Source organism: Quercus robur, chromosome 4, assembly GCF_932294415.1.
Source record: "Quercus robur chromosome 4, dhQueRobu3.1, whole genome shotgun sequence".
NCBI classification, from domain to species: domain Eukaryota; kingdom Viridiplantae; phylum Streptophyta; class Magnoliopsida; order Fagales; family Fagaceae; genus Quercus; species Quercus robur.
In genome coordinates this window covers 48,544,220-48,685,350 of record NC_065537.1, presented here as the reverse complement: position 1 = coordinate 48,685,350, position 141,131 = coordinate 48,544,220, and the positions used below count along the sequence as shown (strand labels likewise).

The following is a 141,131-nucleotide window of genomic DNA, read 5'->3' as shown; positions in this document are numbered from 1 at the left end:
TTTCTTACAATACTTATTGATTGGATTTGTGGTAATGTGATTTTGACTTGAACACAAAATATCCTTCAATTTGGTTGAGGGATGGATCGAAGATTGCTGAAACGGAATTACAATGAATCTCTGGCTATGAGCTTGTTAGAAATTCTTTGTTCTTCATGTTCTTCGTGTGTTCTTCGTCTTCGAAGATTTGTGGTGGAAGTTCTTCGGGGCTTTAGAAGCTTGGATCCATAGAGCTTCATTGATTTGTGATTTGTTGATATTTTTGGACGCTTTGAGCTTGATTCCCGCAAACTTTAGGATCTAGGTAGACAGTTTAGATGATTCTGCTTCGAATGTTCTTCGATTTTGGAGTTGAAGTTCTTGAAAGCTTTGAGGCTTGATTCTTGCAGAGCTTTTTTACTTTTGAATCTTGGTCCCCTTAAATGTCTTAGGAAGGCTTCTATTTATAGGAATTTGGGGGTGGGTGAGCGACACGTGGCGGAGTCTGATTGGTGACACATGTCACAGCCTGATTGGTCCGCTTATGTCATCGCTTACACGTGCTAGATTGCTTGTGTCATTGCTTACACATGTTGGATTGCTTGTGTCATCGCTTACGCGTGCTGATGTGTGATTGGTTTCTGTACGACACTTGACAAATTTCTGTTGGTTTCTGAATAGTGATAACAAAACTTAGCAGCAATACGTGGTGCTTTGTAATTGGCTATATTTTGTGGACTTGGTAATGTGATGTGTCAGCTTGTGATAGATCGGGAATTTTCTCTCTCAACAGTGTGATTTTGGTGATACGGAGGATTGCATGTGCCACCCATGTTCATACGCGCATGCCTATCTTTTTAACTGCCTATGCATGCTCATGATGTTTCAAATTCCCAACACCGCATCAAATGCTGCAGGTGGCTGCCTGCTTCCCACATCCAATGGTGAGATGGAGATCTTACAGTCCTCATTTCACCTCGATTATGGGGCGGGAAAATTGCTACTTCTTTCCCACTATATAAGAAGGGGAGGGAGCTCATTTTTTGCCCCAAGAAGAAAAAACTCTTTTAAGCCACCAAGAGTCTCCTGAAGAGCGGCGTTGTGCTCCCAACTTTGTAAGTGGTCTCATCTCCCTCCTCGGTCAAGTAGGTTTTGTGCTGCGACTTAAATAATGCTCCTAAGTGCAGCATTGTCATGAAGTAATAATTTGGTAAGTCCGAGGTCGAATCCACATGGAAAAGGGAATTAATTAGCAAATCACAAGAGAATAAAACTAAAATAATAAAGTTTAATTAAAGAGATTTTGATGGTTTAGTAAAATTAATTTAAATTGAGAGAAAATAACAATATATTAAGATGCAAAGGACATCTATTGGTAGTCTTAACAATATTTATTTTATAACTCAACTAAAATTCATATGAAGGATGATCTTAGTAGGATGATTTAACAATAAGAACTCAAGAATTAATTGTCTAAGGTTGTTTTATAAAATTGATTGATTTTAGATAAAACAAAACTAGTGAATTAGTTTGTAGGGAATACTAAGCATTTAAAATACTCGGAGTCTATGATAAATCAAAGAATTATATAGAACTAAACAATTTTCTAGATGAGTAAATCAATCAAAAACATAACAACATAAGTATTAAAACCATAAAATAATTGTTAAGAACATACCAATAAATGGTTGAGTTTCACCCCTTACTTTAGCAAGGCTTCTAGCAAGTCATAATACAAATAAAACTCTAAAAACTATAAAGAAACTTTAAGAAAACCTAAATTACGTTCTACGGAAGCTCCCCTCTGAATTTTGCCCTAAAAGAGCCTTTAAATAGGTCAAGGAATCCTATTACAAGTTAAATTCTTGTTTAAAGAAAATCTCAGTTTTTAGGCTTCACTTAATAGACGCTTTTGGCCCATTTCACGTCAGAATTTAGACTTTTGGTAAACTACAAAATTGTAGCCCTTTACAATAAAATTCCAGCCTAACTTGAATTATCTTGATTGGACATCTAATCCGAAAGTTATGCTAAAAATACTAACTAATATGCAGGCTAGAATCTTAATCCAAATTGGACTTCGATTTGGTACAAATTTCCTTTGATTCGGTACAAATTTCCTTTGATTCCTTGCTCCAATTTGACTTAAATTTAATTTGGTTGGCATTCTTTAACTTTATCATGACCCTCGTAAAAGTAAAGTCCATTAACTTTATTTTTTGCACAAATCTACTTATTTAATTCCATTCTCATACAAAAGACAAATTCATGCATTAAAATATAGGGATAATTACAGTAAACCCACCTGAGGTTTGGCCTGTTTTCACGTTGCCTACCCGTGGTTCAAAACTTATCACTTTGCCCACCTGTACATTAATCCGTTACCACCCCCCCCCCCCCCGTTACCCACCTCACCCTCAGACGTTAGAAAAACACCCTTTTATGCCAAATTAGAACATTACACGGATCAAACAACGCGAACTCACTCTCTTTTCCTCACGAGCCCTACAAACGCGAAAATCCCTGTAATGCTGGGGTTTTGATTTTTCTGATCATGCTTTCGTGTGAGGGTGAGGTTCTGACTTTGGGTTGTCTTGAGTCGTTGAATATTTGAAGATAGATCATCACCAGGTACGACATTTCTGCTTATGGTTCTGAGCTGGGGTTTCAAGTTTTGATGATAGCGTTGATTCACAAGAAGTTGATAATCGATGTCTTCTTCGAGTGGAAATTACTCAGGTTCATGTGGGCATTTGTGTACATATGAGACTTGTGTGCTGAGAACAAGTCTGACAGTGAATAATTTTGGGAGAAGGTTTCTAGGTTGTAGCCGATATAAGGTAAGTATACTTTTTACCTAATCTAGCTGATTCACATGAGATTGGAATGTGATGTGTTCAATTCAATTTATGAACAGATTGGTCCCAAGTGCCCTTTCTTTAGATGGATTGATAATCCCACTTGTGTGCGTGGGAATGAAACTGCCCATTTGGTGTAACAAAAGCTGAATTTACTGCGGAGTGAGCTGCAACTTGCATGTGAAAGGGAAAGAGAAGCTACCCAGGCAGCAGCAGAAGCTACCCAAATGGCAGAAATTGCTCAAGACAGGGTAGCAAAAGCCATTGAGAGGGAGAGAAAGTTTCGAGCTTCCTCTGTTCAAGCCAAGGAGATAGCAGAGAGAGCTTTAAAGCAAGAGAGAAAGTGCAAAATTGCACTAATTCTGTCATGGTTTTTTTTTTTGTTTTGGTTATGTTGTTTTCATGTTTTGGCTCAAGTGAAAATGTTGTAATGATGAGATTGAGTCTGCCTGATGGGTTGTAATATAAGCTGGTCCTCAATTATATTGTAATAGAACTATAAAAGAATTTTTTGAGAATGAGAACTATGTAAGGTGGTAGATGCTATTGGCTTGAAGCCACTTAATAATATAAGCCTTTTTAAGATAAAGTGTTATTTATATTAGATGCTGTTGGTATTTTTGTTTAAAGTGAATTGGCTACTTAGAGCTGTGAGCTGTTGGTGTTGGTGTTTTGTTGGATGTTGTGAGCTGTGTTGGTTTGTGCATAAAGTGCATTGTGTGAAGACAATTGTGTTGAAAGTGAATTTAAAGTGCATTGTGTGTAGACAATTGTGTTGAAAGTGAATTTAAAGTGCATGACAATCTATCAACTTGCAAGAAAAGATAACAAATTCAACACATACACCTGCTATTCAACACATAGACCCTGCACACATAAACAAACTCATATAATAATAACTCATATGACAAACTGCAATAATCAGAACAATAATTCTGAACACCTGTCATTAAGTTGGGAAATTGTATACATATTTTAAGGTGGCATTGAATAGTCTTTCATCAACCACCAGTAAATATAAGGCATTTGGTACAACAACCAAAACAGTTGCAGCTGCCCAATGTTTACAAAACTTACAAAAATACAAAAAGTGTTTGAACAGCTATATCAAAAAGTGTCTTGCCATTGTCTGCCCTGCCTAACCCTAACACTACATAAAACCCTAACACTACATAACCCTAATACATTATACATAGCAACAAAAGTGTCTTGACTTAGTCTTCATTTATTGCCCCTGCCTCTCCCACCACAGCTGGCCTTTCCATCTCTTGTTCTACATTTCTGAGCTCTTGCTGCATCACCCCTTCCTCTCAAAGTAGCTCCTCTGGTAGTAGGTGGTCTTGTAGGTTACAAAGTACAAGAATTCACATGTTAGCTACCAGCATCACAGTTTTATGAATAAAACATCAAACCTAACACTATAGTACCTGTGATGATAGTGGTCTACTGTCCCATGTTTCTGCAGGGGTGTGTGGTGTTGGCTGGCTTGAAGAGAACCAAGGAATTCCTCTAACTGTGTACTTGAAGTCTGAAGAGTACCATTGACTTGGGTTCTGTGACCATGGAGCTGGTGGCCTTAACCATGGAGCTTGTGGCTGTGGAGCTGGAGCTTGTGGCTGTGACCCTACTGCCTGGTTGGATGAGGCCATAGTGTAAGGCTGATGTGTTGGTGGGGGCTGAGCTGAGGATTGGGTCTGTGATGAAGATGGGGCCTGGGATCCTTGTCTATGTGTAGAAGGCCTTCCACTTCCCTGCAACCAAATATGAGCATGTTTTTACAGTGTCAGTTATTGGAATTTTGCATTTGAATAAAAAAAATTTGTAAAAACTTACAGATTTCCCTTTCTGCAATCTCTACCTCCTCTCCCATGCTGTCTCACCAGTGACATTGGCTTTGCATCCCCTTGCATTGTGCCCTTCCTGTTGACACCTTCCACACCTCACTGGCCTGTTTCCTCTAGACACCTTATAAGGGTTCGGCTCATCAGCATCTCTCTTCCTCTTCATGGGTGGCCTGCCTAGTGGCTTATAGACAGTAGGTACAACAGGCTTGGGTTGGCCACTTGAAATCCACTTAGACTGGCCAGGCATGGGAGGTATAGGTGTCTTGTATGTCTCCACATAAGCATCCTTGTAGTAGCATGGATGGGTGTAGTCTTCTGGTTTCTCACGATTAACAAAAATGGCTGCAACTCTATGCTTGCAAGGGATTCCTGTCAAGTCCCATACTCTACAACTGCATGTCCTATTTACCAAGTCCACCACATGCCTTTCCCTCTCATTGTCAACCTCATACACAAACCTCCTAGAAGGAACTGCACAGAAACTCTTACACTCTAATTTTAACTGCTCCAACTTTTTTTATATGCTTGGACACAAATTGCCACCATACTTTTCTATGCCAACCTTCTTTATATACAGCCTGTTCATAAGCCTAACTCTGATCCACTCCAGCATTGATAAGATGAGCTTGTCTCTAGCCTTCACAATCATAGAGTTAAAACTCTCACTCAGATTGTTTACCATACAATCTGTCAAAACTCTTGAAGAAAAGTGGGATCTGGTCCACTGTGCAGGCTCTATATCAGCCAGGTACTGCCAAGCTTCTTCATCCAAACACTTAAGATGGTCCATCCCTCTCTCAAATTCCCTGGCTGATGTTGTGCCAGCACACCTCCACAGTACACTCTTCAACTCCATGCCCTTGTGGTTAACCTTGAAGTTGTTGTATATGTGCTTCATACAATACCTGTGCTCCACAGTTGGGAATAGAGTCTCCATTGCAGGTAAAAGGCCCTGCAATCAAGGAAGCATTCAATATTAGCAAGTAAGCATGTAAAAAGGTAAGCATGTAATGAAGTCATGAACATGAGCTAGATGATAATACCTTTTGCCTGTCATTGATGAATACCAGATTGAGCTCATCTGGCTTGCCAATGTCATCAGCAAACTGTTCCAAGAACCAAGTCCAGCTATCCTTGTTCTCTTGCTCAACCACAGCCATTGCCACTGGGAATATATTGTCATTTCCATCCTTGGCAGTGGCAGACAACAATTGCCCACAAAACCTACCCTTCAAGTGGCATCCATCCAGCCCAACAAGGGTCTACAACCACCTAGAAAGCCAACCTTCTGAGCATTGTACCTAATGTACATCCTTTTAAACTTGGGCTCTGCATTTTCATTTTCCATCTCTGTTTGCAGAATCACCTTACTTCCTACATCTGTCCTTAATATCATTTCTGCATAATCTCTAAGTAGGCCATACTGAGCCTCTTCATTCCCAGTAATCAACCCCCTAGCTGCCTTCCTTGATCTATACACCTGACTAAGACTGAAATCAACTGAAATCTTCTGCATCACATGGTGCTTAACACCTGAGACCTCCCAATTAGGATTCTTACCAAAATCCTCCAAATACCTCTTTGTCACATAGGCTGATGTAACTTGCCCATTTTTAAATGATAGGGGGCAAGTACATTCAGGATAAAGTGTCTTGATCTCAAATGTGCACTCTCCAGTCACCATTGAGGCATAATACCTCCATCCACAATTATTCTTACAATGTACAGAAATCTTCTTCTTCTCATTCAACTTCCACTTGACATCAATGTGATTCTGAATCACATACTCCCTCAAAGCCTTCCTAAACACCTGAGAGTTTGGGAACTTCATCCCTTTTGCCAACCTAACATTTTCCATATCAGTCCTCTCATTGAACTCCAAATTGCCAGGCCCCTGCTCATCATCAGAACTATCCACACTTGCAATATCATCCTCTAAAGCTGGTTCAGCCCACTCTTCATCTAAATCTATGTTTGGAGGAGGAACATTGCTTGGGCCAGGTGCATCTGTGTTTGGCTGAGGTGTATCAGTGTTTGGATGAGATGTATCAGTGGTTGGAACAGTGTTAGGCTCATGTGGCACTGTGTGAGGTGGAGAAGACTCACCAAAAATGTCATCAGCAAAGTCTTCTCCTTCCAGGCCTTCATTCAACCAATCAAACTCCTCCTCCACACCATCACCCCCTGTAGCAGCTCCTGCACCACCCCCTACACCAGCCCCTGCACCCCCTATAGCAGCCCCTGCACCAGCTCCTACACCAACCCCTGCACCATCAGGAACTTCAACTACAAGTGGAGCATTACCACTCTCCACATACAGTATGATGGTGTCTCTTGGCCTTCCCTCATTAAGCTTCCACAAGGGTTCCACATCTTGATCATCTTTTATGAGCCTTAAGTCTTGCTCCAAGTTGCCCCCAAGACCTAAATAATGAACCCTACACGATTCATCAATCCCCAATTCCTCACATATAGCTTTTATTTCAAAATAACCAAGCAAATCAGCATTCCTATACACTATTTCAACTTTCCCACCAAAGTACTCTAAACTAGGGTTCCACACAAAAGCACCCCCATAATGTACCTCCAATTTCACTTCAACATCCATCTGCAATAACAAATTACAAGTTGACACGTATACAATTAACAATTAAAGAATTGTAAACAACAAAAGAGGCAAAAGAGTAAACAGTTGCATGTTTCAGTTTTGTTTTTGGGATGCAACGCACACAGAGGGACCACATTTTCTGCTTTTCTTTTGATTTTGATTATGTTTTACTAAATAGCACATGCAAACACTAAAAATTTCAACCCAATAGAAACTTGGGTCCATTGTGAGACACAATAACCACGACAAACAAAGTGCCCACAGACAAAATGCCCATAAACAAACACAAATCCAAAGAATAGGTGGTCACATTTTTCATAAATATCAATAAACACAACCAATATTCTCATTCCATTACATGTAACATTCACCATTGATTGATTACTCAAAAAAAAAAAATAAAACAACCATAAGCCCAAAGTAAAAACCCAAAGAGTGACTGATTTCTTACCAGGATTTTAGTCACTCGAATAACCCGTTGTTCGTCTAGGTTTACTCTTGCAGCAGTATGTCAATATTAGATGCAGAATGGATTTTTCGCGTTTGTAGGGCTCGTGAGGAAAAGAGAGTGAGTTCGCGTTGTTTGATCCGTGTAATGTTCTAATTTGGCAAAAAAGGGTGTTTTTCTAACGTCTGAGGGTGAGGTGGGTAACGGGGGGGGGGGGGGGTAACGGATTGATGTACAGGTGGGCAAAGTGATAAGTTTTGAACCACGGGTAAGCAACGTGAAAACGGGCCAAACCTCAGGTGGGTTTACTGTAATTATCCCTAAAATATAATTAAGCACAAAATTAATTATTCAACATTATTCCAAAACCAAATATAAAATGCATGAATTATATCAAAATAAGTATGATAATGCTTTTTAATAATGATATAAATATGCAAAATTAAGCTATTATCACGGGGGGTTGCACGTGCCACTCATGTTCATACGTGCCTGCCTATCTTTTTAACTACTTGTGCACGCTCATGACATTTCAGATTCCTAACGCCGCATTAAATATTTCAGGTGGCTGCCTGTTTCCTACATCCAATGGTAAGATGGAGATCTTACGGTCCTTATTTCACCACGATTGGGGGTGGGGGGGGTGAGAAAATTGCTGCTTCTTTCCCCCTATATAAGAAGGGGAGGGAGTTCATTTTCTACCCCAAGAAGAAAAAATTCTTTTAAGCCACCAAGAGTCTCATGAAGAGTGGCGTTATGCTCCTAGCTTTGTAAGTGGTCTCATCTCCCTCCTCAGTCAAGTAGGTTTTGGGTCTAGGATTTCCTTCTTCCCCTTTTTTCTTCTTTATTTCATAGTATGGGTAGGTTTGCTAGTTTGATAGACATCAATGAGAAAAAGGAGGCCTTTAAGGCTAAGTATGGCATCCTGACTAGTGTCATCGTAGAGCATTGTGAAGTGGGTGAACACTATACCGGAAGACTTTTAGGTGCCGTGGCTATTCCCATCATCACCTTCATTGAAGGTAGGATGAGGATACTTATGGATAGGGTAATGCATGAGTTCCTTCTGTTTTTTAGAATAAGCCCCTCTTAGTGTTCCATCAACCTTTTTAAGATAGTTAATAGTGTAAACCGAATAAACAAAGAGATGGGTGTAACCTGACCCACCACGACATCAATTAAGTTTATAGCTGCCATGATAACAAGGTCACTAGTTATTACCTTCGAACTAGGAACACACCTGTCAGGCTCATCTCTTGCCTTCTTGATAACAACAAAGGCCTCAATAATGAATTTTTGATCATCTCAGGAGACTAGCATGACGAGCTCTATCCAAGATGGGAAGCTAAGTAGGGAGGGCAACTCAAGATGCTTTTATTTTTGAGTTTAATGAAAAAAGAAGGGTTTTTTTTTTTTTTTTTTTTAATAGATTCTCGGATACGTTTGTTTGACCTTTCCCTCAAATTCAAACCTTCCTGAACCTCCTTTCGGAGGAGGCAGATTTGCTCCCTGAGACCATTTACTTCTTGGTCCCTAGGATTTGGTCTTGAGGGTGTTAGGTTGTCCTGGCTTCTCCAATTGGACTGGACTAGGGTACTTCTGTTGCTCCCAACAGATAGGGTACTGTCTCTCGCCTCTCTTAGGCTCCCGATTCACCCAGTCTAGCTGTTGCCCTGATCCCACTGACTCTCTTCCTTCATTCTGTTCCACCGTTCTACTTTTGTCTCTGGAAGCCATTTTCCCATTTTCACGATTGGTTTAGCAAGAAAGGTAGTCTTTCCCACAGATGGAGCCAGTTGTGTGGGGCGTAAAAGCGGCACCTAAGGGCCTAAAGGCTGGGACTTGGGCTTTGGATGTGAGCTCATTACAACTAATTATTTAGAAATGGGTAAGGTAGACCAACACATGGATTCCTTAACTTATGGGCCGAAGATAGGAAATATGGATCAGACAGAAAGCAAAAAGAATTGAGCAAGAAAAACCGAAACTTTTTATTAATGTTCCCTTGATTGGCCGAGGAAGGTTTTACTTAGCTTTCAACAATACAAGCTTGAGTGATTTCTCCTTAATTCTTATTCCCACCCCCCCCCCCCTCCCCCCTTAATGGGGTTTTCTCCTTCTTTTATAGTAATTTGCCCTTAATCCTGACTCTCTGGTTGTAGGGTGGTAGATTTCGCTTAGATACTTGTCCCATCCCTCTTTTGGGAGAAGTGCAGAGTGAGCTACAGGTCGTTTGGGCATTGTTTAGATAAAAAATGATACAATATAAAATTACACTATTGGTTTGTAAAGTTTATAAGTTAAGTGTTTTTTGTCTTTGATGTTTTAAATGAGTGAATTGTAGTACCAAATTTCCCCCAGATACTTGTCCCATCCCTTTTTTGGGAGAAGTGCAGAGTGAGTTACGGTTGTTTGGGCATTGTTTAGATAAAAAATGACACAATATAAAATTATGCTATTGGTTTGTAAAGTTTATAAGTTAAAGCGTTTTTTGTCTTTGATGTTTTAAATGAGTGAATTGTAGTACCTTAAGTTTAAAACACGGTATCTGCAGGTCCTTCTTCTATCTAGTTTTGTTAATTTTTCTATGTTTGTAGCTAATAGGATAATAAGTTGGTTTATTTTTAGTAACATGAAATCTATTTTATATCTTAAAGGCCATACATTAGGTATCCGTTTGGATATTGGTGAAACGCAGTGCGTCTGCGTTTCACGCTTTTTTTTTCATTGAGAAGCGCATTTCAGTGCTTTCCAGTGGGTTTCGTGCACTGTTCATAGGACCTACAAACCTCTTTTTTCAACAAAACTTTCATTAAAAATGGGTCTCACGACACTATTCACACATTTAAAAATTATTTTGCTACAGTGTTTTCAGTTTTTAGCAAAATAAGTGATATCCAAACACACCCTAGATTTGCTTAACTCAAACTCGTATTTTTGCCCCAATATCACATTTCTCCATTACGAGCCCTAGGCAACTATAGTATGAAAATTTCCCCAATTTCAAATTGCAATCTCAAATCTCCCCTCCCAATCTAGCATTGATTAAACCCTAAAGCATCCCAAGTTCATATTGTGAGATCATTTGCTTTCTTCATACAAAGTATTGAGTGGATCAACAACTGCTTGAGGGTGTCTAGAAATCATAATTTTAAGAGCGGATTATTAACCATAATTGGATCTCAGTTTCGACAATGTAGCTTCATTGCAATCTACAAAGTAGTTTTCGGACACATTTTTAATGGTCTTGGATGAGTTGCAACCTAACATGAGGTAGCAAAAGTCTATAACATTATCAGATTCCATTCATTATATATAATATAGTTTCCATCATAGGATAACAAATGAAATTTCATATATAATATAGCTGTCTAGAAGCTAAACTGAGTTTTTAAAACCCAAAACTCATAATTAATTAACTGGAAAATGTTAAATTCGGACACACAAATATGTTTGGTTTGGGTATTGTGTACTTTAAAAAAAAAAAAAAAAAAAAACCTGGATGACACATCGTTAAAATAGGCTATTTTGTTTGATAAGATAAATTAGGCCACCTTGTTTCTAGGCCAGACATAATATAAAATTAGTAAAAACTTATTGATATTTTGGTTTGATGGTAAAAAATTCTCATAAGGAACGGACGCCATAAATTGAAACTTTCTAAATATATATATAAAATTAACAGAATTAGATCAAGATAAAACTAATAAAACTCATTTTTGAAAACGGTTGGACTAAAATGAAAAATCCCCTGTTGGAAACTTCAAATACTATTCTTAAAAAAAAAAAAAAAACTTCAAATACTAAAAATATTATCTTAGAATGAGAGATATATAATTCAATTTCCACTTATACAAATTGATATTTTGGTCTAACGACAGATCATAAGTTAAAACTCTATTTGAAAATATTAAACATATATAAAATTTAGAGGCAATTTTGACCAAAATTTTTTCCCTTTAAAAAAATAAATTTACAGACCTATGATTCCCTTTAAAAAAATTTCTCTGTGTTTTGATTATAGCACAGCCGGTATTCCACTTTGATCAAAACACAGAGAAATTTTTTCTCAAAAAAAAAAAAAAAACACAGAGAAATTTGTCCCAAAAAAAAAAAAAAAAAACAGAGAGAAATCTGAAGAGAGGGAGAGAGAGAGCAAAGCTTTTAATTAATTCTAAGTTTGAAAATGGAGAAAGGCGTACAGAGATGGTTAGTGGACATATCAAAGTGGGACCCATCTCCCAATGACTTCTGCTCTGCCCTCTCTCTTCTCCCTCAACATCAACGCTCCTTTGTTACAAGGTTTTTGCTTCTCTTTTCTCTCTGTTTGCTTTCTGGGAAAATTAAAAGAAAACCAGTTCTGTTCTATGCTATTCTTAAAAGTTATATTTATTTTTTAATAACGAGTTGTCATTGAAATTCACATACATCGTCAATATCTGCCCTTTTTCAATAATAGTTTTTGATGGGTCTTTCAGAATCATGCGGTGAAGCTGTGTTTGGTCTCTAAGAAAATTAACAATTGGAATTCTGAACATATATATTCACAAACTGATTAGCATAATTATTTTGTTCAAGATTTAATCTTGGTGTCTTTCCTAGAGGTGATTCAGTTTGATTTTTTTTTTTATCAATGTTATATCTTGGTTGATCTTTGTTTAGTTATATGAAGTTGGTGTAGTAGATTGTAGTTTGTAGGGTGTTTTAACAATGTAGAATTGTTTTTTTCACTGTATTTGTACTTTAGTTTCTTTGTTTGCAGCTTGTTGCTGTATGATGATGAGTGATGACTTTTGTTGTACTATGTTTTGATTTATTAATAAAATTTCAGCTTATTTATCAAAGAAAGAAATGTTGAATTGTTTGTGTAAGAGTCCATGACCTTTCAATTTGCCTTCACATTGGTAGGTTTGTGAGAGTGGAGGATAGAAAACGGGCACTTGTGAGCCGATTGCTTCAGTATGCTCTTGTACATGAAGTGCTGGGAATCCCATTTGATGAAATCACCATAAATCGCACATTGGAGGGCAAGCCATATCTGGTATAACCATAGCTAACAATTTTATTATTATTATTTTTTGAATTCAACAGATAATATGTGTGTGTTACCCAATTTTGGGACTCTTGGTGATTATGTGGTCAGGTTCAGATTCAAATATGAAATTCAAGTCAATTTTGGTCTTTATATTTGATTTTAAGTTTTTGCATCTTATTCTTAAGACATCAATTAAAGTATAACTTAGGGATAAGAAATATTACACGTAAAATTACAAAGATCAATGAACCCTAAAAGAGAAAAACAACAAACATCCCCAATTTTCCTCAACTAGTTAACAAATAATTTTGAAGAGTATGCTTCAATCCCATCAAATCATCTAGTATCGGCTATGTAATTATTAAGCAGGAGTAGTCATCATGTGGCCAACATGCCAATAAGCTCTTGCTCAAATGGCACCTCCTCTCGTTGTAAGAGTAAGTTGCAGAGTGAGGCCATGAGTTTGAGATCCACTGGGTGTGTGTAATTACCCACTGTGTTCCCCATGGATTTGATTTAATTAGGAAAAAATAGTCTTAGCATAAAGAACTGATTTGTTCCCATGAATTCAACTGCAATTAGGAAAAAATGGTTTTTGGCAAAAAGATTTTCAACTGATAATTATGTGATATACATGGATAATTATGATGGAATATCAATCTGAAATTTGCTGCATCAGAGATAGTTGGGATAAGTGCATAATGGTCCATTTATATTGGCTTGGCTATGAACAACCAAATCGAGGCTTTGGCTGAACCCTTATAGCTTCAAGCAGTTTTACTGGTCAGACCACCAAAACATAGATGGATGGGTGTAGTCCTATCAAAAGTTAATACAAATAGTAAGTCTTACAACAATTTCACCCATCCCTTTGCTACTTAAGCCAAGCCTAGATGCAATGAAGTAATATTCTATATAGCAGCAGGATAATTTCAATTATCAATTACTTATCAAAAAAAAAAAAAAAAAATTCAATTTTCAATAAGGGGTAAAAGAGAGAGGAGAGAGAGAGGGTAACATAGGAGGAAGTTTCTAGAATGCAGAGGATATTTTTGCCGTGTGTGATAGTGTGATCGTTTGTTCTTTTACCCAAATTTACTCAGTGTGTGTGTATATATATATAAATAAAACTGAATAGATGTGTTCCTTTTCCACTTTTATAATTCAGTTTATATCATATATAATTATTGTGTCATGCATGTCATAGTTTTCATTATGTCTTTTCCAAGTATCCTGATGTAGATTCAATGTTGCAACTCATTTCATATTTGATATGATGCACTTTTTGTACCTATAACTATCAATTGTCAATAATCATGACTTTTAAAAATATTTCATGCAAAAAAGTTTATATAAGAAACAAGCATAACATATTTTTGGATAATTTGATAGTCGGGGGAGGAGGGAGGGAGAAATCAAACCTAATAGATATTAGAAAGATGGTAGACTTTTGCACTAACTCCAAAATTTCTTGATATGCATGTTATTGGTCTTCAGAGTCATGGTAAATATCAAAAGATAATAAATAAATAAAAGGCGATCTATTGGATTTTGCCAAGAAGTTACAATTAATTGGGTTAGAATGGCTCATTTTGTTACTTGCTTTTGAATAATGTGGAAGCAAGCTATGTCTTTGTTATTCTCTCTCTCATTAAAACCGACAAAATTGGAAACTTTCTTTTGTATCTATTTTTCTCAAACAAAACCTGCTCTCCTTAGATTCTCAATTTTAGAATTGTGTTGAGAGTTTCATCATTATGAAGAAGAGTGAAAGGAAAGTATGACAATAAACTGCAGATCTAGAAAATTAGAGAGGATAATAATATTTTAGTGACAATATTTATCTGTGAATGTGAGCAATAGTATGAAATTCTATTGGGAGCCAGTGTTTATGTCTATTTCTGTCTTCTAGTAGAAACATCTATTGGTAAGGAGTTGCCGAGTTGAAGTTTATTCAATTTGCTACTTTAGCCTCATCGTTTAGTAGTGTTTTTTTAATTTTATTTTTATTTTGATTATTGTTGATTTTAAATATGTAAATTAGAGGGTGACACCAAAATCATCCTTCTATAGTAGTGTAGCACTAAAACCCTCCCCTTGACAGAGCAAGGTACATGTTAAAGTCATGGGTTCAGGTTCACGTATAACTTACCAATAAAAAAAATAGATATCATCTTATATCTTTTTCAGCTTACTTGTAGCTCCATTACCATAATTATATTTACTATACCGCATTTGTCCTTTTCAGGAAAATGATAATGCTGGCTTGGAATTTCCCAATTTTAATTTCAATGTATCACATCATGGTGACTATGTGGCTATAGCATCTGAACCTTTGTGCCTTGTAGGGTTGGACATAGTTTCTTATGACATTCCCCCAAAGGAGACAGTTCTAGAATTCATTCAGAAATTCTCCTCATACTTTTCAAGTTTGGAATGGGATAATATAGTGAATGCCGGCTCTTGTGATGGTATTTTGGCTGAGTTTAATAGGTAAAATTGCACTTCATCTATAAGATGATTCTTATCAGCAAAACCATTGAGCCAACTAGAAGGCGTGCAATTCAGTAAATTTTCTTAGAAATCAATTATTCAATCTCTTTTTAATGATATTTTCTTTTAATATTCACCACCATTATCATGTTTCCACCCCATCTTGCACAACAGTAGTAAATTGAGTAGCACAAAACTGTAGTCAGCTTACATCTAAGGTGCATTCTGTTGTCTAGAAAATAGATTACACACACACACATGTCGAAATTAGGACGGTATCCAGCCAGGAGCCTGCTTTGATTGATTAATTTTACCTGTTTATTCTCAGGAAGACAATGATTGACCTACTATTATGATGCATTTGTAGCTCTATTGAAATTCCAGTGGGTAGAAAACTTACCCCCCTCCTCTTCCCCCCTCTGAAAAAAGAAAGAAAAAGAGTTCCTTCCTCTTCTACAAGAGCAACTTTGATTATTCTTTTAATTGCATAGAGTACTAATGTTAGTGTCCTACCTGATAATATTTTAGTTGTGAACCAACCAGAAATACTAGAGTATTAACTGACAATTTATGCTTTTTTTTGCAGATATTGGTGTTTGAAAGAAGCATATGTCAAAGCAATAGGAAGCGGACTGGCATATGGGTTGGACAAAGTGGAGTTTCATCACATTAGGTGGACCAACATATCTGTCAAAATTAATGGGGAGGATACAAGGGAATGGAGATTTTGGCTTTTTGAGTTGGGGAAAGGACATTGGGTTAGTTCCTGTCATGCCTTAATATATATCTTTCATTGAAGTTTTGGATCTTGAAATGCCTTTGAAGTGTGTCAATCCTGTTTAAGATTGAAATGATGCTTCTTATAGCTTCCATATACTGTAATATTGCAGTATTTTATGCATGCTGATTTTGGTTAAATACACAGAAGCATTCCAGGCTGTATATTATAAATTCCAGCTTCCTTTATCCAGAAGTTAAGATGAATCATTTTATTCTACAGAGTAATTTGGTTTTTGATAGTTTTAAATTAACCAATGCCTTTTCAAAGGTGAAATTTGCTCACTTAGTCTAAAACTCTCACCGTAAATGAAAGAAAAAGATCACTATTATCATTGAAATTGAATAATAAAATAAATAGTAAAAGCAAAAAAATGATTGTTACTTTCTTGATAGAAGTATATAGTTTAAGCCCAAGTTTCTATTGAGACATGAATAGTAAAAATAAAAATAAAAAACGATTGTTACTTGATAGAAGTATATAATTTAAGACCAAGTTTCTAATTTTATGGTAAATGATCAAAAAAATAATTTAAAACATGTAGTATTTAAAAAAAAAAATGGTAATAGGACTTTAATTGTAGTTTTTTAAACTTTTTGCCTTGTATAACAGCTTTTAATGGATTTGCAGGCATCGATTGCAAGAGGACAGCCTAGATCAGCCACTGAGAGTTACAGGAAAACATTAAAAGGGAGTGAGTTTAATTTAGAGGAATTTCATAAGGGTCTTCATCTTCCCAATGTAGATTTTGTGTCACGAACTGTAGAAGAATTAATTTCAGTCTTGCATGGAGAAGCTTACAATATACCTGGTGATAAAAGGAATACATAAGATTGTTGAAACAGAATACATGGAAGTTGAAGCCTAATGGGGATTTTGACATCCGGTTGTATTATAACAAATTAAGGGCTTCTCCCTCAATTGTCTTTCCTTGGAAAGCTATATGGAGAGCAAAGGCCTCTAGGTGAGTTTCTTTTTTTGTTTGGTGTGTAGCTTGGAATAAGATCTTAACGGGATTGGATTTTGTGGACTAGTGCATTATGTGCTGACATTCTGGAGAGACGATAGAGCACTTACTTCTTCGTTGTGAGATAGCTTATTGGTTATGGAGCTTTGTCTTTGAAACTTTTGGCTTGTCTTGGGTTATACCTAGATCGATCCCAGATTTGCTTTTTGGTTGGTGGAATTGGTTGGGGAAGCATTCATCTCAAATTTGGAACTTAGTTCCGTTGTGCATCCTATGGTGTATTTGGAAGGAACGGAATTGGCGGACTTTTGAGGATTTGGATAGTTTCGGTGATCGGATACTTGCTTCTTTTAGTGGAACTCTTTTTGATTGGTCTCGGGCATGGGGACTCACGACTAGTGATTCTCTCCCTTCTTTTCTTAGCTCTCTTTCTCTTTTGTAATTATTTTGTTGATTGGTTTTCTTTAATGTTTTTTCCTTGTTTTCTTTTTCTTGTATTTTCTAGGTTTGCCCTATGTTCTTCATGCATAGAGTAGCCATTCGTATATATAACATTCTTATCAATAAAAAGAAGAAGAATACATGGTGAAAGTCAATGACATTAATTTGACATGCTGTAGCATACGGTCTAAATATCAAATTTTGCATATTGGGGATGTGGTTCCTCACAATGGCATTTCGTTTGTAGTAGGCTCGGGGCTCCTCTTATATCTTACCGAGAGATAAGAATTCTATTTGCTAATCACTTGTATGTCAGAGTTGAAGGGTAAGAGATGTTTTCATGCCCCTTGAGGAAGCATGCTAGAATTGCTTCCCATGGAAAGGTTGGATTGCGTTAGAGTTATATGCATGGTGGAATCTGAAATTTATCGACACTCTGCAACTCTGAACAATTTTTTACCTCGTGATAAGTAAACATATTTAGGGATCCAAACAGACAAGGTTGAACATGTTGCTCTACCTTCCAACCCTTATTTTTGGGTGACATCCCATTTGCTACAATTAAGCACCATTGATCCATGATTTAAACAAATTATACTGCATGCTGCCTTTGCTGACATTGTCAAGGGCTTGTTCCAACAAATGTTGGAGGATTTTTGTTTTTCTTTTTTGATTAATAATATTGAAGGATGTTAGATAAAGGTCTACTGTTATGATTGTTTTTATTTTTCTTCCCCCTCCCCCACTCTCTACTTTGGCCCAATATCTATAATGCTTTGCTTACCAGATGTAAAAGCAATGTACAATGTCATTGTTATTGAATCATCCACAAGCTGTGTTTTCAGAAAACAAACAGCTTTGCACAAATTAAGGCACATATATGGCTTCAGATAGAGGAATCACAGAGCCAGTAGGGAGCTTTCTACGTGCGTATGTGCAATTTTGCGTGATAGGGATGTAGTAACTCTTAAATTTGAATGTTAATACGACTTATATATTATGGAATGGGAGAGATTTTTTCAAAAAAAAATTTTGAAATTGTAAGCCTTAAAGTTGAATGTTTATACGGCTCATATATTATAAAATCATGGGTATATAACATTTTGACACTGTTGAAAATTGAAATATTTATATTTTTTGACAAATATATTTAAAAATTGAAAATATATTTAAAGTCTTTTTGACAAATTAGTTTAATTTTATTTAAAAAATAGTTTTCATATGCTTACTAGAAATGTATTTATTTCCTCTATATATATATATATATATATATATATATTTTGAGAGGTTCAAGAAAAGGACATTCGATTGCATTATTTTTTAATTTTAAGGAGGAAAAAAAAGTTTAGTCAAAAATAGACTTGTGAGTTGTAACCAAACTGAACCCAATAAGGGGGAAGAAAAGAGAGATTTTATATATGGTGATTTTTTTTTTTTTGGAGAGGATATGGGGGGAAGGTATGTAAAAAGATTCTTGTGAGTTGTAACCAGACTTAACCCAGCTAGAGAGGAAAAAAAGGGTAAAAAAAAGGAAGAAAGAAAAATATTTGATTTGCTTATTTCACAAGAAATTTTAACTGGGTCAAATTATACTTTTGGTTCTCCAATAATATGGATGGTTTCAATTTTATCAGTGTATATATACGTGTGTGTGTCAATTTCATTCATTAATTATTATTGCGTCATTTTTTTTTTCTCTTAACTTAGAAGATAAGTCAATTTTGTTCTAAATCAAGTGAACTTAAAACGATTAAGTTGTTTTATCTAAAAAAATTAATTTATTTTTGAAAGATGAGGGATAATTACATGTTAAGGTATGTTGATTCTTAATTTGCATGACGAAATTGACACAAACAAAACCAAATTTGTAGCTTTGTGGCCTTTGATAGGGTTCCAAATCAATTTTGTAGAAGCAGAAGAACCGAAATCAATGCTAAACCAAATTACAGCGATTTAGTTATAGGGAATATAATCGGATCAACTCGAACCGAACCAAGTAGTGCCCCTTGAATATGACAATTCAAAAACTATGAACATCAAATGGTTTGTTTTTGATACAAAATTCTACACCAGGCAAATGAACTTACCAGAGACGCCATACCCCCCTCCCCCTTGTGTTTTTATGATAATTACAGAAAAAAGTGCCCAAAGTCTAAAACTCTTTTGGTTTTGCACATAAATCATAATTGTGGTGGGTGATGAATTGGAACGATGACAATGCTTAGGATTTGATGGCGACACTACTTGGTGGGTAGAGGCTTGTGATGAGGCGTAGTTGCCAAGCTGGGTGTGCAAGTTCAGGTTTACAAAATGACATTCGGTTTTTCTATCAGTATTTGGTTTCATCTTAATCTGTACCACCAAATAACAATGCATCACACTTAAAATTCAAGATCATTTCTGTGATCTAGGGTTGGACTTTAATGAGTTTGGGTCATAAACGGGTTGACCTAAAAGCGACATGATAAGAAACGTGTTATAAACGGGTCAAACTGCGTAACTCGCAATAGACACGTTTGACATGCCAATTTATTTGTGTTAACCCAAAATGACTCACTTAACACAACCTGTTTAACTCGTATAACAAATAAATATTTATTTTATTTTAGATTTGTCAAATACCTTTTATATCCAACATATATTTTAAATTAAAAAGAAAAGTGAATAATTACAAAAATTTACAAGGTATATAATTAGAAATTGAAACTTTACAGATCTTAGAACTACTAATACTTTTTTTTTCTTGGGGCAATAGAACTTGCACAAATGAAATTGGATGAGCTTGTGGAAGATGTTATGAATTTAGACTTTAACAAAGAATCTATGGATGATAATCGTGGTCATAGTTAGGATTAGTCTACTTAGCATTTGACGAGTTCCAAGGATATTATATTTTTGTTGAACTGTGTTATTTTATTTTTGTTAAACTTTGTTATTTTGAATTTAGGTTGAAGTGTATGCACTTCTTTTGGAGTGTAAAAAACTTATTTCTAGATGAACGTTATATTTTTGTTGAACTATATTATTTTGAATGTGGGTTGAAGACTTGAAATGTATGTACTGCTTTTGGGATGTAAAAGAGATTATTTCTAGATGAATGTTATATTTAATATTATGTAGGTTGAAATGAGTTGTGTTACATTCGTGTCAATCCAACACGACTAGTTTATTAAGTATGTCAAATGAGTTGGGTTGGGTCAGGTCAACTCATCTTATTAACAGGTCGAGTTAGGATTAAAGGATCATGACACGATTATTAAATGGGTTGGGTTAGGGTTGAGCCATTTAGTTGAATACTTCTACCTCGACATGACACGAACCCGACACGCTAACCTGAATTGACACCCCTACCATTATTCATTTTTCTTAAAAGACTTGCTAATTCATTAGTGTACAAGTATATTGCCACACAACAAGACAAGACGTAACAAATTGCGTTACATTGTGCGTTTGGCCAACTTGCTTAAAGATGAGACAAATAGTGACATACTTCAAACGCATTCTAGGTCACTCGATTGTACATTGAGGACTAATAAGTGATACCAAACTCTGATAATAGTATTAACTTTGAATAGCATGAATAGCTGGGGGATCTGCCATACAAATTCGAATTGGCTTGACTCTTAAAATGGAAAATCCTTTTACTAGGACAACAGAAGCACCTCTGCATCTGCTGGAACAGGACCCTCGACAAGACAATTAAAATCCAAAAGGCAGACCTCTAAATACAATGACTTCCATGACCTGTCCAAATGACTTAAATTGTTTGTTTGTTGCTATGTATTTGCACAATGTAAAAAGAGGTAAAGAATGTACTAATTAACAAATTTTACAATTGCAAACCTGGGCCTGAAACACTTGTAAGTACCTATATTACCCATATTAAGTGCTTTTCGATTAATCTCTACATGCAGCTTGAAGTAGAAGTCTAGCAAGTGAAGGTGACTACCACAGAAAATCCCAAACGATATGCTAATTTGCATCATAGGGTCCTCTCATTGTTTTCTCCTATGCTCATCCTTAAGTAAACCACACTAGAAAGCAAAATTGCGGGAATTTTTAACTGAAGACGCAATTGTTGTCTAAAAAAAAAAAAAAAAACTTAAAAAGGAACTAACCAGTTAATTGGTCCACCGTTACCAGTACAATAAGGAGCTAATTTGGATGGAAGTGATTGATTACAAAATAGACAATGAGACAAAGCCAAGAGGGCATAAAAAACCAGTTATGCTAAAGTCTATCTGTGTATCTTATTGTTAAAGTGTTGGTTTCAATTTCAGAATCAACAAAACACATCAAATAAAGATAATATGAGGACTGGGTTTGATAATGCAAATGGATGGTGAAACGCATCAAAACTACTCAACATAAATTCGATCACCATTGATTCTAAAAAGCCAAAAAGAAAAATTGAGGACCATTATGCTAAAAGCAAGGCAAATGCTACCTAGTGACTGTATGGGTCCAACAGAATCCATACTGTTCATATCTTCTTTGCATAGGCTGCCTCTGATTGTGCATAGTTAGTTACCTGCCACTTCATAGGAGCACTTATATTCTAATTTTTTTTAGGGCTATTATACAAGAACTAAGATCTTTAAAGGTTAATGTACAAATTTTGAGTGGCTAATTAACAAGAGTATAGAAGTTAGGCATCTTAATGTTAGTATGCATATGACAATCCACTTTTTTCATGATACAAGACCATTAGATCATGAGTACCACCAGCTTGACCAAACAGACTCACCCCACCTCTTTTGAACACTAGGTTAGTTTCACTATTAAATTTTAAAATTCTGAGAAGCCATTTTAAATTTCAGCTACAAGACCATAACAAGGCAGGACTCTAGGTCATCATCCATCAAACAACAGTGCACTGTACTCAGCAGAAAAGCATAATATAAACTTGGGGTAGGGAAAAAAAAAAGCTCCAAGAAGCATAGGTTAAGGGCGACCCAATAAGCAATCAGTTGTCAGTCTTGATTTTCATTTTGGCAGAAGTAATTCAATTGGCAATCAAGTACATATACAATTCAAATTTGAGTAACTTAATGGACAAATACTGTTTTCATTACAAAATATAGTAAGGATAAACAACTCCAATAACAAACTGACTTAGGATTAGGAGAGGCTCTAACATGAAAGAAAAGTTACATTGCACAGTCAGTGAATGAAAGGTTTGTTAGGGCTGTAGGGAGTAGCCTGTTTAGGGCTAATTATTATAGTTTCATTGGTAGCAAATTGCTGAGTAAAAATGTCAATAGAAAGGTTAGTAAAGGTTTGAAAGGGGGGGGTTGTGATTAACATGGGGTAGGAATTGGTGGCAATTCTGGGGCTTAGTTTATTTTGTGAACAGTAGAATTTTTATTTTCCAAAATTTTAAGTGAAGTTGCTGTATGTTTCATGAAACTATTGGAGTTATCAAAACCAGATGTTTCAGCCAAAGAAGATTGCACAGGAATACAGAAATTTCCTACAATTTCTTATTTGGTTACTAAGGAAAGGATAAACGATAAGTTAAGAGCTTGGAATTGTAAAAGGAGTTAGAGCTTGTATTTTGAACATAATAGCAGGGTTTATAGGAAAGAAGTCTAACAAATTGTGCAGAAACAAGTCACAGCAATTTTCAGGAAAGCAACAAAAGTTTTAAGATAAGGTGGTTAAAGGGGTTAATTAGAAGTTAAGGCACAAATTATATGGGATGCTTCAACAAATAAGACGTAGGTTTGTTTAAAATCTAAAAAGAGGCTTGGCGAGTTAAATCTTTGAGCTTTTTAGAAGCTTTGAGCAATACCCATAAACCATATCCATCAACTGTAACAGTGCAAAAAGGAGAGAGTGAGGATGCATACAAAATTTTGTTCTTAGTTATAAAACTTTGGGTAAAACTTTAGTGCCCTGGAGATATTGAGAAGAACTGTCAAGCAAAATTACAGCATCTGGAAGGTCGAAGACAGACATCCTATCAAAGAGCCTTTGACCCCTTAAAAAAAAGGTTCAGCTATTCTCAACAGCCTTAAAAGTGCAGTTTTTTCTTTTAACAAAATACACCATTTAGGCAAAGTGATATAACCATTCCAAATACCATTATTGTTGTGCCTTCTGCACCTTCCTTCCTACCATCCTAATATCTCAACCACCTACTAAGGCAGCCAGTAAACCTGAAACAAGGAAACATTTGCAGCCATAACCAAATTATAACTAAACAGCAACAGCTTATCAATATTTTCTCTCCACTACCTTTGGATATTCTTTACTAATTAAAATTTTTCCTAAAGCTGCAGTCTTGCACAAAGAACATTAAAGGACACCACTGGATTTCACAGAAACACAGCTCCAATAGGTGCTCTGAAAGCCCTACAATAAGAGTGGACATCAAACTTTCTATATTCCATTTAACTCCAAACCACGCCATCCTCTCCACCAAGATGAACCGTCATTGAATCCAACAATTAAGAAAAGGAAGGCACTAACCCTTGCTCCCCCTACAATGCTCTGCTTCAAAAAATCTTTGACTATGATGAAGATTCGCCAATGCAAACAAATAAGAAACCAACTTTAGAATTAAAAGCAAATTTTCTGAAGACCTTGCTTGAGTGGATGGTAGCTTCAGGGAAACTTTCTTTTCAAATTTATTTGATTTTATTGTTCATTGTAATTTTAGATCTCTTATATAACCTTCAGCTAGTATACAACCTGTGTACTTGATTCTTTTTGAGTCGTTGTACTTGATTCTTATTAAAGGCTATACTAAATAGCCTCTTTTGAGTCATTGTAGATGGCCTTTTCTTACTACTTATCAAAAAATAGATGGCCTTTACTTACCTACTTTATGAAATTGTACAACCTAACAGCTCTATATATATATATATATATATATATATATGCCTTTAAGTTTTTCGTCATTAACCAAACAAGTTTAGTGAACAAATCCCTTAGTAGTATAAACCATACATGTTTCTTTCAAATAAAGAACACAACAGTATGAACAGAAACATAACATTTCAGCTCCTAAACTTGTTAATCCACATCCGCTGACATCAAACATGTGATTGAACCCAGCTAAGCATGGTAAAATAGTGTTCCTCACCTTGATACATCTCTTAGAGGCCAGAGATAGGATGATATAGGAAGATCACGTATTGCACAACCGACTCAATGTCATAAAAATTAGCTCCTTCCAATTGATATTAAGGTTAAATGTAATACACAAACAACAAAGACCATGCAGCTTGAACCAGGGAAGTAAGACATATGACCTTGGAAGTGCAACATGCTCGCTAGACAAGTACTACTAAAGGAAAGGAATAACAACATCCGTAATGCAACAACCATTCACACACAAATCTCAAATACTAATTTATAATAGTCACAGAAGCATGATGTAAACATGGAATAAAATATGAAGCTTTTAGCAATACTATCACGCCTAAACAAAAGGAAAAGTAATAACAAGGGTTTCAGTTCATCCATACCACCGTTTAGTAAGATACAACATTTGCTCCATCAAGTAAAACAAGACTCTCCACGAAAGTAGCTGCAGATAGAGATATTTGGATACCGAGATCCTTTTTCTCCTGTAGAGTTTCAATGTCAATTAAAACAAACTTGTCTTCATACTTGAATCTACTTATGTTGTTGTACGAAAACATCAGAAGTGAACCATACTCGGTGAAGGCAGTGCAATGAGCTATTCTTTGAAATGGTACAACAAAAAGTTTAGTCCAAGAGTCAACCACACCATACTCCCTCATCACCCATATTGAGAAGACAAAGCCAGGTTGTTCACTTGTAATAAAAGCCAGTTTCCCCTTGAATGATGAAAGATGTGTTTCAAGGTTTTTGTCATCGATATGACCATGGGGCAGTGCTAGCTCTCTGAATTTCTCACAATTGACATCAAATGATATAATTCTGTCTATGGGATACTCTTCTCCTTCAGTGGTAACTGCTATCCAGTGTAAAGCTCCACTGACCAATGGGGTTGGCAAAAGGGATCTTCTAAAGTAGTAGTAGACACCATTGGCTCCCAAAGATACTTCAAACCTTCTCCATGAACCCGAACTTAATGTGTACACTTCAACCACCTGTGGAGACGAAGGAGGAGATGAAATCCTGACAACCTTGTAGTCATTATTCTCGGAATGATAAGCGAATCCCAGTTTAACAAACTTAGAGTTTCCTAAGCAAGGATTGGGCAACTTCTTGAATTTTCTAACGCTGGGGTTCCACAAATATATAACATTACCGTAAACAAGATCAGCGAGACACAATAAGCCATTGCAGGAGCCCACTATTTGGACACGCGGATGAGGAAAATCAAAAGGAATTCGAATCTCAGAAATCGTATCAAACGAGCGGCCCAAAGCGACCGTACAGGCTGGTGTTGTAGGCCGAGAAGAGTAGGGCAGGTGGATGACACAAGCATTGTCACGATTTATGTTGTTTTTGGTGTGATTGAGGTGGGTGGAGATGAAATAGGGAGTGGTGATTGAGGAGTACAAGGATTTTGAAACGCACCTTAATCTTATCACTGATTTCACCGGCAGTCTTGTCAGGATGTTGAGAACGATGTCGTAAGGAAGATGGTTGAGAATCGGTGGTTCTGTCATTTGGGACATTTACTTTAGATTCAGATTCAGATCGGCTGCTAGTTGTTGAAGTTCGAAGATCAAATCCAGATCGCCCGAAACAGAATCAGGCTACTGGCGTTCTCCGTTGAACATAGAGCTTTACTTTAGACTTCGGTACTGCAGTGTAGAGTTGCTTTACCTTTGTAGTGCCGAATGGACAAAAAATTTTATAAATAAATAAATAGTCATAATTTATCTGTGCTAAGAGCATTCTCATAAAAAAAAAGTTATAAAATATAGCATTTAACATCTTAAAAAATTACTTTTTTTAGTTTTAATATCTCACTTTATAATATATTCAATATCAACAATTTTATTATTTTACCACTTCATTTAAATATTTTTTTATTATTTTTTTTATGTTTCTTTATTCTTTCTTTATGTTTTCAATTTACTACCATGTTAGTTGTGGGGTGTGAACCGTGTGGTATCAAAAAAAATGTTAGTTGTGGGTTGGACTTATCCCCAGCTAACAATCTACATGCCTTGTTGTTCACATGCACCAAGCTGTACCCAACAACAACCCTCACACCTCTCTCCTTCACCAACTTCTCATCCTCGCAGCTAGGGGTGTCCAGGAGACCCGGTGACCCGCTCAACCCGGCCAACCCGCCCGATTCCGACCCGCCACCACTCGATCCGACGACTCCAGCGGTCGGACGCGGGTTCCGAATTGTCAAACCCAACCTCCGGCGGGTCGGTTGGCGGTTTTGCATTTCAAAACCCGTGAAACTCGACCCGAACCGATACCTTTAACGTTTCTGGCGAAATATTACGCAACCCAAACCAATCTCCGATACCTTTAAACGTTTCTGGCGAAATATTAAGCAACCCAGACCAAATCTCCAATACCTTTAACGTTTCCGGCGAAATATTCAGCATACCAGATCAAATATGGCGAGATCTCGACGTTATCCGACGAAATCTAGGCCAGATCTCGACGGATCCGGCCAGATTTCGGCCAGATATCGCCGAATCCGGCCAGATTTCGGCCTCGACAATGAAACCCAAAACCGACAAGACCCGAACCGAAAAATCCAGCCAGTCGTTCGGGTCGGTTTCGGGTCATATTTTAATCCACCCGACTAAGTCGGGTCGGTTCCGGGTTGGGCATAAACCCGACCCGGACCGACCCGTGGACACCCCTACTCGCAGCATCAACAAATGATCCACCTAATGCATACATGCTCGATGCAAGCAATGAATTTAAAGGCTCCAACTCAAGAACATTGAGAGACAGATTCGGCAAATTGTTTGTATATCCATGAGGATCTTTTCGTTTGGTGGCTCTTTGTAATTGTAATTGTAAGAATACTTTCTCTGTTTCTCTCAGTTCAATAATGAATCAATGATCACTTCTCAGATCTTGAATTTATAGTAAATCTCATTTTTCAAACCCTTGATTTTTATTTTTGCTGAATTGAATGTGTTGCTTTCTAAATAGGGACAAATTGGTGTATGGTAATTAATCCTTAGTCACTAGACAATAAACACAAAACCTCATTGCACAATCAAATTTACACTTAGAACCTCATGACAGGGAGACTATTAATTTACTTGAAGTAGATAAGGAAGACAATAAGGGTTACAAGTATAACAAAAATAGTTTTTTTTTTTTTTGTGAGAGAGAGAGAGAGAGAGAGAGAGAGAGAGAGAGAGAGGGTGGGGGTGGGAAGGGGAAGGTATGTAAAAAGATACTTGTGAGTTGTAACCAGACTTAACCTAACTAGAGAGGAAAAAAAAGGTAAAAAAAGAAAGAAAGAAATTTTTTTTATTTGGTTTAGTCCATAGGAAATTTTAACTTGGGTCAAATTACACTTTTGGTTCTCCGATAATATGGATGGTTTCAATTTTATCAGTTTATTTATATGTGTGTGTGTCAATTTCATTAATTAATTATTATTGCGTCAATTTTTTCTCTTAACTTAGAAGATAAGTTAATTTTGTTCTAAATCAAATGAACTTAAAATGATTAAGTTGTTTTATCTAAAAAAATTGATTTATTTTTGAAAGATGAGGGATAAATACATGTTAAGGTACGCTGATTCCTAATTTGCATGACGAAATTGACACAAACAAAACCAAATTTATATATTTGTGGCCTTTAATAGGGTTACAAATCAATTTTGTAGAAGCAGAAGAACCGAAATCAATGCTAAACCAAATTACAGCGATTTAGTTATAGGGAATATAATCGGATCAACGCGCCCCTTGAATATGCCAATTCAAAAACTATGAACATCAAACTCTGTTGGTTTTGCACATAAATCATAATTGTGGTGGGTGATGAATTGGAATGATGACAATGTTTAGGATTTGATAGTGACACTACTTGGTGGGTAGAGGCTTGTGATGAGGCGTAGTTTGCCAAACTAGGTGTGCAAGTTCGGGTTTACAAAATGACATTCGGTTTTTCTCAGCATTTGGTTTCATCTTAATCTGTACCACAGGATAACAAATTGCTAATTCATTAGTGCACAACTATATTGCCACACAACAAGACAGGACGTAACAAATTGCATAAAATTGTGCGTTTGGCCACCTTACTTGCTTAAAGATGAGACAAAAAGTGACATCAAACACATTCTAGGTCACTCGATTGTACATCGACTACTGATAAGTGATACCAAGCTACAGATAGTAGTATTAACTTTGAATAGCATCAATAAGTGGGGGATCTGCCATACAAACCTGAATTGGCTTGACTCTCAAAATGAAGAATCTTTTACTAGGACAACAGAAGCACCTTTGCATCTGCTAGAACAGGACCCTTGACAAGACAATTAAAATCCAAAAGGCAGAGCTCTAAATACGATGACTAAAAGCTTCCATGACCTGTTCAAATAACTTAAATTGTTTGTTTGTTGCTTTGTATTTGCACAATGTAAAAAGAGATAAAGAATGTACTCATTAACAAAATTTACAATTGCAAACCTGGGCCTGAAACACTTGTAAGTACCTATATTAAGTGCTTTTCGATTAATCTCTACATGCAACTTGAAGTAGAAGTCTAGCAAGTGAAGGTGACTACCACAGAAAATCCCAAACAATATGCTAATTTGCATCACAAGGTCCTCTCATTGTTTTCTCCTATGCTCATCCTTAAATAAACCACACCAGAATGCAAAATTGGGGGAATTTTTAACTGAAGAGTGAAGACAAAAGTGTTGTCTTAAAGGAAAAAAAATCAAAATACTTAAAAAGGAACTAACTAGTTAATTGGTCCACCGTTACCAGTATAATAAGGAGCTAATTTGGATGGAAGTGATTGATTACAAAATAGATAATGCGACAGCCAAGAGGGCATAAATAACCAATTACGCTAAAGTCTATCCATGCATCTTATTGTTAAAGTGTTGGTTTCAATTTCAGAATCAACAAACAACATCAAATAAATATAATATGAGGAATTGGTTTGATAATGCATACGGATGGTGAAACACATCAAAACCACTCAACATAAATTCGAACACCATTGATTCTAAAAAGCAAAAAGAAAAATTGAGGACCATTCTGCTAACAGGGAGGCAAATGCTACCTAGAGACTTTATGGGTCCTGTAGAATCCATAATGTTCATATCTTCTTTGCATAGGCTGCCTCTGATTGTGCATAGTTAGAGCATCTCTAGCAGAATTTTCAAATTTTTGTACTGTTTGGAAAATGAACAGTGATTTTTATTTTTATTTACCCACTTTTTCAAATACACTTTTCAACAGACTCTTTATCTCATTTTAATATTATTTCTTCATTCATTATTTATTCTTTTTTTAAGAACTACACATTTTTCAACATTTTTTTATTCAATACCTAATTATTATAATAGAAAAAAAGGAATAACAACATCCATAACGCAGCAACCATTAACACACAAATCTCAAATACTAATTTATAATAGTCACAGAAGCATGATGTAAACATGGGATAAAATATGAAGCTTTTCGCAATACTATCACGCCTACAACGAAAGGAAAAGGAATAACAGGGGTTTCAGTTCATCCATACCACTGTTTAGTAAGATACAACATTTGCTCCATCAAGTAAAACAAGACTCTCCATGAAAGTAGCTGCAGATAGAGATATTTGGATACCAAGATCATTTTTCTCCTGTAGAGTTTCAATGTCAACTAAAACAAACTTTTGGCCAGACTTGATTCTATTTGTGTAGATGTACGAAAACACCAGAAGTGAACCATACTCGGTAAAGGCAGTGCAATGAGTTATTTTTTGAAATGGTACAACAAAAAGTTTAGTCCAAGAGTCAACCACACCATACTCCCTCATCACCCATATTGAGAAGACACGGCCAGGATATTCACTTCTAATAAAAGCCAGTTTCCCCTTGAATGATGAAATATGTGTTTCAAGGTTTTTGGCATCGATAATATGACCAGGGGGCAGTGCTAGCTTTCTGAATTTCTCACTATTGACATCAAATGACACAATCATTCTGTCTTTGGGATACTCTTCTCCTTCACCTGCTATCCAGTGTAAAGCTCCACTGACAAATGGGGTTGGCAAAAGGGATCTTCTAAAGTAGTAGTAGACACCATTGGCTCCCAAAGATACTTCAAACCTTCTCCATGAACCCGAACTTAATGTGTACACTTCAACCACCTGTGCAGACGAAGGAGGAGATAAAATCCTGACAACCTTGTAGTCATTATTCTCGGAATGATAAGCGAATCCCATTTTAACATACTTAGAGTTTACTAAGCAAGGATCGGGCAACTTCTTGAATTTTCTAACGCTGGGGTTCCACAAATATATAACATTACCGTAAACAAGATCAGCGAGACACAACAAGCCATTGCAGGAACCCACTATTTGGGCACGCGGATGAGGAAAATCAAAAGGAATTAGAATCTCAGAAATCGTGTCAAACGAGCGGTCCAAAGCGACCGTACAGGCTGGTATTGCAGGCCGAGAAGAGTAGGGCAGGTGTATGACACAAGCATTGTCACGATTTATGTTGTTTTTGGTGTGATTAAGGTGGGTGGAGATGAAATAGGGAGTGGTGATTGAGGAGTACAAGGATTTTGAAACGCACCTTAATCTTATCACTGATTTCACCGGCAGTCTTGTCAGGATGTTGAGAACGATGTCGTAAGGAAGACGGTTGAGAATCGGTGGTTCTGTCATTTGGGACATTTACTTTAGATTCAAATCCAGATCGCCCAAAACAGACTCAGGCTACTGGCGTCCTCCGTTGAACACTTCATTTAAATATACTTTTTTATTTATTTATTAATGTTTTCAATTAACTACCATGTTTTTTTGATGAATTAACTACCATGTTAGTTGTGGGGTGCGAACCGTGTGATATCAAAAAAAAAAAAATGTTAGTTGTGGGGTGTGGATCGTGTGAGAAACGATTCTCTGTTTCTCTCTGTTTGGTAATGAATCAATGATTACTTCTCAGATCTCGAATATATATTAAATCTCTTTTTTCAAACCCTTGATTTTTGCTGAATTGAATGTGTTGCTTTCTAAATAGGGACAAATTGGTGTATGGTAATTAATCATTAGTCACTAGACAGTAAACACAGAGCCTCATTGCACAATCAAATTTACACTTAGAACCTCCTGACAGAGAGACTATTAATTTCCTTGAAGTAGATAAGGAAGACAACTAGGGTTACAAGTATTAAACAAATAGTTTTTTTTTTTTTTTTTTTTTTTTTTTTTTTTTTTTTTTTTTTTCATCTTGCTACAGTGGGCTACTAGAAATAACAATCCATTGTAGCTAGATGTTAAAAGTAATAGCATTTAGCATTCTTGATGGAGTGTTCTTTTTACAAATTTGCTGTTAAAATTTAGCATTTAGCATTTTTGATAAGAATGCTCTGAGGAGATAGTGGATCCCCTTGCCTAATAGCTCTAGTAGGATGGATCAAACCTTTTGGCTCACCATTGATGAGGATGGAGTAAGAAATAATTTTAATGCAGACCATAACCAACCCAATCCACCTCTCATTGAACCCCATATTTCGCATAAGGTCTTCCAAAAATGACTATTTCACCCTATTATAGGTCTTACTCATATCCAATTTGAGAGCCATGTACCCAAAGTCACCTGAATTATGTGTGTAAGGACCTGATTTGGACTTCTAGCCCAATGGGTATATGGACTTTAGCCCAAAACAGCCCAAAACAATAAATTTGTAGAGAATGGGTTGGAAAACTAGGCTCTCATGAATCAGATAACAGAAAAACAGGTTTTGATGCTAAAAAGAGAAAGATAACAGAAGTTTATTAAGGAATAACGTTCTCGGATTGGTCCGAGGATACTAATTCTTAAATGTTTACTCTTAAAGCTTTATTATAGAGTTGTTCACAATTTTTTTTTCCTCCATGAAGGGTCTTTCACGTTATATAGCCCTCTCTGGACCATCTTGATTCTACACTTGTTGATCATCTGAGCCCTTACTTGAGTACTTGTCCCATCAGACACCTTCTTTGGCTTTCTGTGAGTTGCGTTTGCCAAGATAGCACTGTTCAGAGGTCTTCTCCACAAAAATGCGGCCAGAAAAGTAGCTGTAGTGCATTTAATGCGGTGGTAGCAGTTTTCCTTTAGATATTTTTGAGTTTTCTTCCTTCTTGCACATTCATGAGACATGTTCCTATCGCTGAAGCTTCTTGGAGGGTTACCTTAGTTGCTGGAATATATGCTTGAGCTGCATTCATCATATTTGAGGAGGAGCTTCTCCTCGGATCACCTTCCGTTCGTTCCTCACTTATAAGACTTTCACTGAGGACCCCTAATAACTACTTGCTCCTCCTTGGACAATTCAGCGTTCTCGGACAAAAGTCCAAGGCCCAACATGTTATTCTGGGCCTTTATCCCTACAACAGACAATACTTTTGTTTTGATTTTTCATTGATTTATTATTTAGTTATGAAAGCTCGATAGTATAAGCACTAGAGCTAGTTTAGACTCCTAAATTTTAATTGTGGCTTGATTTATTTTATTCTAAACACACTTACTGCGGAATATACGTGATTAGCAAATTAATTAACCAAAACATTCAACAATTGCATGGATGAATAAATATGTACAAGAAAATAATGTAAAGGGCAGTAGGGAACTCAAATCCAAAATAACACGCAATGTGTTATCAAACAGGAAAACCGAAGAACTCAGCATAAAAACCTCTTCGTGGCTCCCTAAGCCGAAATGATTCACTAGTGAATAAGTTGAAGTACAAGGATATCAAAAAGACAATACAAACCTAATTTACCCAAAGTAATCGAGCTCTTAAAGTTCCAGTTACCAATGGACTTCTTGGAGTTTTGTCCTTACTAGCTTACCTGATCTCGCAATACTGCTTGATTGCACTGCTAAACCTTACCGGCTTAATTTGGCAAAGACCTAATACTTCCTAAGCTCCAAACTCTCTCTACACTCTGAATGAGGGTGAATTGTGTTTGGGTTCTCAAGTTATTATAATGGAAGATGAGAATAGAAGAGATTACAAAAGAATTCTTATTTAAGATGAGTAGCTCTCTCTAAAAGGTGGGTTTTGTGAAAACCTCTCTCTAGGGTTTTTCTTTTGATAGCATCCTTACAATTGTATGGGTAATGAAGGTATATATAGTGTGGGTGAAGGAGAGGAAATGTCATACTTAAAATCTAGTTGTCCAGAGTGTCTCGTGGGTCACTTTGCGAGTTGACGAAGTCGCAAGAAACTCACGAGACATCTTGACTTTTGAACTTTCACATGTGCTACTCACATGACTTTTGTGGGAGCTCTAGTCTCGAGCCAGTCGTGAGCTAGTCGCAAAATTCATTGTGTTGAACAATTTTCGACACTTTAAGGGTCTGTTCGGTTGGAGTGAAAAAATGAGAGGATAGAAAATTGGGAGGGGATAAAAAATGGGAGGATAGAAGAAGTTTAATTTTCTTCTATTTGTGTTTTGTTGTGAGGATAAAAAAGTAGACAAATGAAAAATTTATTTGTTTAGTTGAGAAGAAAAATGAGAGAATTAAAAAGTGAAGTTGGTATAAATTTACAATTATGTGCCCATTAAATAAAACAAAAAAGCAACATATTTTTTTAGCAAAAAAAATTGTGTATATTGAAACAAAAAAGTAACACATTTTTTTAGCGAAAATTTTTTGTACTGTGGATAAAAAAAAAAAAAGAAAAAAAAAAAAAAAACAGTTTCTGTTCATTAAAAAAACATAACTTTACACAATACATAGTGAAATCCCCTAAAAATCCAAGGAACGGTTGTGCAGATTTAAGGCAGAATCATACCAAACAGGAAAACCACAATCCATTTATGCAAAGTCTTTCATGTTGAAACTGGTGCTCAAGCTATTCCACCATGGCCCAGGTAATCTTGATATGAAATTTGGAGGTGGCACTGAACAAAAAGAAAGGGTTAATGGTAAACAAGAAAATTTTACTGCATAGAAGAAAAGTCATCTAAAGAGCAATTTTAATATTTGAACCAAAAAAAAAACTCGGATATAAGATTTTACCTGGCCTTGCAAGAGGTAAAGTACTACGTAACCCACAAAATTATTATTTGAAATCTTCTATGTCACAATGGACAATGCAATACATGGTGAAATCCCCTAAAATTCCAAGGAACGGTTGTGCAGATTTAAGGCAGAATCATACCAAACAGAAAACCACAATCCATTTATGCAAGTCTTTCATGTTGAAACTGGTGCTCAAGCTATTCCACCATGGCCAGGCAATCTTGATATGAAATTTGGAGGTGGTACTGAACAGATAGTAATTTATGAATAGCATTATCATATAAAATATATATATAAACTAAGATGGGATATATAGTTTACATTTTTACCCGTTTGCACCAAATATATATAGTTTATCAATTCAAAGTAATAAACAGAGGGTCTCAAAGCATACAAAGATATCTCTTAGGGACAAAAAAACAAAAGCTTTAGGGATAAAGGAATTTCATCAGCAGCTATAGTTGTTATCCGGATTTTTTTGCCCTTTAATACCATTTTGCTAACAATTTTGCTAGTTAACATTTTGCAAATTATTTTGCAAACTAGTATCTCGAATTTTAGAGACTTAAGTTTCTTGAGACTCGAGTTCTAAGTGGTGGCAAAGCTGAGGTGGATATAAAATCCACGTGGAACTCAAGTTCTTGCTTTCTTCTTTCTTGCTCATTCTCCTGTTCTTCCTGCTTTCTTCTTCTTTCTCCAGACCCAAATCAATCTTCCTTCTTTCTTTCTTCTTTCTCCAACACAAATCAAAACACACCCCCACCCCCATGGATTCATATATTCTCATATCCAAAAATCTCATTTCTCAAACACCCAAACCCAAAAAATCAGAAAATACTCCTACTCAGATCAGATTTAGAGAACCCTAGATCTTCTTCTTTCTCCAGCGTCTTCTTCTTTTAGAGAACAGAGGTCTGGTTCACTTTCTTGGTTTCTCTATAGAAATTGAGTTTGAGAGACTCCAGTTCCACGTGAATTATTTATCCACATCATCTGCGAATTTGAGTCTCTAATACTCGAGTTTTATCACTGAACTTGAGCCTCTGAGGCTCAAGATACTACTTTGTTAATAAGTTTTGAAAATGTGCTTACTAATGAATATGTTTCACAAATCATGTTACATAGCAAATTTCCCTGTTGTTTTTCTCACAAAGATGAAGTTGTGGCCTTGCAATCCTGTTAATTCTAGTACCAATTAACAGAGAAACAAACAAACAAACAAACAAACAACTAAAAACTTGTTCTTTTATATCATTTAAGAAAAGAAACCCAACAATCAATTGAAAATGTATTATGTTCTTCTAGAGATCCCAATCAAAGGTATTTTAGGAAGCCCATCAGCTCAATTTTTGGCCAACATGTTCTAATTGACTAGCTAACCTAGTAAAATATCACACACCAAAACATCCCAAAATCACCGCAATAGCAATATTGGATTGATAGACATTTCGCAATTGAAGATTTCAAACAAAAATATTGCTTGAGCAATGTACATCAATATGATCCCCAAACCAATTACCCAACTACTAAATAGGTAGAAATCAGGTAAGTGCAATGAAGGTTATACACATCTTCATTTTTTTAAATATATATTTTTTTTATTATTACTATCTCAAATTACTTTGTTTTCTCTGTTTTCACAAATACTAAGGGACTCCGTTTATCCCTCCCTTTTTTGGTGTATTGTACATGTTGTTAGCTTCTGAATTGGAAGATATGACAGATAAAAATAAATAAATAAACTGTGGGCTAACCTTGGCTGTACAAACATATAAAATAATTAAAAAGAGAACAAACAGATGGTAACAGTTGACATACACAGTAGATTAAACACGACTTATAACAAAACGAAACTATCAAAAGGAGTTCCCTAATGCTGCAGCAAAAGAATGATTGACCAGGCCACTCTTGAAGTGGGACCTCATCTCAACAAAATGATTAATCATCAAAAAGGGAAAATCTTTTGGCAAATTCCTGCTGTAATATGTATTGGTTAGGCTTAACATGTCTGATAAATATATGCATAATCAAATTCTTCACTTCTTAATATAGTTAAACTATTTAAGGCATAGGATCCAGCATAGCCCTTTTAGGTTTCAATATTATTAGCTGAGTTGTTTTGTTTCTTATGCACTTAAAAAAAAAAAAAAAAAAAAAAAAAAAAAAAAAAAACTTCCATGAACTATTGGCAATACCAAATTCTTTCAGACCTCCACCTTTACTAAAGTAGGGATGGCATCAGCAGAATGCCAGGCATGGTGAACCTCACATTTTACTTTAACTACATGTGTGTATTTCTGTGATTGATTCCTCCCAGTGAGCAGCCTAAATATCAGGTAAAATTAAAGTTTCACAATTGCACCTAAAAGTTCCATGTTCTATCTCCTTTTATTTTTAAGAATTTTGTTTAAATTGTTGAGCCCCGTTCACCAAAAAATAGAATCAACATCCACAACAAACATTTATCATAAATTTTTTCAAATAATAATGTCAGGAGCCATTTGTTGCTAATGATGATAATTCTGCATCCTCATTGCCAGAGTAGAATTTCGAAACCTGAAACACCTAATCCTATTAAGCATCCTTAACATGTGAACCTAAGGTCATCTAACTGAATTCAAACATAACTACTTTCAAAAGAAGTAGTGAAATTGTGGCCAAGAAATTTGTAGACACGTGAAACAGGTATTTTTTTTTTTTACATTCGCATTCAATAAATAAATTGAATGTTTAAAAACTTCTACATAAACTGACTTAAAATAAAATAAAAAATCCCAACTAATAAGCTTAAACAAATGCACGCCAACTAGCAAAGTCAGGAACCAACTATACACCCTCAGACCGAAGTCAACATTTGATATTAAAGATCAAGCATTGGATCTTCAATTCTTCTAATTCCTAATCTGAAATTCTCATTTTTAATAGGTTGCATATGAGATAGGCCACATGAAACATTTTGCACTAAATCTGTGACAAATTTTTTTTGTCAGTGATATATGACAAATATAGTTGTCAGATTATGAAACAAATCAAGGCCAGTAAAGAGGAGGGGGATTATGTAACTTATGATGTCCAAATATGGTTGTCAGATTATGTAACTTATACCTTACAACTCTTACTGGACTCAACGTAGTGCATGATCAAGCCATCTCACAGATCAATCCACTGAGGTCCTGTTTCTATTGTCACTTTGTCAGAAACCCAATGTAGGCACTTCGCTAGTTGGAGTGGCCAATATTTTGGCGTCATGTAAAATATCATTTGCATGTATTATACTAGTTTAATCTAAAAGTAAAGAAATAATTTCAAAATATTTACAAAGTTAATCAAAGATCACTAAATATTATTAGTTGACTTTAACTGGCCAAGAAGTTTTACGAGCTAATTACCAAAAGACAACCACAAGCATTGAATAGAATCCCTTGCTATAGGCATGCAGTCCTCTAATATTTATCTAGTTTTTGGTGAAAGGCCTTCCAAGCTGCAGAATTTAATTATGTCGCACAGCTATCTCAATGAATAATCAAATTTTGCACTATAAAACTGTCATTCTCTCTTGGAATTGTTTCTATTGCTATTACTCCCCCCACCACCGCCCCCCCCCCCCCCCCCCCCCCCCCCAAAAAAAAGAAAAGGAAGAAGAAGAAGACATATCAGGCTACCGTCTCAACAGGGTAACAATCTTCCACTCCAAAAAAAAAAAAAAAAACTTTCTTTAAACTTTATAAACCATTTTTAAGCTAAATAAGTATCACATGACTACAAAGGTCATGACCCTATTACTCATAACTATTACTCATAAAATATGAAAGCATACACAACATAACAAAAACCTCCACAACAGAAGCTAAAACAATCCCCATTCACAAGACCTAAAAGCACTTCCTTTAGGCATATAATGTCCAAGAAACAAAGCAATCACTCAATATCACTAAAAACAACACCATTCAAATACCCAAAAAGAAAAAGAAAAAAGAGAAGGGTTTGGAGTTGTAATACTTACAAGTGAAGGGTGCTAAATTGGAATTGGAGAGATGGGAATCAAAGGAAAGAAGAAAGGCAAAAATTGTTTGAAGTTTGATCAAGGTATCCTCATATTCTTCGACGGTGTACACATTGAAATCAGAGTCATCATTTACAGAGTCAGGGGCCATTGAAGACAAACCCAAATGCAACACACGCACCACTAACAGTTGAGCCTAATGCTGGCCCAAGCCAAAATCAGATCCATTAGTTGTATCAGGGACCAGAGGAGGCTGACGTTCTACTGCATCATGAATCATTTGGTGATAAACTCAAATCATTATGAAATTCCTTCAAAAGCCTCAAAACCAAGTGGGAGAACGATGTAGTAAAAGTGGGAGCTCAGCACCATCAGCGACCAAAGAAAACCCACCAGCATTCACTAAAATACACCCTGGAGACTCATATTTGGTTTTTTGACACCAGCAGGGGTCATCATATTGTAATTGTGAGGAGAAAATCGCTTTTGGTGGTAAAGTCAATTTAAACTCATCAGGATCAAAGTCCCTCCTCCAAGCAGTGTCAAACGCAATAGTTGTTGTTTCTATTGAAATCCCCAAATCTCCTTCATTGTTGAAATTCCTCCTATCCATATCTGACGCAGAAGAAGAGGGGAAAAAAGCTAGTAAAGGCAGGGGCTTGGAGTTATCATGGACTGAGGAAGACTCTGCACTTTGAAATGGAAGGTAAGGAATACCAGATTTGTGAGGACAACAAATGCATTCTACATGAACTCCCCACCTTTTGATGACCGTAGGATTTTGTGGTCTTGACTTATAAGAAGGACAATGTCTACGATGACACCTTTTGGGTTTGATTTCATATACAAACTCAACAAGATTCTGTTCGGATGGATATGAGACGTCCAAATGATTTTGTAAAAACGAACGACACGAAGGAACTAACCATAGATAACTAGAATTTTCCTCAAAAGTTCTTCTCAAATAGACATATTTTCCACGACCATTGATGTAAAAGTAAACTGCAACATGCTGATGTGGCTCATTCTGTCCAAGAGCAATACAGAGAGCGATTTTTGGAAATTTGCGACCAACCCAGAATGAAATGTAATTTCCAACACTTCGATGATTACACCACTCTGGAATCTCAGCTCCTGGTGCTATAATAAAACAAGTAATGCCCTCATCTTCTGATTCAGTTTTAGATGCAAAGTCATCAGATAACTGTGTATTTATTAATAGGTTGGTTCCTGCACCTTCACATGATGTATTTGGTAAAATCCCCATAATTACTTCAACCTGCTTGCAATTAGAAAATTTAATAAACTTCAGTTTAGAAAGCATACTATATTTTTTTAGGGAAGTAACAAAATTGCTAATAAGTTAAGAGATAGACCTGACTCAATAATGATTGTAGATCCAATTTGAAGCAATCTGTTGCATCTACACATTTTATCGATTTTGGAAGGCCTAGAATTTCACGTAGTTGCTTGCAATTTTGAATAGAAAGTGAGATTAATCTAGGAAATCTACTTATGCTTTCAGGAATGGTAATAATATTGGTTCTAGATAGAGATATACTTTTCAATGCAGGGAAGTAATTAGGCTGCATCAAAAAGTCTAATTTATTTAGATTTAGACAGTGTTTGAGATCTAGATGTTCCATCATCAAAAATCCATATCCAGAAATGGTGTCCGGAAGATCCCTAAGATTTGGGCAATCACGTAGGCATAATTTTGTAAGCCCACCTAGATATCCAATTGATGAAGGCAACTCTCTAATACCACTCTCTTGCAAATCTAAATCTCTTAAACATTTCATTTCAGGATGAATATTAGGGAACTTCTCAAGACTTGAACATCTAAAAAGATCAAAAGAATTAAGAGATTTCAACATGAGGTTACTTGGAAGAATTTTAAGCCCTTCGCAACAAGAGAGTCTCCATGTTTTAAGCTTATCAAGAAATCCAACTGATTCATGAATCTCAACTAAATTTACACAACCAAAAAGATCCAATATCTCCAAGTTTGGGGTGCATAATTCTGGTAATTTCTTAATAAATCCACAAGATTCGAGATTGATACGTTTCAAATTTTCAAATTGGAAATCCTGGAAAAAAAATCAAATTTTATTTTCAAAAAAGTTAAAAATATAAATTTAATGAAATTATAAATATTATAATAATCATACCTGCTTGAATAGCTTTTCCAATTTGATTTGACTACCTGGCATCTCGAGAGCAACAAGTTTTTGAGGACAATATTTGGATGGCAAGGGAAAAGGATAATTACCCCAATGAAGAAACCTTAACCCATTTGGAAGATATTTAAGTGGTTCACAAATATTTATATTATAAACTATAAGAAATTTGAGATTTTCCATCCTTTGGAAAGCTTCGTTGTGTAATTGTACTGTAACTGGTTTAGGCGAATACAACATTATGCCTCGAATTTTGTTTGACCCCTAATTGGATAAAGAATAGATTGAAATAAGTATACAATGGTTTTGAAATTTTATTAAAAAAAAATGATACTAATAAACATGAGTTTTATGCAATGTTAAAAAAAATGGTGACAAAAAAAGAGGCAAATTTGAAGAAAAAAGTAATTTTACCTTATTTTCAGTTAGTATTTCATGAGCATCCTTATAATGCCATAACCTGCTACGCTTTCCGAGGATTTGTGGCGATTCACGGCGAACAATTTCCTTACCCATTTGTTGTATCAAGTCATGCATCGAAAATGTGTCATGTTGATCAACAATTATAAGAGACTTATTAACAAGTCTTGAAATACCAGAATTTGGATATGATTCAAAGGCATCTAATATATTTACAACAAGATCCTTGTGCCATCCTTTGAAGAAACATGCAATATCAAGAAAAATATCTTGTTCGGTTCCTTCCAATCCATCATAACTAATTTTGAGTATTTCTTGAATATCTTCATTGGGAATTTTTTCATACTTATCTAATGCACTTTTCCATTCAAGTTTAGATCTTCCACACAAATCAGAACCAATTATTACAAGAGCTAGGGGAAGGCCTTTGGCATAATTTATAACTTGGTTTGCAAGTTCATAATAATCTTTCTCGAGTTTGTTTCCCAGGAAAGCATGCTCTTCAAAAAGTTGAAGAGCTTCATGTTTGTCTAATTCCTTGACCTTATAAGTTGTACAAACTTTTCCAAGAATGGTTAACAAGTGTTCATCTCTTGTTGTTATAATGACTCTACTTCCAGAAGCAAACCAATTAAATTCTCCAAGCAAGTTTTCTATTTGTTTCAATTTATCCACATCATCAAGAATTAAAAAAATCCTTTTACTACAAAGTCTTTCCTTTATCACATTGATCCCTTTGGAAATGTTGTCCACCTTCAAATCTTTATCTTCCAAGATCTCATAAAGAAGTGTCCTTTGTAGTTGTATTATGCCATCGATTGTCCTAGATTTTTCTTTAACATTCTCTAAAAAGCTACTTCTTTCAAAACGGTCAAAAATCCTGTTATAAACAGCCTTTGCAATTGTAGTCTTACCTATTCCCCCAAGACCATGAATCCCTACTATTCAAAAATCAGTTGACTCAATATCTAACAACATTTCTATGGCCTTTGCGTGAGTATCTACTCCAACAGGGTGTTTAGCAACAAATAACCTTGTGCATTTTAACTTAGTACTTGATATCTTTTCCATAATTCCTTGGATAAATTTCGATTCAAGGTTGCTGCGAATCACAAAGCATAAGAAGGTGTAATGAGTTAGACTTGTTGTTTTTTGTTTTGATATAATGTGCAACTTAAATATTTTTTTTAATTAAATAACATCTTTGATAGTCAAATTGGGTTTCTATTTGAAAATTTTGAGGTTATACTTATAGATAATTCATTGAAAAAGCTTAGTGGAGACCCATTTCCTATACTTAGTGGATATACAACTATTATAGGAGAATATGTGTATAGAGTTGTATTTTTTGTAGAGATAATTTTTGGACAAAGAATTGTGTTTCTTTGGTGGAGCTTTTGCTCTATGGTGTATAACAAACTAAAGTATCTTACAACGAATGTGGATAAGTTGTTGTATCTGGGGGTTGTGGAGTAGTGAACGGTTGCAGCGGTTGAGATGTATATTCAAGAGGGCAAGACTTAGGTACAATACTTAGGTGATGTTTCTTAGATTCTTTGGTGTTTCTTAGATTCATCTCTTAAGATTTTGCCATATGGATTTTTTCTTATAGGATGGAAGTGTATTTTTTAGTTAAATAGCCACATAACTGAATTTTAAAAGAAAAACCTTAGGAACAGCACTTAAGGTACTATACCTAAATTCTGTCATATTTAGGATCTCTTGTAGTGGCACAAAATGTCTTAAAGACAGCCAAGCCACTATACCAGTGATATATATACATATATATATATATATATATATCTATCTTATTATTATAATTTTTTTTTTCTTTTTGTAAGTTCTTTTTAGTGATTAAAATGATAAAGTGAAAATTATATGATTTTTTGTGAGCTAGCTAATTTTTTGTAAATTGTTCAAAGATTTTATTATTTTTTTTAAAAAAATGTGGAACCAACAATTTTCTTTGGCAATTGTGTAACTCTCTTATTTATTTTACAAAATGTCTTGATTGAGATATTTGAAAACATTAACTATGATAAATGAGCTTTAAGAATAGTTTACGCTTCATAATCTTTTAATTTGGCTATATAATTAGTTCATAAAATTTAATATTTATGTTTCAAAAATATTTACGTTTCAAGACATAAGTAAATTATGTGGAAACCATCCACCACTAGAGTAAAACTTAAGAGAAAAAAGTTTTCAATAATGATTACCCCTAGAATGACTCAAAGATTTAAAAATAAGAAAATAGATATTGCCTCCTTCTAACACAATACTAGCTCAATTATGGAATGGAAAATAAGTTTTTGAGAGAGAGGAGTTATTGCCAACAGCATTATAGTTCAACTAGTATAAAACTTGTGTTTATGCACGATAAATTTTATAGTGCTATTAATGTTAGTTTGAGTTAATAAATATATAAAATATTAGTTTGACCAAGACATTTAGAGGTACTAAAATAGTTTTTCTTTGCAATTTTTATGATGTTAATTATCCAAAGTTTCTCGTTACATTACTATTACGTATATAATTTTGAAAATTACTATTGGATACTGCATATACAATATCAATTCACAATCACTGTACTTGAAATTATACTAAATACAACACAAAATCAAAAGAATAGATTGGTCCAATAGTATCTCCTAAATTGAAGGAGGATAGGTGCATGAGATCATTTAACTCAATTAAAGTTTTTTAGGTTCAAGATCTTCGCATACAAAATATCTAAATACAAACAATATAAAAAATATGCTCATTAGTTTATAGAAAAAATAACAACAAAAATCTAAACAATTTAATTTTTATGAAAAGTTAGCACAAGCAAAATCCAATTTTGATTCTATTTGAATTTTCTCTAAGTTTTGGTTTAATATATTACTTAGTTAATAATGGACCGTACATAGTCATGGTTATTACATAAATAACTTATAGATTTGAATTACTTTTAGTTACACAAAAAAATGACTCATAAATATAAAATCATTCAAACTCTCTTTTCTTCTAATTTTATATATAAAGTTATATATATGATTATGATTTTTTACGGTTTACATATATTCGACTCCTCGTTTTTTATATTGAATTAATTCATTTGATACAAAAATTAAAAAAAAATTAGATTAGATGAGACATGTGGTGCAAAATAAAACTCTAATTGAAATTTAATTTTTACACCAAATTAACTCATTTGGCACAAAAATTTAAAATTTTAGATTAGATGGGACATGTGACACAAAATTAGACTTTAATTGAATTCCAATTTGAAACCTAATTGGTTTTTCTCTTAGTTTTGGCTATTAATATATATATATATATATATATATATAGATTGGTACCTCCTAGTGTTTATTTATTTATTTTTATTTTTTTAGAATACTAAGTTTTTTAACACACACACAAAGGGAGAGTGGAGAAGGTTTTAAAGAAATTGACAGTGGTGTATATCCAAAAGTTATTGCCAGGAATATTATAGTTCAATTGACATCTTCTAATGATTTTAACGAAGATATCCAAGGTTTGAAACCTTCTTCCTTCAACTATCTAAGTATAAAAACCAAAAAAATACAAAAGAGAAATTGAATGGAACTCTTATACAAAATCAATTATATATAATTTTAGTTCTACCAAGGAATCATGTTAAAATTATTTCTTTCTTACAACAAGTGGGAAAGGAAGATTCACACACAAACACATGCATCACAACGCGCGCACACACTAATATATATGTACCTATGCAAAATAAAATACTTTCATAATTTGCATGTAGTGGTTATGAATAATGAGAAGCCATTTACAGTATTAACCTCATGAAGCTTGAGAGGACTCATGAGATACATACCCATCTCTGTAATGCAATCCAGACAAAGAACCAGCTTCATTCAGAGCTGCCCTCCACCTTTGCACTTTACCCATGTTATTGTTGAATTTTTCTTCATGTTTAGCTAACGCTATTCCAAACTTTCCCTCTTGTTTGCGTACTTTTGATGGATCCACTTTGTAAAAAATTGGTAAGACCAACTTGCAGTTATTTTTACACTCAAGAATCTTGACTAATTCATCCAAACACCAAGTAGATGATGCATAGTTTTCAGAGAATACGATAATCAAAATCATTAATGATTCAATGGTTTTGAGAAGTTCTGCTGAAATTTCTTCACCCTTTTGAAGATTATCATCGATGAAGGTATTAAAGCCCTTATCACACAAAACTTGATATAAATGGCTCATAAATCCATAGCGGGTATCTTCACCTCTAAAACTCAAGAAGACATCATAATTCCATTGGTGAGTGGAAGAAAATAAGGAGGATCCTTTGGGGATCAGCAAAGCCATCGTGAGCTATGAAGAGAAGGTAAGGTTGCGAAGATTTAAAATAGAAGAGGACCGATGGGTTCTGATATAAGGCAGAGAAGAATTGCAAGAGATGATAGGAAATCGACTGGGAAAGAAAAAATTAGGGACGAGAGTGAACTTGTATGGAATATTGATGCCTTTAAAGGAAGATATATTGATTGACTCATTGTCCAAAGTAGAAATCCCACCACAACTTTTGGATAATGATTTCTAACAAATAGTCCACAATTTTACTATTTTACCTTTCAATATTCCAAGGTAAAGACAGAGGGGAAATCTGCGAAATGTAGGACCTATGTCGTTATTGAAGAAGTCTGGTCACACCGAAAGTGCCAATAATTATTTCACTCAATTAGATTCGTTCTGGGAATAATTCTTGTAATACTTTCCTACACCTTTTGTCATTGCGGTAAGTCTTGGTTTTGTATTTGTGAGAGAGTGTCTTTGCTAATGACCACTTTGAAAATTAGTTTCCTTGCCAACTCAATGGAAAGTGGAAAAGACATTCTCTCACCCTCCCTCCGTTTGTGGATGATGGGGCCAAATGAGGAAAAAGACCATACAAAAATGAAGCTACTTTGACATTTGTTTCTTATCAATTTTTGAAAATCCGTTACATCTGATAAATTAGTGATTTGACATTTGTCTCCTATAAATTTTGAAAAATCATTGCATTTTTTTTTTTTTTTTTGATAAAAAAATCATTGCATTTGATAACTAGTGATATGAACGGTTCGAGTGAAAAAATAGCTCCTAGCCTCCCTCCATTTGTAGGATGATGGGGCCAACGGATAGGAAAAACCAAAAAAGCCCATAGAAAATGTTGCTGCCTTGACATTTGTTTCCTATCAATTTTTGAAAATCGCAGCTTCTAATAAAGTAATGATATGTTTGGTTTGGGTGAAAAGTGAGAGTGATGGTAAAAAATTCCCATCCTGCTCAAGCCATCCTATCCCATTCTATCTCGTGTGAATTTCCTCCACCACGAGGAGGTGATGGGACAAAAATAAGTTTTGCCCACCCTATTCCCATCTCACCCTTTAGTGTGTATGTCTATCTTTTTATCTAACATAAATATAAAATTATACATATGTAATACTAAAGGGGTTAAGTGTTACGTTTTTTGAGAACAAACACACACACATAAAGGAGAGAAAAAAAGGGTTCTAATACAAAGGTACACTACAACTCAAAAGCTAGGGTAACTTTTAAAGGAGGGTGTGCCAAGTTATATTACACAAAACACACTCCCTTAAGTCAGGGTAACTTTTAAAGGAGGGTAGAGCAAGTTATACTACACAAAACACACTTTCTTAAGCAATGTGAGCAGGGACGAAGCTAGAAATTTTGGTTTAGGGGGGCCGAGGTTAAACTATCTTGTAGTGAGTCATAATTCAAGAAAAACTCAAAATGCTACATATATGTTTTTGTGCATTGGTTTAATCAATGTAATTCTTATTAGTACTTAAAAAAACCGAAATGACCAATTAAGTATCTTAAGTTCATTTTCCCTTCTAAGTTTCTCTTAGTCCTTTTAACAACCATAAGTTCAACCATTCAAGAAATTAAATATAAATATAATAATTACATCTACAAGAAAATATAAAAATTTTAGAATTAAAAATAACAAAATCCTTATAAGCCAATATGAAATTATATATAAAAATACAAGATGACTTTGGTATTTTGAATAAATCTTATCAATTGGTTTAATAAAAATAAAAAAAAATAGAAGGAGAAGAATACTCTAGTACTTCTCAAGATCTTAAAGTCATTTTTGCTAGTTTCAAATAAGCTTAGCACTCTTTTTTGAGACAAAATTATAAATTTTATGCAAAGAAAAGAAAGAATACAAAGCCAAAAGAATGGCCACACCAAAATAGAGCAGGAAAAAAAAAAAAAAAAAACAAAGCAGGAAAAATAGCTATAGGTATATTCAATAACAGAGAGCAACATTTACTAGCAAGTAGCAACAAATGCGGACAACAATCTCAGCTTACAACATAGAGCAATATAATAACAATAAAGAGCGATATCAGCTCACACTAGATCAGAAAAATATATTGAAGCTTGGGAATTAAAAAAGTAGAACTTCTAATCAAGCCAATGGTCTGACATATGAAGGAGTTTCAGCAGTAAAAATTAATAATAAATGAAGGAAAATATTAAATGTGGACAAATGGGGGGGCCAAATAATTTTTCATGTGGGGGCCAGTTCTTAGAAAAATGATTCAAGTATGCAATTTTACCTACTCTAAAATTTTTTTTAAAACTTTTGGTGGGGCCATGGCCCCCCCAGTCACCAACGTAGCTCCGCCTATGAATGTGGGACAATTATCCATTCTTTTTTTTTAGAAACAAACATGCACATATAAGGGAGAGTGAAAGAGGTTCTAACACAAAAATACATCATAATTCCACTCAAAAGCCATGGCAAGGGGTTAAGTGTTATGTTATAATCAAAACTTCACGGTTTTTTGTACTAAAAAGTATAAAGGGTTCTGTATATTTCATCCTTTGTTTTATTTCGTTTTGTAAAAATAAACTTGGAGAGAAAAATATTGAGGGTATGTGTAAAGAAGTTATTTTTACATTGTTAAAGAGAATATGAGATTTCAATTCAATTATTGGTTAGATGGTGCTATACATAACCTAATTGTTTCCTTACAAATACTAAGAAGGAAGTGTGTGTGTATATATATCTCATGGGTTATGTGTGATTGGATTCAGCGGTTCTCGTTGGCATGGACGTCATTTTAAGTTCTCTAATATTTGTTTTTTTTTTGCTAAAAGTTCTCTAATATTTGTTTAGTTTCAGTAAGTTTCGAGTAAAGCATTCATCATTATTTTATTTTTTGGCACGGATTCTCGTTGGCACGGGCTCCAACAAAATTCGTGTTACATCTTTTGTTTTATTAGCCATTATTGAAATTTGGAAAAGAGTGATGATGAAGGTATTATTCGTGAGGATAATGATGAAAGTAACTTGAGCAATATTGAACAGGGTAATTGTATTTCTTTTGGGTTCTGTCACGACTGATCCTTATTTTTTTTACTGATATATATAAGTGATATTAATTGTTAGATGTTAATAATATGAAAATTTACAAGGTTTTATTAACCAAATTGTGATTTATGAATATTGAATACCATATCCAACCTCTTTTCAAATTGATTAAAGGAGTGAAATATTTCAATAATAGTTATTACTCACTAATATATATATATATATATATATATATATTTTGTAAGTATCTTGGCCAATTAATGTGGCCCTAATCAATCAGCGTATCCAACACTTAAAAGTAAAATTAATGTGGACGTGAAGGGAAGGAGAAGGAAATTGAAAGATCTTACAATGATACATTTACATACCAATCAACTATTTGACACAGACACAGAGGAGAAAAAGTGAAGTTCATGTGCAAGGAAAGCGGGACGAAGAAGAAGGCGAAGGGGAGAACGTGATTGACGGAGTAAAGAAAATGAAAAACAAAGGAAAAGAACAGAAATAGAAAGGTTGACCTTTTGTGCTAGTCCTAACACGCGAAAATTACTGGCACAATTAGCCGAATGGCTGGAATTATATCTGACGTGTTGCAGGGGAATTAATCATATCTGTAAGGGCACAATTTGGTTCTCAAGCCTAAAAGGTTGTAGGATCTAGGCCTAAAGAACCTAATACAATAAATTTGTAAAAAGTGTGTAAGAAAACTAGGCTCTAATGAGTTGGATAACAATTATAGTAAGTCCAGATGACCAGATAGTAAAGATAAACTAGTTTTACCCAAAGCAAATCGTCCTCGGCATAATCCGAGGAAATGTGTTCTTGTATATATCTCTTTTTTATTTGATTTCAAGTCCAATTTTTGTGGCTACAGTGTTTTTCTATTCCTCCTCTGATCCCCCTTCCTTAGGGTATTCTCTCTCTCTTTTATACTATCTTCCTTCCTCCATTTCCACCCTTCACGTGTAGACCAGGTTGCTGGGGTTGATCTCTGTCCCATTAGCACCTTCCTGAAGTCCCAGGAGTAGCTGTAAGGCTGAAAATTACAATTTAGGTATCACTTTCACATTAATACTTCAAGAGAATTAGCTGCAGAGTATTCAATGCGGTGATAGCAGCTTTCTCTTAGATATTTCATAGTTTCCCTTTGTCCTGTGCTTTCATGATGTATATCCTTATCAATAGAATCTCCTGGAACGTTACTCTGGATGGCAGACCACACCTTCTAACTTCTGCTTTGCTCAGCCGAGGAGGCATTCCTCCTCAGACCACCTTTCTGAACCATCACAACCAGACCCATTTCTTTATTCACTAATGTGGACTTCCATGGTAGCATTTACTGGTCCTCGGATTATTAGGAGTCCTCGGACCGGGCCTCTGGCCTAATATATATATACACACACACACACACACAACTAGGCCTATCATTCCTACAATACCAGTCTCATGACTTGCTTGAAAATTTGCGTATCCATGTAGGTAAGAAATTAACAATTTTGATAACGATTGTATGTTTAATGTTTATTGGCAAATTTCAATTAGGTTAATTTGTAAAGTTTTTTTGTCATTAAATAAAGAGATTTAGAATTTGAACTTTGGCTATATGTTAAAAACCAATTAGGATCTAGGATTCGAATCCTAGCTACATGCCAAAAACCAATTAATATTTTAACTTGTTAATAAAGGAGAATCATAATGGAGAGGACATCAAAGGTTAAAATTTTAAACTATAATGCACCATTGGCGTGATGTTCACTCCACAAGTACAAAATTCTTGTAGGGTGTAGGGGGTAAGAGTCGATATTCAAGTTTCTAGGAAGAAGTTTCACATATATATATACACTTAAATTAGACTAAAGTAAAATTTCTATTTTGTATTAAAAAAAAGTTAAAATTTGACAATATTTATAAATTTTTTTTTTAAAAAAAATAGTTCCCTAAATATTTATTTTAACATGTATAAAATGTCTAGTATTAATTTTTGGGACCTAATCTATCATATAATAATAGATTTTAAATTTATTCTATGTTTCTTTATATATATTGTAAGGTTGAATTTATTCAATCATTAGTTGGCTTTATTCCGTGCTAAATTTGCTTGTAATTCAGCATTTAGAAACCTTGTATTTAGGTGGGAATCATGTAAGGGTAGTGTGTGAGAGAGTGTGAAGAAAAGCTTAAAAGTGTGCACTTAAGAAGGGCCTTACGACTGGCTTGCGATTCGCAAGTCGCCAAAGGTGGCACACATGTGAAGCATGTAGGAGAGCTGAAGGGTCATGCCATCTGTTGTATTATAGGACAAAACTTTCAGTCTGGCCAGGCAGTTAGCTCACGACTCAAACTCGCAACTTGTTCCAGTCGCGAGGCTGAGTCGTCAAAACACCCCATTTGTTAGAAACCTGACTCTTCGCATTCCATACACACCCTACTATAAATACCCTTATACCCATGAAATGTAGAGAGCTTCCAAAGAGAATTTTGAGAGAGAAACCCTAGAGAAAAACAAGATTGACTCATCCACAATTTTCATCCTTTGATTCTCCAAATTCCTCTACTCTCATCCTCTTCATTGATACATCCTTGAAAGGTACATTAGCCAAAATCCTTATCTCATCATACCCATATCTGTGAGGAGGTTATTTGGTGCTTGAGAAGTAGTTCAGAAGGGACCAATTCATTTTGGTTGATGCAATGGGCTATTGCGGGATCCGGTAAGCTAGAGAAGACAAGGTTCGGCGTAACCCTGTTGGAGTAAGAAACTTGGAGGGCTTAGGTGTACTGGGTAGATTAGGCTTGGAGGGTCTTTTGCTATTCATAGGGTTGTAAATAAACCAAGCCGTTCATAAATAGCTTGGGCTTGGTTCGATAAAAAGCTCGTTCATGTTTGTTTGTTTATAAACAAGCCAAGTTTAAACTTTAGTTTTAGGCTTGTTTAATAAATGAGCCGAGTCTGAGTAAAAAATATTATTCATGAACAAGCTCGTAAACACCAAGACTCGATACAAAAATAACAAAACAAGTTGAGCCTAGGCTTATTTATAAGCTGGTAATAAAATTGATATGAGCTTGACATATAAACTCATATCCTTCTAACACTTTAATTAATTACAAGTTGATATAGGCTAGATAATAAACTTGATATAGGTTTGATAATATACTTGTGTTGGATTTCAAACTCAAAAACATGATATTGAGCTTGATATGGAGCTCGAGCTTGGCTTGACTAATGAACCAAGTCAAGCCAAACCGAGCTCAAGTTTTTATACTTTATAACAAGCTCAAGCTTGAACATTATTTGTGGGCTCGTATCAAGCTCAAGCCAAACTTGAACATTCCACTTTTGCTATCGAGCCGAGCTTGAACATTCACTACTCGACAAAACTCAGCTCTTTTACAACCCTAGGGCCCGATTCATGTATCCCAACTATATTCTCTAGTGGATTATTGACCGTTTCGAGGGCAGCAAAGAGGTTTTTTGCCGAGGACTTCGGTTTCCTCTTCGATAACACATCGCTGTGTTATCTTTGTGTTTGTATCTCTCTTCCCTTAATCTTTGCCTTTTAATTACTGCTGGGGTTGTGATTAATTTCGATTTAGATTGTTTTACCAATTCTGTTTTAGCTTATTTTCATATTCCGTACATATATTGTTTGATTATAAGCTTGTATTGGTAATTTGTAAATTGGGAACTACACGTTCATAGGTGTTTTACACACTATTTGAACATTCATATATTAGTATGTAACCCATGCTTATTTACAAGAATGATGAACTGTAGTGGTACTATTGATGTTAGTTTGAGTTATTAAATAGATAGGACATTAGATCGATTAGGACATTTGAAAGTACTAAAATGATTTTTTCTTGCAATTTTAATGATATTGGTTGTCAAGTTTTGCATTATACTACTGTTATGTATATAATTTTGAAAATCATTATTAGACACTACATATACAATATCAATTCACTATCATTATCCGTAAAATTCTACTAAATACAATACAAAATAAAAGAATAAATTGGTTCAATAGTATATCTTAAATTGAATGGGGATAGATGCATAGAATTGTTTAACTTAATTATAGTTTGTTACGTTCAAGAACTTCACATACAAAATATCTAAATAGAAACATGATAATATATATATATATACTCATTAGCATATATATGTAGTGGTGTCAAAACTTTCCTAAAATTGATTGTTAACCATTGTCCTAAAGGCACTTGTTAGCATGACCTTAACAAAAATCTAAACAATTTAATTTTTATGAAAAGCTAATAAAGGCAAAATCTAAATTTGATTATAATCAAATTTCCTCTAAGTTTTGGTTATTATATATATATATATATATATATATATATAAAACCTAGGTTTATTTATTGGACTCTTGATTTCTATACTAAATTAACTCACTTAGCATAAAAATTAAAAAAAAATTTAGATTAGATGGGACACGTGGCACAAAATTAAACTCTAATTGAAATCCAATTTTTACACTAAATTAACTTACTTCACACAAAAATTTAAAAACTTAAATTAGATGAGACAAATAATGCAAGATTGGACTCTAATTAAATTCAAATTTGAAATCTAATTGGATTTTCTCTTAGTTTTGGCTATATATATATATATATATATAGATTAGTAATTTGAAAACGATATCTTGGAATCGAATTTTGTTAGCCAATCAAATAATAACATTCATTGGAATAATTGAAATGATTGGAATTTTGATTGAAGTATGGTTTACCTCCAATACTTATTTTAACTGGATATCTCATTTTGTTTTAAATATACAATAGCAAATAGTAGTGGATTTTAATATCTATCTTTTATTTAGTTAGTGGGTGATATGACAGATTCTCATTAAAATAAAATAATATTTCAGTTAAAAAAGTAATAAAATTAAGGTAGGACCCTTAAAATATTGTAGGGGCATCAATCGTACCAATTTGATGACTTATTTAAATGAAAATTTGTGTATCAAGAGGTAGGAAATTAAAAATTTTGATAATGATTATGTGTGTCATAATAATATATATTTTTATTATGAGAATCTTGGCCAATAATATGTTGACCAACAAATGTGGCCCTAATCAATCAGCGTATCTAACACTTGTCAAAAGAAAAATTCACGTGAACGTGAAGGGAGGAAGGTGAAAATTGAAAGATTTTACAATGATACATTTACATACCAACCTAGATAATAGAACATAGAGGAGAAAAAGTGAAGTTCATGTGCGTGGACAGTGGGACGAAGAAGACGAAGGGGGAAATGTTATTGATGGAGAAAGGAAAAAGAAAAACAAAGGAAAAGAACAGAAATAGAAGAGTTGATTTTTGTGCTAGTCCAAACACGCGGAAATGACTCATGACTGGTACAATTAGCTGAATGGCTCTAATTTTATCTGACATGTTGTAGGGGCATTAATGGTACCAGTCTTTTGACTTATATGCAAATTTACGTATATATCCATGAAGGCAAGAAATTAATAATTTTGATAATAATCGAATGTTTAATGTTTCCTAGAGGATTTCAATTAGTTTAATGTGTAAAGTTTTTTGTCCTTGAATAAAGAGATTTAGAATTCAAATATGGGCTACATGCCAAAATCCAATTAGGATCTAGAGTTCGAATCTTGGTTATATGCCAAAAACTAATTAATATCTTAATCTAATAATAAAAAAGAATTATAATAGAGTGGACGCCAAAAATTAAAATTTTATACCACCGTATATCATTGGCGTGGTGGTCATTTCACAAGTAAAAAATTTTTGTAGAATGTAAGGGACAAAGGACGGTGGGTCAAGTCTCTAGGAGAGAGTTTTATACATATATACACTTAAATTAGGTCAAAGTAGAATTTCTATCTCGTATAAAAAAAAAAAAAAGTTAAAAATTTATTGTATTTATAAAAAAAGGGGTTCCCTTAATATTTATTTTAACATGTTTAAAATTTCTATTATTAATTTTTGGGACCTAATCTATTTTATAATAATAGATTTTAAATTTATTCTATGTTTCTTTATATATATTGGTAATTTCAAAAGAATACCTAGGAATCGAAATCGAATTTTGTTAGCTAATCAAATAAAAATATTCACTGGAATAACTAAGTGACGGTAATTTTGATTGATATTGTAGGGGCATAATCATACCAATTTAATGACTTATATAAATGAAAATTTGTGTAACAATCGAGGTAGAAAATTAACAATTTTATAAAACAAACATTTATCATATAGTTTTATTAAATAATAATGCCAGGAGCCATTTGTTGCTAATGATGATAATTCTGCATCCTCATTGCCAGAGTAGATTTTCGAAACCTGAAACACCTAATTCTATCAAGTATCGTTAACATGTGAACCTAGGGTCATCTAAGTATCTAACTGTATTCAAACATAACTACTCTCGAAAGAAGTAGTGATATTGTGGCCAAGAAATGTGTAGACACGTGAAACAGGTTTTTTTTTTTTTTTTTTTAACCTTTGCACTCAATAAATAAAGTGAGTATTTAAAACCTTCTACATAAACTGACCTAAAAAAAAAAAAAAAAAAAAAAACCCAACTAATAAGAAGCTAAAACAAACGCACGCCAACTAGCAAAGTCAGGAACCAACTATACACCCTCAGACCCAAGTCAACATTTGATATTAAAGATCAAGCATTGGATCTTCAATTCTTCTAATTCCTAATCTGAAATTCTCATTTTTAATAGGTTGCTTATGAGATAGGCCACATGAAAAATTTTGCACTAAATCTGTGACAATTTTTGTCGGTAATATATGACAAATATAGTTGTCAGATTATGAAACAAATCAAGGCCAGTAAAGAGGGTGAGGGGGATTATGTTACTTATAATGTCCAAATATGGTTGTCAGATTATGTAACTTATACCTTACAACTCTTACTGGACTCAACTTTGTCAGATTATGTAACTTATACCTTACAACTCTTACTGGACTCAACTTAGTGCATGATCAAGCCATCTCACAGATCAATCCACTGAGGTCCTGTTTCTATTGTCACTTTGTCAGAAACCCAATGTAGGCACTTCGCTAGTTGGAGTGGCCAATATTTTGGCCTCATGTAAAATATCATTTGCATGTATCCTACTAGTTTAATCTAAAAGTAAAGAAATAGTTTCAAAATATTTACAAGGTTAATCAAAGATCACTAAAATATTATTAGTTGACTTTAACTGGCCAAGAAGTTATACGAGCTAATTACCAAAAGACAACCACAAGCATTGAATAGAATCCCTTGCTATAGGCATGCAGTCCTCTAATATTTATATTGTTTTTGGTTACAGGCCTTCCAAGCTGCAGAATTTAATTATGTCGCACGGCTATCTCAATGAATAATCAAATTTTTGCACTATAAAACTGTCATTCTCTCTTGGAATTGTTTCTATTGCTATTAATCCCAAATAATAATAATAATAATAATTGATGATGCCGAAAATATTATCAGTAAGCCACACGGTTCTCGTGCGCTCCAAATAGTACCTGCACAGCAAAAAGAAAGGACCTAGCAAAAAGCACCGGTGTGGTATCGGTCAAATACCCTCCGAAAGTCAAGTCAGAACTATTCTCACTGCTCTAGAGTGCTAGAGAGGGTAAATTAAGCGTACCTTGGTTCGTGAGGGTGCTTGGGTTTTTATAGTAGTAGAGCTTGACCCCTTTTCCTTGGAGTAGAAGTCTTTTCCTTATAGGAGTCTCCTTGGGCGTATTTTGCGGGATCCTTTTCATATAGGAATCCCTCTTAGGTTTCACAAAACGTGGAGAGCAAGTCATTTACTTATACACACAAACGTGGTTAGCAAGCATTCTTTAACTAGTGCCGTCAGCTTATATTATGCATTCGGTCTTCATACCGTCAGTTTCAGGATGACCTTCAGCTTTATTATCCCGTTGGCCTATGGTGCCTCTCCTTACACTTTATCCCGCCGTCAGTCATTAAACAGGGGCTGACAGCCCAGTAAATACCATCACTAATAAACCGTTGGCTTATCTTTCTTGACCAATCTCTTTTATCCTTATCAATAATAATAATAATAATAATTGTAAGGGTAAGGGCCCAAGATCATATATTGGGCTTTGGGCTTTGGGCTTTATTCGGGACATTGACAAATCCGAGGAGGAGTAAATAGTTATTAAGAGATTCCCAGTTAAAGTCTCATAAGCGGGGGATGAATGGAAGGTGATCCGAGGAGGAATCCCTCTTTGGATACGACAAATGTAGCCCAAGTGTGTACTCTACCAATTAAAGTGACCCTCCAAAAGGTTCTAGCAATAGAAATATGTCCCATGAACATACGAGAAAGAAGGAAACTTAAAATATCTAAGGAAAAGCTGCTACCACCGCATTAAATGCATTGCAGCTACTTTTCTGGCCACATTTATGTGGAAAAGACCTCTAAACAGTGCTGTCTTGGTTACCATAACTCACAGAATGCTGAAAGGGGTGTCTGATGGGACGAGCACTCAAGTAGGGACTCAGATGATCAACAAATGTAGGATCAAGATGATCTAAAAGGAGCTATGTAATGTGAGAGACCCTCCATGAGAAGAGGATCGGAAAATAGAGAGAAAAAAAATATGATAGCAATCTAAATCACTCTGATATCCAAGAGTGATCATTACATACAGGTTTAACCTCCTCAGACTGAAAATCTATTGATATCAACATCCTTTATTTGTGTTTAATCGTCATGTAATTCAATACTAGCTGTTGTCCAACTCATTAAGACCCATTTCTTTGACCTATTCTCTACAAATTTATTGTATTGGGCTCATTGGACCAAGACTTCATACATTTTGAGTTTGGGCTGCAAATTGTGACCCTACAATTGGCGTCGTCTATGGGAAGAACTTGTGCATCAATCAGTGCAACGGTTAAACATGGTGGGATCAGGTACGCACCAATCAGGTCCACACCAAACGGAGCCTGCAAGTTCTCAATGGTAGGACAGTTTCCTTAACCTTGAACGGGAAAGGGATTGAGAGAGATATCGAGAGGGTAGTGTGCGTACTACCCATACAAGCAAAAGCCATTCTAGGGTGGGAAGTCACGTGTCCCAAAGGCAAGACAATAACAAAGCCCTGTAGCGAGAGATTGATGACTTAAAAAAGAAACTACGTCGTGCGTAACGGAAGTGGTCCCCTTCCAGTTCGGATACGTCCTCTAATGATAAAGGGGACGACAATATAGGCAAAGGTCAAGAACCCCACCAAGTGAGACCATTTCTTATGAGGAAGAGCACCACCATAAACGCAGACACCAAAGTCCGTCTTGTAAAGGCCTAGTAAACGGTGCCATGAGCAAGATATTGGATCGGATCTCTAAGTCACCCTTCATATGCAAGATAGAAAGGGCTAAGCTCCCTCGGCGATTCCATCAACCTACTTTCACCATGTACAATGGTCGAACGAACCCCGTAGAGTATGTAAGTTAGTTTAACCATAGGATGGCCGTCTATTCCAAAGACAAGACTTTGATGTGCAAAGTATTTCCGTCCAGCCTAGGACCAGTAGTGATGAGATGGTTTGATGGCCTGAAGCCAAACCCATAGTTTCCTTTAACCAGCTCACCCAGGCCTTTGGCTCTCACTTTATCACGTATAGCAAGGTTCATTGGCCTTTGGATTCTCTACTGTCTTTGTCCATGCAAGAAGGGGAGACCTTGAAAGCATACTCGAACAGATACTAGGAGATGTACAATGAGATAAAGGGTAACTTTGATGACGTTGCCATCAGCACCTTTAAGAGCGGTCTCCCAACCGAGCATGGTTTAAGAAAGTCCCTAACAGGAAAGCCTATCACCAGCTTGCGCCAGCTCATGGACCAGATCAACAAGTATAAAAGGGTTGAAGAGGACCGGCAATTGGGTGAAGGTAAAGCAAAGATTATCCCTCAGGAAAGGAGGGACTTTAGGTCGGACCAATTTAATAACAACAACCAACCGAGGAAAGACTTTGCAGGGCAATTCGAATATGCCGACGTGCAGACAGTCAATGCTGTGTTCCGAGATCCAGTGCATCAGGTTCTGGAAAAGATCAAGAACGAGCTATTCTTCAAATGGCCATATAAGATGGCAGGAGACCCCATGAAGCGTAACCAAAACCTATATTGCCAATACCACCAAGAATCGGGGCACACCACCAAGGACTATAGGAATTTAAGAAACCACTTGGACCAACTGGTCTAAGAAGGAAAATTAAGGCACCTCCTGTATCATTCCAGTGGTCAACAAGGATAGGCGAATCCAGAGTCTCGAAGAGACACCTCCTTAAGACCTCTTATAGGCACGATAAATGTCATTCTTGCTGCTCCGGGAAGGACCGGTTCTTGTCCTTCCAGAGTGATGCTTGTGGCTCAACTATCCATCGAGGACAACAATCGGGAGTCCAAAAAGGCCAAGAAGGAAGCCTCGTCGGTGCTATGCTTCTCGGACGAAGATAAGATTGGAACCATCCAATCCTATGACGATGCTCTGGTAGTCACACTCAGGATTGGAGGATATGATGTTAAGAGAGTATTGGTAGATTAGGGCAATGCTATGGAAGTAATGTACCTCGATCTGTACAAGGGGCTGAACTTAAAACTCGAGGACCTAACGGCATACGATTCCCCTCTGGTAAGTTTCGAGGGAAAGACCGTTACTCCAAAAGGCCAGATTAGACTGCCTATACAAACCAGTTCGGACGTGGTGGAGATGGATTTCATTGTAGTTGATGCTTATTCACCCTACACAGCTATTGTGGCTAGACTTTGGCTTCATGCCTTAGGAGCTGTTTCTTCTACCCTGCACCAGAAGGTGAAGTACCTGTCGGGGAGCCAGGTTAAGGAGATTGTGGGGAATCAGACCATGGCCAGAGAGTGCATGGTGGCTGCCATCTTATGCCAACCCAATGCTGAGTCCTTGGCCTCTACTGGAAGGGGTTTATAGCAATCAGTCACCCTGTCATTGCCCGGTAATGGATTAACCAAGGAGGCAAAATGCGAGGATCTAGAAAAGGTTGCTGTTGGCATTGATCTAGAAAAATTCTTTCAAGTCAGTTCGGAACTACTTCCCCAAGAGAGAAAAGAGCTAATTAGGTTTCTCAGAGAAAACATGGACATATTTGCGTGGGACACCTACGAGGCCCCAGGGGTTGATCCGAGCTTCATCTGCCACCATCTAAATGTTAACCCATCCGTTACGCCCAAGAAACAAGCACCTCGATGCTCGTCGAGGGAGCATGCTGACGCTGTTAGGGACGAGGTGATGAAGCTTAAAAAAGCAGGGGCTATTAAGGAAGTTTTTTACCCTGAGTGGTTAGCCAATATTGTAGTGGTAAAGAAGAAGAGTGGAAAATGGCGAGTCTGTGTAGACTTCACGGATTTGAATAAAGCCTGCTCGAAAGATTCATTCCCTATGCCTCGGATAGATTAGTTGGTAGATGCGACCGCGGTCCATTCTCGGATGAGCTTCTTAGATGCCTTTCAAGGATATCATCAGATACCACTGGCCACAAACGACCAAGAAAAGACAGCTTTTGTCATTCCCATTGGAAACTAACATTACAAGGTGATGCCTTTTGGTTTGAAAAATGCAGGGTCCACCTACCAGAGAATGATGACCAGAATGTTTGAGCCACAGTTGGGTAAGAGCATTGAAGCATATATATATGATATGGTGGTAAAGAGTAAGGTGGTGTCTGAGCACGTGAGAGACCTTGGGGACATCTTTGAAATTCTGAGGAAACACAAGCTACGTCTTAACGCATCTAAATGTTCATTTGGGGTAGGATCGGGAAAATTCTTGAGCTATATGGTGACCCACAGGGGGATCGAGGTCAGTCCCAATCAAATCAGGGCTATCAATAGCTTACAACCACCTCGAAATCCCAAAGAGGTCCAAAGGCTTACCGGCATGATTGCGGCCTTAAACCGTTTTATTTCTCGGTCGGCAAACAGGTGCAAACCCTTCTTCCTATTGATGAATAAATGGAAGGGATTTGAATGGACCGAGGAGTGTGCTTTGGCCTTCCAACAACTTAAAGAATATCTATCCCGGCCACCAATCATGTCCAATCTCGAGGCCGATGAAGTCTTGTTCGCCTACATCACTGTGGCCCCTCATGTAGTAAGCCTAGTGCTAATACGAGTGGACGACGGCGCACAACGACCAGTTCATTACATGAGCAAATCATTGCATAAAGTTGAGATCCGTTACTTACTACTAGAAAAGGCTATCCTAGTAGTGGTTCAAGCTACACGAAAGCTTCCCCATTACTTCTAGGCATACACAGTTATCGTTCTAACCTAGCTTTCGCTCAGGTCCATACTTCGGAGTGCTGATTATACAGGGCGAATTGCTAAGTGGGGCACGATTCTAGGGGCTTTTGACATCAAGTACATGCCTCATACCTCCGTCAAGGGCCAAGTCCTCGCAGATTTGGTGGCTGAATTCGCTGAATCCTCATTAAAAGAAGAAGCAACGATGCAAGACATGGATGAAAAATCAGTTGGCGTAATCTCTCTATAAGGGCCCACATGCTGGAAAGTATATGTTGATAGTGCAGCGAACCAAAAGGGTTCCGTAGTGGGGCTAGTTCTGATTTCCCCTGAAAGGATTACCATCGAAAAATTACTAAAACTGGGTTTCTCGGCCACAAATAATGAGGTTGAATATGAGGCCCTACTGGAAGGGATGTCCATGGTTCAAAAACTGGGCGGAAAAGTAGTAAACATGTTCTCAGACTCAAGACTGGTCGTTGGCTAAGTGAATGGGGAATTAGAAGCAGGAGACGAAAGAATGCAAGGATACTTAGACCAAATTAAACGCCTACGGTCACGTTTCGATTCTTTTAGCTTACTGCATATCCCTAGAAGTGGAAACACACATGCTGACTCCTTGGCCACGCTCGCCATCTCCTTGGCTCAAAGTTTACCCTGGGTCATCCTTGTGGAAGATCTATACAAACCCTCAGTGACAAAAAGAGAATTCATCCATGTCCATCAGGTTAGAGTGGGACCTAGCTGGATGAACCCTCTAGTACTATTTTTGAAGGAAGACATCTTGCTCGAAGAGAAGATCAAGGTTGACAAGATACGGAGAAAAGCTCCTCGGTTCTGGTTATCCAAGGACCAAAAGCTGTATAAACGTTCCTTTTCTGGACCATACTTGCTCTGTGTACACCTTAAGGCCTCAAAACTAATCCTAGAGGAATGACATGAAAGGATTTGTGGAAGCCATATAGGAGGCAGGTCCTTATCTCATAAGGCCATCATCCAAAGCCACTAGTGGCCAAACATGTAGAAAGAAGCACATGAATACGTGAAGAAGTGTGACCAGTATCAGAGGTTTGTGCCAAACATACATCAACCAGGAAGGATCCTCAATCCACTGTCCAGTCCTTGGCCATTTTCTCAGTGTGGCTTGGATATCGTCGGGCCCTTTCCCAAGGCAGTAGGGAACAAAAAATATCTGCTCGTTGGCACTGACTACTTTACTAAATGGGTTGAAGTTGAAACTTTGTCGTACATCAGAGATGTGGACGCCAAAATGTTCGTCTGGAAAAACATTGTTACCCGGTTCGGGGTCCCTCACTCCCTCATTTCGAACAATGGTCTTCAATTCGATGTAAGGCCTTCAGGAGGTACTGTTGTGAATTGGGAATCACTAATAGATATTCTACCCCAGCCTACCCCATGAGAATGGGCAAGCCGAGGCTATTAACAAGGTCATAGTGAACGGACTTAAGAAAAGGTTAGATGACGCGAAGGGGTCATCATACTGTAATTGTGAGGAGAAAGTCGCTTTTGGTGGTAAAGTCAATTTAAACTCATTAGGATCAAAGTCCCTCCTCCAAGGAGTGTCAAACGCAATATTTGTTGTTTCTATTGAAATCCCCAAATCTCCTTCATTGTTGAAATTCCTCCTATCCATATCTGAGGCAGAAGAAGAGGGGAAAAGAGCTAGTAAAGGCAGGGGTTTGGAGTTATCATGGACTGAGGAAGACTTAGCACTTTGAAATGGAGAGTAAGAAATACCAGATTTGTGAGAACAACAAATGCATTCTACATGAACTCCCCACCTTTTTATGACCATAGGATTTTGTGGTCTTGGCTTATAAGAAGGACAATGTCTATGATGATACCTTTTGGGTTTGATTTCATATACAAACTCAACATGATTCTGTTTGGATGGATATGAGTCATCCAAATGATTTTGTAAAAACTAATGACACAAAGAAACTAACCATAGATGACTAGAATTTTCTTCAAAAGTTCTACTCAAATAGACATAATTTTTACAACCATTGATGTAAAAGTAAACTGTAACATGCTAATGTGGCCCATTCTGTCCAAGAGCAATACAGAGCGATTTTTGGAAATTTGCTACCAACCCAGAATGATATATAATTTCCAACACTTTGATGATTACACCACTTTGGAATCTCAGCTCTTGGTGCTATAATAAAACAAGTAACGCCCTCATCTTCTGATTCAATTTTAGATGCAAAGTCATCAGATAACTGTGTATTTATTGATAGGTTGGTTCTTGCACCTTCACATGATGTATTTGGTAAAATCCCCATAATTACTCCAACCTGCTTACAATTAGAAAATTTAAGAAACTTCAGTTTAGAAATTATATTATATTTTTTTAGGTTAGTAACAAAATTGCTTATAAGTTAAGAGATAGACCTAGCTCAATAATGATTGTAGATCCAATTTGAAGCAATCTATTGCATCTACACATTTTATCGATTTTGGAAGGCCTAGAATTTCACGTAGTTGCTTGCAATTTTGAATAGAAAGTGAGCCTAATCTAGGAAATCTACTTATGCTTTCAGGGATGGTAATAATATTGGTTCTAGATAGAGATATACTTTTCAATGCAAGGAAGTAATCAGGCTGCATCAAAAAGTCTAATTTATTTAGATTGAGACAGTGTCCGAGATCTAGATGTTCCATCATCAAAAACCCATATCCAGAAATGCTATCAAAAGAATTGCATGTAAATCTCAAACGGGTAGTAGGAATTGATAAATCCTGAAGTTGTTGCAATTTATAAATGGTGTCTGGAAGATCCCTAAGGTCTCGTTTGGGAGGAGGGAATGAAATCGAATGGAAAGAAATAAAAAGAATAATTTTAGAATATTCTTCCTTTTTCTTGTTTGGGAGTTTTAATGGAGAGAATGAAAAGCTCATTCCCTTGTTTGGGAGTTTAAGTGGGAGGGAATGAAATGGGTAGGAGGGAATACTCATTCCTCTCTATTCCCTTAAAACCTCAAATTTTCATTCCCCCAAAATTGGGAGGAATGGGAGGGAATGAAATTAGATTTAATGATTTTTTTACTAAAACTCCCAAAATACCCCTATATATTCAACCATTTATTTTAAAATAGGAGTCTAATAGTAATATTGTCATAAAATGATTTCATTCTATTCCCTCCATATTACACCCAAACAAGATTACTTATCTTCCATTCATTTTCATTCCTTTATTTTAAAACATCCAATCAAGGTTACTTAATTCCATTCTATTCCATTCTTTTCCATTCCATTCCCTTACTTAAATACATTCCATTCTATTCCATTTCTTTCCATTCCCTTATGATCATTCTATTCCATTCCATTCCCTTATGAACTCCTAAACGGAGCCTAAGATTTGGGCAATCACGTAGACATAATTTTGTAAGCCCACCTAGATATCCAATTGATGAAGGCAACTCTCTAATACCACTCTCTTGCAAATCTAAATCTCTTAAACATTTCATTTTAGGATGAATATTAGGGAACTTCTCAAGTCTTGAACATCTAACAAGATCAAAAGAATTAAGAGATTTCAACATGAGGTTGCTTGGAAAAATTTTAAGCCTTTCACAACAAGAGAGACTCCATGTTTTAAGCTTATCAAGAAATCCAACTAATTCATGAATCTCAACTAAATTTACACAACCAAAAGGGTCCAATATCTCCAAGTTTGGGGTCCATAATTCTGGTAATTTCTTAATAAATTCACAAGATTCGAGATTGATACATTTCAAATTTTCAAACTGGAAATCCTGGAGAAAAAAATCAAATTTTATTTTCAACAAAGTTAAAAATATAAATTTAATGAAATTATAAATATTATAATAATCGTACCTGCTTGAATAGCTTTTCCAATCTGATGTGACTATCTGGCATCTCGAGAGCAACAAGTTTTTGAGGACAATATTTGGATGGCAAGGGAAAAGGATAATTGCCCCAATGAAGAAACCTTAACCCATTTGGAAGATATTTAAGTGCGTCACAAATATTTATATTATAAACTATAAGAAATTTGAGATTTTCCATCCTTTGGAAGCTTCATTGTGCAATCGTACTGTTACTGGTTTAGGTGAATACAACATTATGCCTTGAATTTTGTTTGACCCCTAATTGGATAAAGAATAGAGTGAAAAAAGTATACAATGATTTTGAAATTTTATTCAAAACAATGATACTAATAAACATGAGTTTTATGCAATGTTAAAAAAATGATGACAAAAAGAGAGGCAAATTTGAAGAAAAAAAAAAATTATACCTTATTTTCAGTTAGTATTTCATGAGCATCCTTGTAATGCCATAACCTGCTACGTTTTTCAAGGATTTGTGGCGATTCACGTCAAAAAATTTCCTTACCCATTTGTTGTATCAAGTCATGCATCGAAAATGTGTCATGTTGATCAACGGTTATAAGAGACTTATTAACAAGTCTTGAAATACCAGAATTGGGATATGATTCATAGGCATCTAATATATCTACAACAAGATCCTTGAGCCATCCTTTGAAGAAACATGCAATATCGAGAAAAATATCTTGTTCGATTCCTTCCAATCCATCATAACTAATTTTGAGTATTTCTTGAATATCTTCATTGGGAATTTTTTTCATACTTATCTAATGCACTTTTCCATTCAAGTTTAGATCTTCCACACAAATTAGAACCTATTATTACAAGAGCTAGGGGAAGGCCTTTGGTATAATTTATAACTTGGTTTGCAAGTTCATAATAATCTTTCTCGAGTTTGTTTCCCAGGAAAGCATGCTTTTCAAAAAGTTGAAGAGCTTCATTTTTGTCTAATTCCTTGACCTTATAAGTTGTACAAACTTTTCCAAGAATGGATAACAAGTGTTCATCTCTTGTTGTTATAATGACTCTACTTCCTGAAGCAAACCGATTACATTTTCCAAGCAAGTTTTCCATTTGTTTCAATTTATCCACGTCATCAAGAATTAAAAGAATCCTTTTACTACGAAGTCTTTCCTTTATCAAATTGATCCCTTTGGAAATGTTGTCCACCTTCAAATCTTTATATTCCAAGATCTCATAAAGAAGTGTCTTTTGTAGTTGTATTATGCCATCGATTGTCCTAGATTTTTCTTTAACATTCTCTAAAAAGCTACTTCTTTCAAAATGATCAACAATCCTATTATAAACAGCCTTGGCAATTGTAGTCTTACCTATTCCCCCAAGGCCATGAATCCCTACTATTCGAAAATCAGTTGACTCAATATCTACCAACATTTCTATGGCCTTTGCGTGAGTATCTACTCCAATAGGGTATTTAGAAACAAATAACCTTATGCTTTTTAACTTAGTACTCGATATCTTTTCCATAATTCCTTGGATAAATTTTGATTCAAGATTGCTGCGAATCACAAAGCATAAGAAGCATGTAATGAATTAGACTAGTTTTTTTTTTTTTTTTTTTTTTTTTTTTTTTTTTTGTTTTGAGATAATGTGCAACTTAAATATTTTTTTTAATAAAAAAACATTTTTTGATAGTCAAATTGGGTTTTTATTTGAAATTTTTGAGGTTATACTTATAGATAATTCATTGAAAAAGCTTAGTGGAGACCCATTTCCTATACTTAGTGGATATACAACTATTATAGGAGAATATGTGTATAGAGTGGTATTTCTTTTGTAGAGATTATTTTTGGACAAAGAATTGTGTTTCTTTGGTGGAGCTTTTGCTCTATGGTGTATAACAAACTAAAGAATCTTACAGCGAATGTGGATAGGTTTTTGTATCTAGGGGTTGTGGGGTAGTGAATGGTTGCAACGGTTGAGATGTATATTTAAGAGGGGAAGACTTAGATACAGTATTTAGGTGGTGTTTCTTAGATTCCTCGATGTTTCTTAGATTCCTCTCTTAAGATTTTGCTACGTGGATTTTTTTTTTTTTATAAGATGGAAATGTATTTTTTAGTTCTATAGCTATATGACTGAATTTTAAAAGAGAAACTTAAGGAACAACACTTAAGATACTATACCTAGATTTTGCCATATTCAGGATCTCCTGTAGTGAATGTCCTAAAGACAGCCAAAACACTATACCAGTGAGATATATATATATATATATATATATATATATATATCTTATTATTATAATTTTTTTTCTTTATGTAAGTTTTTTTATTTTATTTTTTAGAATACTAAGTATTTTTAATACACACACATAGGGAGAGAGGAGAAGGTTTTTTAAAGAAACTTATAGTGGTATATATTCAAAAGGGCTTTTATGTAAGTTCTTTTGAGTGATTAAAATGATAAAGTGATATTTATTTGATTTTTTGTGAGCTAGCTAATTTTTTTGTAAATTGTTCAAAGATTTTCTTTTTCTTTTTTTTAACTGCGGGACCAACAATTTTCTTTGGCAATTGTGTAACTCTCTTATTTATTTTACAAAATGTCTTGATTGAGATATTTGAAAACATTAACTATGATAAATGAGATTTAAGAATAGTTTACGCTTCATAATCTTTTAATTTGGCTATATAATTAGTTCATAAAATTTAATATTTATGTTTCAAAGAAATATTTACGTTTCAAGATATAAGTAAATTATGTGGAAACCATCCACCATTAGAGTAAAACTTAAGAGAAAAAAGTTTTCAATAATAATTACCCCTAGAATGACTCAAAGATTTAAAAATAAGAAAATAGATATTGCCTCCTTATAACACAATACTAGCTGGATTATGGAATGGAAAGTAAGTTTTTGAGAGAGAGAATGAGTTATTGCCAACAGGATTATGGTTCGACTAGTACGTAACTTGTGTTTATGCACGGAAATGATAAATTTTATGGTACTATTAATGTTAGTATGGGTTATTAAATATATAAAATATTAGTTTGACCAGGACATTTGAAGGTATTAAAATAATTTTTTCTTACAATTTTTATGATGTTAGTTATCCAAAGTTTCTCATTACATTACTATTACATATATAATTTTGAAAATTACTATTGGATACTACATATATAATATCAATTCACAATCATTGTACGTGAAAATATACTAAATACAACACAAAATAAAAAGAATAGATTGTTCCAATAGTATCTCCTAAATTGAATGGGGATAGGTGCATGAGACCATTTAGCTCAATTATAGTTTTTTAGGTTCAAGATTTTCGCATACAAAATATCTGAATAGAAACAATATAAAAAATATATATGCTTATTAGTTTAGAGAAAAAATAACAACAAAAATCTAAACAATTTAATTTTTATGAAAAGTTAACACAAGCAAAGTCCAATTTTGATTCTATTTGAATTTTCTCTAAGTTTTGGTTTAATATATTACTTAGTTAATAATGGACCGTACATAGTCATGGTTATTACATAAATAACTTATAGATTTGAATTACTTTTAGTTACACAAAAAAAATGGCTCATAAATATAAAATTATTCAAACTCTCTTTTCTTCTAATTTTATATATACAGTTATATATATTATTATGATTTTTTATGGTTTACATATATTGGACTCCTCGTTTTCTATACTGAATTAATTCATTTTATACAAAAATTAAAAAAACCTAGATTAGATAGGACATGTGGTGCACAATTAAACACTAATTAAAATTTAATTTTTACACTGAATTAACTTACTTGGCACAAAAATTTAAAATTTTAGATTAGATGGGACATGTGACACAAAATTAGACTTTAATTGAATTCCAATTTAAAATCTAATTGGATTTTCTCTCAGTTTTGTCTATTAAGATATATATATATATAGAGAGAGAGAGAGAGATAGAGAGATTGGTACCTCCTAGTGTTAGAGAAAGTTATTGCCAGCAATATTATAGTTCAATTGACATCTCCTAATGGTTTTAACGGAGATATCCAAGGTCTGAAACCCTCACCCTTCAGCTATCAAAGTATAAAAACCAAAAAAATACAAAAGAGAAATTGAATGGAAATTTTATACAAAATCAATTATATATAATTTTAGTACTACCAAGGAATCATGTTAAAATTATTTCTTTCTTACAACAAGTGGGAAAGGAAGATTCACACACAAACACATGCATCACAATGCGCACACACACTAATATATATATATATATATATATATATTTTTTTTTCACACTAATATATATGTACCTATGCAAAATAAAGTACTTTCATAATTTGCATGTAGTGGTTATGAATAATGAGAAGCCATTTACAGTATTAACCTCATGAAGCTTGAGAGGACTCATGAGATACATACCCATCTCTGTAATGCAATCCAGACAAAGATCCAGCTTCACTCAGAGCTACCCTCCACCTTTGCACTTTACCCACGTCACCGTTGAATTTTTCTTCATGTTTAGCTAACGCTATCCCAAATTTTCCCTCTTGTTTGCATACTTCTGATGGATCTACTTTGTAAAAAATTGGTAAGACCAACTTGCAATTATTTTTACACTCAAGAATCTTGACTAATTCATCCAAATACCAAGTAGATGATGCATAGTTTTTAGAGAATACGATAATCAAAATCATTGACGATTCAATAGTTTTGAGAATTTCTGCTGAAATTTCTTTACCCTTTTGGAAGACTATTGTTGATGAAGGTATTAAAGCCCTTATCACACAAAACTTGATATAAATGGCTCATAAATCCATAGCAGGTATCTTCACTTCTAAAGCTCAAGAAGACATCATAATTCCATTGGTGAGTGGAAGAAATCGAGGATCCTTTGTGGATCAGCAAAGCCATCGTGAGCCATGAAGAGAAGAAAAGGGTGCGAAGATTTAAAATAGACGAGGACCGATGGGTTCTGATATAAGGCAGAGAAGAATTGCAAGAGATGATAGGAAATCGACTGGTAAAGAAAAAATTAGGGAAGAGAGTGAACTTGTATGGAATATTGATGCCTTTAAAGGAAGATATATTGATTGACTCATTGTCCAAAGTAGAAATCCCATCACAACTTTTGGATAATGATTTCTAACAAATAGTCCACTATCTTACTCTTTTACCTTTCAATATTCCAAGGTAAAGACAAACAGGGGAAATGCGAAATATAGGAACTATGTCGTTATTGAAGAAGTCCGGTCACACTGAAAGTGCCAATAATTATTTCACTCAATTAGATTCGTTTTGGGAATAATTCTGGTAATACTTTCCTACACTTTTTGTTATAACTGTCCTTTACGGTAAATTGCAATTAGCTATTTATTAATTTCATGTGGACCAACTTTTTTTTTTTTTTGCCTAGCATTCACATCAGTCAGATTAAACAGTTGTTATAAGACAGTTGTGATAAAGGATGTGTAGTCCTAAAATTATTCATGTTTTGGTGAGTCTAACTCAGATAAATTACTGAATTTGTAGGAGAGTATGTGAATTTCTTTGTGTAAAAATTGGTTTCTATAGCAAAAGTCCACATTATTCTCTATGCAAGAGATGTTACATTTACAACATTTTTATAACAAATCATAGGTGGTTAGTTATTATTGGTTCAAATTTGAAACTAACACTAAGATTATTTTTTTGTCCTAACAATAACAACCAATAACAACCTTCCATTTAGGATTTGTTATAAAAATATTGTGAAAATGTTATGAACATATCATTTCTCTATGCACTAAATACTCCATAAATTCGGCAAAGTCCCGAGCAATTTTATGAAAGTTTCCCACAAAATTCCCTCCCCCCCCTCCCCCCTCCCCTAACGGGTAGGACTCTTCCCATCTATGTATTAGACATCATTTTTTATGAAAGGACCACCTTTTGACAATGAATATTAATTCAAAGGAGGAAAATGACAAAATCAAAACTTGAACAATACAAATGACCATCGATGTCGTATTTTTTTATACTCAATTTACATGTCAAACTTCGGAAATTCCGAAAATATTATTTTCTCATTGAAGGACCGTGGGAATATTTATATCATCGTACTTAAACCCATTTGGGCATCAAAGCACTCAAAATGCTATTTTAGGTCAAAATGACCAAAATGCCCCTAGTCAACCCAAGGTTGACCGAAGGTCAAAATTAGTTAAAACCACACTAAAATAGAATTTTCCATGTTTTTACATCAAACTCAAGGCTATTGGATATTTTTACCAACTTTGACCAAATTTGACATAAGGTTGACTACCGTCAGCTACTAGGGGTGTGTAGCCAACCCACCAACCCACCAAAACTGACCCGACTCAACCCAACCCGTCGGATTGGGTCAGCTTTTAGGCTTGGTGGGTTGGGTTGGGTTACAAAATTTTTTTTAATAGCGGATTGGGTTGGGTTTGGGTCATAAAATTCCAAACCCACCAAACCCAACCTGACCCACCCATATATTTAATATATATATATATTTATTTATTTATTTAAAATATATTATATAATTAATAAATTTTTTAAAATAACTAGCTCTTTCTATCTTATATAAAAGCCAATTAGTTCACACAAACCCTAGTAAATTACTATTATTGTTTAGTCATTAGTGTTATTTGCTTTTAAGGAGTTACATTGATACTAATCTTTGGGTTTTTTTAATATATTTATATTTATATTTTTTTCTATTCAATTTAATAATAATAATAAATTTGTCGAACCTGATCCATGTGGGTTGGGTTAGACTTATGTGATGGGTTGGATTGGGTTAAAATTTTTTTAACCCACCATGGTTGGTTGGGTAAAAAAATCTCCTTAATCCGACCTAACCTGACCTATGCACATCCCTATCAGCGACCAAAAATATAATTTTGATTTGACCATCAGAATAGGTTGGAACCAATGCCATTGCAAATAATATCGAATTCCCTTTAACCATCTGATCCTTGAAATCTTAGGTGTTCTAGAAACTAGATATCCATATATTTCCAATGCCACTGAAATTAGGTCGAATGGAGTCTGAAAAGGCCTTCAAATGAGCAACCAAAGTTAAAACTGAAAAAGATGGGAAAAAAAAGGCAAAATTGCTGGCGCCGACATAATGCCTGGTGTGCAACTAGTGCACGCCTGTAGACATCTCATTTTTTACCCTTTAGAACCCGAGTTCCTATTCCCTAATGACGCCATCATTTGGAAGCCTAAGATTAATTTGGGGCCTAATCTGGTAAAACTATTACTTGATCGATGATTTTGGTAAAGAAATGTGCACAAAAAACCCTATGCATGCGCACGCATGCCTTTAAGTATGTGTACGCTTGGTTTAAGCTTACTAACCTTCTTGGTTTTGTTCTTAATTAGATTGATTGAAGGGAATAGTCAAATCAAAACTCTAAAGAGTTCTAGTGTTTGGGGTAAAGTTTCAAACTTTGTCACTCTCATTTTCTTGTTTATTTGTTTGTTATCTTTTGCGTTTTACTGCTTTAATATCTCTGTCTTTAGTTTAGGTTGTTTAGTCTTTGTATTATGAGCATGATAGGTTGCTAGATTTCCCATTTTGTTTGCCTATCCTATGTTTTCTGGGTGTGTATGTGTACGCATGCTTCATGCATGCATACGCATACTTGTAGCCTGCGTACGCATGAACATGGGATGTGCACACATGCCCCGTGCATGCACATATATTCTTGTGCCTAGAAACCCAGATTTAGGTTCTTTCAAGTTCTGTTTGTTTTATTCAATTTCCTCTTGTTCTGTTTCTGTTTGGTATAGTTTTGCATGCTTAAATTGTTAGGTCAGTGGGATAACATGCTTAGCTTTGTTTAATTGTTAGATGGATGATTTGGGTTTACATCTTTGAGAATAACATGAACATGCATAGAACAAAAACATACATTGATGTATAGGTGCTGTGATGTAGTGAGGTAAGTCATGCATGATTGCATGACCATGCATTTGATTTGATTGATGAACATGATATGATCAATGAACATGATGAGTATGCTTGATTGATGCCATGATGTTATGCTTGAATGATTAAATATTTTTTATTAAATATGTTTGATAACATAACTTTTGATGCTATCGCCTTGTGATTTGCTTGTTACCCTTGGATATACATGTGCTAGATGAATGGTAGGATTTTATACCATGTGATGCAAAGGGATGGTATGCCATGTTGATTATTTTAGATGCATGTTAGAGTGTGTGTGTGGACAGCCAAAAATTTTGCACCCTCTTTTCTGGGAATTCCTTTTTTAGGGATGCATATTGGGTCCTTGTCGAAGTGACACTTTGTGTGCTTGTGATTCTAGGGTGGGGTGTGTGAATGTGAGTCCCTTTTTTCTTAATTTTATTTTAGGAGTCGCCACCAAACATTGGTTTTGTATTAGGTGTGATTGGTCACCTAGGGGTCTAATTCATTTTAGGTTGCCTAATTAACTAAACCAAATTTTAAAAGTTCATTAATTAAGGCAAACCAAAAAAAGTCTCGAAGCAAATATCTTGGACTCGGAAGTTTGGTTACAGGTGGGGAAGGTGTTAGGCACCCCACAATGTCTATCTGAAGATAGTATCTCATTTTAATTTATCTCAAACATTATCTTTCTGTGAATAAATTGAATACTCAGCATTTTTATTTTTTGAAAAGATATATATATATATATATATATATATATATATATAATTATTTACTTATAACTAGCATGTGAATATTAACTTCAAAGGATATTTACAAACAAAACATGTGAGCTATATATGTAAATAACATGTGAGGGAGCATACAAAAACCTATAAGAACATGTGATGAGAATATTTAATATGCAAGTAGCATGTGAAAATTATCTACTATATACAACAAACTTTAACACAAAAATAAAGAAGGGAGTTGGAAGAGTAGCACCTTGTTGTTATCCACATTTCCTCATTTAATCAGGCAAAAAAGATTACCAAAATAATAGGTTAGTGCCAAGGAATTTGAAAGGGACAATGTAAGCTTATTTGAAATTCTATGAGTTCAAAGTGAATGAACCATAGGCACAAATTTTTAACAAATCTATTCTAAGGAAAAGTTTTATATTTCAAAGTATAAACAAAATTTACATCGTATCCTTCTTCTTCTTATTATTTTTTTTAAAGAAAGATTAGAAAAAGAAAATTTTTTGAAAGAACGGATTTTATTGAGAAGTTTTAAGAAAATGGTTTTCAACATTCTTTTTAAAGAAAGTCCATTTTTGAACAAGCAAAGTTGCAAAGGCAAAACAAGTTTTTATTCTTTAGAAAAAGAGATTTTTTGAAAAGTGACATGATTTTGATAGAAAAAAGATTTGATGAGATAAGATTTCTAAAAAAGTTCATGGGTTTTTATTCTGAAAGGAAAAAAGTTTTGGGCTTCAAGAAAAAATCTCATGATTTTTATACAAAGGCAAGTTTAAAATACTTGTTCAAAAGATCATTTTTCTTATGAAAGAAATCCCAACGTGGTAAAAGAACATTTTTTGAAAAAAATATCATTTTAGACACAATATTTTTGAAATTTTGCAAGAAAACAAGAAAACATTTTTTATTTTTAAGCATTTCCTTAGAAAAGTTTGTAAAGAAATCATTTTACCCAAGCAATTTTATTTTATGGCAATATCATCAAGGAGGGAACAACAATAATAAAGTGCAGAAAAATAAATAATAAGGAAAGTAAAGTGCAGAAATTTAAACAGTATAAAAGTAAAGAGCAGAAAAATAAATGACTTTAATGAAAAGAGTTGAAATATAAATGACTTTAATGTAAAGAGCTGAAATTTAAAGTGTTGAAAAAGGTTCACTGGAATAATAATATTAGTATGGTTCATCCTCAAAAAGTAAAAAATAAATAAATAAATAAAAAATAAACCTTAATCTCTTTTCAAGCCCTATGGATTCTTCACCAAAAAGAGATGTGAGTTCTAAGCCATCAACCATCCTTAAGGTGACATAGCCATTTTGTGCCCTACTTTGAGGTTTAAGAATCATTTAAGAGAGATGGGTAACAAATCTTTTTTATTTAGGTGTCTAGCTATAGTGTGTGTATATATATATATATATATATATATATATATTTACATATATAAGTGCAAGAAAGTAAAAGGGGAAGGGGTTGCTTGAAAATAAAATGGAAGACATAAATCAAAAGGGAAATAAAACCCTAGATGCCTAAGTGGGATGGGATTTCTTCCCCTTAAGAGTACTTCCCATACAAATCCTAGGAGATGGTCCAATACCCATCTAAATAAGCAACACAATATCTCAAACAAACAATAGTAAGAACAAACAAATTTGGGTCTCTAAGTTGACCATGATTTGTATGCCTAAGTATGTGTACATAGTGTCATGGAGATGCGTATGCATCCTTGTCCAGAAACATAGCAAACACACACCAATCAAAACCTAATATAAACAACCTAGCATGCTTTCTAATCAATCAAACAGTAAAGTTAACTACAAAGAAGATTATTAAAGCAGAAAAAAAAATATAAAAACAACAAGAAAGTGAGATAAAAGCAAGAACAAATACCTCACACAAAAGCTTCTAGAGATTGATTTTTGCTGTTCCCCTCGGTCAATTTACAAAACAAAATACCCAGAGGGTTAGTATGTTTAACTAAAAGGCTTTGGATTGAAATAAGTCCTAGCTAAGAAACTTTAGTTTTAGGATGCTTTTCAAAGTAAAAAGCTTCTCTTGTATTAATAAAAATTACAAAGAATACTTAAGGATCAATCACACATCAATGCATGTTAATTTAAATGAAATAAGCAGCCTAATTAAAAGCTGTCATGTATTATTTTAAATTAAAACACTTTTGCTAATCAAATAATGTCATGTGTCCCTTGGAGAACATGACATAAAGTCCCTCATTTAAATTATGACACGTGTCACCAATGAGAGCCAATCGCATGTCTTCAAATCCTCTATAAATAGAGACTCTCCTCAATCTTATGGAGTACATTCAGGAACATTCAGAAGTCGTAAAGCTCAGCTAGAATCAAGCTCCAAAGCCTCCAAGAACATTAAGAACTTCAACTTTCGAACCTTAAGAACATTTGAAACAAAATCATTTAAGTTATCCTTCTACATCTCAAAGTTCATTGGAATCAAGCTTAAAAGCCTCCATTAACACCAAGAGACTACAAATTAGTGAAGCTCTATGGCTCCAAGCCTCTAAAGCCCCAAAGAACTTCTACTACAAATCTTCAAAGACAAAGAACATTCGAAGAACATTCATCCAAATCATTTTTACAAGTCTTAAAGTTCTATTGGAATTAAGCTTCAAAGCCTCTAGAAACTTCAAAGACTTGGATCCATCGAAACTTCATCAGATTCAAGCTCTAAAGCCCTAAAAAACTTTCAATTCTAATTTTCGAAGATCAAGAACATTAGAAGAATTTACGAAGAACACGAAGAACAAGAAATCTCTAACAAGCACACAAATAGAGATCCAACACAATTTCATTCCAAAGATCTTTCAATCCACTTTCCAATCCAAGTGGAGGACATCTCGTGTTTGAGTCAAGACTACATTGACATAATACTTGAATTGAAGACTTTTCTAAGGAGATCGAATCAAATGATTATTCTATTGTATTAAAATCTAAATATAGAGAATTGTACTTACAAGTTCATCAATACAAATTTACATTTGTGAAACATATTTAATTGTTTGATTTTCAAACTTGAGATTTTGTGTTTACAGTCTTATTTAATCACTTGATATAATCACGACTTCTAAGGATCCAAGTGGAGGACATCTCATGTTTGAGTCAAGACTACATCGACCCAATACTTGAATTGAAGACTTTTCTAAGGAGGTCGAATTAGAGGATTATTCTATTGTATTAGAATCTAAATATAGAGAATTGTACCTATGAGTTCATCAATACAAATTTATATTTGTGAAACATATTCAATTGTTTGATTTTCAAACTTATGATTTTATGTTTACAGTTTTATTTAATCACTTGATACAATCACGACTTCTAAAAATCCAACTTTTATCATATGATGTGTGACGTAGATTCTTTAATATATGACCCAACTATTAATATATAAATATCCTTTATTGATTTTTCTTTTGTATTGCATGGGTTTTCAATTGATTATTACATTAAAATTAAAGGGGAAGCTAAACTAACAGTCTCACAATCTACTTCAATATCACAACAAAATAGAAATATTATAACATTTACTTAACAAAAATAAATAAATAAATAAAGTAATACAAAATCGGGCTATTAGTTAGCTCAACTAATAATTTTTTTTTTCCCATTAAATAAGAACTTTGTCTCATAATGAATGCAATAATCATAGAAGTCATAGGTTGAAATCCTATCCATTTATTAAAAAAAAAAAAAACAATAAAATAACTCCGAAAATAACTTCTATGTATAGAAAGGATTGCCCAAGAAAACTAGTTGAGGGAGGATTCCCTGCTGAAATTCCGCTTGAGAATGCTAAAATTGAATCTTAAATTGCTTTCATCCCAAAATAGTCCAATCTCATCACCTTCTTTTATACCTCTCCTTAACACAAATTCATTGATCCAATCTTCCAGGATGACATTGCTCCCATTTGTTCTCTGTTTAATGAGAAGTTGATGTTCGGATTTGGTATCAAAATCCCATACAACCACTGGTATCTTTAGCCCATACCTAATTATCGCACCTTCAATGCGTTTTTGCTCGCATGCTGTCAAAATCCTTTTCCCTAGATAGGTTGTCTCCAAAAAGAGACTAAACCATTGCTCATTAGTATAGTCTGCCTTGATCCTCTTCCTCATAACCCACGGATCGTCAAAGCCAAGCTTCAACTTCAATGAAACACCTCCGTGCCTTTCTTCTTTTTCAAGATCACTTTTAAGTTTCATTCTTTTGATTCCAGAAGCTTGATACGAAATAGAGACATTACTAGCAAAATTTTCTGGTGATTTTCTCTTCTGGGTGATGCATGGACCGCAACCCAACTTCAAATCTGTTGAGACCTCTTCCAATTCAGGTTGGTTGTTGGTCTTAGATAGCTTTGCTTGTCTTGGTTGAGATTCACGATCTCTCTTTTCCATCGCAGAGAGAAAATCATAAAAGACGGGTTCTCTTTGTAAACTCATTTGACCATTAGTAGCGATATTCTTTGTCACGACCTTGGAAGAAACCGATGGAAGCATAGCACTCTTGCGCTTCAACATGGCTGCAATGGCTGCGTTTCTCTTCTCTGGCGTAGAAGAAAGCGATAAAGCAGCGAGTAGTTGCTTAGCCTTAGAAGACCATGCAGAAAAACTAGGGCTAGAGGACCTTGGAAACCCTTCCATGAATTAAGTTGAGAAATAGAATTAATGTAAGAGAAAGAGAAGACAGTGTTCGACTTAAATAGTAGAAGGGAATAGCGATTACTGTTCAATCCGAACGTGCATGGAAGAACTAAAACACAGATTCTCAAGAAATCCAATTCCTATTAGGAATCTATTTAGTTGTGAGTTGCGTTGTTTTTTAATTTAATAATTAATTGCTACGGAATAAGTTGAGTGTGATGTTGCTATTAGAACAGGTTTGACAACTCAATTTTTTCCTTTTATATCCCGGATATGTTTGACAACACAATATTAATTTAGGAGTTAAATTAGGTCAGTGTGTCCGTATTAATGTTGTATTTTTTTTAGTCGGTGGTTCTAAGAAGGGCTAGAAGACCAGGACCGACGGTTGTGTTAGATGGGCCATGATGACAGTATATTAGGGCCATAGTCAAGTCCAGTTGGGTGGAGGCCATTGAAGATGTTGTTAAAATTGGGCTGCAGGTTCGTATTAATATTTATTTCTGAAAATTATATCTTATTAAGAAATTGTTTATTTTTTATTTAAAAAAAATAGTTTAGTTTATCTCATCTATACTACTATTTAAGAGACTTTTTTGTTTGGATTTCTCAATTTTGATGCCCAAAATACCTTTAAATTTATTAGTTTGTAAAACTTAAATGGTAAGATTAGACATGTAAAAAAAAAAACCACATTCAAATCCAGCTGGCCACATTCAAAAGTTTCTCAAAAAAAAAAACCCAGGTTCAATTATTATTATTATTTTTTTTAATAAAACCACTTTCAATTCTATAACAAAAGTTTTGGATAACTCCCATTAAAAAAAAAAAAAAGTTTCGAATAAAAAAAAAAATCACGTTCAATTTTTTTTTTTTTTTTTTTTTTTTTAAAATACTTTCAATTCTATAACAAAAGTTTCAGATAACTACTCTGCTAAAAAAATTGAAAGTTAGAGACAAATCCAAAAAACTTCAAATATCATGTCCAAACCCAACCCACGTTAGATTCTTAATAATAATAATAATAATAATAATAATAATAAAACAGTTATCTTTGACAAGTGTTTCGGCTAACTACTCTACTAAAAAAACTGAAGCTAAAAACAAATCCAAAAAATTTCAGATACTTTATCAAAAAAAAAATAAAAATTCAAATACCACATCCTAACCCAACCCACGTTCAGCCATTTAAAAAAAATTGTGTTTTTTTTTTAAATTATATATATATAATTTATATTTTAAAAATTAAGTGAATAAATCAATTTGAAAAATAACAGGAGAGTGGTACTATTTTTTAGGCAATGTTTTAGTGGGAATTAGAGTTGCATTTTTACCGGATTGTCTTTTACTTTTGTCTTTACTTAAACATAGGAGTGTAGGGGTATTTTTGAACTAAAAAATGAGGAATTCAAATAGGAGAAGCCCCTTAAATAATAGTACAGAAAAACCATGTTATCTTTGATAAGAGTTTCGGATAACTACGACTAAAATAACTGAAGGGAGTTAAAAATATGTAACACATGTATATATTTTGAAATTGAGATTGTTATCAAAAATAAATAAAACCACATCTCTAACAAGAGTTTTGGATTACTACTACTACGATAAAAAGTGCCGGAAGTAAAAAATCTACAACATGTCTTGGTGGGCGTTCATAGTAATTTGATATGGTCGTATGCCTTTAATGGAGGCTGCTTCGAGATTACATCATTGCACAACTATGGGAGCAAAATTTGAGTTCCAGCCGATAGGGTTAATTTGTGAGTTGAGTGTTTGGAGGTGTGGGTTTTAACTTTTAATTTAGAGATTTTGTGAGTGTGTTTGTGTTTTTTGTTTGAACTTTCATTTTGTTACTGGCTTTGATTTCAAGTATATACATTTTGTTTTTTGTTATGTGATGTATTACATATTACAAAATCGAAAATTTCATGTCCCAGAGAAATGAATTTGTTTGAGAGGTTTGGTGATTTTTCTATGTACAGCCTTCAGTTTGTAGACTGAAAAATCTTATCTATACTACTATTTAAAAGGCTTTTCCTGTTTGGACTGGATTTTTTATATTCCAAAATACCCCTATACCTAGACAAAATTAGAGCATAGTCCAGTAAAATTACATTTCTAACTTCTAAATAACCCATTACTGAATAACTTCACATCCACTAAACCACTGCTAAAATTCAAATTTGCTACAATCACTTCTATTAAAATATGGCAATCAACTCTCTTTTTTTTTTTTCTTTTTCTTTTTTTAAAAATCTTTTTGCAAGATCTTTTTTCTTTTTTCCCTCCACAATAAGTTGGTTTTTAAATCGATAAACAAGCACATCAACAACACATACACGCACACAGAGTAAGAGAAACTAAGAAGAAAGTGAGTTTGTAATTGTTCTCTGAAACTTTAAAAAAGAAAAACAAAAAAAGAAATGGTAGAAGTTCTTCTTCAGTCATCACCACTACTCCAATGTTGTTCCTCTTCTTCTCCTCCCATTCCTAGATAATCATCTAACAGTTTTGGCTTTAAAAAATTGCAATTTTCATGCACCAAACTAATATTCTTCTTGGTTTCTTTGTTATTTTTATCCTTTTCTTTTCTGGGTTGTTTTTATTTTTATGTGTTTTATTCATGTAAGAGAGCAGAGATTGTGAAATTGGATATGAGGAAATTAGAGAAACAGAGGGAATTTGTGAAAATAAATCAAATTTGATTAGGAATGGTGCAATGTGAAATGGGTAGACATCTTTTTTGTGAATCTGTTTTAGTAAATGTGGGAAAATGTTTTGGGTAAGGAATAATTACAATAAACTCACCTGTGATATGGCCTGTTCTTACTTTGTCTACCTGTGGTTTAAAACTTTACACTTTGCGCACCTGTGGTTAGTTCTGTTAGCCTTCCGTAACCCACCTCTCTGTTTGCCGTAGAAAAACACATTTTTAGGCAAAAACAAATATAACAAGAATAAAAAAGCTAGGATTTTTCATTACTCATGAACTTCAATGAGAACAAAGTGGAGGAACAACACACCAATCAAATGGCTCAATGAAATTATTTTTAATCTATAAAAATATCAACAATTTCACAACAACTCAAAATTTTGAACCAAATTTTACAAGAAGACCAACATCTCAAAACAACTAGCAACATTATCGATAAAGAGAGAGTGAGATAGAGATAAGCCAACAATTGAAGTGTAAAGTATAGAAAAATTTAGTCGTGGGTTTGGATCATGCTAGATCAGCCATGGATTTGGTGTCGTGGTGGTGGCTTGTAGGTGCTAGATCGGAATGTAAGATAGGGAGAGAAATCCAGCAACACGTTTTGAGAGTGGGCTTGGTTTCTTACTGTTGTGGATTGACCTTGATCTCAACTTGTCCCTTTCCTAATTTTCGGTCTTTTCTACACAACCAAACACCACCAAGGAAAGAAAGAAAGGAACCTTCCAACTTCAAACCTATCACCTAAATCTTTAAAAAAAAAAAAAAAAAAAAAAAAAAAAAAAAAAAAAAAAATCCCAAAGCAAATATCTGCCTCAAGTAAGCTATGTCCTCCTAGATTTCTTCCCCATCCACTATCATCCCTCAATGTCCTTCTCTCCAACGAAAATCACACAAAGCGAGCTTGATGAAGTGCACTTCTCCGTTACACATATTCACCCATATGTATAGAAGGACTGATGGTTCAAGTGAGGCTTGGCACTTTAAAAAGATATTGCATCTAAAAGTTGGTATTGTAGTGTGTTTCTTTTGTCTTTTACGCATTGATTACATTACATTTTATATATATTTATATATATATATATATATATATATATATATTTGATGAAATAAGAAAGAAAGAATTGATAGAGATGAGAAGAGAAGAATGAGAGAGCAAATTTATTGGTGGATTGCTGCAACTGTGACGGGAAGGGACCGGGCTCAACTTGAAATTGTGTAAATTTGGTTGCCAAATTCTTAATTTAAAACCCTCACTTTTTGATTCTTTTTATATTTGTTTTTGCCTAAAAATGTGTTTTTTTAACGGCAAACGGAGATGTGGGTTGTGAAAGGCTAACAGAACTAGCCTCACATTTTTTTTTGTTTTGTTTTGTTTTTGTTTGTTTGTTTTTTTTTTTTTTTTTTTTTCAAAATGGGAGTTATGAAGTTTTTTTTTTAAAAAAATATTATAAGAAATGCCGTCAACATTAGCTATTAATCACCAATAATATCATTTAATTTTAAAAAATGCATTTTCTTTAAAAAAAAAAGAAAAAGGAATTGTAGTAAAAAGGCACAACAGTTGTTAGGGATAATTTCATATGGAAGAGATGAGATTGAGAGAAATGGAACAATTATCACTAATAACAAAAAACTTATTACGTTAAAAGTATACATATGACAAAATCAATAATGTAGTCCTATAATGATCCAATCAAAGGCTTTTTTTTTATCTTTTTTATTTATTACAAATACATTAGTAATATGGTTGTATATAATGGTCAATCATCTCTCTTTTACAATAATGTAGAGAGATGAGTAATGGTTAAATATAAGGTTATTATTACTTTGAATAAACCAAGTATTTTAATTTTTTTTTTTTTAAAAAAACAGCAAACTTTATAAATGTAAACACGTTGGTGCAAAGTGTATGTTTCTAACTCATATATAAATAAACGAATAAGGACTTTTTTTTTTTATAGAGAAAAGATAGAATATATTGAATATCAAACAAAGAAAAATGTATAGAAAGTATCACCCCTAGCATAGCAAACACCTAGCCTAAGAGAAATAGAAAAAGAAATAACTCTTGAAATACAACCAAAAGAACTAATAACCAAAAAACTACATCCCGAAAGCAGCTTATGAATGTTTTTGGGAAGCAGCCAAAGAATGACTTTTTCATAATTTGATTATATAAAAAAACGCAAAGAAAAAACACAAAGCAAATATGAAATATCCCAAAATTAATTGAAACTAAAAAAAAAAAAAAAAATTGAAACTATGAATTGAAACTTAAAACCAAATAACAATCAAAGCAAATATGAAAATTGAAAGTTAGAACCAATAATAATCAAACCTGAACTAAAAGAGAACTCTCTAGAAATAAGTCTTTACCTCTTCATGTGGCCTTTTCTCTGCTTTATAGGTTTTTTTTTTTTTTTTTTGTGGCTTGAATTCTCCAAAGACCAAGTAAAAGCATAGAGTACACCCAAAATTTATGTGAAAACTTCACACCTTTAAGTGCCTCATAGATGGTGCACTCCAAATATCAATCACACTTGGCTTGTCACCATTGATTCTATCCTAGTCCTACCCAGATATCAAAATCTAGTCCACCAAATTCTAAACTTCCTTCAACCTATTCCACTTACATAAAAATCAGAAGACTCACCAACCATCATTAACTGTTTCCAGACAAAAATTCCTAAAATTGAGATTGGGAAAAAGAAAAAACAAAACAACATTGAAACATAGTCCATATGCATTGATCATCAATACCCAAAACATTTTCCCACATTTACTAAAACAAATTCACAAAAAATATGTCTACCCATTTCACATTGCACCATTCCTAATTAAATTTGATTTATTTTCACAAATTCTTTCTGTTTCTCTAATTTCCTCATATCCAATTTCACAATCTCTTCGCTCTTACATGAACAAAACACATAAAAATAAAAACAACCCAGAAAAGAAAAGGATAAAAATAACAAAGAAACCAAGAAGAAGATTAGTTTGGTGCATGAAAATTGTAATTTTTTAAAGCCAAAACTGTTAGATGATTACCTAGGAATGGGAGGAGAAGAAGAGGAACAACATTGGAGTAGTGGTGATGACTGAAGAAGAATTTCTACCATTTCTTTTTTTGTTTTTCTTTATTAAAGTTTCAAAGGACAATTACAAATTCACTTTCTTCTCAGTTTCTCTGACTCTGTGTGAATGTTTGTGTTGTTGATGTGCTTGTTTATCGACTTAAAAATCAGCTTATCGTGAAGGAGGGGGGAAAAAAAGAAGATCTTGCAAAAAGATTTTTAAAAAAAGAAAAAGAAAAAAAAAGAAGAAATTTGAATTTTAGTAGTGGTTTAGTGGATGTGAAGTTATTCTGTAGTGGGTTATTCAGAAATTAAAAATGTAATTTTACTGGACTATGCTCTAATTTTGTCTAGGTACAAAGGTATTTTGGAACCAAAAAAATCCGGTCCAAATAGGGGAAGCCCCTTAAATAGTAGTATAAATTTAGGGATGACAATGGGGCAAGGTGGGGCCGAAGGATGGGATCTTCACCCCCACCCCGCATAGATTTTTCTTGCCCCATCCCCGCCCCGCCCCACATGACGGGAGAAAATTTCTTACCCTATCCTTGCCCCTTAAGGTCCCACGAAGCCCCGCCCTACACTGTAAAATTTTATTTCTTGTTAATTTTCCCTACAACTATTACCATTTTTTCAAATAAAATGACATGTTTCATTAATAAAAATATACTTGAAATTATAAATAAATTTATCCTATCAAATCAAACCATTTTTTAGCAAAAACTAAATAATATTATCTAAATGTTTAACAAGATAATATAACAACAAAAATCTCATAGTATGACACAATAAAATAATCCAAACTCCTAATACATGATTGTTGTCATCATATCGGCAATCAAACCAATAGGGAAACATATTCCTCATCATCTCGTTCTCCATTCACCACCTCATATTTCTAACATGAAAATTCAAAAACAAAAACCCAGCTCGTAAAATAGATACGGATTTTGACAAGCATAAAGAAGCAGTGCTGTTAAGCAAAGTGAAATCCCAATGGGAATTCCAAGTGTTAAGAGAAAAGGGGGTGTGTGATGGCGTACCTTATATTTTATAACAGCCAAATGCCCATACAAAATTACAAAAACAATGACATAGACAAATATTTAAAGCCTCAGACTAGTACCTCATTAAAAATATATATATATATATATATATATATATATTATGTTCATGATGAAAAGTAAGTTGAGAAAGACGTATGAATCGTTAATGAAATCAATAATTCATTAGTATATAAATTTGTTTCTAATAAAGAACAAAAAAGTTAAAATTGGTACCTTATTTCCAACTTTGCTAGAGAGAAAAAAGAGGTAGAACCACGTTAGGTAGAATAAAATAAGCTAATGATATTTTTGTTTAAATAGTAGGGATTTAGGGTATGAAAAAATTACAATTTAACTCTTATAATGCGGGCCGAGGTGGGGCAGGGATGGGGTGGGGTGGGTCTAAAAAGTGTAAAACCATTCCCGCCCCGCCCCGTGGTGCGGGTCTAAAATCTCGCCTCATCCTCGTCCCATCACCTTTGCAAAGTGGGGAAAGCCCGCACGAGACGAAGCGGGGAAGGGTGGGTCAAGTAGGGTGAGGCAAAATTGTCATCCCTAAAAATAATTAAACTAAAATAATGAAGAAATTTATTATCAAAGGTAACAAAAATGAGAGATAGATAATATGTCATACAATGTCTACGACGGTTCACTCTAGCGACATTGACCTTATAGTAGCCATTTTCTCTTTTGGTGGTTCCACTTACCTATCAGTTATTTTAATTTAGCCTCTAAGTTACCCTCTCCAGGATCCAATCACAAAGCTATAACTTATTGATCTCATACTCAATGAGCTACACCCGATCACTCAAGGTGGTGGTTGGCTCGATATCAAATGTTACAAACCTATGGGTAGAACTCACTATTGAAAACCAGCTTACAAAGGAAGGCCAAGAGCTTATAAATACATGATTAAACTTATACTTAATCCATGTAGGACACTAGAATCATAACAGGTTGATGCTCTACTTAGTGGTGGAGCTAGAAATTTTTCTTTGTATTACAGTATCCTTACAACATGACATTCTTTTTTTCTACCAGTATTTGGTTTCATTTTAATTTGTACCACAGGAAAACAAAGCCATCATTCATTTTTCTTAAAGACTCTTGCTAATTCATTAGTGTACAACTATAATGCCACACAACAAGATAGGATATAACAAATTGCATAATATTGTGCGTTTGGCCAACTTACTTGCTTAAAGATGAGACAAAAAGTGACATACTTCAAAAACATTCTAGGTCACTTGATTGTACATTGAGGACTGATAAGTGATGCCAAGCAAAAGAGAATAGTATTAACTGTGAATAGCATGAATAACTGGGGGATCTGCCATACAAACCCGAATTGGCTCGACTCTCAAAATGAAAAAACTTTTACTAGGACAATAGAAGCACCTTTGCATCTGCTGGAACAAGATCCTTAACAAGAAAATTAAAATCCAAAAGGCAGACCTCTAAATACAATGACTAAGCTTCCATGATCTGTCCAAATGACTTAAATTGATTGTTTGTTGCCATGCATTAGTACAACGTAAAATGAGGTAAAGAGTGTAGTAATTAACAACAATAACAATTGCAAACTAGGGCCTGAAACACTTGTAAGTACCTATATTAAGTGTTTTTGGATTAATCTCCACATGCAGCTTGAAGTAGAAGTCTAGCAAGTGAAGGTAACTACCAGTTTACCACAGCAAATCCCAAACAATATGCTAATTTGCATCACAGAGTCCTCTCATTGTTTTCTCCTATGCTCATTCTTCAATAAACCACACCAGAATGCAAACTTGGGGGAATTTAACTGAAGATGCAAGTGTTGTTTTAAAAGAAAAAAAAAAATCAAAGTACTTAAAAAGGAACTAGCCAGTTAAGGTCCACCATTGCCAGTACAATAAGGAGCTAATTTGGATGGAAGTGATTGATTACAAAATAGACAATGAGACAAAGCCAAGAGGGCATAAATAACCAGTTATGCTAAAGTCTATCCATGAATCTTATTGTTAAGTGTTGGTTTCAATTTCAGAATCAACAAAGCACATTAAATAAAGATAATATAAGGAATGGGTTTGATAATGCAAAAGGATGGTGAAACACATCAAAACCACTCAACATAAATTTGATCACCATTGATTCTAAAAAGAAAAAAGAAAAATTGGGGACCATTATGCTAAAATCAAGGCAAATGCCACCTGGTTACTTTATGCGTCCTGCTCCTGCAGAATCTACACTGTTCATATCTTCTTTGCATAGACTGCCTCTGATTGTGCATGGTTAGTTACCTGCCACTCCATAAGAGCACTCATATTCTAAATTTTTTAGGGCTATTATACAAGAACAAAGATCTCTAAAGGTTAGTGTATTTATTTTGAGTGGCTAATTAATCTTCTTCATTATTGACAACCAACTATATATCACTTCAACAAGAGAATAGAAGTTAGGCATCTTAATGTTAGTATGCATATCCACTTTTTCATGTTACAAGTCCAATAGATCATGAGTACTACCAGCTTGACCAAACTACTCACCCGCCTCTTTTGACCACTAGGTTAGTTTCACTATTAACTTTTAAAATTCAGAGAAGTCATTTTTAGTTTCAGCTACAAGACCATAACAAGGCAGGACTCTAGGTCATCATCCATCAAACAACAGTGCACCACACGCAGCAGAAAAGCATCAAATACACTTGGGGCAAGAAAAAAAAAGCTCCAAATAGCATAGGTTAAGAGTGACTCAATAAGCAATCAGTTGTAAGTCTTGATTTTCATTTTGGCAGAAGTAATTCAATTGGCAATCAAGTACATATACAATTCAAATTTTGAGTACCTTAATGGACAATGACTGTCCTCATTACAACGTATAATAAGGACAAACAATTCCTATAACAAACTGACTTAGGATTAGGAGAGCATGGGCTAATTGAGAGATGCTGCCTACAAGTATGCATTGGGACTTGAATAACATTTAACATAATGGCACTAACATGAAAGAAAAGTTACATTGCACAGTCAGTGAATTAAACGTTTGTTAGGGCTGTAGGGAGTACCCTGTTTAGGGCTAATTATTATAGTTTCATTGGTAGCAAATTGCAAAGTAAAAATGTCAATAGAAAGGTTTGTATAAGTTTGAGGGAGTTTTTGTGTTTGTGAGGGGGAGGGGGAGAGGGGGGGGGGGGGGGGGGGGGGGGTGTGTGAGATTAAAATGGTGTAGGAATAGGTGGCAATTTAGGGGCGTAGTTTATTTTGTGAACAATAGAATTTTTATTTTCCAAAATTTTATGTGAAGTGGCTATATGTTTCATGAAACTATTGGAGTTATCAAAACCAGGTGTTTCAGCCAAAGAATTTTGCACAGGAACACAGAAATTTCCTACAATTTCTTATTTCGTTGCTAAGAATAGGATAAATGATAAGTTAAGTGCTTGGAATTGTAAAAGGAGTCAGAGCTTGTATTTTGAACATAATAGCAGGGTTTATAAGAAAGAAGTCTAACAAATTGTGCAGAAACAAGTCACAGCAATTTTCAGGGAAGCAGCAAAAGTTTTAAGATAGGGTGGTTAAGGGGGTTAATTAGAAGTTAATGCACAAATTATATGGGCTGCTTCAACAAATAAGACGTAGGCTTGTTTTAAATCTTAAAAGAGGCTTGATGAGGTAAAATTTTGAGCTTTCAAGAAGCTTTGAGCAATACCCATAAACCATATCCATCAACTGTGACAGTGCAAAAAGGAGAGAGTGAGGATGCATCAAAAAATTTTGTTCTTAGTTATAAAACATTGGGTAAAACTTTAGTGCCCTGGAGATATTGAGAAGAACCTTCAAGCAAAATTACAGCATCTGGAAGGTCGAAGACAGACATCCTATCAAAGAGCCTTTGACCCCATAGAAAAAAAAGTTCAGCTATTCTCAACAGCCTTAAAAGTGCAGTTTTTTCTTTTAACAAAATACACCATTTAGGCAAAGTGATATAACCATTCCAAATCACATTATTGTTGTGCCTTCTGCACCTTCCTTCCTACCATCCTAATATCTCAAACCTGAAACAAGGAACCATTTGCAGCCATAACCAAATTATAATTAAACAGCAACAACTTATCAACATTTTCTCGCCACTACATTTGGATATTCTTTACTAATTAAAATCTTTACTAAAGCTGCAGTCTTGCACAAAGAAACATTAAAGGGCACCATTGGATTCCACAAAACATAGCTCCAATAGGTTTTTTGAAAGCCTACAATAAGAGTGGACATCAAACTTTCTATATTCCATTTAACTCCAAACCACGCCATCCTCTCCTCCAAGATGAACCTTCACTAAATCCAACAATTTAGAAAAGGAAGGCACCATGCCTTGCTCCTCCAACAATACTCTGCTTCAAAAAATCTTTGGCTATGATAAAGATTCGCCAATGCAAACAATTAAGAAGCTAACTTTAGAATTAAAAGAAAAGGTTTTGAAGACCTTGCTTCAGTGGATGGTAGCTTCAGGGAAATTTTCTTTTCAAATATCATTTGATTTTATTGTTCATTGTAATTTTAGATCTCCTATATAACCTTTTTTTTTTTTTTTTTTCTTTTTGAAATGGAACTGTCATTCATTCAAATATTCAACCCAAAAAGGAATTACAACAGAGGTGAGCTAATAAGCTCAAGCAAATACATAGCTTTAGCTAGTATACAACCTGTATACTTGATTTTTTTTTGAGTAAATATTATTACTTATCAAAATAAGAAAAAAGAAGAAGCCAATTTGGCAATTTTACCAAAACCATCACAAAGAAATCTGGTTGTTATCCCTGGCATTGAACAATACAAATTACTTCAACATAAATTAAAAAGAAAACAACTGAGACTAGCTATAGTTAAGATTTAATTGCTATATGTAAGTCAAAGGACTAGAATTCTAGGGTTACTAAAGGCTATATTAAACAGCCTCTTTTGAGACATTGTAGATGGCCTTTTGTTAGATACTTTATGAAGTTTTATCTTTGAATATTTCTTAGCCCTTTGAGCCTAGAAAATCATATTTGATTGTTTCAACTTCAATCTTGTTAGAATAATAATTAAATAATTGAATTCACCATTTCCTAACAACTTAAACTTTTGAAAGATGAATTTATGATATATATATATATATATATATAACTTTTATTCCACAAACAGACTGTATGTTGAGACTAGACTAGTTGATGTCAATGCAAGAAGTTAAATTTAATCCAGAATTTTTCTGAGAAGCCATTCTTTCTTAAAGGTACAAAAATGATTAGCTCCATGACAAGGCAGAACTCTGGGTCATCATCCATCAAAAAACTGTGCAACACATCCAACAGAAAAGCATCAATACACTTGGGGCAACCAAAAAAAAAAAAAAAAAAAAAGCTCCAAGAAGACTAGGTTAAGAGTAACAAAAAAAGCAATCACTTGTATGTTTTGATTTTTGTTTCTATCATAACTAATTCTATTGGCAATCAAGCACTTCCACATTTCAAATGTAGTCTTGAGTAAAATATTGGACTGAATGACGATTTTGATTTCAAGATATACGGACAAACAACTCCAATAACAAACTGACATAAGAGAGACTGGGCTTTTTGAGTGATACTGCCTACAAGTATGAAGTGGACATAACTTGTAACTTCATGGCTCAAACATGGAAGAAAACATACATGCACAGCCATTGAATTAAAGATTTGTTAGTTCTGATTATTATAGCTTCAATGGTAGCAAATTGCCACGCGAAAATGTCAACAAAAATGTTTGTAAAGGTTCAAGGAGAGGAAGTGGCTTGAGATTAAACTGGAGCATCAACTGCCAGCTATTCAGGAGCTTAGTTTATTCCGTGAACAGTAGAGTTATCAAACTATTGGAGTGGAGTGCCTGTATCTTTGATGAAACTTTTGGAGTTATGAAAACCAGGTGTTTCAGTTTAGAAGATTGTATCCTTCAATTGTCAAACAAATTTAAGTGGAGTGACTGTGTCTTTGATGAAACTATTGGAGTTATTAAAGCACGGTGTTTTCAGTTAAGAGGATTGCACAGGAACACATGAAATTTCCTACAATTGGCAAACAAATTTGAGTGGCAAATTAAAGTTTTACATTATTGACAACCAGTATATAGCTTCAAGAAGAGTACAGAAATTTGGCATCATAATATTTGTATGCATATAACAAACCACTTCATCATGCTACAGGAGTAACAAGACCATATGATCATCAGAAATACCAGCTTTTTTCTCCAAAAGAAGAAAGAAAAAAAAAAAAAATCAGAAATACCAGCTTGACCATACAGACACACCCACCTCTTTTGACCACTAGGTTAGTTTCATAATAAAATTTCAAATTTCAGGGAAGCCATTTTTTTCTCACAGCTACAAGCATGATTAGGACCATAGCAAGGCAGAACTCTAGGTCATCATCCATACAACAACAGTGCAACAAACTCAACAGAAAAGCTTCAAATACACTTAGGATGAAAAAAAAAAAAAAAAAAAAAAAAGGATCCAAGAAGTGTAGGCTAAGAGCAATGCGACAAAATAAGAAACTACTTGTAAGTCTTGATTTTCATTTTTTTCATAACTTATTCTATTGGAAATCAAGTACTTACACAATTCAAATTTAATTGAAGTGCCATAACAGACAAAATGACTGTTTTGATTCCAAGATATAAGGACAAACAGCTCCAATAACAAAATGACATAAGAGAGCATGGGCTAATTGAGTGATGCTGCCTACAAGGACAATGGACAATGTACAAGGGAGACTGCTATTTCTCTGATAGAGGTTTAGGAATGAATTTATGCATTCTTTTCTTTGTTCAAAGAAAGTAATTTTATACCACGAACTTTAAAAGAAATCAGGATGAGTTCCTCTAGTATCAACAAGAAGTGGATTTGTGCTATAGAAAGAGAGTTTGAGAATTAAAATATTTGTCAATATCAAGTTGTTGAAAGTAAATGGAACCTCTTCCAAAGGGTTTTCGGATATGACTAGTTGATGTCCATGCAAGAAGCCAATATGGTCCAAAAATATTCTTGGGATTACATAAAAGTAAAGTGGTATATGGATGTTTCATCAACTGAATTTTCTCATAAACAAATTGGGTCACCAAAATCCCACCAATGCCCTGGAGAAAAGCAAATATATGTCACAAGACTCACAACCTAACAGCTCTACATGCCTTTTAAGTTCTACCTCATTTACCAAACAAGTTTAGTGAACAAATCCCTTAGTAGTATAAACCTTAGCATGTTACTTTAGCATAAAGAACAGAATAGTATTGAAAGAAATACAATATTTAAGCACCTAAACATGTGATTGGACTCAGCTAAGCATGAGAAAATAGCATTCCTTATCAAGATACAACTCTTAGAGGCAAGAGAGATTGATTGCTTATCTAGGAACCAACTCTCTCTCATATAAAGTAGCTTCTTATTGTCAATATTAAGGTTAAATGCAGGACACAAACCAACAAAGACCATGTAGCTTGAACTAAGGAAGTAAGAACATGATCCTGGAATAGCATCGTGCTCACTTTCAGATATTCTTTTATTTTGCTATGTTTTTTTTAGTCAATTCTTCTTTAAATTGAAGTCAGGAGAGCTTTAATCTAGCTCTTCGTAACTCTAAAGGAATAACAATCATCCATTCCACAACAACCATTCACATACAAATATCAAATACTTATTTATAATAGCCACAAAAGAATAATGTAATGTAAACATGGAATAAAAGTCAAGCTTTAGCAATACTATCTATGATGCCAACTACTAAAGGAAAAGGAATAAACAAGGGTTTCACTTCATCCATACCACCATGTCTTCAATCTTATATGCTAACCACCGACCCGGTAGTAAGATTCCACATTTGTTCCATCAAGTAAAACAAGACTCTCCATGAAAGTCGCTACATATGAAGGATGTTGGATATCGGGGTCCTTCTTCTCTTGTAAAGTTTCAATGTCAATTAAAGCATGCTCAAATCCCTGCCCCTCTGCTCGATCATTTCTGTACCAAACCATAAGTGAACCATAATCGGTCAAGGAAATCCAACAAGATACCCTTTCAAATGGTACAACAAAAAGCTTATTCCAAGACTCAGCCACACCATAGTCTCCCATCACCCATATGGAGTACTGGAAGCCAGATTCTTCAAAGAAAGCCAGTTTCCCTCTGAATGATGCGACACATCTTTGAAGGAGTGGTCCATCGATAGAACCATGAGGCAGTGCTAGCTTTCTGAATTTCTCACTATTGACATCAAACGCCATAATATCAGTTTCCGTCATGCGATTCTCTTCTTTAACAGATGCCATCCAGTGTAAAGCCCCACTAACAAATGGGATTGGAGAAACCAAATTTTTACAGAAAATTACATCTGTTGTCACCGAAATTTCAACCCTTTTCCACGAATCCGAACTTAACGAGTACATCTCAATCTCAGACGTGGACAAAGAACTACCTGAAGTCCTTACAACCTTATAGTCATTATTGTCGGAACAATAAGCAAATCCGAGTGTAACATGTTTTAGCAATCCTAAGCAAGTATGAGGCAGCTTCTTGAATCTTCTAATACTGGGGTTCCACAAATAGACAACATTACCGGGTGGATAATCAGCGAGACACAATAAGCCATTACAGGAACCCACTACTTGGACACACTTAGTAGGAAAATCAAAAGGAACTCCAATCTCAGAAATCCTATCAAACGTGCGGGCCAAAGCGACCCTACAGACTTGTCTGTTAGTGGCACGTGTACTCTCCGACTCTATGTGTATGACATGAGCATTATCATGATTTATGTTGTTGTTGTTGATGTTGATGTTGTTAAGGTGGGTGGAGATGAAATCGGGACTAGCGATTGAGGAGTACAAGGATTTGGAAACACACCTTAATCTCATCACTGATTTCACCCGTAGTTGTCCCAGGATGTTCAGTACGACGTCGTAAGGAAGATGGTTGTTCCTGTGTCGGAGAGTCGGTGGTTCTCTCGTCTGGGACATTTTCGATTCAGATTCAGATTCAGATCGGCTGCTAAACACACGTTGTTGAGGTTCGAAGATCATATCCAGATCGGTCAAAACAGGCTGAGACTACTGGGGTTTTCCATTTTCTTGTTGATTAAAAAATAAAAGTATTTGAGGATATAGGAGACAAGTTCTACTATCATATGAAACTCGTCCAGAAGAGGTGAGTTTCATACATTAAAACACATCACTCAATGTTAATGCCTAACAGCCTAGCCACTATAAGCTTATAGTCATTCTTTATTGATTTGAGTGTTTCAAATGCATCAAACATTACCGTTATAATATGTGGATCTCACATGTGAATGGGGCTCATATATTGTAAGTTTTTTTCTTTTGAGGGACCATATATTGTAAGTTAAACGAGTCCGAAATATTATTTACTTTTTTTTTTACTATAAAAACCATGAATGGTCTCAATAGATCACACATATATTCAACAGCTAAAAGTTGTGCAAGCATGCTCGCTAAGGTGTAAGACAATAACCAACCAAAAAGGGGAATCTTACACAATTGTATTGTTGTTGTTGTTGTTGTTTTTTTTTTTTTTTTTTTTTTTTTTTTTTTATTATCATTAACTTTTAATGAGGTTTTTTCTAAATTTTTTTTTTTTATAATTTGATAATTACAAGAGGGAAATAAGGATTTGTACCTTAAGTTTATATTAAAAATATAAGAAAGTACCAACTAATTAAGTTACAAGCCTCTTGTTTTTACAAAAATATTATAGGCCTAGCCCACCTTAAAAAAAGAATATATATATATATATATATAATTTAGGTCTAAGGATGGAACCTGTCTAGCTCAAAAACCTGCCTGAGTGTTTCAAATGCATCAAACATTACCGTTATAATATGTGGATCTCACATGTGAATGGGGCTCATATATTGTAAGTTTTTTTCTTTTGAGGGACCATATATTGTAAGTTAAACGAGTCCGAAATATTATATACTTTTTTTTTACTATAAAAACCATGAATGGTCTCAATAGATCACACATATATTCAACAGCTAAAAGTTGTGCAAGCATGCTCGCTAAGGTGTAAGACAATAACCAACCAAAAAGGGGAATCTTACACAATTGTATTGTTGTTGTTTTTTTTTTTTTTTTTTTTTTTTTTTTTTTTATTATCATTAACTTTTAATGAGGTTTTTTCTAAAATTTTTTTTTTTATAATTTGATAATTACAAGAGGGAAATAAGGATTTGTACCTTAAGTTTATATTAAAAATATAAGAAAGTACCAACTAATTAAGTTACAAGCCTCTTGTTTTTACAAAAATATTATAGGCCTAGCCCACCTTAAAAAAAGAATATATATATATATATATATATATATATATAATTTAGGTCTAAGGATGGAACCTGTCTAGCTCAAAAACCTGCCTGACGTGACCCAAATCGAAGGGCTTTAGGCGAGCCAAGTGGAAGTTTGGGTTGGGTTTAGGTATTTTTCTTATATATTTTGCAATTTTCGGGTTGGATTTGAGTTTAACTTGTCCCCTCATCCTTTTTTTATTTTTATTTTTATTTTTAACATCGTTGGCAAGCTTGATGTTATATAATTTCCCACCAAAAATCATAGCAATTCCCAGATAATATGTACACACAAGAAAATATTATAGTCTGTTTAGATACCGTTTATTGCTGAAAACTGAAAACTGAAAACACTGTAACAAAATAATTTTTAAATATGTGAATTATGCCGTAAGACCCAGTTTTAAAATTAGATTTACATTTTTCCGTACTTGTGGGTCCTATGAACAGTGCCCATGGACCCACTAAAAAAAAAAAAAATAGCCGCATTGAAACGCGCAAAACACGCTATCCAAACTCACACTAATTAACTAAAAAAATCACAGAGGCATAGAGAATGAAAACTTACATGAGCTTAATTTCATAGTGTACTTTCTCAATTAAGGGATTCCACTCACGTGGATTTCCAAATTCAAAAAGTTAAGTATAAATGAAATGTGCTAGATTGGAAGTTTACAAAATGATCTAATTAGCATGCTTCCTATTAAGGGTCTCTAAATTTGAAATTTGATTGCTTATTAGGAGGTAGTTAAATTAAGGAGATAATAATATTTCCTAATGCAAATTCAATATCATTTTCAAACAACTCATTAAAATCCTATATTTTCCATATAGGATTCAAATTCCTAAAATGGATGTCTAAGGAAAGAAACATGCTTTGTCAACTACATTCAACGAATTTCTCCCAAAAAAAAAAAAAAAAAACTACATTAAACGAGGAAAGAAAATATAATGAATTATACCCTAAAAAATTATTAAAAAAGAAAAAGAAAAAAAGGAGAGACCTGCTTGAGACCTAACCCGGACAACGCTTAGCCTATATCACACACAATGTGATATGACACAAAGATTTTTTGCAATTACTACTATTATTAAAGCATAATAAAAAGTGGTATTAATGGATTAGTGGTGTTAGTGATGTTACTCCAAGATGACAAAAATTTATCACCTTGCACTCAGTCCTCACATATTTCCCACCTTAAAGAAGTGATAAAACCCAAATTTAGAGCCAATTATTATTTTTTTTTAATTTAGTCACAAAAATGAACATTATGAAACTTTTGAGACAAAAATGATAGTTTTGAAAAAAAAAATTCAAAAGAGCAAATTGTAATCATGGGTATAAGTTAGGGAGGTAAAGTGTAATTTCTCTAAAAAATTTCACCATAAGAACTAAGAAGTTCATGGCTCGTATTTTCACACGCTCATTTTTCAAACCCAAAAGGCTCCAAAATAACACTTTTACCTTTTCTGCTATCTTGGCAACCATGAGAACAGCCACTAGAATGCATAAATTAGGATGGTATCCAAGATCCTGCTTTTCTAGGACTAAAACATTAGGTATTGGCTTTTTTAAAAAAAAAAAATTGCTAAATGTTTGGGTTAGAGAGTGGGGTTTGATTGAGTTGTCTAAGCTGTTTTTACTCAGGAAGGAAATGATGGACCTACTATTATGATGCATTTGTAGCTCTCTTGAAAGCCAGTGGCTATTTTTTCAATTGCATATAGTATTAATGTTAGCATCCTACCCTGATAATATTTATAGCCGTTAACCAAGCAAAAATACTATGTATTAACTGGCAATTTATACTTTTTTTTTGCAGATATTGGTGTTTGAAAGAAGCATATGTTAGAGCCATATGAAGCAAACTGGCGTATGGGTTGAACAGAGTGGAGTTTTTGACTTTTTGAGCTGGGAAAAAAGACATTGGGTTAGTTCCTGACATAATATCATGTTTTTTTTTTTTTGAAATGACATAATATCATGTTTTAAGTCTTGGATCTTGAAGTGTGTCAATCCTGTATAGCATGGGAATGAAATGAGGCATATTTGGAGCTTCAACAAGAGTATCTTAATATTAGTATGCACGTAACAAACAACATTTTCATGCTACAAGACCATAAGATCATATAAATACCAGCTTGACCAAAGAGACCCACCCATTTCTTTTGACCACTAGATTAGTTTCACAATAAAATTTTCAAAATTATGAGAAGCCATTCTTTCTTAAAGGTACAAACATGATTAGCTCCATAACAAGGCAGAACTCTAGGTCATCATCCATCAAACAACAATGCAACATATTCAACAGAAAAGCATCAAATACACTTGAGGCAAAAAAAAAAAAAAAAGCTCCAAGAAGCTTAGGTTAAGAGCAACCAAATAAACAATCACTTGTATGTCTTGTTTTTTGTTTCTAACATAACTTATTCTATTGGCAATCAAGCACTTACACAGTTCAAATGTATTCTGAGTAAAATATTGGGCAAAATGACCATTTTGATTTCAGGATATAAGGACAAACAACTCCAATAAACAAACTGACATAAGAGGGTCTGGGTTAATTGAATGATACTGCCTACAAGTACACAGTGGACATAACTTGTAAGTTCATGGCTCAAACATGGAAAAGAAAACGTAGGTGCACAGCCATTGAATTAAAGGTTTGTTAGGTCTGATTATTATAGCTTCAATGGTAGCAAAATGCCAAGCAAAAATGTCAACAGAAATGCTTGTAAAGGTGCAAGGAGGGGGAGAGGCTTGAGATTAAATTGGAGCATCAACTGCCAGCTATTCTGGAGCTTAGTTTATTCTGTGAACAGTAGATTTATCTAAATATTGGAGTGGACTGGAGTGGCTGTATCTTTGAAGAAACTTTTGGAGTTATCAAAACCAGGAGTTTCAGTTAAAATGATTGCATCCTGCAATTGGCAAACAAATATAAGTGGAGTGGCTGTATCTTTGATGAAACTATTGGAGTTACTAAAGCCAGGAATTTTCAGTTAAGAAGATTGCACAGGAATACATGAAATTTCTTACAATTGAGTGGCTAATTAAAGTTCTACATTATTGACAACCAGAATATAGCTTCAAGGAGAGTACAGAAATTTGGCATCATAATATATGTATGCATATAACAAACCACTTTTTCATGCTACAAGAGTAACAAGACCATAAGATCATTTAAAAAAAAAAAAAAAAACCCAGCTTTTTTCTTCAAAAAAACAATCAGAAATACCAGCTTGACCAAACAGACTCACCCACTTCTTTTGAGTTTTGACCACTAGGTTAGTGTCATAATAAAATTTCGAGTTTCAGAGAAGCCATTTTTTCTCACAGCTACAAGCATTATGATTAGCCCCATAACAAAGCAGTACACTAGTGTGTCATTGCTGCCTACAAGTATGCAGTGGGACATGAACATTTAATGTCATTGCTCCAACATGAAAGAAATGATACATTGTACAGTTAGTGGATTAAAGGGTTTTTATGGCTGTTACTAAGTAGCCTGCTTAGGGTTGATTGTTACAAGCTTCATAAGTAGATGCCGAGTCAAAATGTCAATAAAAAGGTCTGTAAAGGTGCAAGGAGGGGGGAGTGATTTGAACAGTAGTTTAAGTAGAGTGGATGAAACTATTAAAGTTTTCAAAACCAGATGTTTCAGTTAAGAAATTTCACAGGAACACAGGAAATTTCCTACAATTTCTTAATTGGTTGCCGATAATAGGATAAATGGTAATTTAAGGGCTAGAACTGTAAAAGGGTTTTGAGATTTTATATGAACACAATAACAGGGTTTGTAGGACAGAAGTCTGTCAAATTGTGCAGAAACAAGTCATAACAAATTTCTGGACAGCAGCAGAGGCTTTAAAATAGTGTGGTTTAAGGAGCTAATCAGAAGCTAAGGCACACATTATAAGGACAGTTCCAACAAATAAGACCTAGGTTTGTTTTAAATCTTAAAAGAGGTTTGCGAGGTAAAACTTTGAGTTTTTCCATAAGTTTGAGCAATACTTGTAAACTATATTAGTCAACTGTAACAGTATAGAAAGAACAGCATAAGGATGCATCAAACCATTTGTTATTTAAGAAAAATTTACAGCATCAGTAAAGTCGTAGAAAGAAAGGGATAGGAGAAAAGGAGAGAGAAAGGGAGGGTGGGGGGAAGCATATTATGGCAAACATCCTATCGAGGAGCTATTGACTAACATAAGAACTTCAGTTATTCTCAACAGCCGCAAAAGTGCAGTTATTTCTTTTTCACAAATACACCATTTTAGGCAGTGCGGTATAAGTATAACCATTTCAAATCCCATTATTGTTGTGCCTTCTACACCTTCCTTCCTATCATCCTAATATCCCAACAACCTACTTAGTCAGTAGATGAACCTGAAACAAGGAAACAGTTGCAGCCATAACCAAATTATAACTAAACACTGCAGTGACAGCTTATCAACATTTACTCTCCATTGCCCTTGGACATACAACAACAGTCCATACCAACAACTAAGAAAAGGAAGACACTAACTCTACATGCCTTTTAAGTTCTACCTCATTTGCCAAACAAGTTTAATGAACAAATCCCTTAGTAGTATAAACCTTAGCATGTTATTTAGTATAAAGAACACAATAGCATTGAAAGAAACACAAAATTTAAGCACTTAAACAAGTTGATGCACATCCACCGACAATAAACTTGTGATTGGACCCAGCTAAGCATGAGAAAATAGCATTCCATATCAAGATACAACTAGGCAAGAGAGATAGGATTGCTTATCTTGGAACCAACTCTCTCTCATATAAAGTAGCTTCTTATTATCAATATTAAGGTTAAATGCAGTACCCAAACCAACAAAGACCATGTAGCTTGAACTAAGGAAGTAAGAACATGACCTTGGAATGGCATCGTGCTCACTAGACAAGCACTTGCCTACTCCTTTTAAACATTCTCACTTTTAGATATTCTTTTATTTAGTTATGTTTTTTCAGTCAATTCTTCTTTAAATTGAAGTCAGAAGAGCTATAATCTTACTCTTCGTAACTCTAAAGGAATAACAATCATCCATACCACAACAACCATTCACATACAAATATCAAATACTTATTTATAATAGCCACAAAATGATAATGTAAACATGGAATAAAAGTCAAGCTTTAGCAATACTATCTAACTATCATGCCAACTACTAAGGAAAAAGGAATAAACAAGGGTTTCACTTCATCCATACCACCTTGACTTCAATCTTATATGCTCACCACCAACCCGTTAGTAAGATTCCACATTTGTTCCATCAAGTAAAACAAGGCTCTCCATGAAAGTAGTTATATATGAAGGATGTTGGATATCGGGATCCTTCTTCTTTTGTAGAGTTTCAATGTCAATTAAAGCATGCTTAAATCCTTGCCTCTCTCCTGGATCATTTCTGTAGCAAACCATAAGTGAACCATAATCGATCAAGGAAATCCAACAAGCCACCCTTTCAGATGGTACAACAAAAAGTTTATTCCAAGACTCAACCACACCATACTCCCTCAACGCCCATATTGAGAATTGAAAGCCAGGTTGTTCACTATGTTCACTTGTAATAAAAGACAGTTTCCCCTTGAATGATGAAAGACATCTTTGAAGGGTGTTGGTAGAACCATTAGGCAGTTCTAGCTTTCCGAATTTCTCACCATTGACATCAAATGACAAAATCATATTTTTACCCTTGCGATTTTCTTCTCCTTCTACTACAAATGCCAACCAGTGTAAAGCACCACTAACCAATGGAGCTGGCGAAAGATCGTTTGGACAATTCACTACACTGGTTGTGAACTCGATTCCAACCCTTCTCCATGAATCCGAACTTAATGTGTACACCTCAACCTCAGGCAGAGGCAGAGGCAGAGGTAGAGACAGAGGCAGAGCTAGAGCTAGAAAGAAACTAAAAAATGAAATCCTCACAACCTTGTAGTCATTGTTCTGGGAATGATAAGCAAATCCGAGTTTAACAAACCTTAACTGTCGTAAGCAAGTATGAGGCAATTTCTTGAATTTTCTAATACTCGGATTCCACAAATATATATCATTAGCGCAAGTGGAGCTGCCATAATTAGCGAGACACAATAAGCCATTGCAAGAACCCACTATTTGGAAACAAGCATTAGGAAAATCAAAAGGAACTCCAATCTCAGAAATCCTATCAAACGTGCGGTCCAAAGCCACCGTACAGACAGGTCTGTTAGTGTTGGAAGAAGGGTTAGTGTCTCTTACTGATGGCATGTGTATGACACAACCATTACCATGATTTTTGTAGTGATTAAGGTGGGTGGAGATGAAATAAGGCGTGGTGATGGAGGAGTCCCAGGATTTGCAAACGCACCTGAATCTTGTCACTGATTTCACTGGCAGTCTAGCCAGGATGTTCAGTACGATGTCGAACGGTAGTTGGTTCTTCCTGTGTCGGAGTTTTGTCATTTGGGACATTTAGAAACGAGATACGATCAGAGAGAGAGGAACTAAACAGACTGAGAGAGACTGGTGTTCTCTGTTTCATATGAGAAGACGAGTTTCATTTAAAACACGCCTCTCCAAAAAAAAAAACCCAGCAGCTATTTCCCAAAATAACGAGTTTCAATAAGCATATGAAACACGAGAAGAGATGTTAGAGTTTCATTAAAACACGTAAAAAGACAACTAAAATCAAACAAAAGATTACTAACAAAATTAAAATCTCAATTAATAGCAGAAAAATTATTTAATAAAATCTAATGTTCATCTGCCAAGAGAGGTTAAATATCTCTTATAACAACAACAACAACAACAACAACAAAAAAAAAAAAAAAAAAAAAAAAAAAAAAAAAAAAAAAATCACTCTATCTTTCCATATTAATTCTCGAATAAATTAAATCCCAATTTTTTTTCTCTCACTTCTCACTTTTTTATTATTATTATTATTATTATTATTATTTATAATTTAATAAAACTCATAGGGAATAAAATAGATTTATGAATGGAATCAAATATGCAGTATTTACAGACAAAAGTATTTGGTTATTGGATAAAAATCAATATACTTCTAATGTCGAATTGGGATCAACTAGGACAGAAATAAAGCATTGGGTCGAATGCTTCTTTGGTGTCAAAATAATAGCTATAAGTTCTTGATGGAAAAAATAAAAGTGTGAATGAAAAATCCCACTAAATTGAATTGGGTCCATGAATCTAAGAACTAGTGAGAATTCTTAATCTCTCTCAATATCTCTCTAAATTCGAAAATCTAGGATTTGAATTGATGTCCTTTCATTGAGTCCTCCTAAATTGCATCAATTTATTTTAAGGATTTCATTTCAATTTGAATTTGGTTATTCACCATGTATGAGGATCCCTGCTAAACATCTATGGCTGAATGGCTAAGACACCCAACTCATAATTGGCAAATTTGTAGTAGTTACAATAATGTCGGTGAGGGATTTGAACCTTGGTTATTTTTTATTCTATGGAGATATAATGTATGTGAGCCAACCCTGCTTTGATCTTCATGTTAGTTTCTATTTACTCTCCTTTTCTTTTATTTATTTAATTTTTTTGTTCTTCTTAGCTCTTATAGTCTTGTTTTTGTCCCAATTAAAGTTTTTGGGCCCAAAATTTGTTGAGCCAGTCCTAGTGGTATTAATGGTGCTATAAGTGATGCTCAGGTGAAAGTGATGTTACTTCGAGATGACAAAAATTTCTTACCCTACACTCCTCACGAATTATTCACACCCTAAAGAGGTCACTAAACCAAAATTTAGAGCAAAAAAAAAAAGAATCTCAAAAATGAACTTTATGCAAACTTTAGAGACAAAACGGATATTTTTGCCGAAAAATAAAAGTACAATAGAAATAAAATAAGATATAGAACCTTTCAACATTTTCATGAAAATTTATATTATTAAATAATATTATCAATTTCGGTCCAACTTCTCCATTTTTACTAGCATATGAGGACTTAACTCATGGTAGCCCCATCATGGGTTTTTAAGGTTTTGAAAGGAAACATGGAAGTATGATGGAAGAAAAGTTAAAGAATTTTTTTTCTTACAATTCTAGATAGACCTTTTTCCTTTTTATTTTTTTTTATTTTTTTTATTAGATTTCCTAACCTACACAGATCTTGTATCAAGGAGAGGATTTTGAAAATTACTTGGGAAAATTTTAATTCAAACAAACATACTTTATCAATGGATTTAACAGCTCTTTTAGTTATATTTTTTAATATATAAACATATTTTATATTTAAGTTGTACAAAACATTAATGACACTCAAACTTAAATTCTTACCAATAAAAATAAAAAATAAAAAATAAAAAAGAAAGTGCTGCACATGTTGCCAATAAGTCTAGTTTATATATATATATATAATAACTAATAGCCGAAACGTTTGACTTTCTGTTGACTGCTTCTCATTATGCCTCACGGCTACAGAAATTTATGCCACGTATACATTTAAAAATACTGAACAGTTGTGCCTTTTCCTTTTAACCTTTAAGTTTTAGTATCTACTCACATTTTCACATAAAATGTGTATATTAAAACCAAAAAAAAATACTGTCATTAAGAAGAAAAGCATTTGATAAGGCACAGAGAAGAGAATTTGAAATAGCATTCGTAAGGTGTATAAAGAGGGAGCGTTTGCACACCCATTTGCCAATGAATATGAAAATGGTGGAGGGGAAGGACCAAGATATGATTGGTTTCCTCTTCAATGAGGATCTCCACCAAGAATGAAACTGTGAGGTCATGTAGTTTTTCCAAGGAATAATGGCCTTAGGAATGAAGGTGGAGGTAGACACCCAGGTAGAAGACGAAGGAATGAAAACAATAGATTTGGCTATGATAGGAATGGCCAAGATAATGGAAGAGAGGGTTCAAACCATATGGAGAAAGGCATCATTACAACGATCCAATTAGGCCACTAGAAGGCGTCAATGCTAATGATAGATATAGATATAGGGTCGATCAAATACTAGATTATCTTGATAAAAAATATGGCTGTTAGGGACATATTTTGTCATGACCCAAATCCATAGAACATGAATTTAGATGCATAACTAACTTGCTAAACTTATATAACTCAAAAAGCATATTTAATCCAAAATAATTTAAAACTCCAAAGAACAATGCTCTTAATAAATAACCTCTTACAAAAATCTAAACTCCACAAATTGGAAATAATCTCCACTGTATAAAACATGAATTACAAAATAAAGGTAACTAAAATTCTATAAGTCTTCAAGTAATACTGAAATCGCCTACAACTTCCATGCTCTACCTTGCACCTTACAAAGCGATCCAAAGGTTCTATATTCCCAACTACACTTTAATCTGAAAAAATAGTAATTGATGAGGTGAGCCACATATCTAGTAAGTAATTATACAGAATATACAATAGAATAGAGTCAAGCAAAGCACGAGTATTTTGATTTTTTTTTTTTTCACAAACTCATTCAATGGTATCAAAAATAATTATTCCAAAACATATAATGAATCACTTAATACATATATAATCACATCTCAAAATCATTAGAAAACACATACATATAATTGATCAGAGCACAATGTCACATATACACATCACATATTCTCACATACAATCTTGTGAGCGGATACCAACATCTAACCCCTGCTGGTGAGGGATCAACACATATTCTCACATGTAATCCTGTGAGCAGATTTACACATTTATCTAATCAATTCTAAAAACATTCATTTTGAGTCACATATCACAAAACAAAATATATACAAAATAGAATAATTTTCTTAATATTAACAATTATTCCAAATATAAAGGCATAGCGAATATCAAAATATGAAATTGAACATATATCAAAGGATGCTTGACTCTCTTAGGGAATGAATAAGAACTGAAGAGTTTATATAAATATTTTAACAATTCTTGAGTAAGTTTGAAAGCCCAATTTGCTAAAGGAAATGTCTTAAATATCCTTTGAAAAATAAGAATTTGACTTTGAAATCACTTGGTTTTAAACAAATTTAAAGAACAAGAACCTTTTTAGAAAACTTACTTTGAAACTCAATTATTTTCGAAAAATAGTTTAGTTTAGAAATCATCTTTTAAATGAGATTTGGAAATTCAAAACATTATTTCAAATTCAAAGTCTCTCTTTAAAACATTGTCTAAAAGTTGAAGTTTCTCTTTCAATGATGTAAAAATAATGCTTTCGATAAACTTTAGAAAACGTAATCCTTAAAAACATAACTTTTGAAAACCTTTAACTTCTAAGAACCCAAAGAATGAAACTTGTGCATATTATGCATAATTACTTACAGCACTTGAATCACTCTGACAGTCCAACCGAAACAACCTTCAAAAAGCCTCAAAACACTCTTAAATAGGACCTATCATCAATCATAAAATATACTTAATATCTTCTACAAAATATAAAGCTTCTAGAACTATACAAATGGACTCACTAGGATTATATTTTGCTGAACTAATAACACTTTTAACACTAAGTTAAAGTTTCTCTAACCAATGATGCTCTAACCAATAATATTCCCTTATATTAATCGAAACTCATATTGCCATGAGGAAGGCAGTAGCCAAAAATATCATTGACCTAGGATTTAATATAAAACCCCAATGAAAACTGTAAGAGCCATATACCTGAATAGATATTGCAATCCATGGCTTGTTCACACAGTGGGCAACCTAGAATTTTATTATATAACTCTGATGAACACATGAAGGCCATCTCCATGAATGATATCTTGATCCATGACTTAATTCATGGATTACACACGGTGGCCCAAAACTAGTATTATATATATATTCCAACGAAATAACGTTAAAGCCATCCTAACATTAAAACCATCCTATAATATAAATATATATATATATATATATATATGTATATATATTAACCACAATGAAGTTTTACAGCTGTGTTCTTGGATTAGGAATTAAAATTCCATGAATCGGTTCAAGAACCCACATACTGGGCAGTGGGCAATCCAAGATTTAATAGTGTAAACAAAAATTCTAGGAAACCAAAAAAAAAAAAAACCCCTTTTTAACAATCTACACATCACTAAAGTTTTCCATGATAAAATTCTAACTCCTTAATTCTTTGTTTTTAACGGTGAGAAATCATACCTTGAACAATTGGTTGCCTCTTCAATTAACTCCAAGGGAAAATACACCTCCTAGCCTCCTTAGGATGAAACCCTTCTTATAAAAACCCTAATTTATCTTTTCTTCCACCTTATATTTTAACACATCAAAGATGTGGGCTTGGTGGGATAGTGGGCTGGAGTTTAAAATTCACTTGAGCTTATCTCTTTAGTCTCCAAGAAGCCCATAAAACATCTTTATCTTTTATTTATTTATTATTTTAATCGCCGCACCAAATTGTATGCACTAAAAATTTAATTTTCTCACCTATTTGTAGCACCACAAAATTGTCTACTCCCATCTTAACGTGCACACACATATAGTACCTCAACTTTATATTAAAAATGACAAGGTGCGATGATAATCATAAAAACAAAATTGGGGTATTACACTAATTGTGATACCCCAATTTAATTGATTGTGTGATGTATGTGGGTGTGTAATGAGTCCCACATCGGGTATTTACTGGTAGATCTGGGCTTTATTAACAACTACAAGGAGCCTCAATTGTGACTAGTCCTTTTGAGGTATAATGCAGATGTGGCTAGCGCTTTTCCTTGGATCGTTATATATGGTATCAGAGCCGACCCGATAATCACGTGTGGGCTCAAAGACACTACCCCACAAAGTGGGCCCTAACGAGGACATTAGGGATTTAAGTGGGGGAGATTGTGATTCCCAATTTGATTGATTGTGTGATGTATGTAGGTGTGTGATGAGCTCACATCGGGTATTTACTGAGTAGATCTGGACTTTATTAACAACTACAAAGAGCCTTAATTGTGACTTGTTCTTTTGAGGTATAGCGCATATGTGGCTAGTGCTTTTCCTTGAGTCATTACATATTTTCTGTAATTGGCTAATTTTTTGACAAAATACGCTTTACTTTTAATTGGGTAGATCTAGGATGAGTTTGGTAATTCAAGAAACAAGTGTTCAAGTCAAGTGTTAAAGCCATGAAGATCTGACTAAGAAACAAGTGAAGAAAAAGCTATTCATTAAGATCTCGACAGATTGCTATCTATTGAGACCCTTGGACTGCTTTTTCTCGACAGAACTTATCGTATCTTCGATCCATCGAAGCTTTCTGAAATTTGTCTCGATAGCTTCTCAACAGATTCTTGATCCATTGAGAAAGTTTCTATCTGTCCGATAGATTCTCAATCCATCGAGGTATTTTGCCATTGACAAATTTTCAACAACATCTCGATAGATTCATCTATCGAGAATTAGTGCTCGACAGATGCTCGATAACTCTCAATCCAACGAGATGCGTTTTCTTTAAATAGATCTAGCGCAATTTTTGTTTCATTTTTCTCCGATCTCTCTCAATAGAATCTCTCTCTTTTCTCTCCCAAACACTTTTCCCTCAAACCCTTCATCTTCCCCACTGGTTTTTCAGCCTAAATCTTGCTTCTTACCTCTGGTATGCTTCTTTAATCTCTCATTCTTCATGCATTTCACTCATTTAGACCTAGGTTTTGGGTTTTTGTGAAATTTTTGGGGTTTTTGAAAATTAATGAGTTATTTGTGAAATTTTTTAGGTTGGGTTTTGCTTAAATGATGTTATATGCTCATGCATTGCATTTCATTTGCATTTTTTACAATGTTTCATGCATTTAGATGTGTGTTCTCTATGTTGGAAACTTGTGTTTTGGTAGGTTTGGATTGGGCTAAGCCCATGATGATATTCTTGTTACACATCACATGATCATGCATACATACCATTCTTTTCTCTCCTTTTGGTATATATGTTGATTGGTGCTTTTCTGCTTCTCTCTCTCTCTCTCTCTCTCTCTCTCTCTCTTTTCTCTTAGATAGTCTGCGCATGGCATCCAAGCGCAAATCCACTCCGTCCTAGAACCCTCTTCGTTTTGGGGCATCTTCTTTCGACTCTATTCCCCTACATGTCAGGTTCCATGATGAGAAGGCTTGTCAGCACTTCATGGAGAACTTCTCCAAACGTGGCATTCATTCAAAATGCCACGTTATCTTATCGGACTTCTCCGATACCACTCTACCCATTGTCATTTATAGTTGGGGTTAGGAGTCTCTTAGTGAGATCCCGGTGAGTTGTCCCTCAGAGATCATAATGTTTGTTGTGGTTTTGTCACGGATTGCCAAAGGGGGAGATTGTTAGGACATATGTGGAACATGTTAAGAACATATGTCATATAGAATTAGCTAATTCTTTCACAAAACGCACTTTACTTATAATTGGGTAGATCTAAGATATGTTTAATACTTCAAGGAATAAGAGTTCAAGTCCAAGTATTAAAGCCATGCAAATCTGTCCAAGAATCAAGTAAAGAAGTGTTGTTCATTCAAGCTCGACATATGTATCTATTAAGGTTTAATATTCGAAGCTCGACAGATAGCTCGAAAACTGTCTTTATCGAGAATACGAAATTCAAATTTTCAAATCTGTTTTTCACACATATCCAAGCTATGTGTTTAGGTTTTCTTTTCTCACAACCCTAGACATATATAAGAATTATTTTAAGGGCCGTCTCACTTGATGCAGAGGTTGTTGCACTTGTTGTTACATGCATCTTGTGATCGGAGACAATCTACCCTAGTTCATCTTTCTCTTGAAGAAGTTATTATGTTTGTACACCGTAGGGTTTTGTGACCACGGAGTTTCTTGATCTTCATCATGTGGATGAACTGTAAAACTTTGCAGCCAACATCATTCTCAAGTTGGTGTGTTAGTCACGTACTGGGATCTGTGCATTGATTGGTTAGTCATGTACTTGAAGCCATGCATTGAAAGGAGATTGTCACTACATTACAAGTCCAACTGTGTATTGAGGTAGAGGTTCAACTGTAAGTTGGTATAAAGTACTACGATTCCTTTACTTGTAACTGCTTGTTTTGATAATAGTGGATTCTCAAGAGTGAAGACCTTTAATTCACTCGATGAGGTTTTGCCTCAGTGGTTTTTCCCATTCGTAAACAAATCACCCGTGTCAAATTTATTTTCCATTGCATTTAGTTATTTGATGATTTGTTTGTGCTACCACGCTTATTGCATGTAATCGAATCTAATTAATTCACTTGGCTAATTAATTGGGTAATTCACCCAAGGGGTCAATACATTCTTGGCCTATCAAAGATGATTGTACATATATTATATATGTTTCACATTTATGATAAGTATTTATGCGATATTGTCAAATTTCCATCTTGAGAATTTTGAAATCTGTGTGAACATGTAATTTTTTTGTTCTGCCCTCCTATCCATGGTTGTGGCTTGTTCTTTTAGATTTTAGGGTAAGGATTCTACATATTTCTTAGAGCAATGTATGTTGCACCATATTTGTCACAGATAAAAAAATATATGTTGCAACTAAGAATGGCAAAATAGCTGACTAATGTGCAAACATTAAAATGTTGAATTTTGGTTAAAAGGTTGATATCAACATAATTACTAGCATCTTTCACAATTTTAAGTGAATACTGTAAATTTGTTCAAATGTTAATTTTTATGCTCTACAAGGCTTCGAGGAGTACACGAATTTGATTATGGATGATGTTGAAGAAGTCAACATCAAGAAGAAGAGCAAGAAATCTTTAGGTGGGCTCATTTTCTCATTTTTCTTTACCTTTAATCTCCCAAATGTGCATACTCTGAAAAGTGGTACATTTATTTTGTTTTGGGTCGATTACTTATCAAAAGGAAAAATGTACAAGGAAAAATCATCTTAAGAGATGCAACACAACTGCCACCTCTCTCTCTCTCTCTCTCTCTCTCTCTCATTAAAGTGGAAAGTGATGATTACAATAATTATGTAAACTGGCATTGTGTTGCCTTTTCAATCCCATTGTGGTGTAGCATATTTGTTTATTGGCAATGTTAGAATTTAGATACATCTTGGACATCAAGAATGCTTAATGTAATGTATGAATTATGTTTGAATGAGTATGGAATGATGGGGCTAAGGGCGGGAGGGAGGGAGATTGCACTGAAATTTTATTATGTAGGTATATAATTTATACCTTGATATTGAATTTTTATAATCATATTAGGGAAGTTATGTGTCAATTGATTGACCAAACAACTTTCTTGTGCATTGCACGAGATAGCGACTACTTTTTCTAATATCCAAGCCTCCTGGCTTACTATAACAACAGACATTTGTCCAACCATATTAAAAAACATGAATTCAAATTTGTTGAATGTACAAAATCATGAATGTTCAATGGAAAATTGTGTACAATAGATCTATAGATAGTTCGGATTTGTGGAAAAATTTGAATTCGTTGAATGTATGAAATCATGAAAATTCAACGGAAAATTATGTGCATTTGATGAACAGATAGTCTGGATATGTGGAAAAATTTGAATTCGTTGAATGTACGAAATCATAAAAATTCAATGGAAAGTTGTGCACATTATATGTACAGTTCTTCTGGATTTGCGGAAAAATTCAAATTCGTTGAATGTAGGTAATCGTGAATATTCAATGGAAAATTTTGTACATTAGCTGTACAAAAACTCCTAATAAAAATTCAAATTCGTTGAATGTACAAAATAGGGAAAATTGAATGGAAAATTGTGTACAATAGATGTACTGATAGACAAGACTCGTGAAAAATTCAAATCCGTAGAATGTGTTAAATCATGAAAATTCAATGAAAATTTGTGTATATTAGATGTACAAAGGGTTCAAATCTATGGAAAAATTGTTTACATTAGATGTACATATAGTCTGGATTTATGGAAAATTTTGAATTTATTGAATTTCCTAAATCGTGAAATTTTAATGGAAATTTGTGTACATTAGGTGGACACAAATTCAATAGAAAATATAGTACATTAGGTGGACAAATATTTCGAATATGTGGTAAAATTTGAATTCGTTGATTGTATGAAATTATGAAAATTCAAAGGAAAATTGTGTACATTCAATGTACAAATATACCCAATTTGTGAAAAAATTTGAATTCCTTTCATGTATGTAATTGTGAAAATTTTATGGAAAATTGTGTACATTAGATGCATAGAGAGTTCGAATCTATGGAAAAATTCAAATTCATTGAATGTACAAAACAGTGAAAATTCAATGGAAAGTTATGAACATTAGAATTACAGAAAGTCCCAATTTGTGGAAAAATTCGAATTCGTTGAATGTATAAAATTGTGAAATTTTGATGGGAAATTGTATACATTAGATGTACGGAAAGTCCAGATTTGGGGAAAATTTTGAATTCATTGAATATACGAAATTGTGAAAATTCAATGGAAAATTGTGTACATTAGATGTACAGATGGTCCAAATTCATGGAAAATTTTGAATTCGTTGAATGTATGATATCGTGAAAATTCAATGGAAAATTATATACATTTGATGTATAGAACATGCAGATTTTTGGAAAAATTCGAATTCGTTGAATGTATGAAACGTGAAAATTCAATGGAAAATTAGGTACATTATATGTACCAAAAGTTCGGATTTGTGAAAAAATTTGAATTTGTTGAATATACGATATTGTGAAAATTCAGTGGAAAATTGTGTGTAGTAGATATATAAAAAGTTTGGGTTCGAGGAAAAATATGAATTCGTTGAATGTACGATATCGTGAAAATTTAGTGGAAAATTGTGTACGTTAGATGGACAGAAAGTCTAGATTCGTAGAAAAATTCAAATTCATTTGAATGTACGATACCATGAAAATTGAATGGAAAATTGCGTACATTAGATGTATAAAAAGTTTTGATTTGTACAAAAACTCAAATTCATTGAATGTACAATATCATGAAAATCAAATGGAAAATTTTGTACATTAAATGGATTGAAAGTCTGGATTCATAGAAAAATTAAAATTTATTGAATGTACGATATCGTGAAAATTCAATGGAAAATTATGTACATTAGATGTACAAAATGTCCAGATTCGTGAAAAAAATTGAATTCATTGAATGTACGATATCGTTAATTTTCAATGCAAAATTAAGTACATTAGATGAACAGATAACTTGAATTCATGGAAAAATTCAAATTCATTAAATGTACGATATCGTGAAAATTCAATAGAAAATTGTGTACATTAGATGTACAGAAGGTCCAAATTCGTGGAAGAATTCGAATTCCTTGAATGTACAAAATTGTGAAAATTCAATGGAAAATAATGTACATTTGATGAACAGAAAGTCCGAATTCGTGGAAAAATTCAAATTCGTTGAATGTACAAAATCATGAAAATTCAATAGAAAATTGTGTAAATTATACGTACAGAAAGTCCATATACTTTAAAAAATTTAAATTCGTTGAATGTACAACATCATGAAAATTCAATGGAAAATTGTTTACATTAGAAGTACAAAATCGTCAAAATTCATTGGAAAATTGAGTACATTAGACAGACAAATAGTCCAAATATGTGGGAAAATTATAATTTGCTAAATGTTCGATATTGTGTACATTAGATGTACAGAAAGTTCAAATTCGTGGAAGAATTCGAATTTGTTCAAATGTCATTAGATGGACAGAAGGTCCAGATTTGTAGAAAAATTCAAATTCGTTGAATGAACGATATCGTGAAAATTCAATGGAAAACTATGTAAATTAGATGTACAAAAAGTTCGTATTCGTTCAAAAATTTCAATTCGTTAAATGTATGATATCAAGAAAATTCAGTGGAAAATTGTGTACATTAAATCTACAAAAAGTCTGAATTCGTTGAAAAAATCAAATTCGTTCAATGTACAAATACGTGGACAAATAGTCCGAATACGTGCAAAAATTTGAATTCGTTAAATGTACGATATCGTGAAAATTTAGTGGAAAATTGTGTACATTAAATGTACAGAAAGTCCAAATTCGTTGAAAAAATCAAAGGAAAATTATGTACATTATATGTACAGAAAGTCCGGATTTGTGGAAAAATTCGAATTTGTTGAATGTATGAAATTGTCAAAATTCAGTGGAAAATTGTATACATTAGATGTAAAGAAAGTCCAAATTCATGGAAGAATTCCAATTCGTTGAATGTATGAAATTGTGAAAAATCAAAAGAAAATTGTGTACATTAGAGGTACAAAAAGTCCAAATTTGACGAAAAATTCGAATTCGTTGGACGTACGATATCATGAAAATTCAATGGAAAATTGTGTATGTTGGATGGATAGATAGTCTAGATTCGTAGAAAAATTCAAATTTGTTGAAGGTACAATACTGTGCAAATTCAATGGAAAATTTTGTACATTAGATATACAAAAAGTATGGATTCATGAAAAAAGATTGAATTCGTTGAATATACAATATCGTTAAAATTAACTGAAAATTTGAGTATAGTAGATGGACAGATAGTTTCACTACATGGAAAAATTCGAATTCAAAAAATGTACGATAACGTGAAAAGTCAATGGAAACAGTGTAATTAAATCTACAAAAAGTTCAGATTGTTGGAAAAATACAAATTAGTTGAATCTACGATATTGTGAAATTTCAGTGGAAAACTGTGTACAATAGAAGGACAGAAAGTCCAAATTTGTAGAAAAATACAAATTCGTAGAATGTACGATATTGTGAAAATTAATGGAAAATGAGTACGTAAGATGTACAAAAAGTTCAAATCCATTCAAAAATTCGAATTCGTTAAATGCACAAAATCGTGAAAATTCTGTGAAAAATTACGTACATTAAATGTGCAAAAAGTCCAAATTCGATGAAAAAATCATATTCATTATGTATACAAAATCATCAAATATTGAATGGAAAATTAAGTACATTAGATGGACAGATAGTCCGAATACGTGGAAAAATTTTAATTCGTTAAATGTACAATACCGTGAAAAGTCAATGGAAATTTGTTTACATTAAATATACAGAAAGTCCAAATTCGTGGAAGAATTCGAATTCATTAAATGTACGATATCGTGAAAATTCAATGAAAAATTGTGTACATTAAATGTAGAAAAAGTCTGAATTCATTGAAAAAATAGAATTTTTTGAATGTAAGAAATCATCAGAATTCAATGGAAAATTGAGTACAATAGATGGAGAGATAGTCCAAATACATGGAAAAATTTGAATTTGTTAAATGCACAATATCGTGCAAATTCAATGGAAAACTGTGTACATTAGATGGACTGAAAATCCAGATTTATAGAAAAATTCAAATTCGATGTACAAAAAGTTTGTATTTGTTCAAAAATTTGAATTTGTTAAATGTATGATATCGTAAAAATTCAATGGAAAATTGTGTACATTAAATGTAAAGAAAGTTTGAATTCGTTGAAAAAATATCGTCAAGATTCAATGGAAAATTGTGTACATTAGATGGACAAATAATTCTAATACGCGGAAAAAATTGAATTCATTGAATGTACTGAAAATTTATGTATAGTAGATGTACCAAAAGTCCGTATTTGTGATAAAATTCAAATTTTGTTGAAAATACGATATCATGAATATTCAATGGAAAACTATGCATATTAGATGCACAGAAAGTCCGAATTCGATAAACGTACGGTATCGTGAAAATTCAATGCAAAACTATGTACATTAGATGTACAAAATGTTCATATCCGTTCAAAAATTAGAATTCGTTAAATGTACGATATCGTGAAAATTCAGTGGAAAATTGTGTATATTAAATGTACAGAAAGTTTGAATTCATTGAAAAAATCAAATTCATTGAATATACTAAATCATCAATATTTAATGGAAAATTGAGTACATTAGATGGACATATAGTCCAAATACGTGGAAAAATTTGAATTCATTAAAAGTACGATATCGTGAAAATTCAATGGAAATTTTTGTACATTAAATGTTCAGAAAGTCCAACGTCATAGAAGAATTCAAATTCGTTAAATGTACAATATTGTGAAAATTCAATGGAAAACTGTGTACATTAAATGTATAGAAAGTCTAATTTTGTTGAAAAAACCAAATTTGTTGAATGTATGAAGTCATCAAAATTCAATGGAAAATTAAATACATTAGATGGACAGATAGTCTGAATACATGAAAAATTTGAATTCATTAAATGTACAATATCGTAAAAATTCAATGTAAAATTGTGCACATTAGATGTACATAAAGTCCAAATTCGTGGAAGAATTCCAATTCGTTGAATGTATGATATAGTGAAAAATCATTGGAAAATTTGTGTACATTATATGTACAGAAAGTTCAGATTCGTGAAAAAATTTGAATTCGTTGTATGTTCAAAATCGTCAATATTTAATTGAAAATAGAGTACATTAGATGGACAAATAGTTCAAAGACACAGAAAAATTTGAATTCGTTGAATGTACGATATCGTGAAAATTCAATGAATATTTATGTATAGAAAGTTCGTATTTGTGAAAAAATTCAAATTTTGTTGAATATACAATATCATAAAAATTAATGGAAAATTGTGTGCATTAGATGTACAAGAAATCCATATTTAAGGAAAAATTCAAATTCTTTGAATGTATGATAGTGAAAATTCAATGAAAAATTGTGTACGTTAGATGTATTGAAAGTCCGGATTTGTGGAAAATCTCAAATTCATTGAATGTACGATATCATGAAAATTCAATGGAATATTGTGTACATTGGATGGACAAATATTCCAGATTCGGAGAAAAATTCAAATTCTTCAAATGTATGATATTGTGCAAATTCAATGGAAACTTATGTACATTAGATACACAAAGTACGGATTCATGAAAGAAAATTGAATTCATTGATTGTACGATATCGTTAAAATTCAATGAAAAAATGAGTACAGTAGATGGAGAGACAGTCCGACTACATGGAAAAATTCAAATTTGACAAATGTACGATAACGTGAAACGATGGAAAATAGTGTACATTAAATGTACAAAAAGTTCAGATTCTTGGAAAAATACAAATCCGTTGAATCTATGATATCGTGAAAATCCAGTTGAAAACTGTGTTCAATAGATAGACAGAAAGCTCGAATTCATAGAAAAATTCAAATTCGTTGAACGTACTCTATTGTGAAAATTCAATTGAAGATTGTGTACGTTAGATGTACAAAAGGTTCGTATTTGTTCAAAAATTCGAATTCGTTAAATGTATGATATCGTGAAATTTAGTGGAAAATGGTGTATATTAAATGTACAAAAATTCTGAATTTGTTGAATGTACGAAATAATCAATATTCAATGGAGAATTGAGTACATTAGATGGATAGATAGTCCAAATACGTGGAAAAATTTGAATTCGTTAAATGTATGATATCGTGAAAATTCAATGGAAATTTGTGTGCATTAAATGTACAGAAAGTCCAAATTCATGGAAGAATTTGAATTCGTTAAATGTAAGATATCATGAAAATTCAATGTAAAATTGTGCACATTAAATGTTTAGAAAGTCTAAATTCGTTAAAAAAAATCGAATTCGTTGAATGTACGAACTCATCAAAATTTAATGGAAAATTGAGTACATTTGATGGACAGAGAGTTCGAATACATGGAAAAATTCATATTCGTTAAATGTGCGATATCATGAAAATTTAATGGAAAACTGTGTATAGATGGATAGAATGTTTGGAATTGTAGAAAAATTCAAATTTCATGAATGTATGATATTGTGAAAATTCAAAGGAAAACTCTGTACCTTAGATGTACAAAAGGTTCATATTCGTTCGAAACTTCGAATTCATTAAATGTACGATATCGAGAAAATTCAATGGAAAATTGTGTACAATAATGTACAGAGAATTCGAATTCGTTGAAATAATCAAATTCTTTGAATGTACAAAATCGTCAATATTCAAGGGAAAAGTGAGTACATTAGATGGACAAATAGATCAAATACGAGGAAAAATTTCCATTCGTTGAATGTACGATATTGGGCAAATTCAATCGAAAATTCTATACATTAGATATACAGAAAGTACGGATTCATGAACGAAAATTGAATTTGTTGAATGTACGATATTGTTAAAATTCAATGAAAAATTGAGTATAGTAGATGGACGAATAGTTTGACAAAATGGTAAAATTCAAATTCGATAAATGTACGATAACGTGAAAACTCAATGTAAAACAGTGTACATTAAATGTAGAAAAAGTTTGGACTCATGGAAAAATAAGAATTTGTTGAATCTACAATATTGTAAAAATTTAGTGGAAAACTATGTACAATAGATGGAAAAAAAGTCTAGATTCATAGAAAAATTCAAATTCATTGAAAATACGATATCTTGAAAATTCAATGGAAAACTGTATACGTTAGATGTACAAAAAGTTCATATTTGTTCAAAATTTTGAATTAGTTAAATGTATGATATCGTGAAAATTCAGTGGAAAAATGCGTACATTAAATATACAGGAAGTCCAAATTCGTTGAAAAATTCAAATTCATTGAATGTACAAAGTCATCAATATTCAATGGAAAATTAAGTACAATAGATGGACAAATAGTCCGAATACGTGGAAAAATTTGAATTCGTTAAATGTACGATATCATGAAAATTCAATGAAAATGTGTACATGAAATGTACAAAAAGTCCAAATTCGTTGAAGAATTCGAATTCGTTAAGTGTACGATATCATGAAAATTTAGCGGAAAATGGTGTACATTTAATGTACAGAAAGTTTGAATTCGTTCAAAAAATCAAATTCGTTGAATGTACGAATATGCACTTTGGCTAGGACAGATAGTCCAAATTTGTGGAAGAATTCCAATTCGTTGAATGTACGATATCATGAAAAATCAACGGAAAATTGTGTACATTATTTGTACATAAAGTTCGGAATCGTGGAAAAATTCGAATGCATCAAATGTACGAAATTGTCAAAATTCAATGGAAACTAAGAACATTAGATGGACAAATAGTTCAAATACGCGGAAAAATTCGAATTCGTTAAATGTACCATATTGTGAAAATTCACTGGAAAACTGTGTAAAATAGATGGACAGAGTCTAGATTCATAAAAAAATTCAAATTTGATAAATATACGATATCGTGAAAATTCAATAGAAAATTGTGTACATTAGATGTACAAAAAGTTTGTATTCGTTCAAAAATTTGAATTTGTTAAATGTATGATATCATGAAAATTCAGTGGAAAATGGTGTACATTAAATGTACAGAAAATCCGAATTCGTTGAAAAAACCAAATTCATTGAATGTACGAAATCATCACAATTCAATGGATAGATAGTCCGAATATGTGGAAAAATTTGAATTCGTTAAATGTACGATAATGTGAAAATTCAATGGAAATTTATGTACATTAAATGTACAGAAAGACTAAATACGAGGAAGAATTCGAATTTGTTAAATGTACAATAACGTGAAAATCAGTGGAAAATTATGTACATTAAAAGTATAGAAAGTCTAAATTCGTTGAAAAAATAAAATTCGTTGAATGTATGAAATCATCAATATTCAATGGAAAATTGATTACATTAGATGGACAAGTAGTTCGAATACATGGAAAATTTTGAATTCGCTAAATGCATGATATTGTGAAAATTCAATAGAAATTTTTCTACATTAGATGTACAGAAAGTCCAAATTCGTGGAAGAATTACAATTCCTCAAATGCTCGATATCATAAAAAATCAATAGTAAATTGTGCACATTAGATGTACAGAAAGTCCATATAAGAAGAAAAATTCGAATTCACCGAATGTACGATATCATGAAAATTCAATAAAAAATTGTGTACGTTGGATTGACAGATAGTCCAAATTCGTTAAAGATATGATATTGTGCAAATTCAAAGGAAAATTTTGCACATTAAATTTACAAAAAGTACGGATTCATGAAAGAAAATTGAATTCATTGAATGTACGACCTCGAAACGGATTCAATGAAAAATTGAGTACACTAGATGGGTAGATAGTCTGACTAAATGGAAAAATTCAAATTCAATAAATGTACGATAACATGAAATGTCAATGGAAAATAGTGTATTTTATATGCACAAAAAATTTGAATTTATGGAAAAATACAAATTCGCTGAATCTATGATACCGAGAAAATTCAGTGGAAACTTGTACAGTAGATGGATAGAAAGTTCGAATTCGTTCAAAATTTCAAATTCATTGAATATACGATATCGTGAAAATTCAGTGGATATTTGTGTACATTGAATGCACAGAAAATCCGAATTCGTTGAAAAAATCAAATTCATTGGATGTACAAAATCATCAAAATTCAATGGAAATTTGAGTACATCAGATGGACAGATAGTTCGAATGCCTGAAAAATTTTGAATTTGTTAAATGTATGACATCGTGAAATTTCAGCGGAAAATTCTGTACATTAGATGTATAGAAAGTCCAAATTCGTGGAAGAATACCAATTCATTAAACGTACGATATTGTGAAAAGTCAACAGAAAATTGTGTACATTATAAGTACAGAAAATTAGGATTCCTGGAAAAATTTGAATTCATTAAATATATGAAATTGTCAAAATTCAATGGAAAATTGAGAACATTAGATGGACAACTTGTTCAAATACGCAGCAAAATTAGAATTTGCTGAATGTACAATATCGTGAAAATCAAAATGAAAATTTATGTATAGTAGATGTACAGAAAGTTCGTATTCATGAAAAAATTCGAATTTATTAAATATATGATATCTTGAAAATCCAATGGAAAATTGTGTAGGTTAAATGTTCTCAATGTACGATATCGTGAAAATTCAGTGGAAAATTGTGTACAATAAATGTATAGAAAGTTTGAATTCGTTGAAAAAATTAAATTCGATGAACGTACGAAATTATCAAAATTCAATGGAAATTTGAGTACATTAAAAAGACAGATAGTCCGAATACCCGAAAAAATTTGAATTTGTTAAATGTACAATATCATGAAAATTCAATGGAAAATTGTGTACATTTGACATATATAAAGTCCAAACTCGTGGAAGAAAACCAATTCGTTGAACGTACGATATCGTGAAAAATCAACAAAAATTTCAAATTCGTTGAATGTATGAAATCATCAAAATTCAAAGAAAATTTATGTATAGTAGATGTGCAAAAAGTCCGTATTAGTGTAAAAATTTGAATTTGTTGGCTACACGATATCTTGAAAATTCAATGGAAAATTGTGTACATTAGATGTACAAAAAGTCCATATTCATTGAAAACTTCGAATTCGTTGAATGTACAAAAGTGAAAATTCAATGGAAAATTGAGTACATTAGATGTACAGAAAGTCCAAATTTAAGGAAAAATTTGAATTCGTTGGATGTACGATATCATGAAAATTCAATGAAAAATTATGTATGTTGAATGGACAAATAGTCCAGATTTGTAGAAAAATTCAAATTCATTGAACGTACGATATTATGCAAATTCAATGGAAAATTATGTACATTAGATATAAAGAAAGTACGGATTCATGAAACAAAATTGAATTCCTTGAAAGTACAATATTGTTAAAATTCAATGAAAAATTGAGTACAACAGATGGACAAATAGTCTGACTACATGGAAAAATTCGAATTCAATCAATGTATGATAACATGAAAATTCAATGGACAGAAAGTCCGAATTCGTAGAAAAATTCAAATTCGATGAATGTACTATATCGTGAAAATTCAACGGAAAATTGTTTAAGATAGATGTACAGAAAGTTCATATTTGTTCAAAAATTCAAATTCAATAAATGTACAATATTGTGAAAATTCAGTGGATAATAGTGTATATTAAATGTACAAAATGTCCAAATTCGTTGAAAAAACAAATTCGTTGAATGTCCGAAATCATCAATATTGAATGGAAAACTGAGTACATTAGACAGACAGATAGTCCTAGTACGTGGAAAATTTTGAATTCATTAAATGTACGATATCATGAAAATTCAATGGAAAATTGTGTACTTTAAATGTATAGAAAGTCCAAATTCGTGGAAGAATTCGAATTCGTTAAATGTACAATATCGTGAAAATTCAATGGAAAATTGTGTACATTAAATGTATAGAAAGTCTAAATTCGTTGAAAAAATCAAATTCGTAAAATGTACGAAATAATCAAATTTCAAAGGAAAATTGAGTACATTAGATGGACAGATAGTCCAAAAACATGGAAAAATTCAATCTCGTTAAATGTATGATATTGTGAAAATTCAATGGAAAATTGTGTACATAAGATGTACAGAAAGTCCAAATTCGTATAAGAATTCCAATTCGTTGAATGTACAATGTCGAGAAAAATCAACAGGAAATTGGGTGCATTATATGTACAGAAAGTTCGGATTCGAGGAAAAATTCGAATTCGTTGAATGTACAAAATCATCAAAATTCAATGAAAAATTGAGTACATTAGATGGAAAATAGCTCAATTAAGTGAAAAAATTTGAATTCGTTGCATGTACGATATCATGAAAATTTATGTATAGTAGATGAACAAAAAGTCCCTATTCGTGAAAAAATATGAATTTGTTGAATATACGATACCGTGAAAATTCAATAGGAAAATGTGTACATATCGTGAAAATTCAATGAAAATTTATGTATAGTAGATGAATAGAAAGTCCATATTCGTGAAAAAATTCGAATTTGTTGAATATACGATACCATGAAAATTCAATAGGAAATGTGTACATTAGATATACAAAAAGTACAGATTCATGAAAGAAAATTTAATTCGTTGAATGAACGATATCGTCAAAATTCAATGAAAAATTGAGCACAATAGATGGACAAATAGTCCGACTACATGGAAAAATTTGAAATCAATAAATTTACAATAAAGCGAAAAGTCAATGGAAAACAATGTACATTAGATGTACAAAAAGTTCAGATTGTTGGAAAAGACGAATTCGTTGAATCTATGATATCATGAAAATTCAGCTGAAAACTGTGTACAAGATGGACAGAAAGTCCAAATTCGTAGAAAAATTCAAATTCGTTGAATGTACAATATCGTGAAAATTCAATGGAAAACTATGAATGTTAGATGTACAAAAAGTTCGTATTCGTTCAAAAATTCAATTTCATTAAATGTACAATACCGTGAAAATTCAATGGAAAATTGTGTATATTAAATTTACAGAACATCCGAATTCGTTGGAAAAACCAAATTTGTTGAAGCACAAAATCGATTTAAATGGAAAATTGAGTACAACAAATGGGCAAATAGTCCGAATACATGGAAAATTTTTGAATTCGTCAAACGTACAATATCGTGAAAATTCAATGGAAATTTGTGTACAGTGAATGTACAAAAAGTCCAAATTCATGGAAGAATTCGAATTCGTTAAATGTATGATATCGTGAAAATTCAGTGGAAAATTGTGTACATTAAATGTATAGAAAGTCTGAATTCGTTGAAAAAATAAAATTCGTTGAAAGTACAAAATCATCAAAATTCAAAGGAAAATTGAGTACATTAGATGGACAGATAGTCCGAATACATGGAAAAATTCGAACTCGTTAAATGTACGATATCGAGAAAATTCAATGGAAAATTGAGAACATTAGGACAAATAGTTCAACTACGCGGAAAAATTTGAATTCGTTGAATGTACAATATCATGAACATTCAGTGAAAATTTATGTATAGTGGATGTACAAAAAGTCCGTATTCGTGAAAAAATTCAAATTTGTTGAATATACGATACTGTTAATATTCAATAGAAAATTGTGTACATTAGATGTACAAAAAGTCCATATTTGAGGAAAATTTTGTATTCGTTGAATGTACGATAGTGAAAATTTAATGGAAAATTGTGTACATTAGATGTACAGAAAGTCTAGATTTTAGGAAAATTCAAATTCGTTGAATGCACGATATCACGAAAATTCAATGGAAAATTGTGTACATTGAATGGACAGATTGTCTAGATTCATGGGAAAATTCAAATTCATAGAACGTACAATATTATGCAAATTCAATTCAAAATTCTGTACATTAGATATACAGAAAGTATGGATTCATGAAAGAAAATTGAATTTGTTGAACGTACGATATCGTTAAAATTCAATGACAAATTGAGTATAGTAGATGGACAGATAGTCCAACTACATGGAAAAATTCGAATTCGATAAATGTACAATAACATGAACAGTCAATGGAAAACAGCGTACATTAATTGTACAAAAAATTCGGATTCTTGGAAAAATACAAATTTGTTGAATCTACAATATCGTGAAAATCCAGTGGAAAACTGTGTACAACAGATGGAAAATTGTGTACAATAGAAAGCCCGAATTCGTAGAAAAATTCAAATTCGTTGAATGTACGATATTGTGAAATTCAATGGAACAATGTAAACATTAGATGTACAAAAAGTTCGTATTCATTCAAAAATTTGAATTCATTACATGTACAATATCGGGAAAATTTAGTGAAAAATTTTGTACATTAAATGTCCGAATTCGTTGAAAAAATCAAATTCGTTGAATGTACAAAATCATCAATATTCAATGGAAAAGAGTACATTAGATGGACAGATAGTTCGAATACGTGGAAAAATTTGAATTCATTAAATGTTATAGTGAAAATTCAATGGAAATTTGTGTACATTAAATGTACAGAAAGTTCAAATTCGTTGAAAAAATCAAATTCGTTGAAAGAACAAAATCATCAAAATTCAAAAAAAAATTGAGTACATTAGATCGACATATAGTTCGAATACATGGGAAAATTCAAACTCATTAAATGTACGATATTGTGAAAATTCAATGGAAAATTGTATACATTAGATGTATAGAAAGTCCAAATTCGTGGAAGAATTCCAATTCATTGAATGTACGATGTTGAGAAAAATCAACGAAACATTGTATACATTATATGTAAAGAAGGTTCAAATTCATGGAAAAATTCAAATTCGTTGAATGTACAAAATTGTCAAAATCCAATGGAAGTTGAGTACATTAGATGGACAAATAGTTCAAATACGTGGAAAAATTTGAATTCGTTAAATGTAAGATATCGTGAAAATTCAATGGAAAATTGTATACATTAGATGTACAAAATGTCCATATTTGAGGAAAAATTCGAATTCATTTAATGTACAATAGTGAAAATTCAATGGAAAATTGTGTACATTAAATACACAGAAAGTCCAAATTTGAGGAAAAATTCGAATTCGTTGAATGTACGATATCATGAAAATTCAATGAAAAATTGTGTACGTTGGATGGACAGATAGTCCAAATTCATAGAAAAATTCAAATTCATTGAACATACGATATTGTGCAAATTCAATGGAAAATTCTATACATTAGATATATAGAAATTACAGATTCATGAAAGAAAATTGAATTCGTTAAATGTACGATATCGTTAAAATTCAATGACAAATTAAGTACAGTAGATGGACAAATAGTCCAATTACATGAAAATATTTGAATTCAATAAATGTACGATAACGTGAAAAGTCAATGGAAAACAATGTACATTAAATGTACAAAAGGCTCAAATTCTTGAAAAAATATGAATTCATTGAATCTATGATATCGTAAAAATTCAGTGGAAAACTCTGTACAATATATGGACAGAAAATTTGGATTTGTAGAAAAATTCAAATTTGTTGAATGTACGATATCGTGAAAATTCAATGGAAAATTGTGTACATTAAACGTATAGAAAGTCTGAATTTGTTGAAAAAATCAAATTCATTGAATGTACAAAATCATCAATATTCAATGGAAAATTGAGTACATTAGATGGACAGATAGTCCAAATACATGGAAAATTTTGAATTCGTTAAATGTACAATATTGTGAAAATTCAGTAGAAAATTGTGTACACTAAATGTATATATTGTCTAAATTCGTAGAAAAAATCAAATTCGTTGAATGTATGAAATCATCAAAATTCAATGGAAAATTGAGTACATTAAATAGTACAAAAAGTGTGAATTCGTTGAATGTACAAAATCATCAATATTCGATGGAAAATTGAGTACATTAGATGGATAGATAGTCCTAATACGTGGAAATGAATTCGTTAAATGTACGATATTGTGGAAATTCAATAGAAATTTGTGTACATTAAATGTACAAAAAGTTCAAATTCATTGATGAATTCAAATACGTTAAATGTACGATATCGTGAAAATTCAGTGGAAAATTGTGTACACTAAATGTATAGATTGTATGAATTCGTAGAAAAAATCAAATTCGTTGAATGTACGAAATCATCAAAATTCAATGGAAAATTGAGTACATTGGATGAACAGATAGTCCAAATACATGGAAAAATTTGAATTCGTTAAATGTACAATATCGTTAAAATTCAATGGAAAATTGAGTACATTAGATGGACAGATAGTCCGAATACATGGAAAAATTCGAATTCAAAAAATGTACAATATCGTTACAATTCAATGGAAAATTGTGTACATCAGATGTACAAAAAGTCCAAATTCCTAGAAGAATTCCAATTCGGTGAATGTACAATGTCGAGAAAAATCAACGGAAAATTGTGTACATTATATGTATAGAATGTTCGATTCATGGAAAATTTTGAATTCATTGAATGTACAAAATCGTCAAAATCCAATGGAAAATTGAGTACATTAGATGGACAAATAGAAATATGTGGAAATTTTTGAATTTATTGAATGTACGATATCGTGAAAATTCAATGAAAATTTATGTATAGTAGATGTACAGAAAGTTTGTATTCGTGAAAAAAATTGAATTTGTTGAATATACGATATCGTAAAAATTTAATGGAAAATTGTGTACATTAGATGTACAAAAAGTCCATATTTGAGGAAAAATTTGAATTCGTTGAATGTATGACAGTGAAAATTCAATGGAAAATTGTGTGCATTAGATACACAGAAAGTCCAGATTTTAGGAAAATTTCGAATTCGTTGAATGTATGATATCATGAAAATTCAATGGAAAATTATGTACGTTGGATGGACAGATAGTCCAAATTCGTAGAAAAATTCAAATTCATTGAACATCCGATATTGTGCAAATTCAATGGAAAATTCTATACATTAGATATACAAAATACGAATTCATGAAAGAAAATGGAATTCGTTAAATGTACAACATCATTAAAATTCAATGAAAAATTGAGTACAGTAGATGGACAGATAGTCCAACTACATGAAAAAATTCGAATTCGATAAATGTATGATAACGTGAAAAGTCAATGGAAAACAATGAACATTAAATGTACAAAAAGTTTGGATTCTTGAAAAAATACAAATTCGTTGAATCTACGATATCGTGAAAATTTAGTGGAAAACTGTGTACAATAGATGGATAGAAATTCCAGATTTGTAGAAAAATTCAAATTCGTTGAATATACAATATCGTAAAAATTCAATGAAAAACTGTGTATGTTAGATGTACAAAAAGTTCGTATTCATTCATAAATTCGAATTCATTAAATATACGATATTGTGAAAATTAAGTGGAAAATTGTGTACATTAAATGTACAGAAAGTTCAAATTCATTGAAAAAATCAAATTCATTGAATGTACGAAATCATTAATATTCAATGGAAAATTAAGTACATTAGATGGATAGATAGTCTGAATACGTGGAAAAATTTGAATTCGTTAAACGTACGACATCGTGAAAATTTAATGGAAATTTGTGTACATTAAATGTACAAAAAGTCCAAATTCATGGAAGAATTTGAATTCATTAAAGGTCTGTTTAAATACTGCTTATTACTGAAAACTGAAAACATTGTAACGAAATAATTTTTAAATATGTGAATAGTGCCGTGAGACCCAGTTTTAAAGTTAGATTTGCTGAAATCCGTACTCGCGGGTCCCGTGAACAGTGCATAAGACTCATAGAAAAACACCAAACGCAGGCATTGAAATAATTTCAGTGCAATCCAAACATAGGCTAAATGTACGATATCGTGAAAATTCAATGGAAAATTGGGTAAATTAAATATATAGAAAGTCTGAATTCATTGAAAAATCAAATTCTTTGAATGTACGAAATCATCAAAATTCAATGGAAAAACTGAGCACATTGGATGGACAGATAATCCGAATACATGGAAAAATTCGAATTCATTAAATGTACAATGTACAATATCGTGAAAATTCAATGGAAAACTATGTACATTAGATGGCCAGAAAGTCCGAATTCGTAGAAAAATTCAAATTCAGTGAATTTATGATATTGTGAAAATTCAATGGAAAACAGTGTATGTTAAATGTACAAAAAGTTCGCATTCGTTCAAAAATTCAAATTCATTAAATATACGATATCATAAAAATTCTGTAGAAAATTATGTACATTAAATGTACAGAAAGTTCGAATTTATTGAATGTACGAAATCATCAATATTCAATGGAAAATTGAGTACATTAGATGGACAAATAGTTCGTATACGTGGAAAAATTTGAATTTGTTAAATGTACAATATCGTGAAAATTGAATGGAAATTTGTGTACATTAAATGTACAGAAAGTCCAAATTCGTGGAAAAAATTCAAATTTGTTAAATGTACGATATCGTGAAAATTGTACACATTAAATGTATAGAAAGTCTAAATTCGTTGAAAAAATCAAATTAGTTGAATGTACAAAATCATCAAAATTCAATGAAAAAATGGTACATTAGATGGACAAATGGTCCAATGACCTGGAAAAATTCGAATTCGTTAAATGTATGAATTTACACATTGGATTTGTCAAAAATGTACATACGTTAGATAAGTTGAATGTACACAATTGTGTAAATTCAACGGAAAAAAGCATACATTAGATGTACAAATTGTCTAGATTAGTATAAAAATTGTGTACGTTTTTCAAAAAATTGCGTATGTTGAAAGTATAGAATTGTGAGTGAGCTAAACAAGCAAAGAAGATGAAGGTAGGAAGTGAGATTGGAGATTCCCATACTAAAGAGGAAAGGGTTTTCTACTTTGGCTATAGCTCCTGCTGATCCTCTTGTTTTGAAGGTTTGTGAGGCAATAGATTTATTTTCATTGTTTTTAGTGTCTGAGATGGATGGATAGGAGTTGTGTAAGAAAATACTTGAGTGCACTTTTTCTAGGGTTTCGTGGTGGGTCTAGAGAACCAAGTGTGTAACAATGAGATGCGGGGAACTTGGATATTATAATTTCTCTATTAGATAACAAATAAAAAAAGACATTAAGCTTCACACAAATATTTTTATGGTTTTGGGCTTTAAGTGTGTTCCCCATCCAAGTCGGTAGGTGGCTAATGTATTGGATTGGTCCATATACCCGCCCAATGAGAAATCTACTAATACAATAACATTACTACTAGAACACCAAGTCATTTCTATTTTTATTATTTGATTTTTTTTTTTTTTTGAATTGATAATTTTATTTATATATATTAATGGTAACCTTGAAATTGTACGCCTTTACCGAAATATTCTATTCTAATAGACAAAACAAAACGAATTCTAAAACAATATTCAGTTTTTTGGTTAAACATTTAAAAATTATCTAAAAATTTTGGCATTTGGTTCATTATTGAGCTTATGAACTTGTGAAACCTACCCTAGAGAATGACATGGAAAAGTGCATGAGCATGTGATTATATAAGCTCATAAATCTATCCTAGGAGATGATATGGAAAATGCATGTGCATGTAGACATACGCAAAAAGCATAAACATGTGAATAATTTGTTCTAGAAATAAAGACTAGAAAGCATACTTAAACATGTGATTGCATGACGTTAACTAGAAAAGCAAATTGCATGACAAAATTGATGAAGCTTACCTTACTCCATAGCGTAGCATTTTATAGCAAGCTCTCTCCAAGCGTTTTTCCTAACGCTAAAAGACACAAGAAACTCAATGTTTTAAAATCTATAAAATGTGAAAACAATATCATTTGACAAAGAAAATATTATTATTTTAATATAGTTGTGGAGTCCAAGTGTTATTTATGTATGAGTTTGATTGCTGCTGGGATTAGGTGGATTGAGCTTGTTATTTAGGTTTGAATATATTTAATTTAATTTTGGGTTGGGCTTATTATATGGCTTTTCAAATTGGGCTTTTGTTTGATAGAGCTTGTGTTTTAAGTTGTGAGGTCGGGAAACCATATCACTCATACAAAACCATAAAGATATATGTAAGTAAATACATAATTATCCATCAAAAAGTAAGTGCAAAACTCCAAATATACACATCAAACAAGTTACACCGTATTTATCTTAAACAAAGACAAGTAGAACTAAGAATTTAAAGATGATTGAAAAAACTTAGAAAATGTTTAAAATGCTTTCAAACAACTTTCTAATGGTTGAGGAGCTGCTTTGCAATTTTTGAGAAGTTGGAAGGCTTTCTTGCCATTTTAGAAAAGATTTGAGGACAAAATGGTATTTTAGGAACTTTGGGGGGTCAAAAAACAACTTTGAGAAAGTTCTAGAGTCAAAACATAAATATAGGAAAGTTTAAGTTCAAAATGCAACTTTTTACAATTTTTGGCAATGTTCTAGGGTTAATTCATAAAATATGGGAAAAGTTTCAGGTCAAAATACAATTTGAAAGTTTTAGGGTCAAAACATAAATATGAGAAAGTTCAAGGTCAAAATGCAATTTTAAGATAGTTTTGGGCTCAAAACAAAATATAAAAAACTTTCAGGTCCAAATGCAATTTTTGAAAGTTTTAAGATAAAAAAATGCAATTTATTGATGGCATTTTAGTTACTAAAAAAAAAAAAAAATCATCGCTAGTTAGTGTGGGTTTATTTCCAAGGTGTGGAACTTAAAGTGCGTCTTTTTAAAGAGGATTGGGCCTAAAGCTTAACATTGGGGGGCTACTGGTTGAGCTAAAGCCTAGAGCTCATTGGCAATATACTAATTTCAATTTTTTATGGCCAAAAGTTAAAAGAAACTGATATTTAAGTACAGTCTATCACATAAAAACATAGAGGTAGTCTATCCATACAATCAATTGTATAGGAATTTGTATGAAAATATTCTGAAATTGCTCAAATATTACCTGAGTAGGGTCCACTTCCCCTTGGATGATATTCAATATTGAACCAGTTTTTTGCTGAAGCGCTCATTTAGAATTTCCAACAGATATGAACCCATACCTGCACCATTTTAAGTGAGATCACACAAAAAAATACACAAGTAAGGAAGCACTTCAAGCATTCATGCACATGCAACTGTGCAAATACTACAAAATACAAAAGATAAGTAAAAGACACCCGTCACTGGGTTAAAATTTAATGATAATAATTGTGCTTGAGGTTCTCATAATTCCATTTTTTATTCATCTTTAAACTGCCAAGTGCAATCTGAATTTAGTCCAACACCCAGCACAAAGCATTTCAGTTCATTATCTAAATTTGAAATTATGAATCAGCTCTAATTTCCATTAAAATAACGCCAAAGAGTAAATGTAAGATTTACTTTATTTACTCAGCAATGCCGTAAAAGGATAAGTGTTGTCCCCAAATATATAAAATATTTTAAGGTTTTATAGGTGAACAGTAAACACAGAGTAGTAAGAACTTAAGCCTGTTCCTCCAGCAATAGAGTGACATAAAACAAAACCCTCAAGACTATCACTTCCATCTGCTTCTCTATCAATCATGTCCATTATATCCTCTTCAACACCCTTCCCCTGATCATAAATTAACCATACGACCAATATAAAAAGCAGATAAAATATGCTTTAAACAAGCAAGAGAAATCTGAAAAATAATTTAAGCATTTAAAGTATAAACTGGATTGAACATCATGACCTTTCTTGCAAAAGCCCGCAAATAATGAATCTCTGAATGACTAAAGCATGAGTGATTAACAGAAATGGTCACTATTTACACTCAAAAGTATTTATTTAAATCTTGCTGCCCACTAGCTCACATGACAGATTGTGCTTATGTGTTTTTTTTTTATGCCTCCTTTAATTTCAATCCATTTCATCAAGTCCTGACACACGTCATCTGCTATTAAGGGTGGTGGAGAGGGCCAAGAAGATTAAATAGGGTGACTTAACCAGGTTCATAGCATATGTAAATTACGCAAAACTCTAAAAAAGGGAAATGTGTGTGTGTGTATATATAGTTCAACTGATTCAATTTGATTATTAACCAAAATAAGAAAACATACATCTTGGGCATTTAAATAACCTGGCTCAAGGTTTACGACGACAAAAGGGGCATTAATGCATGAGTTGGCTAAGAAGCTTATTTGATGAACAAGTCAAAACAAAGGCTGTCAATCGTTACTTCCTGCTATCCCAATTCATCAATGGATATTGGACTAGCTAAGAAGCTTATCAAATCAGAAGCCCAATTAATAAGTTCAAAAACTAAAGAGAACAAGAAAAAAATATCCCAAGAAATGTATGCTAAAAAACTATTAGAACTAGGTTCAAAATTTTATATTCTAATTAATTTTTACAGCGCAGAGAATCAAATTGGATTATATAGTTGATAATAATCACTGTAGATGCAACCCTCCAAACCGTGCTCTCCACACTAGGCTACTACAAAGCTTAAAAACTACTAATTTTGCTGAAAATATTTATTTTTCTCTTCCGTAAGTCCATTAGGAATTGGGTTTGCTTATTAAATCCACAAAATGGGTTTCTGCTAAAAATGATTAAGTCCACTTGCATACATATCCTACACCACAAACCAAGATTTACCAACTAGGTTTTAAACTATTTCTAACATTCTCGCAAAATCAAAAAATAGGGTGGTTATCCAAAGCTTAAAACTACTAATGAATGCTGAAAAAGTCAATATTTTTCCCTTCAATTAGGAACTGGATTTGTTTATTAAATCTTTTCAGCTAAAAATGATTTAAGTCCACTTGCATACATACCCGACACCAAAAACCAAGATTTACCAACCGGTTTTTCAACTATTTCTACAATTCTATCAAATTTCAAGGAACAAGTTATCAAAAAGAGAGGGAAAGTGAGAGAGGAACTGAAATTGCATACCTTTCTGAGTGTAGGGACTGGTGGGTTTGTGTTGGAAATAAAGCCGGAGATGCCAAAAGCTTGGGAAAGGAAGATGCCCAAGAAAGCTTCCACATGTAGACAAAACCAGAAACACTGCCAAAAACATGAGACAACAACAGGTGGACAATCATGCATCGATCAAAGAAAACCAATACATATTGAAAAAATAAATCCCAAATTCTCAGCATATAATCCTCTAAAACTAAAACCACTCATCAGGGGAAGACTTCAATTTTAAGTATACAATTTGTTTTTGCAAAATGTAAGTTTCAAGCACATTCCACCAAAAATAAAATAGATATAAAAAAAATTGACACGTGCATTAACACAGATTAACTAAAAATTCAATAAATCAACCAAAACCATTACTGCCAACATAATCAAACCAAAACTGCAATAAGAGTGAAAGATCTCAATTGTATGGCTCGTAATGCCATTCGAATTAGAGCTCAGTAGCCAAAACAACATTCATTGAGAATCAAAAATACACAATCTCAAACTAAGTCTACAAAAATTAGGTCTACAAATTGCACAATGCAGACTTAATCCACATACAAGTCTAGAAAATTTAGGTTTACAAATTGCACAGTTCAAATCAAAACCCTATCATTTGCCCAGAATTTCCCAAGCAAATGAAAAACGAACCTTCTCAGTAACAAATTTTCAATTTCACAATAACGAATCTGAAATAACTAACCTCCCTCCTCTTACGCGTTCGAGTCCGAAGGTCTGACATGCGCGGCGGCGGAAAAGGCAGCGCTGCCGGGGAAGGACAGAAATCCGGAATTCTCTGGATCTTGATTGTCGAGGAAGAGATCCTCTTGAACTCTAAACGCACCGTGAGCGCACACGATCGCGAAGCCGAGCATCAACGCCGAGATGAGGAACGATACGACGGTGGTGAGGAAAACGACGGCGACAGTTAAGAGCGAGAGACCGATCTCGCAATCGGAGAACGTGCGGCCGAGAATGACGAGAGGCTGATCGGAAAGTCTAGGCAGATAGGAGAGAGAGAAGAACGAAGAGAGAGATACTGAGATAGGGTGAGAGGGGAAGGGGAGAGAGAGGATTGTGAGCGAGAGAGAGATATATATAAATTTTTGATTTTGCATAAGTAAAGCGTGTTAAGGGTATTTTTGTACTTTTGATTTTGAATAAATTAGGCGGCAGGATTTTGAAATTTTTGAAGGGTATTTTTGTACTTTTGATTTAAATGAGGTTTTTTTTTTTTTTTTTTTTTTTGAGAAAAGGGTAAGACAAATTTTATTACAGAAAATCAGTTTGAAACAATTTCCAAATCAGAAGGTAGTACTGATTTAAATGAGCTAGTATACTTATTTGTCATTTTATGAAATTTTTTATGAAAAAATAAGAAAGTAATTAAATAATTTAACAGTTTTTTCAATTTTTAATTAAAAGTTCCTTAAATTAAATGGTTAATGTATGTCCTACTGTATGTCCTAAATGCACACATTAACCAGATGCTTTTTTTTTTTTATTATTGTTATCCTTTTAGAGTTTCAAAAGGTCAAGGGATTAGCACGTAGTCAGAATTTAATTGTAATGTGAATGATAAAGGACTAGAATTCTCAGGTTACAAAAGGCTATTCTAAATAGCCTCTTTGAGACATTGTAAATTGCCTTTACTTACCTGCTTTATAAAATTTTATCTTTGAATATTTCATAGCACTTTGAGCCTAGATATTGATATATGATTGTTTCAACTTCAATCTTGTTAGAATAATGGCTACATGATTGAATTCACGCTTTCGCAACAACTTAATTTTTAGAAGATGAAATTATGAACTTATGACAGGAATGAATTTATCTTTTTTTTTTTTTTTTTTTGGGTTCATAGAAAGAACTTTTATTCCACAAATAGACAATTTCAAAATGTTGAAGGGAACCAGCGAACCAGCTCCAAATACAGATGGCTAGTTGATGTCAATGCAAAAAGTCAACACAAGCACTTTAATATAGAATGTCTCATATTATGCTAAGAGCACTCACAGCAGTGGTGCTATATAGGTATAATGCTATTTTTTAGCTCCAACTATCAAAAATCCTTCACGCAGCAGAGGAGCTAAATCTAAAAAATTTAGCTCCTCAGCTACAGTGCACATCTATCTTTAGATGTGCACTGTAGCTCAAAGCTAAAAAAAAAAATATTTTTTTATTACACCCTCTCTCCTCTCTCTCATTAAAATATTCAATTCATTTTCTCTCTGTCTCTCTCTCTCCGGCTTCTCCTCTTTCCTCTTTCTTCCTCAAATTTTTTTTTCTCTCTAGCTCATCGGTCTCTCATCTCCCTCATCCCTCAGCTCACCGGTCTCTCCATCTCGCCAGTCTCCGTCATCCTCAGCTCGCCGATCAATTTTTTTTCTCTCTAGCTCGCCGGCCTTCCTCATCTCCCTCATCCCTCATCTCTCTAGCTCGACTGCCCAGCGCCGACCAAAGCCCAGCCCAGCGCCGACCACTCCTCACACTGGGCTGGGCTGAGCTTCGGTGGATTTTTGTACTTGTGCTCATTCCTTTTGCGCCGACCGAAGCCCATTCTTTTATGCTCGTTGTGGATTATTTTTTATTTTTGCTGTGGACTGCCGGTAGTGGTGGTGGTGGTGGTGGAGGAGGATGTTTGTGCTGTGTGGTGGTGGTGGAGGATGTTTGTGCAATGGTGGTGTGCTGGGTTTGTCTCCGATTGAGGATTTGGGTTTTTTTTTTTTTTTTTTTTTTTTTTTTTCTGTTGTGTACTGGTGGTGTTGGTGTTCGTGGTGGTGGTGGTGGAGTTTGTGCTATGGTGGTGTGCTGGGTTTGTCTCCAATTGAGGATTTGGGTTTTTTTTTTTTTTTTTTCTATTGTGTACTGGTGGTGGTGGGGGTGGTGGAGGAGGAGGAGGATGTTTGTGCCGTGTGGTGGTGGTGGAGGATGTTTGTGCTATGGTGGTGGTGATATATTTTTTTATTATAGTAGAAATATTACTATTTTATAGTAGTAGAAATATTATTTTATTGTGATGAATATATTATTTTATTGTATTGAAAGCTAAAATAGATCCACTGCTGCAGCATGTGTGTAGGTAAAATAGATAAAGTAACTTTTGATGGAGCTAAATTGCTAAAAATTTAGCTCCACTGCTATGGATGCTCTAAGTGGCATAGCAAATTTTGCACGTGCGCACGCACACACACACATAAATATATATAAAATCTTCCTATATCATGACTTTTAAAAATCTAACTCTCATTTAGGGTACGTTTGGATACCGCTTTATTTTGCTAAAAACTGCAAACACTGTAGCAAAATAATTTTTAAATGTGTGAATAGTGCCATGAGACCCATTTTTAATGAAAATTTTGTTAAAAAAAGAAATTTGTGGATCCCATGGACAGTGCACGGGACCCACTTGAAAACAAACCACAACCACAAAATGCTTCTCAAAAAAAAAAAAAAAAAGAGAAATGCAAAACGCTGGACGTTGGGAAATTCATCAGTACCCAAAAGGGTACTAAGGGTTCGTTTGGTTGGAGGAGTGGAAAAGTGGGAGGATGGAAAAGTGGAATGATGGAAAATATTTAGTTTTCCCTCGTGTGTGTTTGGTTGGAGGGATGGAAAAATGGGAGAGTGGAAAACTCTTTTGTTTGATTGAAAAGAAAAGTGGGAGGATAGAAAATGTAGTTTATAAAAATTGACTATTATACCCTTGTTACATGATAGGTAAGAAATAAATTTATTTGTACTTATTAAATAATATAAAATTTACCAACAATTATATTTTTTAATGAGAAGTGTTACATCCACAACATTTTTCGCAATACTTTCACAAGAATCACAACAAAATTTATATGGAAAGTTGTTACTAGTTCTAATTTGAACCCACTACTGAAATTATTTTTTTACTCACCAATATTAACTAATAACAATCTGTTACTTAAAATTTATTGTGAAAATATTGTGGTAACATTTCTCAATTAAGATTTTTTATTCTTTATATTATTTCTCTTTTCTCTCAATTCATTTCATCCATACATTTTTTTTTTCTCATACACGTTTGTCCTTATCTCTTCATCTCCCCTTTCTTTTCTTTCTTTTTCTCCCTCATTCAAGAAGTGCTCTCATTCTCTCTTTTTTTTTCTCCAACTCTCGCTCTCTGTTTGTTTGTTTTTTTTCTTCCTCCATACACGTTTGTTTTTATCTCTTTATCTCCCCCTTCTTTTCTTTCTTTTTCTCCCTCATTCAAGAAATGCTGTCATTTTCTCTCTTTTTTCTCCAACTCTCGCTCTCTGTTTTTGTTTTTTTTTTTTTTTTACTTGATTCCAGAATAGTCGTTGTGTTTGTGAAGAGGGTAGGTGGGAGAGGGCATTATGGTAAAAGTGCTATGAAAGAATTTTCTCTCTAGGTTTTTCCTGCCAATTTGGGAGGAAGAAATTTGTGGGCCCGAGAGAGAAAATAATCTCCCAGGTTTTCCTTCCTTCCTATTTTCTTCAATTTGCCAAACAGTGGAAAACACTGTTTTCCTCAGCATTTTCCTCACTATGTTTTCCATCCTTCCTAAATTCACCCCAACCAAACACAGTGTTAATGTCATTGCTATGCAAATCATCAACCAAATAATGGTAAAAAAAAATGTTATAGATGAGATCATGAAAAATGTAATAAAACTAATGTAATAAAAATAAATAAATAAATAAAACTCTCTACAAAGTTTAGGGACTAAAATAATATTTTGCCTAAAAAATTATTACGCACAACGCGCGGGACTGCAACTAATATTACCTAAATGTGAAATAGTTAGAACGCCTAGGATGGAGCAGCCTAAATACGAAGATTATACAATTTAAATAATTTGTATGCCAAATGAATTGCTAACAAGTTGGCTTCCTCGTAACATGGTAAACTTTGGTATCTATGTTACCAAAGAAATCAATTTTATTGAGCAAACTCTTCAAGAATCATCTTAAGTGGCTCAATGCCATGGTTATTAAATCATTGAATGACACTGTCTTTTTGGTTTGAGGGGAGAGAGGGGGAGTAGGGTAGAGTAGAATTTGCCTAAATTAGCCTATTTTCAACCAACTCTACTCTACTCCCCTCCACTTCCCCTTCCTTCCACCTCAATCCAAATGGTCCCTAAGATTATTCTCCTCTACAACCAACCTTTTCACACGATGCATATATTGTAATATGTCAATACCTGCCTTAAACCCACCATAATGCCAACGTTCTTGGCCTAGCAACACCTCTGGTGGCATCCTAGTTCAACGGCTCTTCAATTGAACTATTAGTTTGGGATTATTAACAAGGATGTGATTGTGAGCAATAGCCCATATTCATTAATTTGAAAATACACTATTCTATTGGTGGATGTAAAGAGGAGTTTTACAATGGATCCTTAATGAATTTAAACTAAAAAACTCTGTACTTGTCACCTACACCACCATAAGAGAATTCTTACTTCAACTTCTCAATCCTATTTTGCTATTGAGACAATACGAAATGTTGCTTAAGCTCATGCTAGTTATTATGCAAGTAAATGACATCTCACTCAATCTCAATAGGTAGTTCTTGTCAAGCAAGGAGAGAATTCAGTACAATGCGACTGATCGTTACCTCCCAATGATATAATGCTAAACGACTATCACTTTGAAGACAGTTTCCTTTCGGTATAGTGGTGTTAGTTACAATTGTTGAGTTAGTTTGAAGTCTGTAGTACTTACTGATATGATATGTATTGTTACAACAAATTGTAGAGCTATAAAGATTAGATAGGCTTCAATACACATATAGACACAAGTATAAATACATATCAATGTACTACAGATTGAGGTATTTGAATAAGATTGAATTCATTTTTAACTTCCTAAATTCCTGGCGCATCCTCCCCCCTCACTCTGCATTCATTTATTCTATCATTCCTTTACTGCAACACACTTCATTTAGTTCACATTTGCCATATGAACAGGTAAGGTCGGCAAGTTCAAAAGAGTGCTCTTGATAAGAGTAATATTGCCTTTCTATACACACACACACAGCATTTTCCAAACCACTACTTTGGAACAGCCCCAAAATATAAACAACCACCCTCAATAAAATCTTGAATAACATTTTCTTTTGGATAAATAACAATATTTATTAATAAAAAAAAGACATGTTGCCAATGTACACTAAAATCTTGAATAATATTTAGGCGAAGAACCTAAATATTATTGGTTATACAACCTAAGATATAGGTGACAATTCACCTTTCAACCCAAAATGCCTGTCATCGCCCCCCTCTCATTCTTTACTCAAATTCACCTTCTTTCTAGACAAAGCCTCAAAGCAAAGCATAAAGTGAAGATAATGAAGCAGATCAAGATTTGCCTCGTAAAGAAAACACTATTAAATGTGAACGGAAATCACCATAACCTTCATATTGTCAGTTGCCTCCCAGAAACTAGATAGTTAACATTACAGTCAGTCTCTCTCTCTTTCTTCCTTTTTGCGCCTCTCCACCAATTATTCTACCAAAACACAATGGAGATAAAGAATCAGGTTAATCCATGTTTTTTTTTTTTCTTGATAGATAACTTAAAAATATTATTAATAAAAGAGCCAAACCGAGTACATTGGGGATGTACTATGGGGGCACAAATCAGCAACCAAAATTACAACGATCAAGTAATACAAGAAGGGAAGAACAAGAAAAATGAGAAAAGACCACACTCCAACAAAAGAGAGTGTGCAAGAAAAAAAACTTAATCTCTAGCATAGAACGTTCACATCTCTCAAAACTTCTAGCATTCCTTTCACGCCAAATGAACCATATCAAAAAATGAGACACTAGTCTCCAAAAATCTACGTTACGATGTCGCCCAAACTTACCCTGCCAAGACTCAAGCAACTCAACTTAATCCATGGTTTTGAAACCATACATTTAAAAAGAACTGAATATTAAAGAGATTTATGGTTTTAAGGTCGGACTGAAATTCCACTGAATGTCAAACCATCATGAAGAATATAAATATATACATTAATTTCGTAAGAATAGCAAAATTAATTAAAAAAAACTAAATGAATTTAGATATTTTTCCAATGTAATTTCTCAACTATATAGGAAAATAAAAAAGAAATAGTATTGGAATCAGCTTCATTTGATGGAGTAGAGCCCGTTTCCATTTCCATTTTATTCTATAAGATTAAAATAAGAACAATAACAATTTTCAAATAAAAAGTGTATTATTCCAAATTGTTCTAACACTAAAACAAGATCATGACAGAAATTCAGCAAAACAGTAAAGTTTATAAAAACCCAATAAAAAACAAGACATTGAACAAGTATACTGTATACAATAATCAAAGAACATAACATTCACAATAATTTAGAAAAAAAAACAAAAAAACAAAAATTTGCAAGAGGGGTTTTGTCATTTCAGATTGGTGTACCAGGTGTATTTTGTGCAAATCTGATAGGGAGGGCATTGATCACTAATTTTTGCATTGTGGGGTGGCAGGTGAGCTTTGGGCTTTCAATTTGTCTCTGTTGGGTAAATTTGATTACTTCTTGTTCTGCAACCGGCTAAAACTGCTAGAACTGGCCACTGTTTTCTAAACCAAGAAGTTCAAACGTGACTTGTATAGGTTACAAATTTTTTTCCAAAACTAGTTTTTTAGGTTTTAAAAATCTAAGGGCTGGTTCTCAGTTAACCTGGTTGGGCAGACTAGTCCGGTCAGGGTTTTAAAACAGAGGTTAATCATCCTTGGACCAAATGACATTTCCTCCCCCTTGTAAGTGATGAATGGAGGTTGAGGTCACAAGTTCAATCTAATGTGAAGCACATGAGTTGCAACTTAACTATCCAAAAAAAATAAAGCTAAGACGGTAAAAAGTTCTTCTTGTTCTGCTAAAATCTATCCATGTGTTTTATTGTTCAAATGCTGGTTTCAATTTCAGAATCATTAAAAACACATCAAATAGAGATAATATGACGCATAGGTTTGTTAATACAAAATGATGGTGAAAAAAATCATAACCACTCTGCCAAACTTCGATCACAGTTATGCTAAACTTATAAAGCAAACATCAGTGACTGTATGGATCCGGCAGAATCTGTAATGTTCATGTCATCTTCGCATAGGTTGCCTCTAATTGTGCATGGTTAATTACCTTCCACTTCATAGGAGCACTTATATTCTAATTTTTTAGGGCATGTTACACAAGAACTAGGGTCTCTAAAGGTTAATGTATTAATTTTGAGTGGCTAATTAATCTTCTAAATCAACAACCAACTATAGATTACTTCACAAGAGTATAGAAGTTACGCATCTTAATATTAGAATACATATTAAAAAAAAAAACCACTTTTTCATGTTACTGATGATCACTTCATAAGATCATCAATAAGAGCAGCTAGACCAAACAGACTCACCCACCTCTTTTGACCACTAGGTTAGTTTCACTATAAAATTTCAAAATTCTAAGAAGCCATTTTTATTTCAGCTAAAAGACCATAACAAGGCAAGACTCTAGGTCATCATCCGTCAAACAACAGTGCACCACACTCAGCAGATAAGCATCAAATACACTTGGGGCAGGAATAAAAACTGCACCAAGAAGCTTAGGTTAAGAATAACCCAATAAGCAATCACTTGTAAGTCTTGATTTTCATTTTGGCAGAACTAGTTCAATTGAAATCAAGTGCTTACACAATTCAAATTTTGATTAAATTAACGGACAAAACGACTGTTCTCATACAATATATAATAAGGTCAAACAACTCAAATAACAAACTGACATAGCAGAGCATGGGCTATTTAAGTGATGCTGCCTACAAGTATGCATTGGGACTCAAATAAAATTTAACTTAACATGAAAGAAAAGCTAGATTGCACAGTCAGTGCATTAAAACTTTGTTAGGGCTGTAACTGAGTAACCTGTTTAGGGCTAATTATTATAG

At 33.5% G+C, this 141,131-nt stretch overlaps 8 protein-coding genes, 1 long non-coding RNA gene and 2 pseudogenes across 9 annotated transcripts; 2 read left to right on the top strand and 9 right to left on the bottom strand.

Moving 5' to 3' along the window:
* Positions 1 to 5,912: 5,912 nt before the first annotated feature.
* LOC126722078 (uncharacterized) lies at positions 5,913 to 7,289 on the bottom strand. The gene has a single exon (XM_050425231.1). It carries the CDS (start codon positions 7,287 to 7,289, stop codon positions 5,913 to 5,915), a length of 1,377 nt encoding a protein of 458 aa, XP_050281188.1.
* Positions 7,290 to 11,772: 4,483 nt separating this feature from the next.
* On the top strand, positions 11,773 to 17,629 carry LOC126722625 (uncharacterized). Its single transcript, XM_050425767.1, has 5 exons — positions 11,773 to 12,039; positions 12,646 to 12,778; positions 15,021 to 15,265; positions 15,852 to 16,023; positions 16,674 to 17,629. The coding sequence occupies exons 1-5, from the start codon at positions 11,924 to 11,926 to the stop codon at positions 16,872 to 16,874; spliced, it is 867 nt and encodes a 288-aa protein (XP_050281724.1). The 5' UTR covers positions 11,773 to 11,923; the 3' UTR covers positions 16,875 to 17,629.
* Positions 17,630 to 24,785: 7,156 nt separating this feature from the next.
* LOC126722077 (F-box protein CPR1-like) lies at positions 24,786 to 31,224 on the bottom strand. Its single transcript, XM_050425230.1, has 2 exons — positions 30,736 to 31,224; positions 24,786 to 25,574 (listed from the first exon to the last, which is right to left on the bottom strand). Exons 1-2 carry the CDS (start codon positions 31,222 to 31,224, stop codon positions 24,933 to 24,935), a joined length of 1,131 nt encoding a protein of 376 aa, XP_050281187.1. The 3' UTR covers positions 24,786 to 24,932.
* A 3,024-nt stretch (positions 31,225 to 34,248) lies between these two features.
* On the bottom strand, positions 34,249 to 42,121 carry LOC126722076 (disease resistance protein RUN1-like; the record flags this gene model as incomplete). Its single annotated transcript, XM_050425229.1, has 6 exons — positions 34,249 to 34,452; positions 34,571 to 34,818; positions 38,577 to 39,855; positions 39,953 to 40,666; positions 40,748 to 41,020; positions 41,171 to 42,121. Coding segments are annotated over 4 exons (2,895 nt in total), but the record flags the coding sequence as incomplete, so codon positions are not given.
* LOC126722626 (TMV resistance protein N-like) lies at positions 42,035 to 45,689 on the bottom strand. The gene is made up of 2 exons (XM_050425768.1): positions 45,024 to 45,689; positions 42,035 to 42,278 (listed from the first exon to the last, which is right to left on the bottom strand). The coding sequence occupies exons 1-2, from the start codon at positions 45,515 to 45,517 to the stop codon at positions 42,122 to 42,124; spliced, it is 651 nt and encodes a 216-aa protein (XP_050281725.1). The 5' UTR covers positions 45,518 to 45,689; the 3' UTR covers positions 42,035 to 42,121.
* Positions 45,690 to 58,264: 12,575 nt separating this feature from the next.
* Positions 58,265 to 59,101, top strand: LOC126722074 (uncharacterized). Its single transcript, XM_050425228.1, has 2 exons — positions 58,265 to 58,753; positions 58,811 to 59,101. Exons 1-2 carry the CDS (start codon positions 58,265 to 58,267, stop codon positions 59,099 to 59,101), a joined length of 780 nt encoding a protein of 259 aa, XP_050281185.1.
* Positions 59,102 to 65,194: 6,093 nt separating this feature from the next.
* Positions 65,195 to 66,098, bottom strand: LOC126722073 (disease resistance protein RUN1-like; annotated as a pseudogene).
* An 18,507-nt stretch (positions 66,099 to 84,605) lies between these two features.
* Positions 84,606 to 84,691, bottom strand: LOC126724665 (small nucleolar RNA Z102/R77; annotated as a pseudogene).
* Positions 84,692 to 92,689: 7,998 nt separating this feature from the next.
* Positions 92,690 to 93,919, bottom strand: LOC126722072 (F-box/kelch-repeat protein At3g06240-like). The gene has a single exon (XM_050425227.1). It carries the CDS (start codon positions 93,917 to 93,919, stop codon positions 92,690 to 92,692), a length of 1,230 nt encoding a protein of 409 aa, XP_050281184.1.
* Positions 93,920 to 100,463: 6,544 nt separating this feature from the next.
* Positions 100,464 to 101,657, bottom strand: LOC126722071 (F-box/kelch-repeat protein At3g23880-like). The gene has a single exon (XM_050425226.1). The coding sequence runs from the start codon at positions 101,655 to 101,657 to the stop codon at positions 100,464 to 100,466; it is 1,194 nt and encodes a 397-aa protein (XP_050281183.1).
* A 27,109-nt stretch (positions 101,658 to 128,766) lies between these two features.
* LOC126724470 (uncharacterized) lies at positions 128,767 to 130,891 on the bottom strand. The gene is made up of 3 exons (XR_007654995.1): positions 130,737 to 130,891; positions 130,216 to 130,312; positions 128,767 to 129,041 (listed from the first exon to the last, which is right to left on the bottom strand). It is a non-coding gene; the product is annotated as an uncharacterized LOC126724470 (long non-coding RNA).
* Positions 130,892 to 141,131: the final 10,240 nt, after the last annotated feature.

Bases quoted from the DNA above. Each gene is read 5' to 3' on its own strand.
- LOC126722625 (XM_050425767.1), top strand. From the start codon at position 11,924: ATGGAGAAAGGCGTACAGAGATGGTTAGTGGACATATCAAAGTGGGAC. The intron at 12,779-15,020 runs GTATAACCATAG...TGTCCTTTTCAG, and splicing joins TGGAGGGCAAGCCATATCTG to GAAAATGATAATGCTGGCTT. The intron at 16,024-16,673 runs GTTAGTTCCTGT...ATGGATTTGCAG, and splicing joins AGTTGGGGAAAGGACATTGG to GCATCGATTGCAAGAGGACA.
- LOC126722074 (XM_050425228.1), top strand. From the start codon at position 58,265: ATGTACAATGAGATAAAGGGTAACTTTGATGACGTTGCCATCAGCACC. The intron at 58,754-58,810 runs GTCTAAGAAGGA...CAACAAGGATAG, and splicing joins GAAACCACTTGGACCAACTG to GCGAATCCAGAGTCTCGAAG.
- LOC126722626 (XM_050425768.1), bottom strand. From the start codon at position 45,517: ATGGCTTTGCTGATCCCCAAAGGATCCTCCTTATTTTCTTCCACTCAC. The intron at 42,279-45,023 runs GTATGTATCTCA...TGTGATTCGCAG, and splicing joins GGATTGCATTACAGAGATGG to CAACCTTGAATCGAAATTTA.
- LOC126722077 (XM_050425230.1), bottom strand. From the start codon at position 31,224: ATGACAGAACCACCGATTCTCAACCGTCTTCCTTACGACATCGTTCTC. The intron at 25,575-30,735 runs GTTGTCAGGATT...AATGACTACAAG, and splicing joins CCGAGAATAATGACTACAAG to GTTGTCAGGATTTCATCTCC.
- LOC126722072 (XM_050425227.1), bottom strand. From the start codon at position 93,919: ATGATCTTCGAACCTCAACAACGTGTGTTTAGCAGCCGATCTGAATCT.
- LOC126722078 (XM_050425231.1), bottom strand. From the start codon at position 7,289: ATGGATGTTGAAGTGAAATTGGAGGTACATTATGGGGGTGCTTTTGTG.
- LOC126722071 (XM_050425226.1), bottom strand. From the start codon at position 101,657: ATGACAAAACTCCGACACAGGAAGAACCAACTACCGTTCGACATCGTA.